Genomic DNA, 144,179 nt, shown 5'->3' on the forward strand with positions numbered 1-144,179 from the left:
TCTTATCTCGCGAAACGATCGTCATTTTCAAAAAAATTAAAAAAATATATATACTTTTTAACCACAAAAGGAAGGGAAGGGCGAAAAATGTCATCTCATTTTCTCTTCCAACTTCAAAATCGTCCAACATCTTTGTTTTAATTTATTATTATTTTAATTTTTTTCGTGACCTTTCCAACGTGATGACGTAATACGTGGCGCATCTCAGAGATGGTACAAGACGGGCATTTGTGGTTAAAAAATATATATATATATATTTTTTTTGTTGAAAATGACAGATCGTTTCGTGAGATAAGACTCTTATTTCTCGACTGGGATCGTGTCGAGACTTTGAAGCTGCATTGAGACGGACATTTGAACGTTCTTTGAACATTGGAATAGTTGGTTGCCATTGAAGTCCATTCTGTGTAGAAAAATCCTCAAAAACCTTCATTTCTTTTCAACTAAAGAAAGAAAGACGTGGACATCTTGGATGACATCGGGGGGAGTAAATTATCAGCAAATTTTTTTTTTTTTGAAAATGAACTAATCCTTTAAATATGCACTACTTTTCAAAAGTTTGGGATTTTTCAACAAGGACGCATTGAATTGATCAAAAGTTACAGTTAACACATTTATATTGTTACATAAACATAAAATATGCATCAGCACAACTGTTTTCAACACTGATAATCATAAATGTTTCTTGAGCATCAAATCATCATATTATAATGATTTGTGAAGGATCATGTGACACTGAAGACTGGAGTAATGATGCTGAAAATTCAGCTTTGACCACAGGAATAAATGAACACTTTAATATACATTCAAATGCAATATTTCACTATTTTTACTGTATTTTTGATCAGATAAATGCAGCCTTGGTGAGCAGAAGAGACTTCTTTAAGACATCTTGCCAACCCTTTTGAAAGATAGTGCAAGTAAACGAGATTCTTGTGATGTTTTCATCAAATCATATCATGTGTTTTTCAGTACAGCCGTCATTAATGCAAAAACAACAAAGACGCACCAAATACTGAGACATTCTCAAAGTCATGTCATTTTTTCTGCTGACAATATCTTATAATGAATAAAATAAAACCCAGCAAAACAGAAGCACGTTCACCAGTGATCTCAGAGCTCAGACAAAAGCTCGTCTCTTTCATCAGAAAAAGCCTCATCAGAGGTTTTGTCGTCGTGCCAAAGCATATAATATCCACTCAGAATAATCTGGCATATTCTCGACGTGTTTGCAATGCATATAATGCCTCAGATGAAAAGCGCAGCTCTTTGTAAAAATGTCCCTTTGGCATCGAGTGAAATCTATTCAAAGGGATCGTTCTAAAACGCTAAACTGAAACGTATGAATTTGTTTGTTGCATTAAACAACCAGCTTCGCTTTGTGCACCAGATCAGACTCGACAAAACCAAGCAAATTTGCATTTCAAAGACTGGTTTGTTACATATCTAATTACACACAGGTAGAAACAGGGTCAAGGAACCATGGCAACACCTGCTGGAGGAAGAACACACTGTCACGAGTCCAACCGGGACTCAGCATCAGGAGAGAGAGAGAGAGAGAAAACACACCTTTTATTCAGAAGCGGAACATATGAGGGAAAACAAGAGAGACACATCGGGAAACTGTGGGCATCCCTAGTCAAAAAAGTCAGGATTCAATCAATCAATGCAATTTCAATCAATCTGCAGTTTGGATTCTTTATGCTTTTGGATTTTATTGGATTTCTTGCTACTAGACAGCAGCATTATTATAACCAACTAGAACCATTGAAAAGCCTGGTGACACTTTACCTAAAGTTATTGTAATGCATTAGTAGTGATGCATTGCACCTTGTAATGCGTTGCATAATAACTGCAACCACAGTTACAACAGATTATACAACTTATCCATTCATTTTTACGCACTGGAACAAGGAATCTATTTTTAATGCATTTTAACTTTGGTTACAATTATTTATGAAAATATATAATGCATTATAATGGCCCTAATAATACAATCAACTTTAACCGAAATAAAATATATAAAACCTTAAACTCAATTAACTTCATCTAGTTGCCAGTGCAACATTTCTCTCATTTTCATCTAACTTTTCATAACTAAAACTGTTATTATAGAGGTCCTACATGAGCATTTTATTCTGTTGGCATAATAATAATAATAATAATATTAATATTTCTATTGCGTAATGCATCATAATAGTCCTATTGGGGGAAATTCTTTTTGTTTTGTGTTCTATTGGAATACCAGACATTCCAACAGTAAAGGAATAACATTACCAACATTCCAATTGGAATTCTGTACAAAAAGCATTTAAATGATTGTTTCACTGTTTATTGAATCACCAGTTTGTGTTTTTAAGTGTTGTCGGAAACCTCTAATGAAGACGCTAGACTCGAGGATAACCGTACAACTCCAGCAACTGACATGCTAGACATAAAATGTGTTTCAGCTGAACATGTTCTCCGATTACTCCGGAACAACACGATTCGGAAACACTAATCGTATCCCACGATGTTCAGTCTGATGGGTAACGCCTGTCATTTCAGTGTCGCCAACAGCAGATGCTCTCTGTCTGAACATCAGGGATGAAGACATTACAGACAAATCATGAGACGGCTCATTTTAGACCTTTCAGAATCAAACTCCTGCAGGGACATTTTATCCAGTTGGGAATCTTTATAGTCCTATACCTGTTAGAATACTAGTACAAAATTATGATTGGTTCTAAATCATAACACACACTCACACACTCACACACACACACTTCTCATATGTTATTTTTGCTCAGTTCATCACTTCTTTTCTTTAAAACAGATCCTTTAGGGTCATTCGCTTCCCAATTGCAACAAAAATTCCAGCAGAATCCTGAACACAAACCTTTTTGACTAGAGATGATGAACTGGGAATACAATCAATCAGGAAGGTCAAAAACAAAAACAAAAAAACTTACATGATGCATACTTCTATCACGTTTACCTTCTCATATGTTCTTTTTGCTCAGTTGGAAACTTCTTTTTGTTTTTGTGCCCTGCTGGAATACTGTAAGAAAATCAGGATCCTTTAGGACAGATTCCAAACTATGACAAAAAATTCCAATGGGAATCCTGTACACACAAACCTTTGGGATTTTGACATGGGATGAACCGAGAATACAATCAGTCAGTCAAGTAAGGTCAAAAACAAATGTTGCACATAATCCTTTCAGCACGTTTACCTTCTCACAGGTTTGTCCTGTAGTTTATGCACAACTGAGAGTCGGCTCAGAGATGAATAGAAAGTACATTAGGCAACTATAAATAAACGTGCCAATTGCAAGTTCAGCGTGATTGTCAGTGCAAAACGGTTCCTCGTGTATAGCTCTCCTCTGCTATTTGCTGCTCTCTTCTCCAGGGAATATGTCATCGTATGCAGGAGGCATCTCGCTGTGAAGCGGGTAAGAGAACGGGTACGAGTGATTAAGCTCCGGATTGGTGGGCGAAAAGCCCGGTAACTCCATGCACGGGTGACCCCTGCTCTGCACCTCTCCGTCCGCCTCGTCCAACGCGTGAAACACCCCCAGGTTGATGTAGGACACCGGCTGAAACTCCGTTACCGTGAAGTCTCGCTCCTCGTTGAGGATAATGCGCGCGCTCCGACGCTGCGTCCTGCGTCTCCGGCGAAACCGCGCCGCGTGGTAACGCTTAATAATAATCAGGTTCATCAGCCCTAGTAGGCACTCCAGAGTGTTAAGTACAGTGGAGACCACCAGACCCCGCTGATACACCTTGAGCCCATCGCACGCCGGGTTTACATCCACAGAGTCCGCGCAATAGTGCGCGTATTTCCTCTCCACCAGGGACACCGTATCGCCATCCACCACCGCGCCCGAAAACGCAGTGAGAACCCCTAGAAGAAACACTAAAATCCCAAAGAGGAAGAAATTCGCACATCTGGGCTTCCCCCTGCAAAAGACCAGCGCAACTCCCATCAGAACCTGCCCGACAGCCACTAAAATGCCCGAGTAAAACGCGCCGGCCGCGGTGCCCAGGTGGAAGTGCGCTCGCACCCTGGAGCCCAACGCGATGCATTTGAATCCCACGATCACCGCGCTCACGGCACACACGAAAAGCACACAGCTGGAGACGATAGTGCACAGTCCTTTGCCACTCAGCTTCATTATAATCCTCCTCTGCCTCCTTCATCCTCCTTTGTCCTCCTCGTCAGCTCCTCTGGAAGCGCTGTCGGTTGGTGACATGACTCGCCGGTGTTTGCGCTTCGCTTCTAGGATCTCCGACTCGCGCTTATTAATTATGGATATGCTCCTTCTGCGGTAACGGCCCCCTAAATCCAACCCAGAGGTGGTGGTCACCTTCATGACCCTGTCGCTCCATCCATCGAGACCCCGAAGGAGATGAAGCGCATCCCTCGCGTCTGATGCTGGAGAGAGAAGAGTCTCTCAGTCTCTCTCTCTCTCTCGCTCTCTCTCTCTCTCTCTCTCTCTCTCTCTCTCTCTCATGCAGCACTGAGACTGAACATATGCTGGAGGCTGGAGATCAGGGGAAAGCGCTCCGACCCCTACTGGTCTCACTTACCAACTACTGAATGTGTCACACAGTGTTGTTCGTGTTGTCACGCTTATAAAACTGTCTCAGTTTAAAAATAACAACAATAACAGCGTGTCATCATCAGGCGCTCTAAATATATACAGTCAAACCAACAATTATTCAGACACTATAGATATAATTTGTGGTTTGCTTTTAGTAGTGTGTGCAGGACACTATATAGAGTATAGCAAAATAAAGTAAACTGTGACATATTATATTATATTATACTTCCATATACCATATTATACTTCCAGTAAAATGTATACAAATTTGGGACCAAATATTATTCCGACACGTTGAGCTGATCAGGTTTTTCTGAAGTGTTTTTTTTTTATTGCTAATGCGCTTTTTACACAAAGACTGAACAAAATGAAGCATTGCTTGGTGATTGGTCGAGCTAAACTGGTATTATCTAATTGTGTAGTTAAATTTAACAGCTGACAGATATTCAACATAATTCATGTGTGAGACAGTCTAACAGAAGGATGGACAAAACCAGTCAAATATCAACTGAGTTCTGCTCATATTTCATTACCATTTTCTAATATAATAAACTGCGATAATGTGAGAAATGTTGAAGATGTCTGAATAAATGTTGGTTTGACTGTATACTCATTGAAAATCTAGGATTTCTTTTTCTTTTCCATTTCAATTTGAATGTATTTACCTTAAGTTGCTTTGGATAAAAGCGTCTGCCAAATGCATAAATACAAAAAGTAAATCTAAATTTTGAAATAAAGAAAAGTTATGAGCATTCTCAAATCAAACACGTACATTTTTCAATTTAACATTTCACTCAAATTTGGACCAAAAATGGTAGTTAATTCACAAATCAGAATTTTTTTTTTTTTATGCATAAAAGAAAAGTATTCTACAAGTGTATATTTTAATTACTTTAGATATCAGGACTTGTTTTCTGAAAATGTGTCGAAATGAAGTGAGTTTATGCTTGAAACAAGAGAAAAATATCTGCCAATTGGGTCAGAAAAAAAACTTGAATTAAGATTATTTTCCTGACCCCATTGGCAGATGTTTTTCTCTTGTTAAGCATAAACTCACTTAATTTCGACACATTTTCAGAAAACAAGTCCTGATAACTAAAGTTATTTTGCTTCTCCAGTAAATGTATCTTGATTTAAAAACGTTTATATTTGTACTGTAAAACAAAAATACTGAGGAAGAAACACCTCCGCATCATAAGTTTTTCTCATTTTTAATCACTAGCTCACTAGACCTGCAGTGTGATGGGGAATTTCACAACAGAATAGGCCTTTATCTCATTTCCTGGTTTCGGAACGGTCGAAATCGCCCAGCAGTGTACTCGCACTTCCGGTGGTTACCTTTAGAGGAAAAGTAGCTCAGTAAACTTAAATAAAATCGCGATATAGACCAGTGTCTGTCAATATTAAACCGCATAAAGACTATTTAAATAGGAATCATGCATGTTCTGCGAATGAATGGCACAGACGCGCTGTTTCATTTACCACACACACACACACACACACACACACACACACACTGAGGCACGCACGACGCTCGCGATGTTTTCAGCCTATATGAGGACATTAATGCACTTCATCAACACAGCCGCTCTGAGAGTCCCTTCAGCAGCATTTTAACTTAATTTGAGAAAAACTATCGTCATATCATAAAGCACACAGCGACTCAAATGTCTACACGGCAACCCGTCAAAATAAAAGTTTGGTTTAACCTTTGAAGAAAGTTTTGCTTAAATCATTACATTTTAAATAATTGGTTATACATTTTTTTAATTAAACCATTAAAATGGAATCAAGAAAAAGAAGAAACTTTTGGGAGATGCGAGAGCGAAGTAGTCCAGTGATGATTAACAGGCAGCCATGGTGAACGCAATAACCGGAAGACGCAGTACACTTTTTTCGCGGCTACTTCCGGCGTTCTATTGTGATGCGATGAAGGCCTATTAGAACAATATCAATCTAGTCTCTCAAATAATGTAATCTCATTAGAGCTGTATACAAAATGCTGATTAAACAATCAGCAAAATGCTGTTTAAAACAGTTTGAGAAGTTTGAGCACAGTACATGTGTAATCGCTAAACGTTTGCCAAACTGTGCACTTGATATGAAATGTCAAAATAATCGTACAAGTCCTAAAATCTTTTTCAGAATTCATTTTCAGAATTCAGACAGTCTAGAGTGTTTTCATGCGTTTCAACTACGTCTCTAATGCACCTATTGGCCAAATGTGAAGCAGTCGCCACAGATGCTGTGTTTCTCCGAGCAGGACCTGTTCTTCAGGCTGTGTAGATCTCCAGCGAGTCTCTGCGTCAGTCACCTCTAAAACACAGTCTGATGTGCAGATGATTCATCTTTTACGGGCTCTTTAGAGCAGACGTGTCCCGCATGCGCAACCACACACATCCTATTTTAGGGAGAGCCTTGTGTGTCGCAGCAAGTGATGTTGAAAGGTGTTTGATGGCAGTGGATTTTCATCTGCACACACACACACACACACACACACACACACACACACACACACACACACACACACACACACACACACACACACACACACACACACACCCCAGAGACGGAGGTGCAGATGGAAAATTGACTCTTTGTCTCACAAATGAGCATGTTGCACCAAATCTGCATGAACACATTGAGCTCTGCTGCTTCTAGAGTCATGCTTTTATATCATACGGAGCGTGAATGAAAACTCCTACATATGCCGTGTCTCCACAAAGCCAAGAGTGAGATAAACATGTACAGTGCAGGAAAGTTTGGATTTTACAGCGGTTCGTGCACTTTGCAACTTGTTAAATCGTAATGATGCTTTTGGTAAATGAATGCAACCAGACAGTGCTGTAGCAAAATATAGTTATTCTTGGTTGCAGAAATCCTTTTAAATGGATCCTTTTTTTAAAGTCTTGATGTTGTTTTCATGCTTGAATGTTCAAAAAACACCCTATTCTTTCACATATTTGACACTGTTGCAGCTCCTGTCTTCCCAGTCTGTCAGTAACGCCATCATAACTCACTGGAAAACTACCATAGTGCGATACATCGTTGATTAACTCAAACTGCTAGTTTCCCAAACCGCATTGTCGCAAATCTGTTGTTCAACCATCAATGACGTCACGCAGGTGGAGGAGTAATAACTACTTTTAATGAATCCATTTGAGATTGAATTAATGCTAGATGTTTTGATATAAATTATGGCCATTGCATCTGAAGACTATTTCTCATTTTTCTCAGTTATTTTGCTTTATTTCCAGATTCAATCATAGACTCGTTCGCACTAGAGCACTAAATCTCTTGACAAGCTAAAAGACGTGAATGAAAATTGCATATATTTGAAATAAAAGATATAGATTGTACTGAATTGCTAGGATTTATCTTGAGCACTGCACTCTGATTGGTCGGCTGGAGCAGTGTGTTGTGATTGGTCGGGCGCTTCGAGTGTGTTTGGGAAATGTCCCGCCCCTTCCCATTACCACCAGTTTAACACACTGTGCTCTGATTGGTCGGCTGGATCAGTGTGTTGTGATTGGTCGAGCGCTTCGAGTGTGTTTGGGAAATGTCCCGCCCCTTCCCATTACCACCAGTTTAACACACTGTGCTCTGATTGGTCGGCTGGATCAGTGTGTTGTGATTGGTCGAGCGCTTCGAGTGTGTTTGGGAAATGTCCCACCCCTTCCCATAACCGCCAGTTTAACACACTACTAACTAACTCAACCAAGCCCCGCCCCTTTATTCTGCGCATTAATTATTATAATGAGGAATATTGTGACGGGTTCGTTCCCGGAAGAAACTCAAGACTACAATGGAGGCGTTTCAGGAGTTCAGAAACACTGACACTGATATAGAGAAGAACTCCCGCTGGAAGGATGAACATGGGAAAAAAGCACAATATCTCCTCTTTAAAGAAAAATATGGAGCTAAAAGTTCACTCGAAATGACGTGAAGTTGAGAAGTGAAATTAACTCTGGTAATTTCAGGACTGGCTGATTCCCTCAAGCCCCCTGCCGAGAGGAGGGCTGTTTCTCCGTTCCCTGGAGAAACCAGTTTATCAAGCCAATACATACACAGTAAAACAGTGCAAATTATCCCCAAAAGCTCCAATCTGAACCATAGAACCGAACAATTATCTCTGCAATGCTGGTAATCACCGCAATTAAATGCTGTTCATGGGTGAGAGGCGTTCTCATGATTTCTGCACCTCATGCCGAGACAAAACACCACATCCAAGACTATGACGGATCATGAAAACGCTCCCGGTGCAAAATTCCCAAGACTCTGCATGTTGATGTTCTTTTAAACTAAAAAAGAAAACAGACTGTTTTTATAGCAACTGCTCCTTTTTGCGCATGTTTCGTACACTTATACCGTAACGTTAAGTTTTTCTGACTAGAGCAGAATATTAAACAGAAATTGATTGGATTTTGAAAAGACTTCAAAAGGATTTTTTTTTTCAGATGTTTTTCAAAATATCTTTCTTCAGTGTTTCACTGGTTGAGTTAGTTAGTAGTGTGTTAAACTTGCGGTTATGGTAAGGGGCGGGACATTTCCCAAACACACTCGAAGCGCTCGACCAATCACAACACACTGCTCCAGCTGACCAATCAGAGCACAGTGTGCTTTTCAGAAGGAGGGGCTTCATAGAGACAGGAACTAAACAGAGCGTTACTGACAGACTGGGAAGAGAGGAGCCGCAACAATGGAGAATATGAGGAAAATAATCTACATTCAAGCAGGAAAACCTGTTCTAGTAGAGCCTGAAACAACATCAAGACTTTATAAAAGGGCATAATTTGCCTCTTTACAACTTTCCTCCAGCGTTTCTCAACGTTAGTATTAAATTTACACAGAATATGAGGTGAATATTTGCTTTTTCATCAGTACTTTATTTCATTAAAAAAGAGAGTGAGATGCACATTTTCACAGAGATGCAAATATATATGCAAAAGAGGGAGAAGAGACATGAAAAGTGTCCAAACACTGAAAATATTTCCCCTATTTTTCATTTAATTTGAAATAAAAAACTCCCTGGTGGCATTTATATTAACTCCAATATTTAGCCGGTATTTAATATTGAACATAATGAAACATGAGGGTAATTAGCAGTCGCCTTTTCATAATGCAATATCTGAACAATTTGTGGGAAATTTTAATAGCTATTTTTGGGGAGCGCTTAACATCTGTGTAACACACACACACATTAGAAAATGATCAATATTCAAGCATGAAAACCTGTAGACATCGAGACTTTGTAAAAGTCTTTCAGAGAGTTATTTTGTTGAAAGATTATGAATAAACTTACTGACTTCTTATTATCATTTTGCACTTTGAAATGATGGACATGGCTCGCTTCTTACCACTATCTAGTTTTATCAGTTCTAACTTTTGTTTTCAAACCTCATCAAACTCTTGTCAATCTGACAAATACGGTGGTATGGCCAAACAAAACAGAAAGAGACATTTAAATATAATACATCTTCAAAACACTTAAAAATAAATAAAATAATTAATGAAATGCAATTGGCTACATTACCTGACAACTGCAGGCAGATGAATTACACTTGGTATAAGAATTGGTTATTCATATTAATATTAATATTAGTAATGAAAGTAGTTGTTTATTCTCAGCATCACTCAGATTTTATTAATTGGATTAAACCCAGATTAGGATTTATAGTTCAATTTGGACATTTAAGTAGCTTTTATAAACGTGCTTTAGACGTACATTACTAAACGTACATTACTGGTGTGTATCTTGAGACAAAACAACTGATATATTTTAACATTTATCAGTGCTTAAAGTGGGGTTTTCACCCAAAAATGAATATTCCCCCAGTTTCACAGATGAGGCTTAAGATAGTCCCGGACTAAAATGTGTGTTTGAGCTGTTTTAACTGAGAGCAACTTGCACTTGCACATTGTTTTGTCACAAGATACACACCAGTAATGTACGTTTAAGTAATGTACGTCAAAGCACGTTTATAAAAGCTACTTAAATGTCCAAATTGAACTATAAATCCTAATCTTGGTGTTATCCAAGCCCTGTCTGTGAAACTAGGCCATTGCTTACTAACCCTCATGTCATTCCAAACTATGCATTTCTATATTTTGTGCAAAATAAAAGGACTAATTTTGAAGAATTGCATTGTGACTGAGCTCTTCCCCATGCAATTACAATGAAAGTGCACTGAGGCTTTCAGGCTTCAAAACAACTGCAAAAACACCACAAACGCACCATAAAATCCATATGACTAAGTCATCTGAAGTCACTCAAAAAAATAAGCTGTTGAACGAACTTGATTAAATTAAGGAAAACTTTTCCACGAAAATGAATTACATTTTTCCAACAAAATCTAATTTGTTTGAAATGATTTATTGTAATCTTATTGTGTGAACTTAAATTAATTTAGTCATTCCTGCTAGATAAAGTTTTGTCGGGTCAACTACATTTAATTTTTGCCCTGCCTAAAATCGCCAACATTATAATTTTAGCTAATTTGACTCTACAGTTATTTCCAATTATAGAAGCTACTAGTGTTCAATTAAATTAAAACCACTTTTTATCGAATAATATTGAATATTACTTATACAGGTCTGCGAATGAGGTTTAATGCATGTGTAGTGAGTGCCCACAGCCCTAAACTAAACACAGTCACCACTCTTCTGCATAATGGTAACCACAAAATTCAAAAACATTACAGAAAGTCCTCTAAGTTTCTTACATAACTGAATATTAAACACTAACATTAACTAACAACATCTTTCCATTTACAGAAAAAACACATAAAATAACACTTTAATCCCTAAATTTACCCTCCTAATGCAGTCCCTTGCAAAGCATGCTGGGAACTACAGATCCACTGCCCAGTTAGTTGTCAACAAAAATGATTCATGTAGTTTTCACACAAATTAATTAAGTAAACTTAAGTTTTAAATATATTAGGTTGATTGAACACAATTAAATTAAGTTGTGACAAAATATTAAACAATCGTGTTACTTTAGCTTATTTTAAAGGGCACCTATTATGCAAAATTCACTTTTACATTTAGGTGTTTGAACATAAATGTGTGTTGGCAGTGTGTGTACACAACCACCCTAAAATGATAAAAATCCACCCAGTGCTTTTTTTTATAATCCCCATAAATCATAAGCACTGTCTCAGAACAAGCTGTTCTCAGATTCGGGGCAATGTGACGTCACTTTGCACAGGCCCCTCCCACGACTGTTGATTGACACTTCAGTTTGAGCATAGGGGGAGGGGGGATACAAAATCATAAATCAGATGCATTTACAATAACATTACGATGTCCAGCAATCGATTTAAATTGTACATTGGGTTTAATTTGTCATGTAATGAGGTTTGATATATGGTGTTGGTGGTGAGAATTTTCACGTGAATAAATACATAGATCCGTTACGTAAAGAGTACATTTGAATGGTCCAGTGGCAGAACTTTTGCCAAGCGTGTCAGAGGTTCTGGGTTCTAATCCGCACTCATATAGTTTTTTTTTTATCAAAACCGATTATGTTTATCAGTGGTTGTATATCAGGCAACTGATACGTTTTATGCATTTTGTTTTGTAATTTCACCGGAACGAATAGAGAGTCTCCACAACGGATTGAAGCGCGTGTCCGAGTGAAGACAGTGCGCAAGCCACAAGAGAACACAGTATCCGCGCCACTGATCGCAGCGGCAGAGCACTTTGATCACTAAAAACAACACATTTCAGCGCTAGATCGCCTTATATTTAACAAACGAACTAAATGAATGCTCTGCTAGTTAACTGGAGATGTTTCATTTATTTGTATCGTACATTCGTGCCGCGAGATGTTTCAAAAGTGATGGGGACAAGATCGACCTTAGTAAAAAGTGGTGGGGACATGTCCCACCCTTCCCACCCGTCCCACCCGCAAATTACGCCTATAACCATAATTAAACTAAACTATACCTGTTCTATCTCCATACAGCATATATTCTCTGGCTCTGTGGGCATTATTGTCCGACTCCGAGTCGAAATGAACACCGCTACTGAGAGTTTCTGTTCTGATATTATCAGATGAGATTGCCCTGGCTCTGAGCGCGAGCTCGTGAGGCTCCGCCCCCTGGGCCGGCAGCAGCAGTTAATTTGCATTTAAAGGGATACACACTAAAACAGCACGTTTTTCTGAGCTCCAAAAAATGACAATTTAAACATGCTGTAAAAAAATATCTGTTGGGTATTTTGAGCTAAAACTTAACATACATACTTTGGGGACATCAGAGACTTATTTTACATCTTTTGAAAAGAGTCATAATAGGTGCCCTTTAATTCATTAAATTTAACAAGAGGCAAAAATAAAAATTGAGTGAGTGTTGCGTAATATATATACTTTAATGTAATAGTTATCGGGCCAATAAGAAAATTTGGCCGATATCGTAAAGCCGATAATTAATGTGTTATTTCCTTCAGCTGAGACTCTTCAGACGCGCACTGTTCAACATAATGGATTTAAATTGCTTAAAATATCATTTAAATCCCTTAAAAAGGAAAAAATACAGTTAAGCGCAACATGTGCAGTGCAAGTCTATCATATCGGCTATGTAAAAGTATAATGAGAACATTAGAATTGTGTGTTTGGGACATAATTATGCTCTCAAAAATTATATTAAAATTTGGATTTAGATTTATCGGCCAATATATCGGTTATCGGCTTTCAAATATAAAGAGTTATCGGTATCGGCCAAAATTTTCACATCGATGCATCCCTATGAAATGTAACTATATAATCATGACTTCCACCCTTCCTCTCCTTGGCATGTTCATGAGAGATGCAGCGTTGTGGAATTTTATGAATTAAAATGTTCTGCCCTGAATGATTTATTCACAAATCTTATGCGGTTCTGAAGTTCAACCCACTGATACAGTGATCCGGTCATGGCAGACAATGCCTTTACATTTCGGTCTGTTTCTCACACAAAGCTGTCATACAACTTGATAAGATTTGGAATATAACAGATGAGACATTTGCAAACTATTTTTATCACATCTGAATGGTGCTTTTTGCGTCAATTTTAAGCTGGAACAAGTCAGTACCCATTTATTATAATTGCATGGGAAAGAGTGAAGAGAACAATTCGAGCGTGCTCTTCTCTTCTCCGGCACAGACACTCATTGGCACATGGCAGAACCGGCAGATCTAAGAAATCCCAGGAGAAACAAACAGGAACCCGGAGACACAGACGTGCCAAATAACTAAACAATAACAGCGATCTCACTATTCAAAATCAGGAGGAAGTGGAACAGGACTCAAGCTGGATGCATGCCTTCAAAGCAGAATTAAATGAAGAAGACTACAGTGTCTGTAGGCATGAGCACGTAAGATGTTTTAGACATATTTAGGGTATGAAATACTGCACTAAAATATAAAAAAAAATCAAGTTGATTTGCAAGTGGTGTTTGCGAATACAAATGTTTCCAGAGCACTGCTATGAGGCTGTTAAAATCCTCAGTGGTTTTTACATTATATTTAACGCCTCATCCAAATGAGGATCATCAAAAGCAATTTATCACAAAAAGAGCCCAAAATACTCACAGTACTGTAACTTTCTAGCATGTTTTGATTTTGATTGGTTGCAACCCAGCGAAAATGTTATAAGAATGTTCTAAAAAGTTCTAAAAATTATATTTCTGAATGTTCTCTCAAAACATCCAGTTTTTTAATTGTTTTTTCTTGGTTATGTCTTATGTGAACGTTACATTTCATCATTTTGCAAACATAATGGGATTTTTACAGGGTTCCCACACCTTGGTTAACTTCAAATTCAAGGACCTTTCAAGAACTTTCCAGGTCCAATATCCTCAAATTCAAGGACTTAATGTGGGGACACATTTCAAGTGAGAGCAAGGTTACATCGTGTTACCTTGTAAGATACATTGTTACAGTTTTTTATGTGTCAAACACAACTATGCAACTTTTTTTTTGCATTGATTTTTGGCCATAGGCTATGACAGAGATCAGATATTCTATTTGTCGTATTTCTGATTTGCATAAAACGCAAGAATATTCGGTACATCCTATACTGTATTCTAAGATGATCTGATATTAACTTTTGCATGAAACATTGAGGTACCATTGTTGTAGTTTGGTGCGAAAGCACTTAACGGGAAACACTTAACGGAACGCGAAAATGCGCGTAACTAACGTAAATCAAGCAAGCTATAGTATGCATAGGCCACGAAGTGTTGGCGAAATAACACATTAGCGAACTTGAGGGAATAATATGGAATTCTTTCCAGAAAACATCTCGCACAAAATAAATTCAAGCCTTTCAAGGACCTGTAGGCTATCTGTGCATGTTTATTTTCAAAAACTTTCCAGGGCCTTGAATTTGTATTTTTTTTGATTCACAAACTTTCAAGGATTTCAAGGACCAGTGGGAACCCTGTTTTTACTTTTTAATATTCTTAAATATTCTTTATCACAAATTTTTTTTTAAACGTTTAGGCAAAGATTTTTTTTGTGCTAACTTTTTTGAAAACATTATTAACGACCAAAGATAACAACAAACGTTACTGGAAGAATGTTTGTTCATAACTTTGAGAGAACCTTTCCACGTTAGCTAAAGTTCGAAGAACATTCGCTGGTCGATTTTGATTGTAAAGTAACAAAAACTCCAAATAATTTGGAGATTCTCTCATGTCTGGATGAATCACAAACATGCCATAAAGTTTAATAGTGTATGTTAGGGGTTTGTTTGAATCACGTACCCGAAGTATGATCAATAATAACTTAGCAAACACTCCTAATAATAGACGTAATCCTGTCTTCCTTGTTTCCTACCATGTCTCATCCAAAGCAATTATGTGCAGTTTATTAATAACAAATTCACTCTCTCAAAAGGAGCAGCAAAGACTCGTTCCCTCCTTGACACGCACTCATTGGATCTGACAGTCAACCAGAAGGTCAAGCCACAATGAAGGCAGAATGTATTTTATATTGATTAACTGTTTGGACTAATTATATTACAGTGAATCGTGACAGAACCACACAGGAGGAGGAGGAGGAGGAGGAGAAGAGACAACTCGACGTCCATATTAAACACGAATCAGAGATATTATATTCTGAATGCAAGACTTCTACTCTCCTCCAGGGGGCGTGTTATGGCCCACTATAGCTGTAACAAAAATAATGACCGTTTTCAAACACTCAAGACCCAGACAAACCCTCCCACCCAAACTCAGGCCATAGTTTGAGCCGATGTTGGGCCACTTAGACAAGGACAGTTCTACTCCATTTGAGGCAACAGTACAGATGTTTTGATGAAAATACAAACATATAGTTAAGTTTGGCTTCTCAATATGGTCTATAATCTTAAATGACAGTGTGAAGGAAGGAGAAAACCACAGTCTTCAAAATATAGGCCCAACAAGTATTATATAATCTGATGTCAAACAAAACTTTTTTAAGTATTTCTTCAGACGATCATGGACCGGTGCAGAGATTTAAAAACCAAGACACTGATCGGAAGAAGTAACGCAACATCAAGAACTTTTTTAATAACACAAAACCAACGCAAGAACCATTTTTACACCCAAAGTAGTGATCTGAAAACTACTCACCCTCATGTTGACTTTCTTTCTTCTGCGGAGCACAGAAGACGCCATCTTGAAGAGTGTTGGGAATCAAACATTTGCGCCCGTTGACTTCCATTATAATATCTTCTTTAACACACCGTAATAGACATTTTATTTTCTATATCTTCAGAAAAGCATCATGCACTGGTTGCACATGCCCATTGTGATTCTTTAAAATACCATCATAAGAAGAGACATTTTAAGCAAGTTATTTTTTATTTCTTCAGAAAAGTGGTTGCGCATGCACATTGGTGTCCATTAACTTCCGATTTATGGAAGTGGAAAACCATCTTGCGCTGGAGCATTACATATTTTTTTTAAACCAAAACACTGATCTAAAGAACATATCCTACGATGCAACATCAAGAACTTATTAATGTCCAAACACATAAAACCAACCCAAGGATCCTGTGTATAGACCTTATATAGCCCCGCCCCTTTTCAGCGCTGCGCTCGTTGTCTTTTGACTTCCGGTCTGTATTTTCACAGCGATCTTGCGTATAAATTTATGAATGAACGGCTCGTTTTAAAATCTTCCCGGTCGACTGACGTTTGTTAAGACATCTGCTTTAAACATTCCTCATGATAACTTTCGTTAACTTTACATTAAGTCAATCCACTTACTCCTGGACAGCAGCTTCATAGAAATATACAGAGCGACCACAAAAACGGAAGTTAAAAGACAATTCTAAAGATGGCGGCGCCCTCGTTTCTCTGGCGCATTAGGTCTATACACTCAAAGTAGCAATCTTAAAGGGACGGTCCATCCAAAACTTGTGTTTGTTCCAAATCTGTATGACTTTCTTTTTGTTCTTTGCAACACAGATGACATTTTGAAGAAGGTCAACAGTGGAACATTGACTTCCATCGCATGGACAAAAACATTTCTCAAAATATCTTCTTTACCATTCCACAACAGACTTACAGTTCTGAAGAAACAACAGGGTGAGTAAAAGACAGAATATTCATTTTAAGGTGCAAGTATAGCCCTCACAAACACGTTTTACATGAGTTTACATCTGTTTCACATGGGAATATTACACATGGTCAACATACATTTTTACATGTGCTTCACATATGATCTCATGGGTTTCACATGTGAGTTTACATGCGTTTCACATGGGAATTTAACATATGTTTTTCAGATGTGAGTTTACATGTGTTTCACATGTGATCTCATGAGTTATAACATGGGAATTTTACATGTTTCACATGGGAATTTAACATATGTTTTTCAGATGTGAGTTTACATGTGTTTCACACAAACATGTTCCAGAAGCACACATTTCCCACGTGCAAAACACGTTTCACATGGGATCTACCCATTTCACATGTGCTTTTAGCATGTTTTCACATGTACATGTGGTCTCAGTTGTTTTAGCACATGTGAAATTCGTGTGGTTTGTCTGTAAGGGCTTCACAGCATCCATCCTTAAACACATATTCATGTCACACACACAACAATGTGGCCTCCCGTCCTCCCATTTCAAACTAACTTTCATCTCCATCAGCAGGGCTTTATATTCTATTAGTATTCTTTCCCTGAGCTGAACAACAGATAAAGGTTTACCTGCCCACCAACAGCTGCATTTGATGCTCGAGATCTCATTCATGCACACACAGACACGGCTTTATGATGAAGCAACTTTTACCCCAGTGTCGCTTAGCAACCATAATCTCCATTAAGTATCAAAGTTTAGCGTGAGGAGGACAAAGAAAAAACTGTATAGTTGCTTGGTTTGCTTAGCACAAACATTTCATGGGGAGAAAAAGCAGATTTATGAAGCCTCGGAGTGTGTGTGTGAGGCATCAGGGCAGGTGTGTGACCTCTGGCGTCGATGTGTGTGTGTGTGTGTCGGAATTCAGGTCTCTGGCACAGGCTGCGATTAATAATGGATGGATGTTATTTACACACGGAAACGCACAAGGCATTTCCCCCAGACCTCCTCTGATGAGTTTCTGCCTCATTTAGGATCATGTTCCTGGCGTTCCTCGCGGGAACTCTTTAAAGCTGGCTGAGATGTCTCGCTTTCTCTCCTTCTCCATTCAGATGAACTCTGTTCTGCTGCAGACTATTGCTGGATGGAAAGGTTATGGGTTTCACTTTATTTTGATGGCCCCTTTAACTCATTCTGTTGACTATAAGTAGCCTAACGCTGCACCTACATGTGAACTAACTCTCATTAGAGTGTTAGTAGAGTATTAGTAGACTGGTAGGGTTAGAATAAGTTGACATGCAAAGTTACTTATAGTAAGTTTTGTCTATTGGAGGACCATCACAATAAAGAATTAGCAGATATTAATCAGACAGTCTACTAATACTCCAATGAGAGTTAAAGCCCTATTCGGACGGGACTAGTGTAACATGGGTAAATAAAGTAATAATTACCAGAGCTTCTCAGTGATTTTAGTCCCGTCCGAATGAGCATCTCAGTGATCATGTCGGACAAAGTCAGTAAAGATTACGATGACTTTTACCTTCAGTAAAAAGGTCCGGAAAAATGACCTCAGGTGATACTAATCCCATGCGAATAGACCCGCTGTAAATATTCCGTAATTTCCTGTTTAAAAGTTGTTTTCCACGTTTTTCCAAGTATGGAGTCGCTTGAAAAAGCATCAGTTGCGTTCTAGTCTGTGGTAAAACTCAAGTGTTTCACACACACCATTCAGATCAGAGAGAAGATCGACAGCACTTGTTAGAGGCACGAAACATCTTTTAGTGTTAGGTAAGTGTCTATTACCAACACAATCCGATCTGAAGTTAATTAATACGGGTGGTTGACATGACATGGCCTTTTTTTGGCCCAATGTGTCAAAGTTAAGTAAATTATAGAAAAATATGTCAAAAACTGTGGTGATATTGTTCAGAAAGTGCTGTTTTATATGAACATACAGAGCCTTCATGGGTTTAATCTTCCATTTTTTTCACAATTTTCAGCCAAACCAGAATAAGCTCATATGGCGTGACTGTCCCAAGCACACTTCACAAATTTTGATTTTGAATAAAAGCAAGAAAAAAAATCTATTCATTTTCTGTTTATTCAATATTGATATCCCAGATGTCTACTTGTGAGTCTGCTTGACTAAAAGTTCAGGCATAATATTTTGAAGCCACCCTTAAAGGTATAGTTCACTTTGAAATTAATTTTTGGTATGTTTTAGCTTACCTCAAGGGCATCCAAGATGTAGGTGTCTTTTTTTCTGCAGTAGTTTCAATTTTTATATTTTTAGGTCAAACCGTTCTTGTCTGTCAGTCATATAATGCAGGTCTATGGTCACCACCTCAAAGAGCATGCACAGAGTCCAAATTAAAACAATTCCACATCGCAAGTACACATTGATGGCCCAAGACACGAAACGAGCGGTTTGTGTGAGAAAACGAACAGTATTTATATCGTTTTTACCTCTTATACACAGCCATGTCGAAGTGATCTGATCTGACGTGTACGCAGACTGGTGCATAGATATATACACACTAGATGTTGCCTTGTCTACAGCAGTTCATTGCAACGAATGTCTTTAAGGCGACATCTAGTGTATATATCTATGCACCAGTCTGCGTACACGTCAGATCAGATCACTTTCGACATGGCTGTGTATAAGACCTAAAAACGATATAAATACTGTTCGTTTTCTCACACAAACCGCTCGTTTCGTGTCTTAGGCCATCAATGTGTACTTACGACGGGGAATTGTTTTAATTTGGACTCTGTGCTTGCTCTTTGAGGTGGTGACCATAGACCTGCATTATATGACTGACAGACAAGAACGGTTTGACCTAAAAATATCAAAATTGAAACTACTGCGGAAAAAAAGACACCTACATCTTGGATGCCCTTGAGGTAAGCTAAAACATACCAAAAATTAATTTCAAAGTGAACTATCCCTTTAACTAAAACATTTTGTCAAAAAAAATGGATATCATAAGGTGTGACGCCATATTCCTTTATTTAAATGGACAATTGTTTGGAGACCTTTGGGGAGAGGGGGTCCTCCTTCTTTCAGGAGGAAGAACAACACCTCAGAAGGACACTGAAAGTTACAATGTGAGTTTTCTCTCTTCATGTTTTCCAAAAAATTAAGTATATTCGGCACTTTTGGTGTGACGCATTTTACACAAAAATGCCCAAATGAAATTATTTTTCTGTCAATATTACCTTTAAAACTGTATTGTCATATTGTAGTTAGCATGTTAGCATAAAAGCACATAAATATAGGTTATGTGTGTTTGTGCACGTGATATCAGGAAGCAGCGTAACACACACATGATGATACGGCGGAGCGCAAATCGAGTTACTCTCCCACTTCTGCTAGTTTACTGAGATCTCTTATCCCGTGGGAATTGGCCATTAATATTACAGACGTCCTGTGGTAAAATTACATTACTCCATCTACCCTAGTAAAGTTAACCCCGTCCGAATAGGGCTTGACATGTAGTTGCAAAGTTACGTATAGTCAACAGAATGTTCAAAAGGAACCATCAAAATAAAGGTTATGAAACAGACCATGAAATCCAGCTGAACATGTTGTCACCTCACACAAACGACTGCAAAATCCTGTCATTGCGTACTTGCAAATTGAGGATTTACAGTTTGGGATTGGTATTAGAACCACTGGGGTCTGAAGAGACACGATTAATGTGGATTTGTTCTTATTTAAAGTTCTGTGTCCCTGCGGTCCCGTGTCAAGGTTCTCATAAAGGCTGTGTGGGAATTATAGGGTGATATATTTGATCTCATTGCATCCAGCTTTGTTTAAACAAGGCTTTCGTCTGCTGTAATGGATGCTTGTTGATCAGAAACTGACAAATGAGTAGTTGAGAAGAAGATTCATTTCTGTGATCACTCAAAAATAAAAAATCTGTCATTAAATATTCATTCTCATGTTGTTCCAAACCCCGTAAGACTTTCGTTCATCTTCAGAACACAAATTAAGATATTTATGATGAAATCTGAGAGCCATCAAAAAGATCTGAGCGATTTCTGTCCCTCCATTGACAGTCAACGCAACTACCACTTTACCACTTCAAAAAGTTCAAAAAGAGATCGTAAAACTAATCGATATGAATTGAGTGGTTTAGTCCAACATTTTCTGACTTGATCGCTTTATATGATGAACAGATTTAATTTAGGCTTTTATTCACATATAAACATTGATCAGTGAACATAAATAGAAATTCAACTGAAAATGCTTGACTCACGAGTGAACAAACTTCTTGCTGAAGCTCAATCTGCCGGCCCAGAAAAGTTTGTAAAGACATCGTTAAAATAGTCCAAGTGACTCCAGTGGCTCAACCTTATGTTTATCAAGCGACGAGAATACTTTTTGTGCACAAAAATAAGGACTTTATTCAACTCTTCATTTTCTTCTGTTTCTCTGAGTGAGTTCACGTAGTGTAACAGCGCAGTACTTCTGGGTTGTACGTCAGAACGGAGGCTCACTATTGGCCAGCATCACACACATGACCAGCGTCGGCCAATAGTGAGCCTCCGTTCTGACGCCGTTACACTATGTGAACTCACTTATTTTTGTTTTTTTTGCGCACAAAAAGTATTCTCGTCGCTTGATAAACTTCAGGTTGAGCCACTGTAGTCACTTGGACTATTTTAACAATGTCTTTACTAACTTTTCTGGGCCGGCAGATCTCGATTACAGAGAAGCCTATGGAGGAGTGAGACAGCTCTCAGATTTCATCATAAATATCTTAATTTGTGTTTTGAAGATGAACGAAAGTCTGACGGGGTTGAGCAACATGAGGGAGAGTGATTACTGACAGAATCTTCATTTTTGGGTGAACTAACCCTTTAATAGCCACTGCCGTCACTTCCCTCTGACATCTTATCAAACACCAAAAATCATCCAGCCGCGTCTAAACTTCATTTCGTCCAAGTTTGCCTGAGTGAGTTTGCAGCAAAGTTCACATGAGAGTTCCCTTTCCACAAGCTCCCGTCGTGGGCTCGTCCTGCTCTGTATTCTGCAGATCTCTCCGCATGATTCGGGAGGCATTGTTTTCTTCTTGCACACAGTCGATGTCTGCATCTGGAAATGAGATACAATCCTCTTTTCTCACACTATAGTGCATCTAAATTACACACTCACTTGGCAAAGAAGAGCTAACTTGACTGCTCTTTTCCTTTCATAAAGAGTTGCAATGAGTCTGTTTTTGTGACCTTGATTCAATGCAGCATTAAATGAAACCAACACAAAACTAATGTGTGCTTGATTAAACGCTCTCCAACAGTTCTGAAATAGTAATGCACAAACACATCAAACCAAAGACTAAACTGAACTTAACACAAATATAAAGGAAATTGATTGAAGAGTTTATTAAAGGTAGGTAAATAGGCAATTTGTTTTATAAACACTTTTTGTTATACTGGTTGAAACGTCTTCACATCCTGATAGCAATCAATAAAAGAAGTGGTCTAAAGTGGGATTTCAAAGCTAGCTTGCTATTGCTAGTCGCTCTGAAATCGCCTACCTTACCTTTAAAAGCTTTAAAGTTCAACTTTAAGCTGCAACATAGAGATTTGCACTTAAAAGTAGTCCAACCCCAAATTTAAACACTAACTAGATTAAAGCGTAACTCTCGCCAAAATGCATTTTGACAGTCAAAAATAGTCGATCTCCGAATGTGAATGAAATGACTCTGAATTTTAGTATTGCTTCGTATATGAGGATCCTTTTTCAAATACAAGGTCAATATTGATTTTCACTAACGACAAAACAACTAATTATCCGTGAATTTATATGGAACTAAGCTTTAGGAGCTTTCCATCTTTACTCTCCTCCCTGTTACGTTGCATTCGGAGATCGACTATTTTTGACTGACAAAATGCCGGCGGACGAAAACACAGTGAGTTGTTCAAAATCTTTCTTTTTAGTAAACTCTGTGTACACAAACAATGTTCTCAATACTGGAGTTCATGTGTAGAGCCCCTGGTGATACTTCCAGCACAGTTTCATGTTGTGTCGAGCCTTCTTAGTGTTTTAAAAATAGCGATTTTGATGCTATCATAGTCGTGCCCCAAGCTCTCCCATTCACAAGGCAATTTGACCGAAAACGAAAATACAGTCAAACTTAAAAGTGGCGTTTCCATCCTAATTATGCTTTTAAACTAAAGTTTGCCTCGGGTAGATTAACAAATAGACCCTAGGTTTGTGCATTTTGGCGAGAGTTACCCTTTCAATTTAGGAGAACATATTCAACTTCAATCAAACTTTCAATTAATTAGCATAAAAGCCTTCATAAATGGCTAAGCAAACCATGGTGGTATTTTATGGTTTGGTTAAGGACATGAAACATGTTAATACCATATTTTTCTTTCAAGTACCTTGCAGTGGTACCGCTAAAACTTTTTTATAAGGTGCTATTGACACATACCTGAAAAAAGGACAATGACATAAAATTTTAACTGTTCACTAAAAATGCTTTTTTAAAGATGCAATTCCCATTAGATAATATCCTGGGAAAACCCAGACAAACTACCGGCAAATTTAGATTTGCTCTGCAAGTAGTCTGGCAAAGAGCCCATTCAAGCCGATTTCTAATCCGTCGAAATCGCGGCACCAATCAGAAACGTTTAGTTGGGCTTTACACGATGACGATCGCTCTGATTGGTTTTTAGGTCTATCCAATTGCGCCCAGAGGCATTTGAGCGACGTCCGTTGGTGACGCCCCTTTGGAAATGAGTTAGTAATGAAGCTTTGCCAGACCATAACTCAGTTACTACTGAGAATGTTCTGGTTTTAACCAAGCTAATTAGATAATAGAATTCTGCAGGAATTCTGTATAAAAAAAAAATACACATCACTTTCACAGCATTGTTGTGCTTATAAACTCTTCTTCACATTCAAACTCTAAAGGAAAATGTTTTGAAATAAACACAGAGTTGTTGAAGCTTAATGGTGGTGGTGTTGAAGTCATGTGACCGTGGTGTAGTTCATTTCTAGCCTAGCTTTTAGCTTTCATCTTGTGCCGATTGTATTTAGGCTTCAAAAATTCATACGTTTTGTTCATTTGTGAAGATTATCATGATGAACAAAATGTGTAGGAATCATAAACTTATGTTGATCTCAGGAATTTTCTGCAATAATTCAAAAGCCAATGGAAAAAATCCTATGGGGATTTTGTCGAGGGAACCAGGGAGATTGGCTTTTGGCTTTTGAATTAATGCAGAAAATTTCTTATAGCGCCGCTGCGCTTCAGGTGACCTGAGTTCGAATCCCGGCTCGTGGACCTTTCCCGATCCCGTCGCCCCGTCTCTCTCCCACCTCGCTTCCTGTCCACTCTATACTATCATAATAAAGGCAAAAATCACTTTAAAAAGTATTGAGTTGTGCTGATTCAATACTGTAATGTTTTAAAGCTACAGCGAGGTTGGGTCTCATTGCCATAAACACTCCAGATCCCACAACAGGGCTCTTCATCAGACGAGTGCCCTTGAACGAGGATCATTACACTGTTGTACTTCAGGGAAAGCTGTCCTGATCTGACCCGGTCTCTGATGAAGTCAGGGTTGGGAAGAGTAAATACAGCATGTGCTTAGTAACAAAAAAGAGACTCATTATAGCAAATTATAGTGAATGAAGTAGAAATACCCTTCACTGGAGACCATAAAGGAAAGGCTTTCTTATACCTGTAGTGTCCTAACTTGACCACAATGAGTGTTAAACCTTTTTAAAAAATTATGTTTTAGAATTATTAGGATTTTCTGTGATCTCGATAAACGTATATTGTACAGAATGTAAAAGTGTGCCTTGAAATGCAATGTAAGTCACTTTGGATAAAAAGCGTCTGCCAAATACATAAATGTAAATATTGTACATGCACTAAAAGGAGGCTTTACAATCAGTCACGTAAATGCCGTAAGGAACGATGTTTCGGCCGCCGTCGCTGGAAATGAATGATTCTTGGTCAAAATAAAATTACTTTAGGTCTGTGCAAAGTGCTGTCAGGATGAACACCTTCACGAATCGTTCATTTATTGGACAATGGTAATGATTTTTGCCCAGTACGCCTGGTTTCTCTCTGCATGTACACTTGCTTAATCCTGTGAGAACTTTTCAGTCTTTCCTTGATAAAATCACAGGGTTTAAGGCTAAGGTTAAAGTTGTAGTCGGCTTATTAAACATAACCAGCGTTAGACACTCAAGAGCACCGTTAAAAAGTTTGCGGTCAGTAATTTTTATTTTTACAAATATTTTTGAATGACGTTTCTTTTGATAATAATAATATTTTTTTTATATTTTTTATATATATATATTTTTTTTTTCCAGGATTTTTTGTATCCTGTATCCTTTTAACATTAAACAATCTTACTGACCCCAAACTTTTGCACGGTAGCGTACATTCTATTCTAAAGTAAAAAAAAAAAAAGTGTAGGGTTAAGAGATGTATACAATTAATTTTTACAAAAGCTTAGGCGTTATGTAATGTTAGTTGTCTATCTGCTAAAAATATTGAAATCCATCCATAAATCAAACACTACAGGCACACAAGTGTTGTTACAAGACACTTTCAGATCCTCATTTCAACCAAGAAATGCAAAAATGCAAGACAAAAAGTCATTCAGCTTTAGCATTAATCATTATTATTTCTGAACATAAAAAATGCGTGTACAGTCAGTCTGAGCAGAGTTTGGTAACACAGACCAGAAGATGCTTTGGCAAGAGAAGCTTCTGAATACACCTGAAGCATGTCAGTTAGGTATTTGCTTTGATAAATGACACTTTTGACCTCTGAAAAGATAAATGCTAGTTTAAAACATGAGTATGAATACCTGCCAAACTCCCGGTGTTCACTTCATTCACTGCAAGGTGAGTGTACAGCTCACTCAGAGCGTTTAAGCTTATGGCTACTTGGAGTTTAACGCCGTTCTGACTTGCAAGCACTGCTGTCGAAGCCTGGTTGTGCACACGCACACACACACACACACACTCATACACAGATAAAGAGTCTCATGTCTCAGTGTTTCTTCTTCCTCCTCTCAGCATGTGTCCAGGTGTGTGTTTCTCCTCAGGGGTCGATGGGCTCATCGTCGAGATGCTGGGATGAGGGAGGAGGCGGAGCTAAAGTAGAGGGGGCGGAGTCACCCGAGCCATACGCGTTCTGGAGAGATCGGGACACGTAACCCCAGTATTCCCTTCGAATGGTGTCCTTTTCCTCGGCCAGGAACTTACAAAGCTAAAACACACAAACAAAATCAAGGCTCTTTATCATCGACGGAGATGCATCAGGATACAAGAGCTGTCAAATAAAAATACAACGACATACTTGACCAAACCTCAAGTTAAACGTCTGGTGTTTTTGACGAACAATATGTACATGTAGTGAGGGAGTAGAAGTGGAGTGTTTCTGAATGGCAGTTCGCTGTTTTGTGTTCATGTAGTTCATTACGTTGTCGAATCGTGTTTTCTCAGGTTACTGATGCCCTTAGTTTTATGCACTATGGTAACGTAACTTTCCTTGCATGCACATTAAGGAAATACTATTTTATTTAAGAACAATTGTTTCAAAAGTTAATGCTCTTTAAAAAGTGAATGTCATTTAATTTCAATAAAACATGCGATGCTTGATTTGGTTTAAATTTGCTTATTGCGCTCGCTTGCGCCCTCTTGTGGGCACAGGAGACAATACAGGTCTTTTTTTAAAGTATTGCCTTTAGAATTCAAATAGAATTAAAGCTGCAAGCAGCATTTATCGGGGTTCAAGCATTTAATGCCTTTAAGCACATAAGCATTTAAAGACATTAAGTTTTATTAAGCAAGCTTTTAACCACAGAAATAATAGATGGAAAAGTCCATTTACAGCCAATACAGGCAATTTACCATAGGAAATGTGGTTTTCAAAGCTTTTTGACAGTTATAGCGCCACCTATGGTCCGATCTCCATAAAATGTTGCTTGCTTGTTTAGAATGTTATTACACATATGCTCATCAATTTTTGTGAAGTTCTGAGTTTTCCTTTAGAATTTATAGGCTTTTGAGTTTATTTTGGTTCCGATCGGGCGAAAAACCAGGGACTAGTTCGACATAGCAGAACATTTTCCCTGCCTAAATCGAAATTGGAGATACACATTTGTCCGACTTGAGCCAGGGATCACAGTGGTGTAAGACACTTGAGTCTACGACAAACAGTCTAAGAGTTGTGAGCGATTTTGTACTTTTGGTTGCTGTAGCGCCACCTATGGGCCAATCGGGGTCATACTCTGATAGGTTCTCCCCAAATTGAGGCCTACCATCTGGCCAGGTTTCAAGTCTCTAGGCCTCACGGTTTGGCTTGCACGGTCAGTTTTACAAATCCTTACAATTACAATAGGGTTTCAGCATTTCATGCTTGAACCCCTAATTAGAATTTGGCTAATATTTAAGTCAAGTCACCTTTATTTATATAGCACTTTTTACAATACAGATTGTTTCAAAGCAGCCTAACAGAGATAACAGGAAAATAATGCAACAGCATTTGTTGAAAATAGCATCACAGTCCAGCTTAAGCAAGCTCAGTGATGTTCAGGAAGATGTCTGATGAGATTTTAAACTCCGAGACATTGCGTGAACACTGTACATATTTCAAACGGTGTAAAACAACAGGGGAGTAAAGTCTAAATGCAGCTCTGACATTTCCCCATGTAACGAGCGTCTGTGCGAGAACCGACGGCTCCCTCTGAGTGACAGTAAAAGCCCGTTCAGACTTTATGAAAGGAAATCTGCTGGTTATGCTCATCAATATTCAGCACTTCACAGTCTCACGGAAAAGGTCAGCGGTCTGAGTTCTCAAGCTCGACCTGATGAGGAATTCTCTACAAACATGAGCAGAATCCTTCCTAGAACCTTTCAAGAATTGTGAAGCTTCCACTATAGAAACCCTCAGAACCATTTTAGAACTATTCTGAGGGTTCCACTGTAGACAGCATCACACATATTCTATAACTATGTGATGGTTCCATAGAAGAACCCCTTATAACCATTCTAGAAATGTTGTGAGGGTTCTACAGTAGAAACCATCACAAATATTCTAGAACCATGTGAGGGTTCAACTATAGAACCCCTCAGAACCATTTTAGAACTATTCTGAGGGTTCCACTGTAGAAATCATCACAAATATTCTAGAACCATTCAAGGTCTCACTATAGAACCCCTCAGAACCATTTTAGAACTATTCTGAGGGTTCCACTGTAGAAACCATCACAAATATTCCACTATAGAAACCCTCAGAACCATTTTAGAACTATTCTGAGGGTTCCACTGTAGACAGCATCACACATATTCTATAACTATGTGATGGTTCCATAGAAGAACCCCTTATAACCATTCTAGAAATGTTGTGAGGGTTCTACTGTAGAAACCATCACAAATATTCTAGAACCATGTGAGGGTTCAACTATAGAACCCCTCAGAACCATTTTAGAACTATTCTGAGGGTTCCACTGTAGAAATCATCACAAATATTCTAGAACCATTCAAGGTCTCACTATAGAACCCCTCAGAACCATTTTAGAACTATTCTGAGGGTTCCACTGTAGAAACCATCACAAATATTCCACTATAGAAACCCTCAGAACCATTTTAGAACTACTCTGAGGGTTCCACTGTAGACAGCATCACACATATTCTATAACTATGTGATGGTTCCATAGAAGAACCCCTTATAACCATTCTAGAAATGTTGTGAGGGTTCTACTGTAGAAACCATCACAAATATTCTAGAACCATGTGAGGGTTCAACTATAGAACCCCTCAGAACCATTTTAGAACTATTCTGAGGGTTCCACTGTAGAAATCATCACAAATATTCTAGAACCATTCAAGGTCTCACTATAGAACCCCTCAGAACCATTTTAGAACTATTCTGAGGGTTCCACTGTAGAAATCATCACAAATATTCTAGAACCATTCAAGGTCTCACTATAGAACCCCTCAGAACCATTTTAGAACTATTCTGAGGGTTCCACTGTAGAAACCATCACAAATATTCTAGAACCATGTGAGGGTTCAACTATAGAACCCCTCAGAACCATTTTAGAACTATTCTGAGGGTTCCACTGTAGAAATCATCACAAATATTCTAGAACCATTCAAGGTCTCACTATAGAACCCCTCAGAACCATTTTAGAACTATTCTGAGGGTTCCACTGTAGAAACCATCACAAATATTCTAGAACCATGTGAGGGTTCAACTATAGAACCCCTCAGAACCATTTTAGAACTATTCTGAGGGTTCCACTGTAGAAATCATCACAAATATTCTAGAACCATTCAAGGTCTCACTATAGACCTCAGAACCATTTTAGAACTATTCTGAGGGTTCCACTGTAGAAACCATCACAAATATTCTAGAACCATTCAAGGTCTCACTATAGAACCCCTCAGAACCATTTTAGAACTATTCTGAGGGTTCCACTGTAGAAACCATCACAAATATTCTAGAACCATTCAAGGTCTCACTATAGAACCCCTCAGAACCATTTTAGAACTATTCTGAGGGTTCCACTGTAGAAACCATCACAAATATTCTAGAACCATTCAAGGTCTCACTATAGAACCCCTCAGAACCATTTTAGAACTATTCTGAGGGTTCCACTGTAGAAACCATCACAAATATTCTAGAACCATTCAAGGTCTCACTATAGAACCCCTCAGAACCATTTTAGAACTATTCTGAGGGTTCCACTGTAGAAACCATCACAAATATTCTAGAACCATTCAAGGTCTCACTATAGAACCCCTCAGAACCATTTTAGAACTATTCTGAGGGTTCCACTGTAGAAACCATCACAAATATTCTAGAACCATTCAAGGTCTCACTATAGAACCCCTCAGAACCATTTTAGAACTATTCTGAGGGTTCCACTGTAGAAACCATCACAAATATTCTAGAACCATTCAAGGTCTCACTATAGAACCCCTCAGAACCATTTTAGAACTATTCTGAGGGTTCCACTATAGAAAGTATCACACATATTCTATAACTGTGTGATGGTTCAACAGTAGAACCCCTCAGAACCATTTAAGACCTGTTGTGAGGGTTCCACTGTAGAAAGCATCACAAATATTTTATAAAAATGTGAGGGTTCCACTATCGTACACCTCAGAACCATTTTAGAACTATTCTGAGGGTTCCATTATAGAAACCATTCACAAATATTCTATAATACGATGAGGGTTTCACAGAGGAACCGCTCATAACCAATCTAGAAATGTTGTGAGGGTTCTGATGCCATCACAAATATTCTAGAACCGTGTGAGGTTTCCAGAGCAGAACCGTAAAAATGTCACTATAAAAACAAAACTATTTTATAACTATGTGTGAGGGTTCCACTATTGAACCCCTCAGAACCATTCTAGAACAGTTCTGAGAGTTCCACTGTAGAAACCATCACAAATATTCTAGAACCATTCAAGGTCTCTCTATAGAACCCCTCAGGACCATTTTAGAACTATTCTGAGGGTTCCACTATAGAAAGCATCACAAATATTCAAGAACCATTTAAGGTCTCACTATAGAACCCCTCAGAACCGTTTTAGAATTATTCTGAGGGTTCCACTGTAGAAACCATCACAATCATTCTAGAACAGTGTGACATTTCCACATTAGAACCCCTGAGAACTATTTTGGAACTATTTTAAAAGTTCCACTGTAGAAACCATCAAAAATATTCTATAACAATGTGAGGGTTCAACTATAGAACCCCTCAGAACCATTCTAAAACTGTTCTGAGAGTTCCACTGTAGAAACCAACTGAAATTTTCTAGAACAGTGCAAGGTTTCATTAGAAACCATCAGAAACATTCTATAACCGTGTGAGGTTTCCACAGTAGAACCCCTCAGAACCAATTGTAGAACTATTCTAAGGGTTCCACCATAGAAACATCACAAACATTCCAGAACTATGTGAGGGTTCCACAAAAGAACCATTCTAGAACGATTTAAGGGTTACATCAAATAATCGTTTAGAACAGTTCTAGAACTATGTGAGACAGTGTTCAATACCACAAGCTCTCAGAAACATTCTAGAACCGCTTGCGGGGTTACAACAAAAAATCTTTTAGAACCATTCTAAAACCACGTGAGAGTTCAAATGACCAATTCTTTAGAATCATGAAAAATCCTTTCTACATCCACTACAACTGAGAACTTTAAGATAGATTCTGTTCTGATCAAATCTAGAACTGAGTGTTCCAAAATAAAATTGGGTTACACTTTATTTTAAGGTGTCTTTGGTCACACTGTAATTATACATTGAAGTACTGAGTAAAATTAAGCAACTACATGTAAGTACTAAAGGGTTAAGAATAGGGTTAGTTGGGTTAAGGGGTTAGTTGCATGTAATTATGTAATGCATGTAATAATGAATAGTTATTACTATAGTAACTACATGTAACACATGTAACAATGACACTGTAAAATAAAGTGTTACCTAACATTGGTTCTAGAATCACGTGAGAACTATGCAAATCACTGAATACAATTTTTTTTTTTTTTTTGTCTCGCCACAGAAGAACTTCACATTTCATATCTGTGGACATTTTTCCTCTGAGCGCTCCTCATATTCCTCATCTCATATGCGTGTGAGGGCGACGGAAGCTGAAAGGTTGAACCAGCTTTTAAACACATACACATGGCCTCAATTTCAAAACAGAAAATCATTTTCAACTCCATCATGATCATCATTGTGGCTCCGGATGAGAAACGCACAGAAAAGAAATCTCATTAACCTCAACACACACACACACACACACACACACACACACACACACACACACACACACACACACAACATCCGCACGTTTGCAGAGGAAAACACGAGGCCTGTCACGGAGAAATACTCAAGAGACGAATAATACTTTCTCCGTTTTGATTTTCCCTCCTTCACGGTGCAGACACGCTCTTTGTTGTACGGAGGCAGCCATGTAATGTTTTATATGCATTTAGTTTGATATGAAACCATAGATCAATAATTAACTAACATCTATTAAAGTTGTGTTGAGTTAATATTTAAAGACAAGTGCTTTCAGCTGAAAACAGAATTTCAAAAGTCTCTAATTACCCAAATCACTGGACGTGGATGATGTCTATGTTTTTTCTTTTTTTGTACGAACCGCCAAACTGTGAAATATTCAACAGACTCTATAAAATATAGATATCCGTGAGTGAACCTGAACGCTACACGAGATGAAATATTATTACTACACCAACGGATGAAACCACGTATTCTTTATGAGAACGCTTTACATGTAATATGAGGTAATGAAATATTTATGATGAAAAACTCGCTTCTAACTGAGTTCATCAGTTCTTTAAGTACAGTAATGTTGCACAAGGGCACGTTTTGCAAAGTTCTACAACAGCAGTTTTGCATCAATTACACGCTTTGATGATTATTCAACGATTTAAAACTATAAATATGGTGTTATTTACTGTAAGGCAGCCATTTACTCACAAAATGGAAACTTCACAGCAAGCACGTAATATCAGCATTTGGTTATATTATGAATATGCATGCGTGATGTAAATGCATTTAATAACACAGATGGCATATGACTGTATACAAGAGAGTAGCAGGGAGAAAGAAAATAGCATATTTGATTACTTGTCTACTGGTATATTCAAACCTATGAAGACTATATTTAATTTAAATAAAGGCTTAATAACAGGGTTTGTACAGATACTGAAAGAAATTCCAGGACTTTAAGCACTACTTTTTGGGTTTTCAAGGACTACAATCAGAGATCGCACTTATCAAACAACGTCTTTAGTATTTTTTTTTTAAACTCAAATTACAGATATAAGGTATCCAAAATAAAACGTTTTTAATACTATATATTAACCCTTTAGAACCGGCTGTGTCGTCGCCAACACATAACCTGTATTCATTTGACCGTAACTCTTCAACCGTTTGCACTATCAAAACCATTCAAATTGCCCCTGACAGTAGACAACATGCGCTTTTCGGCAATATACGGCTTATTACGGTAATGCTTTCCGTCTGCAAATGACAGCAGCGCGGGAAGGAAGGATTTGAACAGAGCGTTACGACGCGCGGAAGGTTAGAGTGTTTTGGATTGCATAAAATAATAAAAAAAAACGAACAAATACATGGCGAAAGAAGTGTTAGACAGCAGAAGAGGGGATTGGGATGATTTTTAATGAAACGTGGGAGGCGGATGGCCATTACTCTTTCATGTATCTAAGCATGTAGTGTGTGTGCATGTGTATGTGTGCGTGCCTATGAATGCATGCATTTGTATGTGTGCGTGTATGAAAAAAAAAAAAAAAATCCTAAATGAAAACTGTGCAACCCAATGTCACAAAAAAGACTTGTATATATGTATTACAGTTCATTTTTCAACTTTAAAGTGTTAGTTTCTTTCGTTCATGATTTTTTTCAGTTTTTTCTAAATAAAAATCAGTAAATTTATTATAGTAAAAAAAAAAAAAAACTCACCACAAAAACTTTTTATAAACTCACCACACACAATAATGTTCAATAACTGTAATTTGTTGAAAGCCAATCTTTTTCTGAAAAAGATGACACCTTGCATATTAAGATGGCACATTGTTTTAGAATTGTACAGTCAAAAAATCTAAATAGGTGAAAAACACCTATTTTAGCTTCAGGTTCTAAAGGGTTAAATACAACATTTATAATGGCTATTTTTGTTCAGTAAATAATATTTGTATTTTGTATCGTCAAAAGGTCTGATGGGGGTTTATCAGACGAGCTGCTGTGTTCATTTAGCATGAGAAGATTGTATTTGTGCTTTTTCCGAAAAAATGAAATTTCATATATTGTATTTAAATAAGTCAAGCACTTTTCATGTACCCTCTTCGTAAATATGGCTTTAAATTGTTAAATTTCAAAAAGTCAAACTTTAAGCACTTTTGTACGAACCTTGTAATAAGGATCTGAATCATAAAATGATGTTCATGTGAACATGGCCCTTGTTTGTTTGTGTGTGTGTGTGTGTGTGTGTGTGTGTGTGTGTGTGTGTGTGTGTGTGTGTGTGTGTGTGAGTCCCAGCTCACCTCCAAGGCCTTGTTGAGTGTGTCTCGCTCGTCATGGCTGGAGTTGTTGGTCTCCAGAGCGTCTTCGTAGAGGTCGACCAGGAAGGCGGTGAGATATGGAGAACTGCACGAGTCCTGAAGCTCGGTCACTTGCTCCAGAAGTCCAGGATACGAGGACAAACCACCATCCTGTAGGATCCTGAGTCACAGAACACACACATGCATCATCTATACATATCACATGACATATGTGACCCTGGACCACAGAACCAGTCACATGGGTCAACTTTTTGAAATTGAGATTGACACATCATCTGAAAGCTGAATAAATAAGCTTTTCCATTGTTATGATAGGACAATATTTGGTTGAGATACAACTATTGAAAATCTGGAATCTGAGGCGCAAAAAAAATCATAACATTGAGAAAATCTCCTTTAAAGTTGTTCATTTATGTTGGCGATTGTGCAGCATTCACTCACAAAAATACATGTTTTATATATTTACGGTAGGAAATTTACAAAATATCTTCATGGAACATGATCTTTACTTAATATCCTAATGATTTTTGGCATAAAAGAAAAATCCATAATTTTGACCCATACAATGTATTGTTGGATATTGCCACAGATATACCCGTGCGACTCGAGACTGGTGACGTGATCCAGGGTCACATATGTCATGATCTACACATTTATGTTTTGTCTGTTTGTTTTATTATTTATATACAATATGTTAATGCTTTGGCAACATTGTGATACACAGTCATGCTAATAAAGCTCATTTGAAATTGAAATTCATCATGATGTTCTGAGATAAACACTGTAACACATCTAAATAAATATGCAATGTTTAAAACTGGTATTTATTTATTTCAAAGTATGAGCAACAGCAATAGTGATGCTTGGATCTATTAATGATCCATGTTATGTTTTTGTCCATATATTCTTATAAACATTAATTCAGTCTCTTCAGTGCAAACTGTGTTTATCATCTTCTGTTACTGGTGAGCATCTGCCATCTGCTGGTGTATGCTGGAAATGTACTGTGTGTTTGAACAAAATCAGATCTTAATCAGATGTTTATTACTCTCACCCTTTTAAATAGTTCCAAGCGCTCTCGTTGTGAGGAGCTTTCTTTATTTGTTTCAATGTGTACCTAGAGAGAGAGGGAGAGAGAGAGAGAGGGGGGGGGGAGAGAGAGAGAGAGAGAGAGAGAGAGAGAGAGGGAAGAGAGAGAGAGAGAGAGAGAGAGAGAGAGGGAGAGAGAGAGAGGGGGGGGGGGGAGAGAGAGAGAGAGAGAGGGGAAGAGAGAGAGAGAGAGGGGAAGAGAGAGAGAGAGAGGGGAAGAGAGAGAGAGAGAGAGGGGAAGAGAGAGAGAGAGAGAGAGAGGAGAGAGAGGAAGAGAGAGAGAGAGGGAGAGAGAGAGAGGGGGGGAGAGAGAGAGAGAGAAGGGGAAGAGAGAGAGAGAGAGAGAGAGAGAGAGAGGGGAAGAGAGAGAGAGAGGAGAGAGAGAGAGAGGGGAAGAGAGAGAGAGAGAGAGAGAGAGGGGAAGAGAGAGAGAGAGAGAGAGAGAGAGAGGGGGGGGGAGAGAGAGAGAGAGAGAGAGGGGAAGAGAGAGAGAGAGAGAGAGAGAGAGAGAGAGAGAGAGAGAGAGAGAGAGAGAGAGAGAGAAGAGAGAGATGGAGAGAGAGAGAGAGAGAGAGAGAGAGAGAGAGATTTAAAACCAATTAATAAACATACACTTTAATCAAGACATTTAGCAAAAATTCATTCATTATCCTCAAAGCACAACGTTTCTTTATAATTCCATACATTTTCAACTGTATGGAACAGAGAGAGGAGCACTGCATGGGTAATTGGTCATTTTTACTTGCCAGTGACAAATAATAGTCTTTAAAAGTGAATTAAAAAATAATAATGATTGTTTTAAAAGCAGGCAGAATCAAATAAACATTCACATGTTTCAGTATTTGCTTGGAGAGTAATAACTCTCGTGTGTTCTTCAGACAAGCAGCTTTAAGTTATTCATATGAGCAGCGACACTAATGATCCGTTTTAGATGATATAAATCTTTGTTAACGTTCATGAAAGGCATTATAATGCGTTAACGACGGCATAATTAGAAACAAGGACAAAATAAGTTTGAACTTTTCATTATTGTATTTTTTTAGATGCATCAAGTTTTTGAATAATCACTCTTCAATCTGCTTAAAGCAAAACTCCGAAAGTCTAAGATTACAGACTCAGATTATTTTATTTAGTGCCACTGTCAACATAAGCTATTTTCATGGCACAAATAAAAATTACAAAAATACAAATATCATATAAATACAATAAAAACCAAACAAACAAAAACAGCAAGTCATATTATACAAGATTTTTTCAATTAACATGCTAAAAAAAATTTTTAAATCCAAAACCTTTTCAGTCATTGGGCCCTATTTTAACGATCTGAAACGCAAGTATCAAACACGAAACGCAAGTAACTTTGTGGGCGGGTCTCGGGCGCTGTTGCTATTATACCGGCGGGATAAATTACTCTTGCGCCCGACGCAAATCTAAAATGGGTTGGTCTGAAGTAGCTTCATTACTCATAGGTGTGGTTTGGGCGTAACGTGAAATAAACCAATCAGAGCGACATCTCACATTCCCTTTAAGAGCAGACGCGCTTGTTCCATGGCGGCTTGCTATTATAACGGCGGATTTGCCAGGAGCGGATCACAGCCGAGGAGACCGACGTTCCCGTCAGGGCCGTAAAACAGAGAAGTGACATTGGGAATGGAGAAACACACCCAAATTAGCTTCGGTTAAACAGGCGTATGATAATTTGGGTAAATGTGTAAGCTAGATTTATGCTTTTATAATAAACTATCTATCTATTGTAATAATGTATGATTTGCAAAAATGAAAACTGCTGCTTCTGTGTAGATTAGTGAATCAAAGTGTATGTGTGTTGTGCTCACGCTACATTGATTATGGCCAAGCATGCGCCCTTAAAGTAGCATATGAATAACATGCGCAACGCGCCACTGACTTTAGATGAGGTTTTTCCTGGTCAGTGGTGGAATTGTTTTCTGAAACTGCAAAATAGCACCAGGGAACGTTTGCGCCGGAACACGCCTCCTCTTTGTGCTGAACCGCCCCCGGGAGCGCAAGTTCATTCCCTAGTTTACCGACGTGCGTCTGTGGAGGGAACAGTCCGCTGTGCGTCGGGTGCAAAATAGGAATCATACATGCGTCGCTGTACAAAGTCAATTGCGCTGGGTGCAAGATAGGGCCCAATATCTTACTAAATAAGTCCTTAAGTGAGTTCATAAAAGAGCGCTCTACTTGTATTTAGTCCAGGACAATTTAATAAAATATGTTTAACCGATAGGGGAATCTTACAAAAAATGCATAAAGTTGGGTCTTCACCTTTATCAAAAGTCTAAGAAAAACGTGAATTAAAACAAAAAATAGTTGTGACCATTGGTGGTTTTACACAATCATTTTAAGTTATCAGACAAGCAGCTTTAAGGCGAGCGGCGCATAAACCGTATTATGATATACATTTTTGCATTGCTGCAAACATGACATCCAATCAAAACACCTAATCTTTTACGGTCAACACTGACTGCATCCACACAAGCGTATGATAGGTTGTGTTGCTGCCTTAGCCAATCACGCTACATTACTGCCGTTCTCGACATGTACCTTTGTAAAAGCTGGGTTTTAGCACTTATAGCATGAAGAACAAATATAGGCACAGGCTGTGCATAGAGATCGATTCAAGACTCAAACTCACATCGATACAAAAACATACCCAGTGTGAGTTCTTGTTTTTAATGTCGATAATACGAGCAAGAACGACCGATTATCCACACGATTCCAAATGTGACATTGATTTTACACAACAGTTCAACAAACAAAAAAGGTAACGTACATTTTAAACAGTATTGTTCGCTCTATTTCGCAACCAAATAATAGTTTCAATGAAAGCAACACATTTAGTGAAAGAATCTGCGGCTTTGAACGAATCAGGAGAGTCAGTGGCTACGTTTACATGCAAGCAAATAATCCGTTAGTAATTGGATTGACGGCTCAGTCGGACTGAAAAGCCTTCATGTAAACACCTTAATCGATCCGAATGAGATTTCGATCGGATTGAAAGGGGTGGTTTATTCCTTTTCTAATCCGATCGGGAGAACATGTAAGCACTTGATCGGATTGAAAACCGAAACTGAAAGGACTGCGCATGCAGAGTGACATAGAAATAGCGTAATGACGTGTGAGGCGCGGAACGACCCGTTCTTCTGTTGAATAAAGTGTGTATAAAAGAGTTTCCCGTCATTATATAATCCTCATTTCCCTGTGAAGTGGAGCAGGACAAAGTCCCACCAGTCGCAGGACAAAGTCCCACCAGTCCTGGTTTCAGATTCTCATCCACACACGACTGGTTTTGGCCATTTTTACTGCGTGATCAATATAAGCGCACTTTGAAGCTTGTGACGTATAAACGTGCACATCAACCCGATCACGTGTTTAATGTTCATGTAAACACTACATTCAGATTCTTCAATCGGAGTGAATTCAGTCCGATTGAAACAAAAGTTGTGCACGTAAATGTAGCCAATGATTCAATGACTCATTCATAAATACAGTCAGCCACCTGATTCGTTAATGAATGAATGACTCAATGACTGATTCATAAATACAGTCAGCCACTTGATTCGTTACTGAATGAATGACTCAATGACTGATTCATAAATACAGTCAGCCACTTGATTCGTTACTGAATGAATGACTCAATGACTGATTCATAAATACAGTCAGCCACCTGATTCGTTACTGAATGAATGACTCAATGACTGATTCATAAATACAGTCAGCCACCTGATTCGTTACTGAATGAATGACTCAATGACTGATTCATAAATACAGTCAGCCACTTGATTCGTTACTGAATGAATGACTCAATGACTGATTCATAAATACAGTCAGCCACTTGATTCGTTACTGAATGAATGACTCAATGACTGATTCATAAATACAGTCAGCCACCTGATTCGTTACTGAATGAATGACTCAATGACTGATTCATAAATACAGTCAGCCACCTGATTCGTTACTGAATGAATGACTCAATGACTGATTCATAAATACAGTCAGCCACCTGATTCGTTACTGAATGAATGACTCAATGACTGATTCATAAATACAATCAGCCACCTGATTCGTTACTGAATGAATGACTCAATGACTCATACATAAATACAGTCAGCCACTTGATTCGTTACTGAATGAATGTATGAATGACTCATTCATAAATACAGTCAGCCACCTGATTCGTTACTGAATGAATGACTCAATGACTCATTCATAAATACAGTCAGCCACTTGATTCGTTACTGAATGAATGACTCAATGACTGATTCATAAATACAGTCAGCCACTTGATTCGTTACTGAATGAATGACTCAATGACTGATTCATAAATACAATCAGCCACTTGATTCGTTACTGAATGAATGACTCAATGACTGATTCATAAATACAGTCAGCCACTTGATTCGTTACTGAATGAATGACTCAATGACTCACTCATTAAGACGGTGACTCGCCACCACCTACAGTTGGCTTTAGTTTAATATTCAAAAGTATCACATCATCATTTAATGTTTCTCTATTGAATATTTTTATTTAAAACATTATTTATGCCATTGTAATTGCATTCATGCCACATGTGAACAGCATTAAACTGTGTGTAAATACATTTAAATGCAGCTTATGTTGATACTGATTTCATTTGATTGAAATTATTGATTTAATTTAATCTATTGCTTTATCTATTGTATTAATAATTAAATGAATGGAATTTTGACCCAAAACATGACACATACATTTAATAGGGTTAGAAAAACTCAATAATAACGTTATAATACATATTTAATGACAATGTTTCTACTTGTTTGTTTGATGGTTGTCATAAAAAAACGATGGATTTATTCAAACATACATTAAATATCTTCCAACATACCTTCTGATGTTCACTCATGTTTATTTTGTGCTGTAACTAGTAGTAAAGCGGAAGAGATGATGGGTTCACGTGCCGCTTTGCTTGATCTGAGGCACATTAAAGAGCCACAAAACGCTATTTATTGTTTGAATTTCGTGAAAACAACTGAACTAAGAAGTAAAAAAGCACATTTTAAAGCTTTAAACATTTAAAACTGTGATTTATTGGATGGAAGCGCTATAAAATTGTTCATTATCAACTGAAAACAGCTCAGACTGAAAGATGGATTCTTAGGGATTTAAGAATCGATATCGGTTGTTAAAAAAAACGAGAATCGATTAAAATAGAGAAATCAATATTTTTAACCTAGTGTGTATTGAAGAAATACACAGATTTCAGGACAAAATCAGATTAAACATTTCATTATTGAATTTTTTTTTAGATGTATCACAAGTTGGTGAATAATCACTCAAAACTTTGAAAGCCTGAGAACCAAAACAAAAATTAATTGTGATCATTGGTATTTTTGCGCAAGAATTGTATCTTCTGGTTTGGTTTTGTCAATGATTAAGACTCACTGCACTTCTCTGTCGAGGACGGCAGGGTCGGAGTATCCGCTGGTGTGACTGATGACGAAGTGTCTCTGATTCCAGGCCGAGTTATTCCTCACGTCCTCCTCTAGCAGTTCCTCCACATACTCCAGCTCTCCATCCCACAGCTTATACTCCTGTGACACACACACTCAGACCATGAACATGTGCATAGTGTTGACAAAAGCACCGAGACCAAGGGCCGGTTTCACAAAGCTATTTTAGACCGGTCTATAGTGTTAGACTAGTCTAACATGTGCTCATAGACTAGTCTAATGCATGGTAGACTGTTTCACAAAAATAAAGACTGACTTAATTTAGATCAAAGACCCCTTCCCCCCAGGCTAACTTACCCCCAGACACCTTCCCCCCAGGCTAACTTACCCCCAGACACCTTCCCCCCAGGCTAACTTACCCCCAGACACCTTCCCCCCAGGCTAACTTAGGTCTAAGACTCTGTTACCTTGGCAACCAGCAGTAACAATCAGTTACATTACAAACAGCCAAAAGAAAAGGGAAAATGGCTCATAATTTAAACATTTCTTCTTGTTACTTCATTCTCCGCTAAATTTCCCAAGTAAAATGTCCTTGTAACTGTTATACTCCTCCAACAAACACATATGTTCCGCTGGGGTAAACTGCACTGAGCGGTTGAATGCGCTTACTCGATCCGCCATGTTTTTTTGTTTAGAAAAGTGTCTTATTTTATCCAGAATGCATTGCAGTGTAGTCCTACTTAAGATAGTCAGAGTCTTAAGTGCTTTGTGCAACGGTCTGATTTAGATGTCTATCTGAAGTCTGACTATCTACTATATCTAAATTTGATGCTTTGAGTGGTTGAGCGGAATCATAAACACCTCTGATTGGCCATTGTGTTCAAGAGCTCATCGGATATGTCTGTGATTGGCTAAAATGATCAGCACACGGAAGTGTTTGAAAGTGTTTTGAAAGCAGGAGCGTTTGAAAGCACAAGCAGGAGCGATCCGCTGATAGACGGCTGCTTTCAAACGCTCCCGTGTGTATCCGTGTGTAAGCGCTCGCTGAAGAGCGTCATTGATGTATTTTCACAATACGTTTTTGAAGCACTGATCATTGTAGCCAATCACAGACATACTTGATGAGCTTGTGAACACAATGGCCAATTAGAGGCGTTTATGATTCCGCTCAACAGCGCTCAAAGCGTCACATTTTTCAAATTTCAGTATTGACTTGGTACCGAAGTCGGTGCTTTTGACAACACTACATGCATGCAGATCAGCGAACCGTTTGTACTGTGAGTCTGTACCTGGATGACCCACTGTCTGTGCTGCCACGCGTGGTAGTTCTTCGCATCTTGACTGAGAATTTCTGCTACAAACTGCAGCTCATCCGACGTGTCGTTCAGCCACTCCACCACCATCCGCCTGTGATGCCTGCACAAATCGTTTAATAAATAATAACAATTTCACTCTGTTGCAGCTCCTCTTTTCCCAGTCTGTCAGTAACGCTCTGTGTAGTTCCTGTCTCTATGAAGCCCCTCCTTCTGAAAAGCACACTGTGCTCTGATTGGTCAGCTGGAGCAGTGTGTTGTGATTGGTCGAGCGAGTGTGTTTGGGAAATGTCCCGCCCCTTCCCATAACCGCCAGTTTAACACACTACTAACTAACTCAACCAGGCCCCGCCCCTTTATTCTGCGCATGAATTATTTAAATGAGGAATATTGTGACGTGTTCGTTCCCGGAAGAAACTCAAGACTACAATGGAGGCGTTTCAGGAGTTCAGAAACACTGACACTGATATAGAGAAGAACCCAGAGCTTTTTCATGCTCAAACAGCAACATTACACACTGAAGAAAACAAAAACTACTGGCTGAGTTGGACTTACCAAACCTGGTAGTTCTTGGGCTGATCTTCTATGATGGCCGTGATATACCTCATCTCCTCTCTCAGGTCTTTATCTAGAGCCTGCAGTAAAACTCTTCTGTAGTGCCTACACACACATCAACACACACATCAACACACACATCAACACACACATCAACACACACATCAACACACTACATGAACACACTACATGAACACACTACATGAACACACACAGTTTAACGCACGACTCGAGCGTCTTGAACTTGCTTTGTAGCTTTTTGCAGTTTTGATGTTTTAAATCTGCAACACAGTGCACACTGGGAAATGTGTTCTAGGAAATAGTGTGTGTGTTATATACAGAAATAAACACTTTTATTGAGCAAGGAATAAACTGATTAAAAGACATTTACATCGTTGCAAAAGATTCAATTCCAAATAAATGCTGTTTTTTGAACTTTCTATTCATCAAAGAATCCTGAAAAATTAAATGTATGACGGTTTCCACAATTTTCTTCAACATTGATAATAATGAATGTTTCTTGAGCATCAAATCATCATATTATAATGATTTGTGAAGGATCATGTGACACTGAAGACCGGAGTAATGATGCTGAAAATTCAGCTTTGATCACAGGAATAAATTACACTTTACTAGATATTCACATATTTCACATTTATATGGCATTAAATTTAAATATCAGTGGTCTCACCAGACGGTGTAGTTGGCGGCGTTGAGCTCGATGGCTTCAGCGGTCAGTGCAAACGCTCGCTCACTCTTCTCGTCGTTCTTCAGGAGCGCTCTGAACATGTCAAACACGTCTGTGACTGCAGATGACAAGACAAACCGTTAACATTTCATGTGCCTTAAAGTCCTCCTGTGGTGAAAATCAAGCTTTTAATGTTGTTTATGTGTCTATGTGGTGTTTCTAATATGCAAATCAAGTGTAAGTTCATAAGTCGACAGCATTGCTGAGTATTTCCTCCTTAAAACTGCAGTGAACCAAAGACAGTCTCAAACACACGCTTTGAAATCGCTGATGTTTCTGACGTCACAAACTACCTTGTAACCAATCAGATCAACGTGTGATCGTCAACCAGTGGATCTCTGAGCTGAGTGAGTGAGTGAGTGGAGGCGGGGCTCATTTGCATATTCATAGAACCGCGCATACTAAATGAGGCAAGGGTGTCGAGTTACATTCAAGATATTTTAAGGCATAAAGAATTTTATTTTTTCCAAGGAAAAAACTTTCAAATATGTAATTTTGATGATCAAAGATGAGTTTTAAAGGGGTGGTAAAACACGATTTCACTTTTCTAACTTTAGTTAGTGTGTAATGTTGCTGTTTGAACATAAACAACATCTGCAAAGTTACAACTTTCAAAGTTTAAAGCAAAGGGAGATATTTGCTTTTAAAGAAATCAATTTCTAAGAACTACAAAAAACGGCCAGTAGGGACTACACGACATTCCTGCGGGCTTGCTGACATCACTAAGCCCAATATTTACATAAACCCCTCCTCCAATGAAGGATTCGCACAACGGCTAGTCCTGAGAGATGGAGCAGTTCCAACTTTAAAAACAGAAACTGTTTACGGGCCACAACATGTAAGTATGATTTATTTTTCGTCGTTGTGTTTTCCTGTGATAGTTCGTATTGTTAATTGTACGTTGTAGCAAGGAAGTAAACGAAGGACAACGCTGTTTGGCTCCACAAACCAGTTTGTTAAATGCTAACGTTAATTCATACTTATCCGACAAACACATACAAACTTCTGTTTAACCCTCTGAGGTCGAGAAACGTGCTGACGCGTTTTGCTGGATTTTTTTCACATAGCAGCAACATAAACTTAAATTACTCCGTCATTTATGGTTATACAGAAAAGAGAAATATAAAAAAATAATCTGTGATATTTCTACTTTTGTATGTGTCCACTTACAATCAAATCAAAACATTGTGCTTTTGTAAAATAAAGAAAATAAACAGGGTGTGCGTTCTGCCTCTCCGTCGCGGTGAACTTTTTTTTCTTGAGCACGTCTATAAACTGAAACAAAACTCAGCGAATCCTTCTCACACATTTATGAGCCATACACCTTTATACACATTTAAGTGTGTACTTTTAAATGATCGGATTCAAACTGAAAACAAATATTCTCTGTTTAAGTAATTTGTATAAAACCAACAGGATGTCCAGTATCTCAAACGCTTGCTAATTATTTTTTAATTCGACCACGCCCACTCGCGCAAAAGAGATTCACATGCAAATCTCCACATGGGACGCGAACGCCCTCGTTACCTCAAACACAAAACACCAAAACACTTCACAAGTCTCTGCTTTTCGTCGAGTTTGGAAGACACGTCTGAGCTTACATTGGATTTACCTCAGAAGAAGAAGAACGCGATTTGAAGACAAGAAAGATGTAAGGTAAGAAATTCGTACTTATTAGTTTATGGTATTGTTGCATAAACTTCACATTGCAGTTGAACTGTTGCTAGATATATGGTGAATATTATACTATTTAGACCCGTGTTTCCCGTTAAATACTGTTTGTGGATATCTGCTCAAACATAGATATGTATAACCATAATGTTTAATATTTTGGAGCGCGATGGCGTTTGAATGTATCATATTTTGGAGCGCGCTGTGGGTTTGAATGTATCATATTTTGGAGCGCGATTGCGTTTGAAAGGAAAAATGCACCAAACATTAGGCTTTATGTTTTTACTATTATCTCATTTCATATCATCATAACGAATGGAAAAATTTGAAGTAACATATGATAATCAATATATTTTTCTCTAGCGTAGTTGTTCTTGAAATCTTTTGGAAGATTTATTGTTATTATTATTTTATGCAGCACTGCGTAGCCTATGCCTACAAGGCACAACAAACCTGGTGTTCATTATATATTGTTGGAAACGTGTGTGTGTGTGTGTATTCTGTGAATTTTAAAAAGAAATTAACCAGAAAAATCTAAAATCTATTCCCAAAATCGTGCAGCCCTATAGTTTCTCTTGATATCAGTATGTTCACAGTTTTTTCTTTTTTTTTTTTCTTTCAGGGACCAGATGCAACTGAGTCCTGCTGACTTCAACATTCACATGAGTCTCTGTACATGAACATGGTAAAGTGAAAATCAAACACCTTGGAAATGAAAGGTATGTACAATGTTTTTAGGAATGGCACAAAGGTCTCTGTCTTTGGATCATTGTTTTCAATGTGCTCTTTTGTCATTTGTATTTTTGGATTGTGTTGTGTTGTAAATAAATCCAAACAATCTAAAAGCCATTCTTTTTTAAATCTCCTCATTCTTTGTGCAAGGTTGCTCTGAATGACAGGGCCTGATCGCTCCTAATAGGGCCGTTAGGGGCGTGTCTTTGTCTTTCTCAGGTGTTAAAGCCTTACATATTCATGAGATGATCACGCCTATTTGCATATGGCTTTGTCACACAAAACACGTCTTAGAAATTTTAAATCAATATATTGTCTTATCTGAATGAGCAGTCAGGGTGATTTTCACATAGTTTTGGAGCAAATATTCTAGGCTATGTCATACAATTTTCAAAAGTCTTGTGAAGAAATAATCAGTATGGGTTTCATGGCCTTATTTCAGTGAGAATTATTTTTATTTTTTTTCACAAACCACGCATAAATGTCATTATCTCAAAACTACAAACTTTTACATACATGCTGCTGATATATTATTGTAGCAGAGTTTGTGCTGAATACAGTGTAATTAGACTTTAGCCATGAAAATGTCACTAGTAACAGAAAAAAAACACAAATGTCAGAGCATGTCAGACCACCTCCAGGGCCAGAAAACAGCTCAGACCTCAGAGGGTTAATATCACCAGCGCAGCGAACTTGGAATGTTCGTGGTTGTTGTCGTTTATGTGATCAGTGTAAATTATTCTTTGATTATAGCTTTTATGTATTGTTTATCTACACGCTTGTTTATCTACAGGCATGCTAAACATGGTTTTGTGTTTGATTTGGCTACTGTTGTAAAGACAATGTTTAGTGTTCGTATTGGATTAATAGTTCAGGCGACAGATATTTAGCTACAATCGTTCTAAATATACAAAAGTAACAGTGTCATATAGCGATCTGCAGTCTTAAAAAACATACCTTTCTGAAACGTCCTTTAACAGCCGTTCTTGAACAGTTTCTGCTCGATCCTCTCCACTAACATTCTCTGGGTCTGATTCGGGCTCAAACTGGTATGGCAATATTGACGCCGTTGTTTACTGAAGCACAAACTACCGGTAAAGATAAGGGGGCGTGACGTTTCCGAACAACGTGCACTTGGCGGTTAGCGAATCACAACACACTGGGCCAGCTAACCAATCTGAGCCCATTGCGTACTTTGAAGGGGGGGGCTTCATAGAACGCGGAAATCATCCGACCGTTTTTACAAGGAGGGACAGAGCAGTGTAGAATAATGGTTAAATATGTGAAAAATAATGCGAATTTTTAAAAATGAAGCATGAACACATGTTACAGTGCACCCCACAAACACAATCAAGCCTTCGAAAAAAGGCGTTTTACCACCCCTTTAATGGATACAATGATTGACTACAAGGCGACTTTAACTAAACCAACAACTAACAGTTTACAGTCAGCTAGTAAACTAGTAATAAACCCGGGACTTGAATTGGACTGAAATAATTTATTTTGTGATAATTACTGCTCACATTACCACATTAATTGCATGGCTACTTAAATAAATAAATGCAAATGAAAAAGAAAAAGAAAAAGAACAATGGACATAAGTTGGGATTATTCAATAATGTGAAGAAAACGAGTGCGGAGTGATACAGAGATATGAAAGAAATGGGACAATGATAGTGTGTGATGCAAAAAAAAAAAAAAAGAGCAAATGTCATTGAATGAAAGGCACTTACATTTCTCTGAATAAGCAATCTTCACCACAGGGTTAGGTCCATCATCTTGAGGAACCGGTTCTAGATCAGCCCACTCTTTTCTGTCCCTAAAACAACAAAACAAGCACATTAAATGATACAAAACAAGCACATTAAATGACTTCATACACTTGCTAGTTAAAGAGCCCAGTCATTTCACTTTATCAAGACTTTATCAAACGGACTTGATTTTAAATTAATAAAGCCAAAGAAGTGATTCTTTGTTAATAATATGACATTTTGAATCAGCAGCCATCAATAATAATATCAATGAAATAAAAATATCATTGTTCTTCTCATCTAGATTAAAGTCGCCATATAATCAAAATGTACAAATCTTTGTTTTTAAGGAATATTGCAGTGTTTATTATAAATGATTTATTGGTAAACATTATTATTATTCTTTTAATAATCTTGAATCAGAATAAGTTCCTCTCGCAGCATCTCTTCTCTGATGATGTGGGCGGGGCTATAACCTGTCACTCACATGAGATCAGCCAATAGCAAACCACAACCATCCAATCAATTCCACACTGACACAATCAAGCCCCGCCCACATTTGTTCTTGTTCCAGAAGCGTTTCGCTCGGATATACGACACAATAGGAGAAGAAAAGATGAGCACAACTTGTTTCATGTCACTACAGGCTCTTTTAGGCCTACCTATTTATTATGATTAAGTTCATATAAAATATCATAATTCTCTTCAGCAAGTTTTATTCAGAATCAGGCAGAAAAAATGGCAGCTATGGTGGTCAGAGCGTCAATAGAATGAATCAATCAATCAATAAAGAAAACGGTTCATTTGAATCACTTCATTCTCACAAACTTGTATTCGGTTCATTTGAGTCCCTCAGGAAATGGGTAAAGTGACAGAGCACATCGAACTTCTTTAGGCTCAATTTTAAGGGAAATCTTGTGTGACTCACTCAGAATCAATTAAACTAACCTCAGAAAACACCTGCTGTAAATCCGGATTAAACCCAGTCCTGATCTGGATTAAACAGACTCATCCAGCCAAGAATTACAACTACAGGGACTCTTCTCAGATCATGTGAATCTCTCAGAAAATGAGAAATGAATGAGATTATATCTCTCATAATTAGTTATTTCAGTGGCTGCAAACTTCTAACTTAGGATATATAACACTTGCTCACGAGATTTGATGAAACTTTAACTGAGATCTTTTTAAAGCACTCCTGATTCAGTTCATGTGAAAAACTAATCTAACTAATACAGCTCTCTGTACACTAACGTGCATTGATTGTAGTAACGAACCGTGTCATCTCAAAGCTGACGTCCAACACAATACAGAGGAGAATGAGTGAATTAAACATCTGTAAATGAAGTGATTAGCCGCACACTCTCATGCTAAGCTAGCTGCTAAACTCACCTGTAGAAGATATAACCTCCTTTAACAGGCTCCTCGTACTCCATCTCTGCCTCGTCCACAGTGTTCTCCTCTTCCACTCCGTCCTCCTCCAAACTCTCCGCCACGGAGTTGGACATTTCTTCAACAGAAGACATTGCAGAAAACTGCACCTTGCTAATGCTAACTGTGCAGACTGAGGGCTATGGGAGATGACAGACGCGTGAAGGCAAAGACACGCAAGATCGAGACGCTTTCAAAATAAAAGCCTGAATGAGAGCGGTTTCAAAATAAAAGCCTGAATGAGAACGCTTTCAAAATAAAAGACTGATACTTTCATAATAAAAGCCTCATGAAGACGCTATCAAAATAAAAGTCTGATCTAGACAAAATCTGGTACAACATCTCAGTAGCACCTCAATGCAGTACACGAGATCCGAGGGGCGGAGTTGGATCCAGATACATGAGAAACCAAAAACATGCTTTTGTAAATCAAAGACACTCAAAAGGCATCATTATGACACATTAAGCCACATAAGATGAAGTCAAAGTTTTACCTTTTTATCTAATAATTGTAGAATGTCATAAATTCACCTTTTTATGTCATAAGTTTGACTTTTCAATGTCATGTTTCTGTCTTAGCATGACAAAATTCCTACTTTTATCTAACAACTTCGACTTTTTATCTTATAGTTATGACTTAGTGCGTCATAATTTAACTTTTAAGTGCAATATTATAAAAAAAACCATTATATATTTATAATATTGTATATAACAGAAAACATTTTAAATTCATATAAATATTTTTATATCACAAATGCTTATCACTTGTCCATTTAATCTGCATCATTTCTATTTATAAACAAACATGCATATTCATATTCATAGGGCTCATGAGAGTGCTTCAAAATAATTCTAATAAAGTGGTTATATTTTAATGCAATTTAATTTCATATATGGGTGCAGGGTTGTTCAACAACAAAGTATATAAAAAAAAAAAAACAGCAATTAAACCATTCTGGATGTTTAATTATTATTTTTTTATTCATAATAATTGACACACTAGTTTCTGTTAGTAAACACCATCAAAAACAGTTAAACATACAAAATACAAATTCATACAAAGACGTGAGATATTTCTCTAAATCACAGAGCACCAGTTAAGGCCTTTTAACAGAAAGTGCCATGGTTTGAGAAGGTTGTCTAGAGCTGAAGAATTACTGTTTGCCATTGCCATTGATGGGCATCTTCTTGAAGTCGTCGCACTCGAGCAGGGCTTTGATTTTGGGCCGGGCCGCGGTCTTATCCACGAAGCTCTTGAGCGCCGGGAAGGAGTCCAGACAGGTGGCGCTAAGGACTTTAAGATTCAGCAGAAGGTCGAACAGGTTGTAGTCCGCAAATGAGATCTGTGAGGAAGAGACATGAAACATAGGTCAGAATTTAACAAGTACTAAAATGAGTTCGTATTTCTACTGGAAGCCTCACCTGATCACCGACTAGGAAGCCAGATTTGTTTTTGGCCAGAATGGTTTCAAATGGTTTGAGCTGGTTGGCCAGATCTTTGATGAACGCTTCTTTACCAGTCTCCTACACAAAATAACACACATGTCTAGGGTCATATCGCGGACAAAACACTGATATTTATCATGCATTTACTCTAAAAATGGCTCAAAGGGTGATTATTTGTATTTATTTCCAGTGTCTGCACATCTGTGAGGTTTATAGTACTCACATATTCCTGGTAGATCATCTTAATGTATTTTAGGCGCAGATCCTCAATGCTGTCGTTCATCATGTCGATAAGAGAAGCCTCGCAGTCGTTCTTTCCATACGCACCTGAATGTGTGAGAGGATCAATTATGACAGTTCTGTACATACAGTAGTATGCATTATGCAGTAAAGATCTCATACAGTAGTATGCATGTTTAAACCAGCGAGAAGCGTCCAGTTATCATCTCAGGAATGAATGCATAAAGTGTAAATATCAAGTACATTAAAATAAATCATGGCTGATTATACTTTTGGTTCATTGCATTGCATTTTGGGATAGAGTAGGATGCTCGGTTTTTATATTTCACAAATGGTTTTCCAAATTTCTCATTCTAACATTTTAAAAGTAATCTTAAGTAAGCCTGATTTGATTCTGATGCATTAAAGTGGTGACATTTCTGTAATTTACTCGCTCTCATGTTGTTCTAAACCTGAATGAAGTTATTTTTTCTGTTGAATATAAAGGAAGATAGTTTGTAGGTAATCAAGCGGTTGCTGGTCCCCATTGACTTCCATAGTATATAAGTTAATACTGAAGTCAATGGGGACCATTAACGGTTTCATTCTTCTAAATATCTTCTTTTGTGTTCAACAGAAGAAAGAAATGAATACAGGATTAGAGAGAGAAAATAATGACAGAATTTACATTTCTGGGCAAACTTCTAAACTTTTGTTTCTTTTTACCATGTTTGCGACCCAAATGCCTTAACATAGCATTGGACTGATACAGGACCAGGTCCCCATCCTCGAATTTAGGCAACTGTCCAAACACCTAAAACAAATCAAGCAACACATTATCAATCGATACAGACTTTTAACATAAAAACATGCATGGATTATTTACATTCAAATTGCAATCCTATATAAAAACAACACTCACACAGCTGGCTTTTATATCCCCCTTCCCCCACTGCTCAAAGGTCACCAGGTTCTCCTTCAGTTGCTGCCCATAGTCAGCCAGCATCATCTTCAAGGCTCCACATCTGCCTGGAAACGGCACATGACACGGGGTGTTACTATAGTACAATCCTCTTAGTGTGCAATCATGCATCAAAGCACATAGGCATATTAGATTAAATGATAATACAACTACTTTAGACTGTGGTTACCGATAACTTCACATTTTATCATGAGGAGCTGTTTGTTATTTGCCAGTTTATGAGCGGAGCATGTAGGCTGAAGTTCACTGCCATTCATTCCTCATTCCCAATCTAGGGCAAACGCCTTCAGACACAGAGTCTGAGAGCTGGCCGGATGCCAAAGATTATGAATGGAGCAAAGAGTGCATTTATGCATCGTCTAGTAATAAAATAGCAAGCTATATTATAATGTGCATTTTAAAGTTGCATGCAGATTCAATCATCTACTAAAATATGAGTTATTTAAGAGTTGCACTTTTGCTCGCAGCTTCATTGCTCATGAAAACTTTTCCAGACTTTTCTGAAGGGTTAGACACGCATCATGTGACAAGAACAAGATTACGAAACAGCTTTCATACAAACCTTTGACCGCGAAGTATGTGAGTGTGTAGGGAGCCACTGTAAAAACACAGAGTAAAAGAGTTTCAGAGAGGAAATTGCATAACATGAAAGCAGCAGAAGAGAAGGAATCAGATTGAATGTGTAGCAGCGGTTGTAAACATAGACTTGCACACTGTTGGGTTACTACTATTGTTTACTGAATTGCATACTAGTAATTCCCCTCCCACACCGCCATTGGTTTTTAGTTCCAATGCATTAGCATTTGAGCGTTACGTAACATTTGCCTCCATTCATTGTGGACACACTTGCGCACATATCTTGTACATACGATGAAAAAGTTCCTATTCAAATAAGATTAGCATAAGCCCATTGCTGCACTAAAAACCTATGGAGCTCAGTCTGGATATGCGTGCATTGATTGACTCGAGTAGATCTATTTAAATATCTGCTCTATGAATATATCATCAGACACACTTGACAGTGACGACGCCGTCAATCATTTGTTTTAGCAGCGCAATGCAATGCAATGATTAGCAAGGAAAGTAATGCATCCGACACTAATGCATGGTCTCACAGTGCGCACTTAAAGCTGAAGGCAAAAGTGCATGTGACAGTCATGAAGTACTTACTCGTGTAGTAGATCTTGAGCGGGTTGAAGACTGTGAGCGCGCGCTGTTGCTGAAGTGAAGTGAAGTGAAGTGCGCGCGCGAGGCTCCTTTATAAACCCTCAGTTTTTGATGAGTCACGCTCGCGCCCTGTTAGCACGCAAAGTGTGTTTTATATGCATTCAAATGACAACACTCTGATAAAAGCTTATGATTGATTGATTTCCAGTGGGTCAGCCAAGTTGTAGTACCGCTAATTAAAAAAAAATGAATGCTTATGTTTGATGTTTAAAGAAGTATTACAGCAGGCGTTCTCGCTATAAGCTCGAGCACATTAAATATAACTTTTTAGAAGGATAATGCTTGAAGAAAAGGGTAGTAATAAAGTGAGGGATTAACAGTTAGCTTGCATGTCAACTCAAAATATTTTTGTATCATATTTTAATTGTTTATATCTTGTAATATCATAATGTCTGTGATTCTATCACACCGCATATCTGAGTCAGGCAAATCAATTAATACCTCCAAACATTACATGAATTCAGCAAGAAACCACCTGTAGCACTGTAGCATTTACTTGCATTTGTTTGGGATTGAATCTGGATTAATATGGTTTGGTTTGCATGTATTTTTCATATGCCAAAACAAAGAAAGAAAATGAGAAACGGAAAGCCAACACAGTTCAGGTCAGATAAGGTCATTTTCCACAGTTTGCATGCCAAGCATTTTTCATTGCATTGGTCTGGTCTCCATCATCCATCTTAGACAGTCGGCCAAACAGCTGCAGGAAAAGAGAGGGAGGAAATGAGAGAGAGACAGAGAGAAATAGCAAGTTTTATTGCTTGCATTGAGAAGAGACTATCAGTGCTTCTGTTCATGATCATGTATCTCAGAGGAGCTTGTTATACTCGACACACCTGGGATTACTAACCTGATGAAAACAAACCAGGGTTTGGCATTACAGAGTCTGAAGCAGTTTAGTCTGATGGGTCAAAATATATTTTGCAAGCAGGAAATGTCAAATGCAATGTCCTATATGTTTAAAGTAGTCATGAACTATTAAAAATGAAATATTGGAATGGAGTATATCAATGATTAATTCGTGCACATCATTATTGTTGTAATAATCGTGAATCAGGATAACTTCCTCTTCAGCATTTTTCTCTTCTCTGATGATGTGGGAGGGGCAACCTGTCACTCACATGAGATCAGCCAATAGCAAACCACAACCATCCAATCAATTCCACACAGACAAAATCAAGCCCCGCCCACATTTGTTCTTGTTCCAGAAGCGTTTCACTCAGATATACGTCATAGGGAAGAAAAGATGATCGCAACTTATTTTTCATGCTGACTTTAAGAATTAAGAATCCATTAAAAAATGCATATGCAAGAGACTTTCATGCAACCCAAACTTAATGTAGGCCTACATGTCTCAGTTAAACGACAGAAAGGGGCTTGTCTGGCCTCATCTGCACTCCTCCTGTCATCAGTCAGTCGTTGGGATTGTATTTGCTGTTGTATTATAAGAACTGGTTCTTCCTGTTCAGTCCTCATTGTGGAGGTGAATACAGTCACGCAAAAGTGCAGAATCACCGTTATACACCAAGTTTAAAGGCTACAGTATAAATGCATAAAGCACACAATCTAAATGTGTTCACATTGCTGTATTCAAACTCTGTCACATGTCAGTGTAACATTAACCGGATGTAGGCCTTTACATTGATCATGTACATCTTCAGAGAAAGAGTTCAGAGATGATTATATAGCAGCTGAGAGCGTGCAGATGAAATATAGAGCATTAAATGTCACATTATCTGAACAAAATGCATTAGGGAAAGGGTGTGCATAAGTGTGAGTTGTGAGTTGCACGCACTTTAAAGCTTAATCGTAAACCTTTTAAATTCACCTGATCATAACTGTGTGTTTTAATAGGGGGCAATGTCTTCATGTTTGATATTTTGCTTTTAATGACAAGGTAAGTAGTATAATGTCATTATTTCCCCTGGCAATGAAAGCAGAGGTTACAACATTTATTGTGGAGAATTAACTTGCATGTTATTTTAGTATTTGGTCTATGAGGGATGTATCAGCTGTAAACCCATACAGAGGAGATGAAATCAAAACTTGCAATTCTTATTTTTTATGGAATTGTGCGGTATTCATTATAAATGATTTTTCGGTGCACAACATTATTGTTTTAATAATCTTGAATCAGAATAGCTTCCTCTTGCAGCTTCTCTGATGATGTGGGCGGAGCAACCTGTCACTCACATGAGATCAGCCAATAGCAAACCACAACCAGCCAATCAATTCCACACAGACAAAATTAAGCCCCGCCCACATTTGTTCTTGTTCCAGAAGCGTTTCACTCGGATATACGTCACAATAGAGGAGAAAATATGAGCACAACTTCAGTTTCATGCCAACTTTGAAAATTAAGGATCCATTTAAAAATGCATACCAATAATGATAATAATAGTGGACTCATCCTCATATGTGTGCATGAGAAAAATTGACTTTTCCAAATTAAATTCTAAACAATCCTAAGGCTTTCAAGCACAATTTGCACCATTTCCTGAAAATTGAAAATGTTTTCTCGTGTCTTGCATTGTATTTAGATCAATATGATCCGTAGCATATGCATTTAAGCTAAGGTTTTCCCATAATGTCTTCCGTCTCCTGTGGATCCTCTCACCCGGGTAACGGCTCTAAACACAAGACATTACTATTATTAGATAAACCAGCATAAACAAACTAGAAGTATGGTCTAACGTTTAGGAGCCAAATACGTTTTAGGGATGATATTGTGCATGTCAAACATGTGCAATGCCTGTTTATGTTTGCATCTATGGTCTTTAAATGAATTATTAGCTAATAATTCATTTAAAGACCACAAATACAAACATACACAGGCATTTCAAGCAATTATAATTTCTGCTGTGATTTCTGATTCTCATTTGGCCTCAGCTTGAACGATCGAGAACATGGAAAAACTCCCAAAACATGTTTCATGCATCTCAGAAAGGAAAGACAAATGTTCATATTTCACTTTACTATATTCATTTGCGAAATAATCGGACAAATCAATAACATTTAGATGTAAATACAGATGCATCACGTATTGCATTAAATATGATCCAAAGAAAAGAAGGACTTTTTTGGCAATTTTATAGCTATTATGATTATGAACAGTTTTAATTTTAATGTGCTCTGAGCTCTTGGCATTGTTCCCAAACTCTTATGGTCGCAAAGTCACTCATTTTATTGCAACATCCCAAAGCGTTGCAAAGATACAGTCTCACTTCCTGTTTGGTGTCTCGAATGCTTTGGAGCACGGACTTCAGTTTGGTCTCTTTTTAGAGACTGGTCAGATTATTGCTGGAGTGAATTTTTTAATTTTTTATTATAAACTTGAAAAAAGTTATAAAATTGTACATTTATTGTAATGAAAAAAGCACAATAATTAAAAAAAAAAAATTTTTTTACATGAAATATATTATTTTCAAAAACACGCTTTACTCTAAAACTGTGAGAAAATCAAAGTCATAAATCTAAACAAGTTGTGCTTCAAATTTGAGGTTGATTGATATCTCAAAAAATGAGCTTTCAGTGAGATTTTGTGTGGCTGCAGTACCAAACGCTTCCACTAGAGTTCAAATTCTGTGAAAAAATGAAATGAAAAAATGAAAAATTAACATTAACAATACAAGTGAGACTTTGTTTTTCAGGAGCATTTAATCTTTTCAAATCATGTCCATTTTTTTTTGTGTGTTCGCACAGCAAGTGCCCAAGCCTTTACTAAGTTTCATACCATTCCGATGAAGTAAAAATTAAAAATAAAATAAAATAAATTACGAACAGCACCAGAGGAATAAAAATAAGGTGGATAAAATAAATGTTTAATTTAGGTGGTTAAATATATATATATATATATATATATATATATATATATATATATATATATATATATATATATATATTCCTGGGCCTAAGTTATGGAGAACTAGCACGTCAGCCATGTAAACGCTGCCCCATATGTCTTTAATCATCTTCAACCGTTTCCTTTGTTCACTGTGACTTGCATGTTTCAACAGCGAAAGGAAGGACCGATGCAAACAATTATATCTGAATGTAAATCGTCTCCGTGTTTGCGGCTGCGTTTGCAGTGATTATTCAAGAACTGGTTCTTCCAGTCTCTAGAAGTGCAGAATCACCCTAACACACCATATAAACGCCATAGCAAACATACAACTGTATATACCGTAACTGTGTTTGCACTCGCCAGCTGACTTATCCTCAAATTACTGGATCAACATTGAAGTTATTCCTGTACATACAAGTTAGCATGAAATCTACAGTAGTTCTCCATGTCCAGCTTCTGATTTAAGGCATTGATATTCTCAAGTTCAACAACATGACAAGTCATGACATGACAACACTGACAAAAAAAACATTTTTTTAGCCATGCATAGAAGTTTTCTCTTTTTTAGGGCACACTAGACCATCCTTGCTGGCAAATAATTATATTAAAATAGTTCACCCAAAATGTTTTATTCTGTCATCATTTACTCACTCTGTTGTTCCAAACCTGTATTAATTTATTTGAAGAATGTCAGTAACCAAACAGTTTCTGTTCTCCATTGACTTCAGTATAAATATGGAAGATAACGGGGACCAGAAACGGTTTGGTTTCTGAAAAACAATCCAGAATAGAATTAGCATGAAACCCATCGTGATTATAGTCTTCTGATTGACCTATAGCCTACAAACTGAACATATGTTCATGCATTAAAGGGTTAATAGAGGTTGTCACAAACATTTATTTTATCAATGCCGGGAAATTAATATCCTATTTGAAAAAATTGCATCGAGGGTGCAATGAACATTTCAACATCTCTAATTTTACTCATGCTCTCGTCTTGTTGAGTAAAGACTGTCTTGTCATGTAGAGAGAAGTTGATTTCGGCTCACACCCATGCATTCAGGCCACGACAAATAGATGTTAATCCATGCAAGGTTTCTTTCTTTCTTTCTTTCTTTCTTGTCCCTGTAGTCACAGCATGCATGCTTCAAACACTGAGGTCAGGTGACCAAACACCACTCAACACCCGCACTATCATGTGTCGTGTTACTTATTAAGTGCTTAATGTGATATTTACGTGAATGAAAGTGGAGGAATACTTTTTTTAACCATTGAATTGCAAATTCATATTGATATCAGAAGACGCATTTAATGTAAACTGTGCTGAACTAACCCACGCAAGTGACGCAAATCAAACAAACCTTTTCCCATGGCTGGGCGGCTCAAAGTTCACTGGTCACAATAAAAACGACAACGAAAAGCTTCCTGAGCAAGCATGAATAATACAGTAAATAAACACACAAAAGTACAGAAAACACTGAATTTGAAGACAATGCTGCACTGTTTATAATGGAGGCTGGGGCTAGTTGTCACAGTGTTACTCCAGTCACATTTCTCCTTCCAGCTGAGGTGAGTTAACTTAAAAATGTGCAACCATTTGTTCCTAAATATTTCATGAGCATCACGAGAAGGAACCAATGTTAAACAAGCGGCTGTAACATCAGTCTGGGTTTTGAATGGTGTTTTGTAATCTGAACTCAGTGCTTTATGCTGCTACGTCTTTGTGATCCCACAAAAGAAAAAAAAATGAAGGGGGAACTTGTATATTTGAACGGTTGGGTGTGTCCTGAAGTATAATGGAGACAAAACACAACATAAACAACAGAACTTATCAAATAAATGACCTGATGTCCTGTATGATGGGTAACACTTTCACCAGCCTTTCATCATCTTTCGGACTTGCTGGTGTCGTGTGGTATAGTAGCATTATGTTACAGGACTTATTTCGATTAAAAAAAATAAAAAATAAAAAATGTATCTTGTCAGAAGTGGGATTCGAACCCACGCCTCCAGGGGAGACTACGACCTGAACGTAGCGCCTTAGACCGCTCGGCCATCCTGACACACAAGCCTCGATGACGCAGATTCACAACACAACAGCTCCATTCATAATAAAAGTCCCTGGGTTTATTTGAACATGCTATAAAAGCATGGTATACAGTTGCGCTAAAAAGTAATTCAATTTATAATATGAATCGTCCTGAATTAAATAAAAATAGCTTGAATTTTACATTGCTATGAAGCTTATGGGTTGCAAAAACATCTTTGATTTCCGAAATGAAAACAGGGGACATTTTCTAGTTCAGCCGTAAAAATATAATTGAAGTCTTATTTAAATGTACTATCTATTATTAAAAAAAAATAAAAAAACGGGAAGAATACATGTTTTGGTTTCACGTCTTTGTTTTTTAATTGTTGTGGGTTCTGTGATATTGTAATAATTTTATTATGATGTTTTAATGCAATTCACCAAATATCACACTATAAAAATAGTAAATAGTAAACACTGCAAATAGCAAAAAATAAATAAAAATAAAATTATAACAAAATTGTGACTTTAAAAAACACATTTAAAAAAAATACATTTGAAAACATATAGCCAAAGTAAAACGGTATTTAACTAATATTTTGAATTTATTTTTGTAATGGTTTCATTTTCACAAACTGTAATATATATTAATGACACATTAATTACAGCTTTAATTTTTTTTCAGCTATGTTTCTGATTGTGATTAAAGCTCATTCTGCGTTATGCTACGTTGGTCAGTTTTGAACATGCTGTAAAACAAGGACATTTCCAGGGACAGATCCAGTCAGGGAGTCAGGGACACGACACCAAATCCCAGGACTGTCGAGGGAAAATGGAGGCGTCTGATCACCCTATTGTTTGGTCTTAGCTATAGCCTATGGTTTTGCTAGTCTCTCACTCTGCAGTTGAGAAGTCATGTTGGAATGGAGACATAATGGAAACCAGCTTGGTGGCCAGTTAAAGGCAGGGTAGGCAATTTCAGACAGGCTAGTAATAGCAAGCTAGCTTTGAAAGCATTAAATCCCAGTGTCTCCTTCGAAACACATAGGCTGAATCCGAAATCGCCCCCTATACCCTCAAATAGCGCGTTATTTGAGAGGACAGACATTCGTAGTGGTGTCTGAAACCATAGTGGACGTTATTGAGTGCACTCATTCAATCCCACATTGCACTGCAAAAGCAAGTGTACAACCGATGCACACTCAACGGCTGTCCGAATTCGCTCACTCCTTTTCATTCACTCCTTCAAGTGAACAGTATTAGTGGACTAACGTAGGGAATGAGGGTTTAGGGGGCGATTTCATATTCAGCCATAGAGTTTGCAAAGCGTCACGAGAGACAGCGTTAAATTACCGGGAGCATGTCTATGTTCCCACAGCCCTATGTTCCCACAGCCTTATGTTCCCACAGCCCTAACCCTAACCCTAGCATACCTAAACCTACCCCTCACAGGAGGGAGACTTGTCTGGGATGTAATTGGGCTATCCCTGTACCAGCACAAGCACTAAAACCTACCCTTCATAGGGGACATAGTTAAATGAGAGATAGGACTGTGGGAACATAGGGCTGTGGGAACATATGGTTGTGGGAACATAGGGCTGTGGGAACATAGGGCCTAATTTTCAGTAAAAAAAAAAATTCTTAGAAATGTGGGAACATAGGGCTGACCCCAAATTGGGATCACACCTAATATGTAAATCACTTCTATTATTGATTGCTATCACTTCTATTATTGATTGCTATCAGGACGTGAAGAGAGTTTCAACCAGAATAACAAAAGGTATTTATGAAAAAAATAGCCTACCCTACCTATAAGACCAGCAACCCAAACGTCTGATCTATGGAGCTTTTCAGATTTGTTGTTTCAAATCTCTCTTTATTCATGACAACCCACCACATGCTCTTCTTCTGCGGTCCTGGTCCTCCAGCATCATCCTAAAGACGCCACATCTGCACGCGAAATGCAATGTGACCCTGTCAGGAGGGGGTTATTTATAGCAACAGACTTCTAAAACCATCTGGATGTGTGTTTATCACATAAATGAAGCTATAAACACTAGTGTAGACACAATTTAAGTGTCTTGAAAGTGTGCAAACAGAGCACAGATGTAATTACTGGAGTAAATGAGCTACTTTATTACACTCATTGTTTGTGTGCCGAGGTTCATGGTCAGCCCTCCTCTATTACCTGACAAATGCCTTTCGATAAATGTGATTTATCACCCATGACAATGGTGACACCGGAAGATGCTAAATATTACTCATTGAACTTACTGTTTTCCGGACAGAAAGGGAATTGTTTGGTCCAGTTGCATGTTAGTCTGTTATTAATATAAAATAAAATGTTTTTAAATAATAGTATCATGCATGCTTCATTTCAGGATCTAATTATGCAAAATGATACTTCAAAGATTGAGAATGTTGTGTTGAACATTGATAGCACGGCTCTTTAGTCATCGCATATGGCAACTTAGACTTGTATTGTCCGCAGCCACATTGCATAATATTTCATGTCACAACTGAACCATGGGACATCATGAATAACTTCTCCAGAATGATCTGCTGTAACTCCTGAGGGTCAGAACATGATCATGTGACGCGTTCAAAGAAACACACTTTATACAAACGTCACAGAGGAAGACTTTATGGAGTAAAAAAAATGGAAAAAACATTTGATATCAAAAGAAAGAAAGGTCAGAACATGATCATGTGTTTGGAAGCATATGGGTAGCAATACTCAATTTGAAATGTAATATGTAAAATGGCAATGCATTTCTGCAAATTACATTTTCCATTACGTTTGATGCTAAATGAAAATGATAATTCAATTATATAATTTGGATTTGCCATTTCATGCACTAGTTTTATTATGTAGGCTATTGCATACATTATTTGCAAAATGAAAATGTATTACAGAAATGATAAGATATGTTTAATGTTCAAGCAAAAACTGTTAGCAAAATGATCATTTAAATGTTATTTTTCTTAATTGCATTTACAATCACAGTTAAGACACTTGCGATTGCATTTTCGTAGCAAAATTCAATGTGCAAATTGAAAACGCATTCCGAGCCGATCATGTCCCCACCCCCACCCCCACCCACCCTGTCAATCACTGCGTGAAGTTAGCCCCGCCCCCACCCAATGCAAAACGTAGGCAAAATAGGCTCAGTCGTTTTTACTTTGTTTGTGATGGTTTGTGCTATACATTCTTTCTTTTTTTTGTGCTGCTTCGGTTTTTTTTAAATGTATAGGTCATTCTGAGATCACCCAGCCCCCCACATGCTCCAAATAAACTTTTTAAATTATTATAATAATTTTTTTTGCTGCTTCGGTTTTTTAAGATATTAGTTTGTTTGTGCTTCGTTTGTGCCGGTAAAAGTTTAGTTTGTTCTGCTTCGGTTTTTAAAACAGCCTATTAGACCGAATTATATACGATGAGGTAACAGTTTTTGCTTGAACATGTTAGACATATCTAATCATTTCTGTAATTCATTTTCATTTTGCAACTTATAAAACGTTAAAATATGTATTCAATTGACATATTAAAACTAGTGTATGAAATGGCAAATGTCAATTATATAGGCCTAGTGGATTTTTCATTTTGCACCAACGTTGCACAAATGTAATGGAAAATGTACATTTAAATACAGAAATGCATTGCTATTTTACATATTACATTTCAAATTGAATATTGCTACCCATATGCTTCCATACAATGTGACGCGTTTAAAAGAAACAAAGAAACAAAGAAACGTCTCAGAGGAAGACTCTATGGAGCCAAAAAAATGGGAAAACATTTGATATCAAAAGAGAGAAATATCAGAAAAGGAGGTCATCTTCCACCTCCAGGTTCGTTTTATGATAAATATCCCAAGTTACTGTATAAAGTTTTATAATAAAGCAGTCATAAGAACACACATTAATCTGAATTTCAGTTATTTGAAGGATTATGCAAAGCTTTAATAAATGCACACACTGACTCTTTCCACTGGTCATGTCTAGTGTGTCTCAGAACTGGAACTGGTCCAGGACTGGTGTGGGACAGTTTTCCAGATCCGACTCCATTCTGGCATAAAACGCCTCAGAGATACACAGAATGGGATGTGAATGGTGAAACACTGACTCTGAGTCTCACCTGTAGACCTGTGTGTGATGTGCTCAGGATAAATGAAATACAACACGTTTGTTTTCTGCAATAGATTTTATATAAAACATTAAAAATGTCAAATGTAGAGTCTCAGTGCTAGTGTATTACAGCAATACTTATCATATATATGTCATAGTTACATTTCTTAGGTTTCGCTCTAAAATCATTGAATTGATAAGTATATGAAAATGCATAGCTTAAATCTCTAAATATACATAAACAAGCAAAAAACATCTGAATTGCACATTTTCACACACATGATATTTTGTTTGATAAGATCTCTGATCCTACATATAAACTGCTGCAGATATTCTGTGTCTATCTTGAAATATACCATCTACTGGTTTCATATGGCTATACTACATACATAATTCATCAGGAGAGCCTTGAATAATAAAATAAAATGCAGACTTGCACTTTGTGAAATGAACTGGCGCCATCTACGGACCAAAATGAGCTTTACTACAGCTGAACTGCAGCGATTCTCAACATTCATGATTATGCAGACAGTTTGGGTCTTTACATTATACAAATAAGTGAGATATCATGATCTTCACAAGCTCATTTCTGCTCAGACATCACAAAACAAACAAAACAACATCTTAAAGGAATAATGCACACACCGTCCAAGAGTCATATGGACTATTTTAATGCTTCTATGTTCAGATTATTCCCTTTGAGCTGCACACAAGGATATAAACCTTATGGGTTTGATAAATCATGATTTTTGGAGCAAACAACTTAAGTTACTGTAAAAAGAAATAATATTAATAATAATTTGTCAGATCATGACAACATACAGACATTTACCCTGCATAGATTTGTGCTAGAAGTCTCTCCATCTTAAAGTGCCCCATTACGCTATTTTAAAGGCTCCTAATGTTATTTTAAAGTCTCCGACAACAGGTTTACACGCATCTAAGGTCAAAAACACTTTAATGTCCTCATAATCTCCAGTGCAGCATCAGCTCTTTCCTCTCAGTGTCTGAAACGCTTCAGTCTCTCTAAGCCCCGCCTCTCTGAGAGCTGCTCTGCTCTGATTGGTCAGAAAGCAAACGCTCATTATCATATCTGAATCTCAGCTCTTGATCTCAGTGATACGAACAGTAACGATGGCGTGGGTTTTACCGTATCAATCTCAGAAAACAGCGTCGAACAACATGAACAACACCAACCAAACTCTTCCAGTCTCAGATACACTACAGTGTTTGAGGGCGGAGCTAAGAGACGCTGCTCAGCCAATCAAGACAACAGGCTGGCAATATGCAAATAAGTTACAAACCTACATAGGAAGTGAGACTCGAATTACTGACGACTCGTTTCAGTTCAGAATCGATTCTTTCTTTTAGGAGACAAAAACTTCCATTAAAGGTAGTTTCTGAAAAAGCATAATAGGTTTTAGGGACACCGGACCACTAATATTAAATCTACTTTGTAGCTTCACAGTAACACTAAAGGCCAATTTATACTTCTGCGTCGGGTGCGCGTAGAAGGTACGGCGTAGCATACGCATTGCCGTGTACCATACGTCGTACCCTTCGCCGTACCCTGACGCGCACCTCCTCAAAAATGTAACTACGCGTCGCGGCGACGCGGACCGCAAGATCTGTGATTGGTCGGCTGGATAGCATCGCGTTTCCTCCTACACATTTCCGGAATGATCTTCTGCACTCTGCACCGCCCGCCCGCCATTTTTAAATTCCGAAGATCAGTGAAGAGCCATGGAAAAAGACCAAGTGACTGAGAGATTGCTTGAAGAAGTGCGGAAATACAGCCATCTGTATGACTCCTTCAGTCGCCATTGCTCGTAGAAACCTAAACTCAAAACAGCCGTGAGGAATGTAAACACAGTGGAACTGGAACATTAAAACCCACCCGCGCCAACTAGCGTTTCGGCGGTGTAACTGCAGAGCAACACAAACATTCGCAGAAGTATAAATGCTCACGACGGCGTCGCCTACGTGCGTACCCTACGACGTACACTACGGCGTACCCTCGACGCAGAAGTATAAATTGGCCTTAACACAGGTTCCCAGGTAATTCATGGATAAAGACAGTATATGCAACAAATATCCCTGCCTAAACTTGCTTGAGAAATACTGTACATTACACTTAATGAAATATTCACAATGACTTATGTTGTATATAAAACGCATGGTTTCCGACACACACTGCCATGTGCAATAAACACCTGAACATGAAGAAACAATGTATTTAAATAAGACAGATTCACAAATATCATTCAGAATCTGTGATTATACAGTCACTCTAAATGTACAAGCATAATTTAAGTCCTCTGACATGTAATATAAACAGAAACAGACAGTGAGTGTCACTCACACTCGTTCTCTGAGTATTGCACTTCCAGTTATTGTTAAAATAGGTGGAGCCTATGGAGCTGTCAATCAAAACATACTAGACCAATCACCATCAAAGGGTGGAGCTAATGTGACACTCACAGGATACGAACTACAGTAACTTAAAGGAGAAGTGTAGCATTTATGCCTTCATCTGCCACTGTTCAGCAAAATTGACATGTTACAGTGTAAAAATGGCTTACTTATGATCTCTGCATAATATATTAAATATTAAAACTGAGTTCACCGTTGGTCAGCAGGGGTCAGTGCGGATGGACTGGACGTGGGTTGAGTTTGTCACTGAGTTTCTGAATGAGGATTGAAAGCTCTTCCGTGGCCTGAGACTTCTCCTCCAGCAGTTCATATCTCAGGCTGGAAATATCCTGCTTTATCTCCTTCAGCTCACCTACAGATTACACGTACATATGAAGATACAAACACTGAGTTCACACCAAACCGCTCAGGAAACATTTGGAGGGTAAAATGTGCTTATCTCTGGTGTTGTTCGTTTGGGAGTCACACTCGTGTTGTTGGTGGTCAGAACAGACTGGAGACCTTAATCATATAATAATGTCATTTTTATGAAATGAATGCACTATATTTAATTTCAATAATGTTTTTCTGTGTTATTAAACAATCTCTGTGCCGGGAGCAGCAGCTCATTTGCATTTAAAGGGACAGACACAAAACGGTGCGTTTATATACACAAATATCTGTGGGGTATTTTGGGCTAAAACTTCACACACACACTCTGGGGACATCAGAGACTTACTTTACATCTTGTGAAAAGGTCATTACACCACCCCTTTAAAATCTAAATTATAGACCATTTATGTCTATATAAAATGTATTTAAAAAAAACCAAATTTTATATTTTAATGCAGTATTTAAGTTAAAAATGCAGCGAAAGTACTTCAGATCCATTGAATGGAGGCAGATTAGTGCCAACTGGTGGAAACAAATACAGAAAATCATCTGTAATACCCTGGTGTTGCCACTAGATGTCTGTATAGTCCTATATATGAATATATCCAGGGATATGTATTCCCTCGTTACTGAGAACAGTGTTTTCAGACATAATTACTTTTCACTACTACTTGCTAACATACTGTATTTTTCATATTTCCCATTCACTTTCTATGGTGGTCCTTTTTGACCGCTTACAACACAAGTGTGATTATTCTTTTTTTACGACTATTTAGCCTTTTCGAATCATTTTTTGTGATCACATAGCATTTTTTGTGATTTTCGTATCATTCCGATGAAAAATTCTAAATATTTTTTTTTTTTTTTTCGTCTAAAATGACTGAACAACACCAGAGGGTAAATGTCATGAAAATATTGTCACAATAATAATAATAAAAAATAAAAAATAGGCTTCCTTTTCAAAATAATTAATTCAAAATAGAATTAATAGAATTTATTTTTCTTTTAATTATGAGGTAAAATATGACCTGGACATGTTTTTGTGAGACTCAACTTTACATAAACGTCAACTTTGAGTATTATTATTATTATTATTATTATTACTACTACTACTACATCATAATCGTACCATCATCATCATAACTTTTTTTTTTTTTTTCCAGTTGGTTGGTTTTAGAGGCAAAATTTCCCGTTTATTCTGTTTTTAGCACTTCCAGAAACCCCAGAATCTCATTGTAAAATCACACGTCACCTTCATTCACTTCATCGTTCTCTTTGTCCACTTGTGCTTTCAGTACGTAGCGTTTGATGAGGCGCTTCATAATTTGCTGTGCGCAGGGAATCAGACGAAAGAGAGATCAGAGAAACTGATGAAATCTGCAGTGATGATTCATCATATGAGCGAGAGACAGAGGGAGGGAGAGAGAGAGAGAGAGAGAGAGGGGGGGGGGAGAGAGAGGGGTAGAGAGAGAGATAGATAGAGAGAGAGAGAGAGAGAGAGAGAGAGATCAGTGTTCTTACATGATAGCGCGTGGGTTGGTTTAAGATGCTGTTGAAGCTGTGTGAGTCGGGCATCCTCATGCTGGACTGGGTGAAGAGGTTCAACTGCAAGCATTGAGAAATATTGATTATTAATAAATAGTATTTACATCATATAGGGGTTTCTAGAGCTGACTAGGAACATTTCAGCAGCTGATATCACAACCAGCAAAAGTTCACAATACCACAACACATCCTAATATGCTCTTAATTCATTTATTCATTGATCTCATACATTTAACAGTTATATAATTAATATAATATTAATATGAAATATCCATTCCTTCTCCAAACCGCTTGTCCTGAGCATCGCGGTGATGCTGGAGCCTTAAAATTAAATAATGAAAAATACATTTAAATACTAACAAATGAGAGCAAGGCAAGTAAACAGTTAATAATAAAATAGTGAACAAATAAATCAAAAGAAATAACACAAAAATAGTAGAATAAAGACATAAGTGATGTTCTTGGGTATCTAGCCGCAGTTTTAAGTGTTCAAGTGAACATTCAGCAATTGATAACATTTCAGAAGAAATCAAATGTAAAATAAAAATTATTATATAAAACTTTTGGCCACCAGGGGGCGACACACACCGCAGAAATCACAAGACTTCTTAAAACTAAAACTAAAACTAGCAAAAATTATTTTTGGTAATAGGAATAAAGCTTAACAAAAATAAAACATAAATATATCATGAAAAAAATTTAACTTAAAAACAGAAATGTTGCCTTGGCAAGAACTAAAATTATTAAAACTGAAATAAAACAATAAAGAAAGCAATATATACAATATTATATTATTCCAGTGTTATTTTAGTAAATTTTTGTTTATATATTTTTTATTTTTCATGTAATATGAAATTTCATTATGGGCTTTTGTCATTTTATTAGTAATTATTTTAATATCGCTATTTAGGTTGAATTTATTTGCTCTTTCAGTTTCAGTTTTTATTTACTTCCAGTGCTTCAACTTCAACTTATTTCAGTTTATTTCTAAAAATTTGTTTAGTTTAAGTTGTTCAATTAATATTAATATTTTATTTCAGCTTTATTTCAATTAACAGAAATAATTTTCGATAGTTAAGTTTCGATAGTTTCAAAAGTTTGGGAACTTTTGGGATATTGTGAGTACACCACTGCAGGAAATATATCCCACTACACAAGTGATTTTGGGATATTTTATTACAAAAATCGTACATATTGTAGCTTTATAGCATAATTCAGGCTTGACCTGCAAACTTAAGGGTCATTGTTACAAGTATTGCATGCTATCCGCTCGCTAGGAACGGGTTTTTCTTCGTGGAAGTTTTGCGTTTGGTGAGCGAATAAAATATTACAACTCAGTCGAATCAATATTTTGTGTAGTTATTTAATTATGCCATCCAGTATCGTGGACTCGCTCTCTCTCGTTTCACACAAACACTGCTGCCATTTTGCGACGATTGTTTTGTACACTTTTGGATTATGAGATACTAACAGGTATGATATTTTCGAGGGTTATTTTGAGAGAACCACCGGCTGGATGTACATTATCCCTTATTACACAAGTCTCAGAGTGATTTTTCCTAAGCATTATTTCATGATTGTTGTAGTGAAATATGGATTTTGGCAAATGCCCAGTGCAACTGAATCCAGGGTTGAGGACCTGAATCGACATCTAGCATCTTTAATCTACAGGTAAGGGCAATATGTGACCCTGGACCACAAAACCAGTCACAAGGGTCATTTTTTGGAAATTGAGATTTATACATAATCTGAAAGCTGGATAAATAAGCTTTCAATTGCTGTATGGTTTTATATGATAGGACAATATTTGGTCGAGATACGACTATTGTAAATCTGGAATCTGAGGGGGCAAAAAAATCAAAACATTGACAAAATCTCCTTTAAAGTTGTTCATTTATGTTCACGATTGTGCAGCATTCACTCACACAAATACATGTTTTATATATTTACGGTAAGAAATTTACAAAATATCTTCATGGAACATGATCTTTACTTAGTATCCTAATGATTTTTGGCATAAAAGAAAAATCTATAATTTTGACCCTTACAATGTATTGTTGGCTATTGCCACAGATATACCCGTGCGACTCGAGACTGGTCACGTGATCCAGGGTCACATGTGTGATTTGCATCAGATTATGTGGATGTTTTAGAGGTTACAGTGGTATAGAAGTACAACATAATTGAGCTCTTTATAACAGCTTGAACCGGAGAGCCCAATGTTCCCTGACGCTCACGCAACCGATTCAACATCTGAGATCTGAGACCCTTTCCTCCTCTCGTCAGTTTGTCAATCCCCACATCCCACGGGAGACGCTGTCCTGACCGCAGGGAATGAGACGAAGCCTCGGCCACAGATGAATCACATTAATGTTCTCGCTCTCACAGATCATCATCTCCCAGCTCTTCATCCGTCTCTCTTCCTCGCGCATCGATTCCCTCCGCAGGACAAGCTCAGAACTATCCGTCTTTCTCACGGAAACACTAAACAAACGGGTTTGCTCGGGAAATGTCAATTAGTTCATTAATGACACTGGGAGGCATTATGCGCTCTTTATTGGACAGATAGATCACTGACTTATTCTCACTGGACGAAAAGAACAGTCTTATTGAGAATGGAGGAAGATTGATGGAGAATTAATCGTCTCGAGTGTATTATCACACACACACAGAGAGAGAGAGAGGAGGACAGAGAGAGAGTTTATCCTTTAAACTCTGAACGAAAGCGAAGAACTGAGACAGAGCGAATAGAGGAGAAGTCATGCATCATTCAAAAGTTCACACACACACACACACACCCTGGACTTGGAGTTGTCCATGCCCAGCTCCACATCTTTCTTCATGCGTCTGCGGCAGCGGAGCAGGTTCATGAGTCTCTTCTCACACACACACACACACACACACACACACACACACACACACACACACACACACACACACACACACACACACACACACACACACACACACACACACACACACACACACACACACACACACACACACACACACACACTCACCCTGGATTTGGAGTTGTCCATGCCCAGCTCCACATCTTTCTTCATGCGTCTGCGGCAGCGGAGCAGGTTCATGAGTCTCTTCACACACACACACACACACACACACACTCACCCTGGATTTGGAGTTGTCCATGCCCAGCTCCACATCTTTCTTCATGCGTCTGCGGCAGCGGAGCAGGTTCATGAGTCTCTTCACACACAGATAGAAGGACTTCGGGCTCGGGACGATGCTGAACGGAGGAGGGAGAGTCTTGCCATTATCAAAATACGAGAGCCAGAGTTTAGAGCGGGCGAACTTCCACTCCACATCTGCATCGTCCTGCGAGAAACACACAGTATTAAACGATCAGAAACCCTCACAGCATCAGACCGAGAGCAGAGACTCTCAGAACACGAGGAAGCTCTCGGCCCGTGGGTTTGTCCCCACTGCTTCAGTGCTCAAATCTGCATTTGGCATTTATGACCATTTTCCACACACATTTAGTCACATTTACTGTGGTAAGATGAATAACATAAAAAAAAAAAAAAAAAAAAAAGCAAATTCACTGTAAAAAAAGGGATTTTACTTGAATTAACATGTCTATAATCTTTAAAAAAAAACATTTAAAAATGACACTTTAAAAAAATAAATACTTTTTTTTTATTCAACTTAAAAAAAGAAAATAAAATCAGTAAAAAATAATTTTGAAAATAAATTGAAAAATAATTAAATTATATTTCAAAATTCTAATTCAATACAAAAATAATTAATTATAATTAAAAATGTAACATTCTCATTTACAGTTCCATGCTGGTGGAACGCTCTCCCCACCCTCATCCGGAATGCAGAATCCCTGACAACATTCAAAAAACAGCTGAAAACCAATCTCTTCCGTGAGCACTTAACCTTATAAAAAAAATAAAAAAATAAAAAAATAAAAAAATAATAATAAAAAAAAAAATCCTTTCCCTTTGAAACATCACTTATCAGGCTTATGCTACTCTGAATAATACCAGAACTTCGTATTTTGAGCACTTCCTGCGTTGTTGTTGCTTTTGCCTCTTTATGATGACTCGCTGAACTTAGTCCTAATTTGTAAGTCGCTTTGGATAAGGGCGTCTGCTAAATGACTAAATGTAAATGTAAATGTAAATGTAAGTAAAAAAAAAAATTTGATTAAAATTATTTTTATGTAAAACTTTGACGTCCTGAGAAATCTGAGTTAGGTGAGTGAGGATGGGAGATCAGGATAACTGCAGCATCTGAGGAGTGATGTTGTGCGGTCGACTAGATGTTTGATCTGCAGTGTTTTGTTGTTTCGGCTGTAATGGGTTTGTGCCATTTCTGTCTCCACGCCTCTCCTCTGGAGATCTGAAGTACGGGCACACGTGTGATCGCTCAGCGAGAGATGAAACCAGTCTCGTATCCTTCTGAAAGATTACAGCAGCTCTGGGGCTTTCTCCCGGAGGATTAGAGGAACACAGAGGACAAGCCGGATCTGACTCCAGACGTGCTTTTGGGCAAAGAAGCCTAGAACGATCTATAACTCAAATACACTCTTAAAAATAAGGGTTCTTTACTGGCATCTGTGGTTCCATGAAGAAACATGAAATGAAAGGTTCTTCATAGTGGGAAAAGGTTCTTCCCACTAAGAATGATGGTTATTTTAAGAACTGATCACTGAAGGGTTCTTTAGGGAACCAAAACTGGTTCTTTATGTCATTCCCAGATAACGGGGAACATTATAAGAATATTCTGGAAAGGTTCTCTCAAAGTTATGAACAAACTTTCTTCCAGTGATGTTAACAAAACATTCGTTCAAAGTTATCTGGTATTTTAATAATTTTCTGAAACATTAGCACAAACACTTTATTCAGGGACGGACTTTGTAATTTGGGGACCCAAAACCAATTCACTCACTCACTCACTCACTCACTCACTCACTCACTCACTCACTCACTCACTCACTCACTATCACTCACTCACTCACTCACTCACTCACTCACTCACTCACTCACTCACTCACTCACTCACTCACTCACTCACTCACTCACTCACTCACTCACTCACTCACTCACTCACTCACTCACTCACTCACTCACTCACTCACTCACTCACTCACTCTCTCTCTCTCTCTCACTCTCTCTCACACTCTCACTCTCTCTCTCTCTCACTCTGCACTGAACTTGTTACCTTTTTTGGAACCTTTATTTTTAAGAACGTGTCATATGATAGACTTTTATTCTTTAGTATTGACCTCATTAAAGTCCCCCTGTACTCAATAATTGTATCTCTTAAAACTATTATTTCCTTGAAAAAAATGTCTTCATGCCTTAAAATATCTTGAATGTAACTCGACACCCTTGCCTCATTTAGTATGCGTGGTTCTATGAATATGCAAATGAGCCCCGCCTCCACTCACTCACTCAGAGATCCACTGGTTGACGATCACACGTTGATCTGATTGGTTACAAGGTAGTTTGTGACGTCAGAAACACCAGCGATTTCAAAGCGTGTTTTTGAGACTGTCTTTGGTTCACTGCAGTTTTAAGGAGGAAATACTCAGCAATGCTGTCGACTTATGAACTTACACATGGTTTAAGCAGATTAAAAACACCACATAGACATATAAACAACATTAAAAGCTGGATTTACACCACAGGGGGACTTTAAATCTTGATTATGATGAACTTGTTCTTAAGTTTCGGTGTTGGTGATTTTAATCTGAACTCTTACTTCAAGTGAAAATAGTGTGTGGGAAAGTAACTCGCCTCGATCTCCTGGTACGAGCTGTTTATCATGGCAATAAGCATGTTGAGCAGAACCACCACCATGGTCACGTTGTAGATCCCATAAAGCACGTAGCCGATGTTCTCGATAAATTTATGATCATATTTCAGAACCACAGAGGACACTTCAGACAGCCCGAATATGGACCAAAAGAGCGTTTTAAAACTCTCCTCGACCCTGTGAACACAGACGAGAGGGAAGAGAGTGTTTACAGTCAACATGAGGCTTCACTAACACGTTGTACATCAGTCATGTGATGCCAAACTGATATTTAACAAGAAAAAGATGCAAACACAAAAATACAAAAGTGCCAGAAAAGCGAAACCATTTTTGGTTCACCAGTTAATAATCTGAGATCCACAAAAAATTACATTTTGTGCATTATAAGTTAAAGATTCTTCATGGAATCACACATAGCAAATAAATAAGCTTTATTTTTAAGAGTGTATTTTATCTTCAGGAATTGTGTGAAACATTAAAGCACATTGTAATGTCAGTAGAAAAGTAAAATCATTTCAGAGGCAGAGCAATATATTAAATATTTATAAAACAAGCTTTTTTTGTGTGTTTGGAATAATGTGCACAGATTTAGATTTAATGCCAGTGTTATTTATATACTATTATAGTATTTATTAATATTTTGAATTAGCTTTTATTTTTATATTTTCAAGTTTAAGTCATTTTTGTATGTTTTGGTCAATTTTATATTATTTTTTCTTTACAGCTTTAATTAATTTTATTTCAGTTTTAGTAACTTTAGTACTTGAACTTAAAAAAAAGAAAGAGAAATGTTGCCTTGGCAAATAACAAAGAAAATTTGTATATAAAAAAAACTTGAAATTTGTAATTGAAATTGAAATGACTGAACATATTAAAAAAATATATTTTTAGTTTTAGCTAACCATTACAACACTGTTTCATGTTGACTTTAAATATGAACTGGCTTAGTGGCTGGTGTGAGTAAAAAAATGTTTGGTTCACTAATTTTGCCTTGAAAAAAAACAAAACAATTACCGTAAGTAAGTACTAGAGAGTAAAATCCTCTGGGATAGTACATGTCTGGAGGACAATGACAGCAATGTAAAGGTATTTTCCGGTGTAAATGAACATCCTCCACTCAGAATGATGCGCTCTATTGTTTGAGTACATACATTAGCTGACTTGTCAGGCTTGTTTCATCACTTCTCGCTCGCTGCGAAACAAACCTCGTCCTGTCGGAGTCACTCTGCTGTGAAATGAGCTCCAGCACTTTTGATGCGGGAAAACCAAGAGCTCGTTTCACAGGACTGACACTTCCACTGTATCTCCGCCTGAGAGACCACATGTTCAAGCAGACGACCATCCTACACTGATGTACGGTCACATTCACTGTGGGAGGATGAGTAACATACTCTAAGTCAAAAATGGAAAATTCACTGAGAAAAAAAGAAGATTATAAATGGCTTAATTCAAGTAAATTCAAATTTTTTTCAAAATAAAAGTTACAAAAAAAATTATTGTATAATTAATTTTCTTTTATTAAAAAATACAAATTGAAAAGTAAAATGGTTAAAAACCATAACAAAATAAATACAAATAATCTTAATCTAAAAAGATAAAATAAAATATTTTAATTTTATATTTTTAATATTAATTTAAAAAATATGTATATATATATATATATATTAAAAAATTAGAATAGTTTAAAAAAAATCTGTTAAAAAATATTTTTAAAAATCATTACAAAATAAGTACAAAATCTGATTAAAAATAGTTTTTTATTTGCATTCCTCATCAATTCCTTTGATTTTGATTAAAAAAATAATTAGAATAAGTAAAGAAAATTCAACTTAAAAAAAATAAAACATTTTTTTAAATATTATAAAATAATTATAAAATATTATAAAATTATTGCAAGATATTAAAATGATTTTTATTTGGTAGTACTTAGAAATATGTGTTAAGTGTGTCAGGATGGTCGACTAGTACAAGAACATGTGGTTTGGTAGACATGACCTATTAAACTATTTATACCTGGTTATCTCAACTAGTGCGTTTTGAAAATATGTAGTTATGCACCTCCCTAATTGTACATATTTTTGTGAAGTAAAGTTTCCTCAAACAATATATTTTGCAGAACAAAAAAATGGTCTTGGATTCACTGTGAAACAATTTTCAATAAAAAATTGCTAGTAAATTTCACAAATAATTAAAAAGAAACGGTAAATAAACATGAAATAATGAAGTAGAAAGACTGAAATAGTATTCTCTTGTAAATAATCTCATGTCACTCACGTGGTGAAGGCGGGATTGACCTTTGCCCCCAGATAGTATGAGTAGAGGATGAACATGCCGATCATGAATGCGAGGAAGACCATGATGAAGAGCACCATGAACTTGAAGATGTCCTTGACGGTTCGGCCCAGGGAGATCTGGAGCGGGCCGAAGCTCTCGTTGGCCGGGAGAATGTAAGCGATGCGAGAGAAGCTGAGGACCACAGCGATGGCGTACAGACCCTCGGAGATCAGCTGAGGGTCCGACGGGAGCCACTTATCTCTCGCTGAAACAGTCAGAGGAACAGTGCTTCGTTTAAATGTTAGATAATTAATCAGGCTGGTGTATCGGTCTATCAGTGTGCCAAAGGGGTGGTTGAATATGATCTCACTTTTCTAACTTTAGTTAGTGTGTAATGTTGATGTTTGACGCAAAGTTACGACGCTCAAAGTTCAAAGCAAAGGGAGATATTTGCTTTTACATCACTTTTTAAGGACTACAACAAACGGCTGGTAGAGACTACACCACATTCCTCCCGGGTTAGTGACATCACCAACCCTAGAATTTACATAAACCCCGCCCCCTGAACACCATTTATAGATTATCAAGACAGAATATGCTAATCAATGACTAGAAGATAACTACACATCAGCTTCATAAATTCATCAACTAACCATTCAGAAGAATTAGTTTAAGTTTTTTTTTATAAAATATGTTTGTTTTTTTATAAAATAAGTATATAAAGTTTTTTTAATGTTTTTTTTTTAGCATCAGTGTTCTTTTAGTTTCAATGAGACCATACAATTATAGTTTTAATATTTTGTTTCTTATTTTTTAAATTCACTTTAATTTTAGTTACAGTTTTTCCATTTTTATTAGATTTTTATTATTAAAATGTCTATGTAGATTTTATGAATTTTAATTTTTAGATGATTTATTTTTTATTATTTTAGTACCAGTGTTATTCTAGTCTCATTGAGATACTATTACAGATTTTATAAATATTTTGAATAAAATTTTATGTTTTAGTACTTTTGTTGTGTTTTTGTTTTTTAAAATAAATCTATATAGTTATTATAATTTCTTTTTTTTTTTTTTTTAACTAAATTTAAAATGAGAAATGTTGCTCTGGCAACTATAGCTGAAACAAAACAAGTTTTATTTTATTTCAGTTAATATTTATTTTAAGTAACATATTTTTTTTTTTAAAATAAAGTTTTAGTTTCAGTTATAATAACCCTGTTTAGTACTTCAAGTTAAACTAAAGTTAAACTAGAAATGTTCCTCTGTCTACTAGCAGAAATAAATCAATTCAGAAAGTATTTCAGTTAATGTTTCTTCTGTTTCAAGTAAGAAAAAGATTGTTAATGGTTTTAGTTTTAGTTAACGACAGTTGTCTAATTATAGTAGGTTAAATTCCTTAACTTAATTTTCTCTATATACTATGGTGTGCACATCAGCAAATCCGTGCATGTAGAAAACTTCAGTGCATTTAATCATGTTTTAAATCATAATACTACCAAAACTCATGCATATTTCAATGTTTTAAAGGTGCATTGTGTAATATTTAGGAGGATCGGTTAACAGAAATGCAATATCATATACATAACTATGTTTTCAGTGGTGTATAAAGACCTTACATTATGAACCGTTGTGTTTTTATCACCTTAGAATTTGCATTTCTCTCTACACACACACCGCGGGTCCCCTTACATCGACATGTTTCTACAGTGGCCCTGAACGGACAAACGCGTTTCGCCACTATGTTGTTCTTCGTGCAAAGAAGCTAAAGCGAATAAAACACTGACACAATGATGAACAGGTGACAATAATATTCGCAATGCCATTGTTTTACTGAATAATTAAGTAAATCTAATTTCTTAATTCATCTTTGTAAAGAAACCTCATTGATTACGCTCTGCTGTCTCAGACGATGACATCACTTCCTGTCGGCCACCGTAACTTCTGTTGGGTGCAGTTCGCAACCTCACCACTAGATGCCGCTAGAAATGACACACTGCACCTTTAAGACATTCTCTCGGAGTGACAGCAGCGCTCAGACTCTCCTCACCGTATGTGAAGTATCTGATGTCTGGTGGCAGTGTGACCAGCGAGAGGTCTGCGGCGTGGATATTCTCATTCACATACTCCTGGGCTTTCATGGCCTGCATGAAGGCGAAAAACCGTGCGGTGAACGCGGCGATGAAGATGGAGAGCATGCCGAAATCCAGAACGTTCCAGAGCTGCATGATGTATTCCCTCGGCCCCTCCGTCCACAGCTCTTTACACTCCGACCACATCATTCCTGCAGAAACCATCAAAACACCACATTTTTCATTATCAGCTGTTATTGTGTGGTTTAAAATAGAACTTAATCTAAATTGTTTTTTGTGGTGAACGCCATGGGATTGTAACAAGACAATCAAAGTGCAGAAAAAGCAGCACAACTGATTATGAACTGAGCTCATGTGTTTTCATATCGAGATATGAGGACATAAGAGATGAGAGAGAGATAAAGAGACAGAGAGAGAGAGAATTAATCAGACAATCAAAGAGCAGGAGGAGAACACAGTCTGACAGGGAAATCACTGTATGATAATTTTCTGTATGAAACCTCAGCAAATTCTGTTAAAACGATGAACTACATTAGCATTGCACTTTAATTTGAAATCTAAGTTAGAAGAATGCCAAAGGAAATCCAAGTAATACATCGCTCAACTTAATCAGACACGGAAAGCATGCTGGGATAGAACTGTGATTTAATCTCCAAAAGTATAAATCCATTACTTCACCAATCTCCCATGAGAGAAGCCAGAGGAATCAGTGAGAACAGGAGCTGGTGTTGAAGCGAGAAGGTCAGGGGTCAAGCCCTCAACAGTCACCACTATAATCAACCTTCCCACACACACACACACACACACACACACACACACACACACACACACTTTACCAATGTTACACTAGCATGAGCACTAGAATCACATTCTGAACTCGCACTTTAAAGCTGCAGTCCGCAGTTTTTCCTCTTTGTCGCCATCTCTGTTCGAAATCTGCAACTGCAGTTGTTCGCGGGATTATCAGCTTTACGTGGTTGTGCGTCGGCACGGCACAGCGCGGATGAATCCGATGTTTTGAGGAGAATGTGCGGCTGTCAGTCGCCGCCGGTGTGGATCCTGGTATTCGCAATCACAGATTATACTTTTGAGAAGTTTGACCAACATAAGAATTTTCATCGGAAAATTTGTACATCTGAACGAGTAACATCCACTTTTGTTCTGATCAACTCAGGGAAAAAAGCATTGCAGTAAATCGCGCTGATTAAATCTAACGATCGCTTATCATATCACTCAAACCGTGCAAATTATACTTTATTCTCAAATTGTTAATGTTAACAACATCAGCATTGCGTGATTTAAAGCCCTTCCGATATTATCCTTGTTTGCGCATGGGCCGGTCGCAGTCTCTTTTTTTCTCCGAAGTCTGAAGTCTTTCTCGTTTTACAGCGGGTGAATCTCCAGTTGGTGATTGTTGTTTGAACCTTTCTGGATCCGCCATTAAATTTATAAGTTGGAGTTTATGTGGACTTTATGTGTACAGATGTGACTTTATGTGGACAGATGTGACTTTATGTGTACAGATGTGACTTTATGTGGACAGATGTGACTTTATGTGGACAGATGTGACTATGTGTACAGATGTGACTTTATGTGGACAGATGTGACTTTATGTGGACAGATGTGACTGTGTACAGATGTGACTTTATGTGGACAGATGTGACTTTATGTGGACAGATGTGACTTTTTGTGGACAGATGTGACTATGTGTACAGATGTGACTTTATGTGGACAGATGTGACTTTATGTGGACAGATGTGACTTTATGTGGACAGATGTGACTATGTGTACAGATGTGACTTTATGTGGACAGATGTGACTATGTGTACAGATGTGACTTTATGTGGACAGATGTGACTTTATGTGGACAGATGTGACTTAATGTGGACAGATGTGACTTTATATGGACAGATGTGACTTTATGTGGACAGATGTGACTTTATGTGGACAGATGTGACTTTATGTGGACAGATGTGACTGTGTACAGATGTGACTTTATGTACAGATGTGACTTTATGTGGACAGATGTGACTTTATGTGGACAGATGTGACTATGTGTACAGATGTGACTTTATGTGGACAGATGTGACTGTGTACAGATGTGACTATGTACAGATGTGACTTTATGTGGACAGATGTGACTATGTGTACAGATGTGACTATGTGGACAGATGTGACTGTATGTGGACAGATGTGACTATGTGTACAGATGTGACTTTATGTGGACAGATGTGACTTTATGTGGACAGATGTGACTTTATGTGGACAGATGTGACTATGTGTACAGATGTGACTTTATGTGGACAGATGTGACTATGTGTACAGATGTGACTTTATGTGGACAGATGTGACTTAATGTGGACAGATGTGACTTTATGTGGACAGATGTGACTTTATGTGGACAGATGTGACTTTATGTGGACAGATGTGACTATGTGGACAGATGTGACTATGTGGACAGATGTGACTTAATGTGGACAGATGTGACTATGTGGACAGATGTGACTCAATGTGGACAGATGTGACTTAATGTGGACAGATGTGACTTTATGTGGACAGATGTGACTTTATGTGGACAGATGTGACTTTATGTGGACAGATGTGACTTTATGTGGACAGATGTGACTATGTGGACAGATGTGACTTTATGTGGACAGATGTGACTAAGTGGACAGATATGACTTTATGTGGACAGATGTGACTTTATGTGGACAGATGTGACTTAATGTGGACAGATGTGACTTAATGTGGACAGATGTGACTTTATATGGACAGATGTGACTTTATGTGGACAGATGTGACTTTATGTGGACAGATGTGACTTTATGTGGACAGATGTGACTTTATGTGGACAGATGTGACTTTATGTGGACAGATGTGACTATGTGGACAGATGTGACTTTATGTGGACAGATGTGACTAAGTGGACAGATATGACTTTATGTGGACAGATGTGACTTTATGTGGACAGATGTGACTTAATGTGGACAGATGTGACTTAATGTGGACAGATGTGACTTTATATGGACAGATGTGACTTTATATGGACAGATGTGACTTTATGTGGACAGATGTGACTTTATGTGGACAGATGTGACTAAGTGGACAGATGTGACTTTATGTGGACAGATGTGACTTTATGTGGACAGATGTGACTTAATGTGGACAGATGTGACTTTATATGGACAGATGTGACTTTATGTGGACAGATGTGACTTTATGTGGACAGATGTGACTTTATGTGGACAGATGTGACTATGTGGACAGATGTGACTATGTGGACAGATGTGACTTTATGTGGACAGATGTGACTATGTGGACAGATGTGACTATGTGGACAGATGTGACTTTATGTGTACAGATCTGACTTTATGTGGACAGATGTGACGTAATGACGCAAAGACATGCTCGAATTTCCCGCTGAAATCCACCAGTACCACTGGAGTTAAAAACATTATTACAAGCTTACCGTTGTGAGTCGAGCTACGGCAAGCAGAGAGTTCTGAACACTGGCTGGTTATGTACTTGCTCAAAAAATTATTTTGGATAATTTTTAACCCAAAAAAGCTACGGACTGCAGCTTTAAATGAACAGTCTAAACACACAATTTAAATGAACATCCTAAACTCATAATGTACAAACAGGGCCTAAAATTAACACTTGCCAAACGAGCATCCGAGTAAAAATCGGTGTTGGCGAGTGTATGAAACGGTGTCAATCGCCAGTTGGCCAGTAACATTTTTATGAATTCTAACAATGCAGAATTGTGAGAACATGAACAAACGCGAACGATGCTTGGGACGGTGGACGGGCTAGTGCCGCATCATCACGAAAGCAGTACCAATTTAAATATTCAAGCACAAGAAGACACAAAAGGGAACTCAATTCGTTACTTGTGTGCGTCCAGACATCCGCGTCTCAGACAGTGCGCGAATACTGAATTGAACTCTTTTACGTCTTCTTGAGCTTGAATAGACATATTCAAACAAGACTGTCAAAATGTCTGTCTTGGCAAGTATCCTTGTAAACATAGTCTTAAGTGAATGTAAACAGTTTAGGAATAAAACGTGTGTACAGTATCAGTAAATTGGATCAGTGCATTCGCTCTTAAAGTGACGGCAGCCTAAACAGGCTGTCTGTGTTTTTAATGTTAATCAAACAACAAAAGACAAAGAACAATCACTCATTGCTCTTGACTGAGGAACATAAATAAGGATTAATCTATGTTTCATGGATGGTATAAATATTTATGGCCGGTACATTTTCTTATGTCACCGGCCATTGGCAGGTGTGGCAAAAAGTCAGTTTTATGCCCTGTGGACAAACATTCTCACCATCCATCTCCATACAGTACCAACACAGATATGCAGGAATTAACTAATCTCACTTTTGTGTGCGCACAAATACAGAAAGCTTTAAATGTAATCAAAATGGACAATTCTTATTTTTTATGGAATATTGCAGTATTTATTCTAAACGATTTATCCGTGCACATTATTATTGTTTTAATAATCTTGAATCAGAATAACTTCCTCTCGCAGCATGTCTTCTCTTCTCTGATGATGTGGGCGGAGCGACCTGTCACTCACATGAGATCAGCCAATAGCAAACCACAACCATCCAATCAATTCCCCACAGACAACATTAAGCCCCGCCCACATTTGTTCTTGTTCCAGAAGCGTTTCACTCGGATATACGTCACTTCCACTTCATGCACTTTAAGTGTTCACAGGGCGACAGTCTTCTGGTTTGTAGAGTGAAAAATAACACCACTAATGGACTCCACGCATGGTCACTTTCACAATCCAAGCAGGTTCGATAGCTTCACACACTCACAGTGAGGATGGCTTTTTCACTCTAACATTTCAAATGTGTCGTCATTTACTGAAAGCCTGTCACAATCAAGGTGGAAACCAAACAACACTTTTTGGGATTTTTGCACCATGCAAGAGAACAAGTCACATAGTATCATGAATAATTAAGAGGCACTGCAGCAATAGTGCAGGAATGAATCACATCCTCACGTTGATTTCAAACCTGGAAGATGAAAATAGTCCCCAAAAAATCCTCTTTCCTCTTAAAATGACAAAGAACAGTTGCACATATCTGTTTCAGCTAAGGACTTGCTCATATTGTCCTGCATTGAAACAGCGAAACATTTTCTTACACCAAATGTAATGAGGTGCACTCATTGTGGGAGAATTCTCTGATCCACAAACCAAATGGGAACTAAACTCAATCCAATCTGAGCTCTCTCAATGATGCATTGCCTCGCATTACTAAATCTATTTCACAATACGACAGTGATGAATGAACATGACTCGTTGCAAACGGCTAGAAAATATTATGCTGAACAGTGCCTTTTTTGCTTGCTTTTTTGTTTCTTGACGTGAGTGTGGAACTGTGCCTTCCTAAACGATAAGACACTAACTAGATTAACTACAGTCAAGAAGCCCTTTAAAAAAATAAAAGTAGTAAGTCACAGTACGTGTTACTTAAAAATACCTAAACTCATAAAGGCTGTTTAAGGAGGCAATACATTGTATTATATAACTGATGAAAAATATATAACTAATGGTATAGATTTACACTATTGTTAAAAAGCTTGAGCTAAGTAATACTTTTAATACTATTAATACTTTTATTCAGCAAGGACACATGATTAAATTGATCAAAAGTGACACAGTAAGGGCCCTATTTGAACGATCTGAAATGCAAGTATCAAACGCGAAATGCAAGTAACTTTGTGGGCGGGTCTCGGGCGCTGTTGCTATTATACCGGCGGGATAAATGACTCTTGCGCCCGACGCAAATCTAAAATGTGTTGGTCTGAAGTAGCTTCATTACTCATAGGTGTGGTTTGGGCGTAACGTGAAATAAACCAATCAGAGCGACATCTCACATTCCCTTTAAGAGCAGGCGCGCTTGTTCCATGGCGGATTGCTATTATAACGGCGGATTTGCCAGACACACGCCAGGAGCGGTTCACAGCCGAGGAGACCGACGTTCTCGTCAGGGCCATAAAACACAGAGAAGTGACATTGGGAATGGGAGACACCCACACAAATTAGCTTCGGTTAAACAGGCGTATGATAATTTGGGTAAATGTGCAAGCTAGATTTATGCCTATTTTTTCACATCTTCATGGACACCACAATGATTTCCCTCGTGTGGTAATATTTTTCCTTGTAATTATGTAGCCTATGATTTGCAAAAAGGAAAACTGCTGCTTCTGTGTAGATGAGAGAAGCAAAGTGTATGCGCGTTGTGCACACGCTACATTGATTATGGCCAAGCATGCGCCCTTAAAATAGCATATGAATAACATACGCAACGCGCCACTGACTTTAGACTAGGTTTTTCCTTGTCAGTGGCGGAATTGTTTTCTAAACCTGCAAAATAGCACCAGGGAACGTTTGCGCCGGAACACGCCTCCTCTTTTCACTGAACCGCCCCCCGGGAGCGCAAGTTCATTCCCTAATTTACCGACGTGCGTCTGTGAAGGGAAAAATCCGCTGTGCGTCGGGTGCAAAATAGGAATGATACATGCGTCGCTGTACAAAGTCAATTGCGCTGGGTGCAAGATAGGGCCCCAAGAGTATTACACAAAGTTCCATTTCAAATAAACATTGTTTTAAACATTCTATTCATCAAAGACTGGAGTATTGATGCTGAAATCACAGGAATTTTTTCTATATATGTTTTACTATATATACTATATATACACTATATAGACACTTTACTATATATTCACATAGAAAATATACAATTATTTTGAATTGTAATAACATTTCATTGTTTTTACTGTATTTTTGATCAAATAAATGCAGCCTTGAGCAGAAGAGACTTCAGACCAACCCCAAATATATTCTGCGATCAGAGCAATATTTATCAGGTACAAAAATAACAGAATTAATCTTGAACAGATCATTTACATTAAATACTCAAACTGAAAAACCCCAATTCATAACCTAGTATAACATTTTGTGATTAAACGAAATATGTTAAAACTAAAGAACTGAAAATGTGTAACTTTTTATTCAAATGGTTATTTGAAATTAACTTTCCTAATGAATTGATTCACTAATCAATAGCAATGTTAGAAGCGTCACTATTTTTTGTAAGTTATTGCCCAGCACTAGTCTGGGAGGAAATTTTCTGAATTTCATTCACTTCAGAGATTCACTTCACTTCACTGACTCTAATCCACTCAAACTCTCACTCTCTGTCAGTCTCATGAGGACAAAACGATTGAGAGGTTCATTGATCGTCCTGCTTTGGTCCTGGAGTGAGGAACTCTATTTCTGAAAGTGATAGATTAGTCTCTTAATTAAATGTCCTATATAACTAAAACTGACCATTTTATAAAAGAACAGTCACAAATTAGATCTCTTCAATATCTCAATTGCTTCTCCTAATCAGTAATGAGATAAAATCCTCATCAAATGTCTAAATCTTCAAGGATACATACTAGTTGTACAAAGGGATATCATGTAGTGTTGAAATCATATAAATAAAAGCTACAATATGTAATTTTTATCGCCACTAGGGGTCGCTAACCTCTCACAATAACAAAGGCGTCAGTTGATGACGCATAAGCGGAATTATGGAACTTGTCGTCATGCCGATGGATCTAATAATGTTTATTGATGAGTGAATACACTGATGTGTTTAGCATGACTGTGGAATGAAGCGGCGCGAGTGCTAATGAGAGACAGATCTCAGCGTCACACGCGAGTCCCGCGGATATAAAGGAATGAGGACATTTAATCCTACCGAACTAACTTACCCGCTAGTGCTGAATAACACTCACACAGGGCAGTTTATTAGACCAATGACACTTGTGAGGGAACGCAGCGCTGTTTCACTCGCTCTACACTATCACACTAAACTGCATTTGAGTGTGTTAAAGTTATAATGTTATTCTGTGTGTTAGTTTGTCTGTATGAGACTAGCAGTGAGCTAGATCAACATTAGAGTAACATACTGATCATATTCTAACATTTCATCATGTTGAGCTGTATAACATTGATTAGTTTTATGTACATTTGCTCACCTCTACATTTGCGCGTCTCTGTCAAGTGGAAGTTAGCCGCGGACGCTAGCTCTCGGCATCTCGAAAACGCCACGCTGATATTGATCCTCGTTTTAGTTCTCCTTTTGTCCCAAAGTCTGCTTGCCATGATCCATAAAGTTTGAGCGAAACAACAACAGCGTGAGCGCGCCGCTAGACGTAACGCAGTTGTCCACGTCTGTCGCCATGGTTACTATGGCAGAACGAGCGGAAACCAGGGATAACACGGTATTACGTCATTGACAGGCGACAAGTGAACAGGGACGAGCCATTATTTAAAACTGGAATATCTCTGAAATTAAAAATCCAAGTAATTTTTGGATATTTTATTACAAAAATCTTACATATTGTAGCTTTAAATATTGATTACAAGCATTGCCGATGTCGTGCATTACCTGCAACCCAGACCATGATCAGTATTTCTGTCCAGGAGAATTGTGTGGTCTTGACTCTGAAGATCTGGAGCGGGTAGTCAGTGACGGTGACGTTGGGAAGGGTCGTGATTCCTTCAAACCGATCGGACGCATTGAACACCAGCAGACACAGGAAGATGATGAAGGAGGCCGCATGAGCAACAAACTTCATAAAAGGACTGCGTAGTATTTTACCAAGCTGAGAAAACATGGAAAAGATCATGCGGCAGATTAACAAAATATGTTTAATAACAATCACAGACTCATTACACTGAAAAAAGGGAAGGATTTACTTCTTGAAACTCAGAAATTGCTAGTGAATTTCACAAAAATGTATAAGAAAACAGCAAGTAACAATGAAATAAACGTGAAATTTTGAAGTAGAATGACTAAAACGTACTCCAATAAACTTTTTTTTTTTTACACTGTAGCTTTGCATGCATCTTAAACATGAAAATTTTAAACATGGCATATATAGCAACAAAAGTAACTTCAGAGTTGACTACTGCAGAGAAAAAACGACTAAAATAAACTGAAAAAATAGAGTGGATGGTATTGTAGGACTAGAAATATGATTTCCTCCCCACTGAACCTGATTTCACCAAGAGCAACATGTTCCTGGATCAACATCTTCATTGATCCTAGAACAACATTCCAATCAACCAATCAGATTTGAGGAACAGGTTTACAGTTCATGTCAAGTTTAGGCTCACAACCAGGACCTTCTATATCAGTGTTGTTCACTTATCATTTCCAACTGATTTTAGGGATAACTTATTAGGTTTAGGGGTAAGGATATTGTTAGCATAACATTTTTGGGCAGGAATATTGTCAACAAAACATGTCGACCCAGGAACGTGTCTAACTTGGCTCTTCAGGATGAGATCAGGACGCTTCCCACTGTTGGCTGTAAATTTGTCAATGCTCAACACCATTGGATCAAAGCTCTGTCAATGCTTTGGCAATGCAAAGCCTTTTTACCAGGCTAATAAAGCTATGAATTAGCCTTTAATAATGTCTAAATAAATATATATTCAAATGCAAAACCTAATACAAGTACAAGTAACAAACATACATGTAGCCTAACGTTAGCCAGTTCAACGGATTTTATTATTATTATTATTATTATTTAATGTTAGCCAGTTGGCGAAGAGTTCTTTGAAACATTGCTCTTCAGTAAAGTTACTTAACATCAAAAAAAGGTAGACTGTAAATCTTTATTTACTTATTTGCTGCTGGATCACATAGCTTGGCTATATAATATTCTCTACTGCATTTTCTCTTCTCTAAGCTTATGCTTCTCTGTAATGGACAGTCTGTAGTAATATTTGAGGGCATGATTGTCGGTGGTGGTAGTTATGTTTGAGGCCTATAATAAAAGTTTACCTCTTAGTAGCATGTGTGTGTGTGTAGCAGAGACAGCGGGTATCAGAGAGCGTTCGTCAGAGAGAGCTTAAAGTGATATTGATGATGGTCTCAGGTCGGGTTCGGGCAGAAAAATTGCAGACGTTGTCAGGCCAGGGCCGGATTAGGGCTGGATTTCTTGGCCCGTGCAGGGCTCAAATACACAGCCCTGTTTATATAAAGGGCTAAATAGCCATGGTATTACAGATGATATATATATATATATATATATATATATATATATATATATGTGTGTGTGTGTGTGTGTGTGTGTGTGTGTGTGTGTGTGTGTGTGTGTGTAAAAGCGTCTTACCCTACTGCACGGGGCAAACCAATACCCCACAGCTAGCAGGGGGAGTCCCAGTGCCACGACCAAAACCACCAGAAACTTCACGGGAATGGTTTGCTCCCGGAGACCAGACAGATTCTCATACCAGATCGTCAACAACTGCTGCTGACAGTTCGGATGAGCCACAAACTGAAGAAAGAGAGGCAGATTTATGGCATAATTAAAATTTACACTACTGTTCAAAAGTATGTCAGAATTTTTTTATTGATGTTTTTATTCAGCAAAAATGCATTACATTAATCCAACGTGACAGTAAAGACATTTATGATGTTACAAAAGATTTCTATTTCAAATAAAAGTTGTTCTTTTAAGCTTTCTATTCATCAAAGAATCCTGAAAAAAAGCATCACGGTTTCCACAAAAAATATGAAGCAGCACAACTGTTTTCAACATGATCAGAAATGTTTCTTGAGCAGCAAATCATCATATTAGAATGATTTCAGAAGGATCATGTGACACTGAAGACTGGAGGTTTTTTTTAACGTTGGATTATGCAAACTGATTAAAATTTGCAGTTTAACACTGCAAAAAAATGTCTGTCTCGGCTATAAACACTGAAATATGTCCTTTAAAATGATGGCTTTGCGTGCGATGATGGCATCTTGCGAAGTTTGCTCAAGACGTCACCATAGCAACAAACCATCGAGACATCCCAGCAGACACATAACTCATCTGGAGCGGATGGCGCAGAAAAGGGTTCCGGCCATTATTATGTTATGTGGAATCACTGAAAAATTAACTTAGAGAGCATGCATTATTCCTGTCAGCAGGAAGAACAGAAGGACAGTAAAGAGAGACAGTGGTCCAGTCCTGTTCTCAGTTATTCAGAGAGAGATATAACCGGCATCATAGGATCATATTCTCCTTGATAGTGGCTCATTTTGAGACGGAGCGACTGTCAGGCACGTCTAAAAGTGAGTTTTGAGTTGAGTAACTTGTAAACCCGTGCTGACTCGAGTTCTGAACTGTTTCAGATGGTTCAGTCCGATTTGGTAAACTGGTTCACTAAAAAGAACCGGTTCAAAAGAACGATTCATTCGCGAACTGGACATCACTAACGCTATCAGAGTTCCTCTGAACCCCTCCACCTCCCCAGCTCCACCTGCCCAGATCTGCTATGTGATTTATGCATGTCTATTTATGCAGCTCAAGCATATCTTACATGTTCACAGCAGTTTGTCTGTGTATCTATTAACAATAGCAAGTACTTGCTCTGCAGCAGCAGCAATAAGCAGATCTAGTCCACCATGACCAAATCCATTAACATAGCCATAGTCGATAACATGCTAAAACTATTCAGAGGTGTCATGATTGAAATATTATTAATAGATACAAAAATAAAACTGTTTATTACAGTAGATGTTTTAGAGGCTCTTAAAAGCATGACATTGACTGTTTTTGACATAACAGCTCAGGATAGTCATATAATGGGCCCTATTTTAATGATCTGAAACGCAAGTATCAAAAGCGAAACGCAAGTAACTTTGTGGGCGGATCTCGGAAATCTAAAATGGGTTGGTCTGAAGTAGCTTCATTACTCATAGGTGTGGTTTGGGAGTAACGTGAAATAAACCAAATCAGAGCGTCATCTCACATTCCCTTTAAGAGCAGGCGCGCTTGTTCCATGGCGGATTGCTATTATAACGGCGGATTTGCCAGGCGCACACCAGGAGCGGTTCACAGCCGAGGAGACCGACGTTCTCGTCAGGGCCGTAAAACACAGAGAAGTGACATTGGGGATGGAGAAACACACCCAAATTTGCTTCGGTTAAACAGGCGTATAATAATTTGGGTAAATGTGTAAGCTATATTTATGCCTATTTTTTCACATCTTCATGGACACCACAATGATTTCCCTCGTGTGTTAATATTTTTCCTTGTAATTATGTATTACATTATTAGTATAAGTATTATGCAACTGCTGCGTCTGTATAGATGAGAGAAGCAAAGTGTATGTGTGTTGTGCACACGCTACATTGATTATGGCCAAGCATGCGCCCTTAAAATAGCCTCTGAATAACATGCGCAACGCGCCACTGACTTTAGACTAGGTTTTTCCTGATCAGTGACGGAATTGTTTTCTGAAACTGCAAAATAGCACCAGGGAACGTTTGCGCCGAAACACACCTCCTCTTTGCGCTGAACCGCCCCCGGGAGCGCAAGTTTATTCGCTAATTTACCGACGTGCGTCTGTGGAGGGAAAAGTCTGCTGTGCGCGGGTGCAAAATAGGAATGATACATGCGTCGGTATACAAAGTCAATTGCGCTGGGTGCAAGATAGGGCCCAATATCAGCAAATGACATCTTGCCGATTACATCAGTTTAAAGAGCGTTTTGAAGCAGAGTGTGTGGTTGAAGTTAGTAAAATGGCTGAAATCATTCACAGATTTTTTAAAGATGCCTGTTATGAGAAGTTTATTTTAGTTATTTCATACAAAGTTCAATAAAACTATCTCCATTCCTCCCCAGGTGTGCAATCCAACATGTGTTTTCTGGGCCACGTACACACACACCGCCACTTCCCGTGTGCCGGACGGTCTGTATTAAGGTAGTAGGTTAATTAACTTCAATCCCCAGAGAAAAACAGGTGTTAATTTCACGGCTGTCCTATAAACCCCTTCCTGCCATAAATTATGAGGCTCAGAATAAATGACTTGAAAATACATCCACATAATTAAATGAAAGAATGAACTCAGGACGAAAGAACGGCTATGAATAACAGGCCACAATTATATTACTGAGAAGAGGACAGAAAACTGAAAGACTGAAAACGGGGACAATCAGTTTTTAATGCATTCGGTTTCATTTAAACAGTATTTAGCATATTCATAACTATTCATGCTGTAAAAACAACAATATTACAATAATATTACCATGGAAGTACCATGTAGCATCTAAATTGCCTATATAATGTAAATTATATTTCACATTATTAATCCTTTTGCTATACTTTTGATAAAATAAATGAATTGGTGAGCAGAAGATACTTCTTTCAAAAAACATTAATTTTTTTTTTTTACAATGTTTAGCTGTCCTGTATATACTAGAGCTGTCAAATTATAAAAAGAAAAGAAAACGTAAAATTTTAAAGCTATTTAATTACTAAATGTGGCGATGAATCACACATTAAATTTGGCAGAGAAATTACCCTCAAATGATCGTTTAAAGTCATTATTGTGATAAATGAGAAAAGCATCAAATAGACATTACAAAAAGTAGCTTTAAAAAGTACTTTAAAAGTAGCTAAAATATTTTATTTGATTCAACATAGAATTTATTACACAAACTCTTATGTAGTAAATTATGACAAACTCTTATGTACTAAATTATAACAGTTTTTGGGTGAACTATACCCGTAATAGGTTTTTTATTAATATGGATTTTATTTATTTTATTTAATGATAGGCCTACTCTAAATAAGAAACTACAATTGCCAGTAGGTGGTGGTAAATGTCTAAACGAGTAAGTCATTGAATCATTCATTCATTCAAATCATTCAAATGGGTGATTCATTCAGGAATTAAGTAAATGGCTCTCTTAATGAATGAATCATTGAATCATTGATTCACCCGATTGATTCACTCGAACCGCAGATTTATTCAGGAATTAAGTAAATGGCTCTCTTAATGAATGAATCATTGAATCATTGATTCACCCAATTGATTCACTCGAACAGCAGATTCATTCAAGAATTAAGTAAATGCTTCTCTTTATGAATGGATCTTTGAATCATTGCTTCACCCAATTCGTTCAAAACGCGAAATCATTCAGAAACTCCAATGTGCGTTGCTCGGAGAAGCACAGTCACTCTGCTATGGCTTTTTAGGTAACAAAAACAGACTCTAAAATATAACACAATATTAACTTATTTATTGAACTGATGTATAAAATCAGTGTCACATTTGCACTCGTGTGTGATATTGTGCTCGTTACTCGTGTGATATTGCTTAACTATATCATATGATATAAATATGAGACAAAAACTCATTCAGGGACATTTTAACACAATAATTTGTTCTAGTATATTGTTGTACCATTCAATCAAACAGCACCACACTAAACACTGGCACTCGGCCTAAATAACAGAGACAAAACAGTTTAAATCCCATGAGAAGAATCACCAGACATTAGTGTAATTCACTAAACGATAAGATCATCAGCGTAGAGTCTGCGGCCTGTGGCGCTGCTTTCACTCCAGTCATTTGTAAAAAAGACGCCCTAAAGCTACAGCGAGAACCAGACTTTCCCATCTGATTCTCTGGAGTGAGTGAGTGAGTGAGTGAGGCCTGAAGGGACAAACCGGCTCATTACAACACAACTATCACTGTCAAAACATCTCTTTCCACTCGCAACCATCTTTCAACACCTTTAGAGATGGCTGATGGTTGTTAAAGTCTATGGGCCCTATCTTACACATGGTGCAATGCAGCGCCAGGCGCAACGCAAGTGTGTTTTGCTGGTTCCAGCCCGACGCCGTTATCATTTTCACGTCCTGCGCCACGTTGTTTAAATAGCAAATGCATCTGTGCGCCCATGAGCTGCTGGTCTGAGAACGAGTGTGTGTTCTGGCGCATTGTTGGACCGTTGCTATTTTGAGGAACAGAAATAGTCTGAGACATTGACCGACTGAAATCTGCTCTAAAGTCAATGGCGCAATATTTTTTTGTTATTTAAAAAGCGTGTTAGTAATGTGCGCCTATAGGCGGGTCCACAGCGCACGTACACTTTTAAAATATTATTATTGTGAACATAGATATGATGGAATCCGGCTTGACCCGTAGATGGTCTGCTTACGCTTTAACTACACACACACACACACACACACACACACACACACACACACACACACACACACACACAGAGCGAGCTTTAACCTCGCCCACGATCAGATCCGTTTGCGCTCTGGAGAAACGTTCAGTCTTTCCGCATGCAAATTCCTCCATGTAAATAGCAAATCAACCATGGCACAAGCGCAATTGGCTTTTAAAGGGAATGGGAGAAGAGACTCTGATTGGTTTATTGCACATTACGCCCAAAACACACCCATTACTCATTAAGAGAATAGGGACGACCCTTTTAGACCATTTTTCCTGTCGTTAAACTAGCAAAAGTGTATTCGGACGCACACTCCCTAAGTGCACTTGCACCGTGTGCTTTAGACCATGCGCTTAAATCGTTAAAATAGGGCCCTGTGTGTCTGAGACAGCGCTGGTGTAAGTACTAAAGTTTCGTGCTAAGACGACAGATTCCCCCACCCAGCGAGAGAGATTAATGCTTTACCTCAAACATTAAACTGCTACTGCTGTTTCATGAATAATATCACAGCAAAGTCATGAAGCACGTGTTTAATTTCAGTACATGATTCACTGTCTCTCCTGGGATGTGTGCATGAGGAAATAAGATGCGTTGGTCTTGTCAAAAGCAGCCGTTGAGGTTTGATGTTTCTCCTGATGAGTAAACGCTACTTGGAGCGAATCCAAACAACCTTGAAGAGGTTCCTGAGGTTTTGCCTTCCTCTCGGGTTACAATCACATAAAAATGGATTTCTCAACAGCCTGGCAATGGTCCAATCTGATTGGCTGTGAATCAAGACAGACGGGTTTCTATTTGTCTGCTGGGTAACGGCGAATCCCTCACCATGCAATCGCTGAAACTGCACCAGAGAGGCACATTACATCTGCAAGACGAACTGAAGCTGTAGGAACAGTTTCTGGCTCTCATGCGGTGCACGTCACTATTGTACCTCGTACTAAAATAAAGTACCTTGCTTTATTTTTCCACTTATTTGCTTTTTAGCTGCACAACCACTGAAACCTATTAATGTTTAAAATAAGATAAAAATCAATATAATAACTGAGTATCAAATCATCATATTAGAATGATTTCTGGAGGATCATGTGATTGAAGACTGGAGTAATGATGCTGAAATTTCAGCTTTGCATCACAGTAATACATTATATTTTAAAGGTCCCATTGCATGGATTATTTTATTATTTTAGAATGTTTCCTGGGGTGCCCTTATAATGTTAGTATGTTTTTTAGATCAAAAGTTATTATAATTTAGAAATAAAAGGCATATTTCCTAGCCTGATTTTAGCCTCTGATTTGAACGCTCTGTTTGAAGGGGCGTGTCTGCTGTGAGACTTCAGTGTAAACGCCCTCTGCTGTGATTGGCTGCTGTGAGACTTCAGTGTAAACGCCCACTGCTGTGATTGGCTGCTGTGAGACTTCAGTGTAAACGCTCACTGCTGTGATTGGCTGACATGCTTGCATATGAAATAGCTAGCATTACATGTGGAACTCTCTCGAATACTTTTACTATTACAGCTATTATATGTTTTTACTATTACAGCTATCGAGATTAACGAATGGTGAGAAGTTTTTTAAGTATTTAGATCTATTACCATCACATAAAAGGTTGCAGTGATGAGCATTGAGCAGATGACAGCCTGTTGATCGCGTGAATGAAGATCTTATCATTGCCACGCAGTTTCTGCACTCTCACTAATGATTTCACCAATCCAAACATGAGGTAAGTACAGCAAGAGCTTTGTTGTGCGTCATTGATTTCATAACAAGTTTTGACAAGTGTCCAGATAAACTCGCGCTGTGTGATTGACAGCTTGGGCGATTGGAAAGGGATTGTTCTTTGATTGCTTTCTGTATATATATTAATCACAGTTTAAGTAAGTTTAAGTAACTATAAATCCCCTATTTTAAATTCAATTTTATTCTTATTTGTTATTGCGACATTCAATCATGCCAATAAAACAGCACTTTAAATAGAACTGATTTTAACTAAAAAAATTGCATGACTTCCTTTTAGAGCTTTGTAAACTATACAATAATTATTAAAATATTTCTCTTTTTTTGATTCACACCGTTCTTTTTATACCCCAGCACACCAGAAAGAAGTAAAATAAGAATAAAATCAGTAAAAAGTGCAAAAAGGTCGTAGTTATTGCAAATAATCACATTCAGAATAACTGTAACTGTGCATTGAGCTTTGCTCTCTGTGTTAAAATCGATTGCAGATTTAATTAGTAACTTTACACGTCCCTTCAGTGGGCGAAATACTATAAAATACCATTTCTATTATTTAAAGACATGTCAGAAATATTAAGAGTAAGTTAGTAGCATGCTTTTTAAAATTGAAGAAATTTGAAGAACTTAATGATTGCCAGATATGATTCACCCAATCGAATATTTATTTTTTAAAGTGACAATACAAGCCGCCAGCAGAGTCTCATTGAAAGTAAGCAATCGCTTCATGACTTTTAATTTAACACTTCTCAGGCATGAAGCGACCGCTGAAGTAATCATCGTAATGCGGACGGCTGACTCTGAACTCATTTCCTAACGCGAGCCGGAGCCTCACACACTCCTCGTCCTCCTGGGAGCATTTAGGGCTCTTGAAATCTCATCTTTAAATGACACTTTATGTCAGGGTGGCTGGGCGCTGACGCGTGCTGCTGTTAGCCTGATTAACACTTCATCCGATCACGTCCCGGAGAGTGTGTGTTGGCCTGTTTGGAGGAGTGGACGACGTGTGTGTCCGGTGATTAAACAAAACTAAGTCGGCACAGAGGATTAGTCACACTTCACAATAAAACACATGTGATTAATTGTGTCCCTCTTTATCTACTTTTCGTCATTATATTCTCAGTGAATTTCAGACATCCTTCACCCAGGATTCCAGGGAAGGTTAATTGTGTCCTCGGAAGAAACTAGAGACTGATAAATCAAAGCAGCTTTGATGAACGCCAATCCTCATCCTTCCCAAATAATGTTTCAGCAGATTTTCATTAACACTTAGGCTTATTACAAGGTTATTTTATAAATGCATATTGAGGTTAACAATCTGCAGCGATGCATACTGTGGTTATATGATGAAATATGATGTGTTATTATGAAAGCATGAGATTTACCCAATTATGCAACATTTTATTTGCTTTGAAGGTTGTTTTTTTTTGTGCATTGATGAACTTTGAATAAATAAATAAATAAATAAATACATACATACATACATACAAATAAATTTGGATGTTTTTAAAAGAAGTCTCTTCTGCTCACCAAGACTGCATTTATTTGATTAAAAATACAGTAAAAATATAGTGAAATATTATTTTATAATATAAAAAAAAGATTAAAAAAAAGTTTTCTTCTATGTAAATATATAGTATAGTATAAATATAGTATTCCTGTGATCAAAGCTGAATTTTCAGCATCATTACTCCAGTCTTCAGTGTCACATGATCCTTCACAAATCATTCTAATATGATGATTTAATGCTCAATTATTATCAGTTATTATTAGTACTTAATCATTAATAATGGTTCTTATTACTACCAATGTTAGAAACAGTTTTGCCGCTTTATATTTTTGTGGAAACCATGATACCTTTTTTTCAGAATTCTTTAATGAATGGAAAATGAAAAAAGAATAGCATCTTTATAAACATATTTAATGTCACTTTTGATCAATTTAATGTGTTCACATTTTTATATTGCCCCCAAACTTTCATTTTCAGCATTGATAATAATCATAAATGTTTCTTGATCATCAAATCATCATATTAGAATGATTTCTGAAGGATCATGTGACATTTGAAAGGTAAACTGTTTTTTTTTTTTGAGAATATTTGGAAACCTTTTATATCCTTTATTTCAAACTCTGATATTAGTAATATAATAAATGAGGTAGAAGGAGATAAAATAGCTTGATTCCCAACATTTTCTTCCCAATAAACCATTCATTATTTATTAATTTACTGGTTTTCCTAAATTACCCCTTTTTATTTCATAATTTGCTTCTCTTGTATACATGACTATTTCCAACTCTTGTTAATGTATAGATAACTGAATTGACCTGTGCCTGTGTTTTTTAATTTATTATTATTGTTAATTTGTTATAATTTTGTATTAATATTATGTAAAAGAGATATTTTACTTAATAATATTGTTGTAATACGCTGCCATAATTTTGTTACATCTAAAAAAAAAAAAGTGTAAAAAAGAAAAGAAAAGGTGTAGTGTTCCCTATGAATAGGCATGATTATACGGACACTTGCCTTCTTAACCTCGTATTTAATGGCCAGTTTGACTCGACTGAGCAGTGAGCGATGATGCTGGCCTTCCTCGAGCTCGGCCGATATATCTCCGTTCAGGATGGCCTCGACCTCCTCGGTGTCTCGGCACAGATCCAGAACGCCAACCACAAAGTCTTTACACTGCATGGACAGCTTTCTGTAGTCGTTCTGTGGAGAAGCAGAGAAAGAGCAGATCAGCTGTTTAGAAGAGGCCTATCATAACCTTTTACAAAGTCTATTGTTTTTGGGCTCTGAACAGGTTTTCCTGCTTGAATGCTGATTATTTTCCTCATATCCTCCATTGTTGCAGCTCCTCTTTTCCCAGTCTGTCAGAGTGTGTTTCCCGTACAGCGTTGTAACTCACTGATTAACTACTATAGTACAATGCATCGTTGAAAAAATCAACTAGCGAGTCACGACTGTTTCCCAAAACCATATTGTCGCAAATTGGCCGTTGAACCACGTTGGTTAATGACGTCACGCACGTGGTGAAGTAATAACTTTTTTGATGAATCTGTTTAAGATCGAATTAACGCTAGATGTTTTGCTATAAATTACAGGCATTGCATCTGAGGAATATTCCTCATTTTTCTCAGTTATTTTGCTTTATTTAAAGATTCAATCATAGGCTCGTTCTTACGCACTAGAGCTCGTACACACATGCACACTCTTCAAAAATGGTGCTTTAAATCTCTTGACAAACTAAAAGACGTAAATGACATTTGTATGTATTCTAAATAAAAGATACAGATTGCACTGAATGCTTATTTTTCTCCAGATCAGCATTTATTGAGTCCACATGTCATGCAAACAAGAAACTCTTCTAACCGCAGGAGATCTGTCGCTCCTAACACACAACTTTCACAACTTCGTTGGAACGATGGTTTCGGGAAACACGGTCTCGTTTAACTGCTGATAACGACGTAACTTGCGAACATAGTTGGCTAACGATGCTTTCGGGAAACACACCCCAGTTTAGTTCCTGTCTCTATGAAGCTCCTCCTTCTGAAAAGCACACTGTGCTCTGATTGGTCGGCTGGAGCAGTGTGTTGTGATTGGTCGAGCGCTTCGAGTGTGTTTGGGAAATGTCCCGCCCCTTACCATAACCACCAGTTTAACACACTACTAACTAACTCAACCAGGTCCCGCCCCTTTATTCTGCGCTTTAATTATTTAAATGAGGAATATTGTGACGTGTTCGTTCCCGGAAGAAACTCAAGACTACAATGGAGGCGTTTCAGGAGTTCAGAAACACTGACACTGATATAGAGAAGAACTGTGTGACTGCAGAGGTTTTTCATGATCAAACAGCAACATTACACACTGAAGAAAGATGAACATGAGAAGAAAGCAGAATAGCTCCTCTTTAAATGAATTCACCGTCCACAGGGGCCTTTCGGTTGAAAAGGCTGTCAGACTCAAACAACCACTGCAACATCCGACTCAAGGGCTTCAACAGGAGATACATGTCAGAATCAATCAAACAAAGTTCAAACAGCTGTTATAGTTCTCTTGGAAAAAGAAAGAAAGAAATGCTCTGATCAACAATTTTTTTTTTTAAGGAACATGGTTTAGTTTGTGATTGTGATCAAACTACAATTATCGTTGGTTGTGGCTAAATTAAAGTTTTGTTGTTCTCATACGGTCCGTTGTTTCCGGAAGAAAGCACCGCATTCGTGGTTCGACTGGTCGAGACTGTTTTCCAAAGATGGCTCCTGTCTGTATACGCGAAGTGTACTGTCTTTATAAAGTATCTTCTTATTAAACTGTCAGTACACTTACAAAGTTCTCAATGCTTTGGTTTGCATGTAGGGACCCTCAGTATGCTACTGTGTTAGTGTGAGGCCTTATATCTGTGGCAATAGCCAACAATACATTGTACGGGTCAAAATTATAGATTTTTCTTTTATGCCAAAAATCATTAGGATATTAAGTAAAGATCATGTTCCATGAAGATATTTTGTAAATTTCCTACCGTAAATATATAAAACATGTATTTGTGTGAGTGAATGCTGCACAATCGTGAACATAAATGAACAACTTTAAAGGAGATTTTCTCAATGTTTTGATTTTTTTGCACCCTCAGATTCCAGATTTTCAATAGTCGTATCTCGGCCAAATATTGTCCTATCATAACAAACCATACATCAATGGAAAGCTTATTTATTCAGCTTCCAGATGATCTATAAATCTCAATAAAAAAACACGACCCTTGTGACTGGTTTTGTGGTCCAGGGTCACATATGAGTGTGATCTCCCAGCATGCACTGCTGCTGAGGTTCTGTTTAAAACATGACATGCTGTGTGTTTTATTGTTCTCTGTGGGATTCATTTGACCTTCTCAGACCACCAGGACGACAACAAACCTCTTATCAGCATGAGGAAAGCAATATAACTGACCATATGTTGAACCCAGACATCATGACGTTATCAAAGTGGGTATGATGTGTACAACAGCTTCGAAAATGTGACGTTTATTTGCTGATTATCACCAAATCAAAAGAAATAAACATTTAAAATATACAGAAATCTTATAATTAAATAAATAATCATAAATTAATTCTAAATTCTCATTACTGTAATGCATTCAGATGTTTTACTTTTCATTTGATTCTCATACATTAAAATCTGCATAATGTTGTACCACCTTTAAATATACTAACATCACGAATTAATACTTGAAAAGTCACAAAAGATCTTTTTCAAACATTTGTACTGTATTACGGTAATGAGATGTGCTTACAAATAGAATCAATTTTCTTCATGCAAAATATATTATTTTTCATTTCTTTTGAAATATGACCTGTTCTAGACAGGCTTTGTGAGATTCACACATGAATGCATTATTATTTATCTATCTATAAGTGTTTTTTGTGAATCAGTGAACATTGAATACACACATGAGATCTGCAGCAGAATAACATACGGCATAATTCATAATTCTGTCTGAAATAGAAGCTGATACAGAGCTGAAGAGAGAGCTCGAAGTGAATCTCTGGCTCAGCACTGATCGAAATCTACAGCGATTCAATTGTCCAGACTGACAGACAGACAAGCAGATACGCTGACAGACAGTCTAACCTTGACATAAAAGCTGAATCAGCAAGCATGACATTTACTGTTAGTCTGAGTTAGTAAATGTAGTCAAACATATTTACCAGAGTGAAGCCATTGTGCTGCGATGTCTCTTTATTACGGTTCTTTTTATCCTGTCGACGGCGGCAGCACACACACAAACATACACACACACGCAACAGAAGTTAAAATGCTGTTAAAATGGAGAGAGAGTTTGGGATGGAGAAGGAAATTCATGTTTAACACAACAAAATGCAGTTGGAGAAAGAGTGGCCACGTTCACACAGGTTCATTATGACTCAGTTCAGTGAGGGAGTCATTTGTCATCTCTGAACGATTCACTGAATCTGATTCAATTTGAGATCTGTTTGACTGATTCATCAAAGATTACGAATCAGACCTATCACAGTAAAACATTAATATCTAAAAATAAAATAAGAGTTACTCGAATGTATTTAGTGTTTTAAGGTACAGAATGTCATTTGTCTGTTGCGCAACTAAATTAAACAGTTTACAGGTGCAAGGTTAGAATTTCGTATTTTATGCGTATTTTATGCGACAGCAAAGGAAAAAATACTTCGCCTGCAGCGATAAACGCGATAAAAGTCAGAAGTGTAATTTATTTGTGGGAATTGGAAAAAATAGGCAACACAATCTCATGGCAATGACACGTAACTATTTTATGTTCTGGTGAATTTGTGGCCGATTCAAATGAAACCGTAAGTTTTCATATGAACTGCTGAAGCCCCGCCCCTCCTTCAAGCGTATTTTTCCTAAAAATCACACATTTTCACACAATGCACATCGTACGAATACATAGAGCTTGTTTCAGCCACGGAATAAAACTATTTAAATGATAATTGTGACTTTTAATCTCATAATTCTGACTGCAAAATGCAATTTATAAAGTCAGAATTGTGTGGTATAAACTCGCTATTCAGACTTTTTCTCTCATATAAACAAACTCGAGTTATAAAAGTCAGAATTGTGAGATATAAAGTTTACCTCACAATTTTGACTATAACTTGCAGTTCTCACTTTTTTCTCGCAATTTATATCTCCAAATTCTCACTTTCTATTATAGTTCAATTAGTTTATTAGTTCAAAGACTTACACTTTTTCTCAGAATTGCGAGTTTATTTCTCACATTTCTGACATAACACGCAATTCGGATTTTATAACATGCAAATGCGACTTTATATCATGCAATTCTGACTATCTTGCAATTGCAAGTTTAGATCATGCAATTCAGAGAAAAAAAAAGTCAAAACTGCGAGATAAAAAGTTGCAATTAGCTTTTTTATTTTTTATTCAGTGGTGGAAACAAAGCTTCATGAAATCGCCACCTTGTAAAATAATTGTTTTTCCCGTGAGATTGAGTTGAAATGACTGGAGCAAGAAAGAATACGTGTAGACCGTAAATACTGCGGGATCTTGCTGGCGGGAACTGGACAAAACATTAGAAGGCGCAGGCGGGATCAGCAAAGAAATTAGCTTATTTTAAATTTTTAAGATTTTTTTTTAAAAAGTACAAAAATAACTTATATTAACTAAATAAACTAAAAACTATAAAGACAAAAAAAACTAATAAAAATGACAAACACAATTTTATTTTAAAATAAAATATTTAAAAAAAACTATTATAGTATATCTTGCTATAACACTTGCGAACGCGTTTTCACGACTGTCATTAGCTATGTTTCCATCAACCTATTTTTATGTGCATTTTGGGATATCGCATAATAAAAAAAAATAAAAAAACATGGATGGAAACAGATGCGCATAAATTCTAAAAAAGCACATAAAAAACGAATTGAGTGGCATAAACTTTTTATCCAATAAGAAAACATGTGCATAAACTACGATGGAAACACATTTACCGAATCAATTCCCCGGTGCGCATCAAAAAAGACATGAATTTTTCTTAGTGATATTTAGCTTCAGTTTATCAGGAAGTGACGATTTTTAAATTATGGAATGAAAACTTTGCTTTATTCTTTTTATTTTTAATGCGATAATCCAAAGTTGCGCGTAAGTTAAATGCGCAACTTTGGATGGAAACATAAGAGTGACTCCTGTATAATTTTCATGCAACGCAATCATTTAAAAGATTCGCTCTTTTAATTAAAAAGTGTCAGTGACTCCCCAAAACGTTGCTGTGTGTACGTGGCCAATAAAACTATTATGCAAAATATCTAAGGAAAAATAAATATAAAAAACATGATATTAAAATAAAAAAATATGGTGCACATAAAAAAAATCAATAAAAAAATAATCACCATGTTGGTCCAGTCTTCCTACCTTAAACTCCTTTTCGATGTTGGCGAGCTTGGCGAGCTCATTGCTCAGCTCCAGCGCGGTCAGTACGGGATCCTCGCTGGATAAAGAGAGATACGCCGGGCTAGCGAGTCCACGATACGCGTTTATCCTAGACCGTGAGTGGCTGAACGCATCTTTTCTCTGCTTCTCCGTGCACTCGGCACACTTGCAGAAGTAGTCGTGTGGCCGCTCGATCCTGGCGCCTTTCATTAGTAGCATGTGCACCACTTCGTATTTCTGGCAGTGCGCGGCTAAGATGATCGGAGTGATATCGGGCGAGAACCGCGTGCCGTCCTCGTCGTACGAGTAGAAGTCGTCGTCTTGCAGCTCGCAGGGGCTTCGGGTCAATCGTTCGCTGCTCGCGAAGGACGGATGTCCCAGAATGGCCTCCACGATTCGTATGTAACCTTTGGAAATGGCTAACAGGAGGGCGTCCCCGACACGGGCCAGGTTGTCTCGTCGCAGGAGAAGCTCGGTGACCTCTAGGTGTTCGTTACCCACGGCTAATTGCAGTCCGTTCTGTCCCATGTAGTCCACGCAGTTCACGTTGAGCGTGGATGATTCTTCTAGCATCTTTCGGACCACTGGGATGTTCCCGTACTCCGCTGCGTCTAGAAAGCGTTCCTCTTCTGCTGTGAGACTGCTTCCCCGAGCGTTGAACATGAACGCTGGTCCGCGAATCGCTTGGCGTCGACCCTTCTCTCGCGTTAGGGTCATCCTGCGATGGGGGAAAGCATCCGAGGATTTCCTGCAGAGTGAAAAACAAGTATTTATACCTTGTTGTGTGCATTACAATCAAGACAAGTCAGCTTTGTTTATATAGCACTTTTTACAATACAGATAGTTTCAAAGCAGAGTTAAATAATGCAACAAAGTTTGTTTCTAGAAGAAAACAAGATTAAAGACGCATCTAGCCTAGCATTCATATAATGCATCTCCTCACCTTATAGAGTTATATCAGATCAAATGCACATGATTATTCTTGCTTAATGCTAATTATTTTCTATTTGCTTCTCGGTTTTATCTTGGGATGCTCATCCTGAGGTAACGAGAGAGTATGTCAGCTCCAGTTTGGATCCAGCCTCTTATGAAGACTTCAGGTGACCAACACCTGTGACGAGATGACGCCGACCCCCACGAAGACTTCAGATGACGCCAACTCTCAATGTGCACCAATGCTACTTTTTTCTAAATGTCATAATCATTTGTTAACAAACAAGTATTCATGACTTCAATTAGCTCATTGCTTCTGCATTTAATTATTACATTGTTTAAATTAATACCTTTTTCGTTAACTGTGATTCTGAATATGTACATTTCTGAAATGCATAACTTAGACAGTGACCTCTGATAACAGATCACTCTAGTGGACTCTGTGAAGCTGCTTTGAAATTATGTGTATTGTGAAAAGCGCTATACAAATAAATGCGAATTTAATTTAATTGAAAATTAGTGTCACAGTCCAGCATAAGTTCAGCTCAGTTCAGTTCTCGTATAATGGTGTTAACGCAGGCAGATCAATAATATTGTTGAATATTAAATTAAATGTTGCCAACTAAGCAAGCCAAAGGCGACAGTGGCGAAGAACCAAAACTTCATCAGTGACAGAATGGAGAAGAAAAACCTTGGGAGAAACCAGTCGCTCAGTTCTCCTCGGGCCAACGAATGAACGAACCGTGTGTGATTATGATTCAGGCAGCATTACAGGTCAGAAGTCAGATTGGATCAGAACATTCAGAATATTATCCAGTTCCATACGGTTGACAATCAGACCCTATACGTCAAGCTCATCCAAATGGAAGTGCACCTATAGTCGCATGGCTAAACCTCACGTCACTCTTCATCCAACATGTTGAGTGTCTCTCAGAGTGAGAGAGATGAGAAGTGGCGTGTCGTCAGAGACGTGATCCCACTGGGATGCAAAGCTGAGGTGATTCGGGTCGGACGGTCCTGCTGAAGGCGAGATCGCCCTCTGGCTTTTAATAGCTTTTTAATGAAACGCAACAGATGCCACGTTCAGACAACAGGTGGAGTGACGTCTGTGCTGAAATACAGCTGACTCACATTTAGTAAGGACTCGAGGGGAACAGAACAGGCAACAGTGAATACTTATTACAGTATTAAAGTCGCCCTGTGGTGAAAATCAAGCGTTTAATGTTGTTTATGTGTCAATGTGGTGTTTTTAATATGCTTTAAGACAAACCATGTGTAAATTCATAAGTCGACACCATTACTGAGTATTTTTAAGACAGTCTCAAAAACACGCTTTGAAATCGCTGGTGTTTCTGACGTCACAAACTACCTTGTAACCAATCAGATCAACGTGTGATCGTCAACCAGTGGATCTCTGAGCTGAGTGAGTGAGTGGAGGTGGGGCTCATTTGCATATTCATAGAACTGCGCATACTAAATTAGGCAAGGGTGTCAAGTTACATTCAAGCTATTTTAAGACATTAAGTCTAAAAAACATCCTTACAATTTTGGGAATTGGTTGGGAGTTGGGAATTTGGTAATAGAAAAATTACAAATGTTTATTCTGAAGGGGTTTCCACACCTTTTGACTAATTAATTTCCATGACTTTTGCCAGTAATTCTGTGCTTTTAAACTCCCTAGTATGAAAATCTCAGAGAATCCACCGACACTGTTTACTGAGCCACAGTCATGCTGTATTAAACTAATAAAACACATTACGCCACAAACAAACAACTTCAACACAGTATAATCCTTCAAAACAAAGCACACAGTGCCAGCAAATCTCATGAACACATTAAAAAAGAATCAGAAATAAAAAGCCGAAAGAAACCTTATTGATTCTGTTATTGTTCTTTTATAAATAAATAAAAAATAACATTCAAGACATCAAATAAAAGTTTATCTACTGCATGCTTTTCCTGGAGATTCAAATATGGCATTTTTTTGTTTCTGCTCTCTCACTAATGATTTCACCAATGCAAACATGAGGTAAGTACAGTAAGAGCTTCGCTGTGCAGCGTAACAGCGTCATTGATTTCATAACGAGTTTTGGCAAGTGTCCAGATAAACTCAGGCTGTGTGATTGACAGCTTGGGCGATTGAAAAGGGATTGTTCTTTGATCACTTTCTGTAAATAAATAAGATTATTTTCATCCTACCAAGAGAAACGTTGTGAAGTTGATATTTTAGTCACTGGCTTGATTTACTGATGCACAAACAGTATTGAACGATTTTGAGGGAAAGATTATCTGTCTAAACTTGAACAATTACACATCAGTAATTCACGTAACCCACTGGTTCTTCAGAAGCTCGGATGAAGGAACTAAAAAAATACTTTTGTGTTAATTTGTACATCCAAACACTGAGCAACTGCCATGCTTCGCTCGTTTGCAAGCCATGATGTGTCTCGAGGAAAAACCAATATCGCGCTTGCGCAGCGCATTTTCTCATTGGCGGCCAAATTCTCTTTGCAGGCAAAGAAGAGAAAGGGGAGGTGACCTTTCCCCTTATGACGACATAAGGGGAAGATTCTAGATTTGGCCGTCTGAGCTTTCATTTTCTCAAAAATACCCAGGGATTGGTTTACACCTATCAAAACGTCTAGCCACTGGGGTACCATAGGCAGGCTAGGGGAACTCATATTAGTGTTAAAAAACCTCATAAAGTGACATTTTCATGTCATGGGACCTTTAACAAAAAAATCTTTCAAAATTATATGTGCTCATTCATGTGTAATTACTTCCACCAACTAATCAAGTATTCTCGTAAGCGTAGAATCTGCCATTCAGAATACATACGAGTGAGTCGCTCGAAAGGCGGCAGCCACGTTGCCCCTCCATCTTGAAAATACATTAGTCAAAGAGGGACATACCTGGAAATTCAAGTTTCGCCTTTCGTGCTTTTACACTCAGTGGCACCGTGACGAACATGAGGGGGAGATTACTCGCGACTGCCGGCAGATTTGAAAGCCTGTTTAAGATGGAGGATCACACCTATTCTCGAGGACATGTAACATAGAGAATTAAAACGATAACGCGACAGGAAAATCAATAAGACCAAAGTCAATACTGGAGTGGCTCATTAAGAGCAAGGATTTTAAAAGGAAGTTTAAACACTTTCTTCTCGACAAATCTTCGAAGTTTTATAGTTGCTTGGCTAACTATAGCATCTATAGCTCTATAATCTTGGAATAATACGGCCATCGTAGGAGTTAAAACGCCCTCGGAATGGGAGGGGCTAGAAAGTAATATTCAGTTGGTAGTCAAATACAATTTCACCGCTAGATGGGAGAAAATCTTACACAGTGTAGCTTTAAGCTGACCGGACCTAAAACATGCGCAAATGATAAACAGGTTCAACTTAGCAATTAATCCGTACGGATCAACTACGATCCCTATACTTGACATACGATGTGACTTATGCTACAACGATATATCGTACAGCCCTAATAGAATGAGTTTGCTTAATTTAAAGGCTGAATTTGAACCCGGCCTTCAGGATCCCGGCCTTACTTGAGCAGGGTAATTGATTTCCCACAGCTCAGCTCAGGTCACGAGAGGCGGAGAGGAGGAGAAGCGTTCAGCTGGAAATCTGCGGCTCAAACTCTACCATGATTCAATAAACGCAGAGCCCTAAAACCCCTGGACTCTAGCAGACAACCCGAAAACTGCTTTATCTGCTCTGGAGAGAAGTTTGAGTGAACTTCCTTCTGCGTGCAACCTCATCAAAACTATTAAATAACAAGTATGGGAATTATGTAATGACCAAATGTAGTGAGAAACAAAGAAAAACTTTTACATTTGAGCTTACATTAAAAAATATATATTTACATTACATGCATTCGACGTATATATCAATTCATGAATCAAACCCATGACCTTGCCGTTTTCATGAGCTATACACTTTACTTTATTGACCGCCTTTTTAAATGAATTAGATTTGTGCATATGGCTCAATTTATACTTGTCTACAACATGATGAATATGAAGCATTTAAACATAAGCATTCATATTTAAGATCATAACCCACCTAACATGCATTTTTAAGGTGTGCCAGGACAGTTTTCTTCATGAAGACAAAATGTTGTTTTTAGGTTTGCAGAATGTTGTGAGAAAATTCAGTGTTTGTTTAATGAACATACATTCTCAAAAAGGTGCGATAATAATTGAAATGGTCAAATATTGGCTAATTAATGGTCTTGTTTGACAGGCTACAGTATATTGTTTACTGAATATTAATATCAGACATAGATGATCTGTTTTGAGGAATTTTTGTTGCAATCTCATATCAATACGAATGCTTTGCTAATATTAAGGATGATGATGATGATGTTGCTGTAAAAGGTGACACATGGTAAAAGCAAATTGGAGCAAAGAAATCAGAAATTCTGAGTTGAATCACATTTATGGAGAAAGAGAGAAAAAGTGAGCTGAAGCTATTTCTATTCCTTTCATTAAAACACCCTCTCTGTTATCGTGAAAAATGGATCGATTGATGTAAATTATGCAGCTCGTTGTTAATCATGTGCAGAAGTGAGAGTTAAACGTGCCTGCTATGTATATATGTTCACACACAGCAATGCTTCAAGGCCTATATCTGTCATTCTGCAGCTCTGTTTTACTCAGAAACAACACGCAGATCAACATCTGTGGGCATTTCAGAGTCTGGACAGCGTGTGCACAGAAGCACATCCACCGTTAATGAAAGCATCACTCACACAAATGCTCATTCTGACTCGCTGATGTATTGAAAGACCAGTTCCAGATCTGAATTCATTCATTATCATGTCTATCCTGAAAAGCAAATGTCAACACAGAGGTCATAAATCAAGACAGCCGTCGTACTTCTTTAGTGGCCAAATCTATCACTATATCATTGCCCATCACGAGTACTTGAACTTTGCAACTATGTGTCACAGACATAAGCAGGATCTCAAATATTGTGCTATATTTTCTAATTGATCAAGAAGACTTGAACTGTACCTTAAGGCAATAGTAAGTTGTTTTGATAAAATCAGTATTTGTGCATATATCTATGTCATGCATAGGATCAGCATGCTTTTACACAACTAAAGTTTGACTCATACTAAAACCACATGTTTTGAAAGAGTCAAATAAAGCACTTGAAGGAAGCCATGCATGACCTGGAGCTGTCAATCAAGATCTTACTCGATAATCACGTACATTTAAATGTAAATGCAATCATGCATGACGTTTAATAGAATTGTCTGGTGGTGGAAATGAGATTCAAAACATTGTAGGTGTAAAATGGCTTTTTTGTCGTTTTTGCATAATTTGACAAAATTGCATCTTGATTGGAAAAGATGCACAATGAAAATATTGTTCAGAGATATTTTCCCTCACACATCACACTTTTGATTATCTTTTGAAAAGACTATTATTTTCATTGTGATGGAAATTATTCAGGCTAGTATTTAAGAAACTGCAATAAATAATTTGTACAAAATAAATACTGACATGGTTGATGTTTATTTCACTTTTTGTTAACATTATGATAGTCCGCTAGGTGGCGCTTTAAGGTTTATGCCACAGCTTAAATTAGAAAATAAAAATAAAATATATGTTAAGACGTCGTTTAACCTTTTTACGTAATTTCTACATTTGTTAATGTATCATGTTATTAATGAAAAACTACTTACAGAGGGAAATAAACAACATATGAAAAGTATTTAATGTATTTTAATTAAAAATCACCTCAGGTTTTATGTTAATAAAACGTAATATTTTACGTTAATATTTTACTCATAGAAACACAGCCTATTTAATCTCATTCCTTTGACTTTTCATATTATTAAAATGACTTATTGTGCCTTTTTCACGCGTTGTGCGTCATTCCAGTCAGCTCAGAGAGATTCGCGCGAGTTTGTGGAGTTGTGTGAACACACTCACATGTTGTGTCGGTAATATCCCGCTGAAGAGTCTCTGGATGTCAGGTGATGTGCGTCCACTCCGCCGTTCTCCTCTTTCCAGCACTGCTCATCTTCATCCTCAGAAAACGACACTCTTTTCTGGTATTTGGATCCTCTGGCTTTCATGGACATGCAGAGAGTGAGTCTACTCTGCGGGACTCCAGTGTTAAACACTGACTGCAGGAGATGCTCTTTCTCTGAGTGAGCGAATCCAGCATCAGCATCCAGCGTGCGCGCGAGTGAGTGCGTGCGTGTGCGCGTGTGAGTGACAGGAGAACAGCACCAGCCACGCCCACATCATTCAATCAACAGCCCTCGTTATTATTAACAAGTTGAGGTCAAAGGGTAATCAAGGCACTGTCAAATCAATTATCAATTAGGCTTTTGTGTGAGTGCTTAGTATGATGGCAAAGCATACTAATGATGAGAGTGCTTTTCATTACGCCCAACAGTGTGTAGTTGGTTAGACAAAAATCTAGTAATATGAAGTGTGCGCCATTTCGTGCAAAAGTTTGATTTTGATAATGCTATATGTAGCTTTGGTTGCAGTGCAATATAATTAGCACAATTGTGTGTTAACAATTGGAGAAAACTGTAAGTTCACCATTTGAATAAAACATTTCCAAGAATTTGACTAAATAAAATGTTTATAAAATAAACACTATTATTTAAAATATTAGAGTTTATTACATAGGCTATGTCACTATAAAATATAAATCTTGAAATTCTAATACATCATCCAACATATGTATATATGTGTGTGTGTGTGTGTGTGTGTCAGTGTGTGTGTGCTTGTGTGTGTCTATTGTTTTATTGCAAATGCATTAGTAAAAAAAAAATTATAATAATTACTGTACTGTCTGATTGTGTTTGACCCAATGGTTGTTCATGATTATCAGTTATCAAGACTTTGATTCTTCGAGAGAGTGGAATGAGACAGAGATTGATTCCTCAAGAGAAAGCCTGAGGACATCTTGATCAATAACAGCGCTGACAGACTTTATTAGCGGTGAAATGTTTGGTTGTCTGTGTGGTCGGACACACCTCTTCATATGCATTTGATTAACAAAAGAAAACAAAGGACAATCTAATCGATAACTGTTTTAATGACGCTGCAGTTAAAGGAGGAGCTGTGCTCTCTGTCTTTGAAGAGAATACGTCATGAGAAAACCATTTGAGATTTCTCTCTCGGTGTGAGCCATCTAGCTGAACTAAATTAGGTTTGGGAATCATAGATAATCATAATTATGGTGAACAGTTGTTGAAAATTGGATAAAGCTTATCAATAGAGCAAACTCAGCATCTGTCACTGCCGTATGAAATCATTTGGGAACAGATCGACCTAATTTAGTCACAATACAAAATTATACTCAAAATAAAACTATTGAGAGAGAGTGTGTGTGTGTGCATGTGTGTGTGTGTCTTTGAGTGTCTGTGTCTGTCTATGCGTATGTGTGTGTGTGTGTGTGAGGGAGAGAATGTGTATGAATGTGAGTGTGTGTGTGTGTGTGTGTGTGTGTGTGTGTGTGTGTGTGTGTGTGTGTGTGTGTGTGTGTGTGTGTGTGTGTGTGTGTGTGTGTGTGTGTGTGTGTGTGTGTGTGTGTGTGTGTGTGAATGTGAGTGTGTGTCTGTGTGTGTGAGATTTTCTGTGTGTGTGAAAGAAAGTGTGCATGTGAGTGTGTAAATGAGTGAGTGACTGTGTCTGCAAGTGTTTGTGTGTGTCTTTGAGTGTCTGTGTCTGTCTATGTGTGTGTGTGAGAGAGAATGTGTGTGAATGTGAGTGTGTGTGTGTGTGTGTGTGTGTGTGTGTGTGAGAGAGAGAATGTGTGTGAATGTGAGTGTGTGTGTGTGTGTGTGTGTGTGTGTGTGTGTGTGTGTGTGTGTGTGTGTGTGAGAGAGAGAATGTGTGTGAATGTGAGTGTGTGTGTGTGTGTGTGTGTGTGTGTGTGTGTGTGTGTGTGTGTGTGTGTGTGTGTGTGTGTGTGTGTGTGTGTGTGTGTGAGAGAGAATGTGTGTGAATGTGAGTGTGTGTGTGTGTGTGTGTGTGTGTGTGTGTGTGTGTGTGTGTGTGTGTGTGTGTGTGTGTGTGTGTGTGTGTGTGTGTGAGAGAGAATGTGTGTGAATGTGAGTGTGTGTGTGATTGTCTGTGTGTAAAAGAGAGAAAGTGTGCATGTGAGTGTGTAAATGCGTGTGTGTGTGCGTGTGACTGAATGTGTGTGAATGTTTGAGTGTGAGTGATTGTCTGCGTGTCTGTGTGTGTGTGAGAGAGTGTGTGCATGCATGCATGTGTGTGTGTGGGTCTGTTAGTGTGTGTCATACTCAAATTTAAACTCAAAATAAAACTATCAAGACTTTAGAGGATGAAAATGTAACTAGTAATCATCTCTGCACACACACACACACACACACACACACACACACACACACACACACACACACACACACACACACACACAAGAGTAAAATGTTTTTCACAGATGACCTTTTCACATTTATCTCAGTGAAATCAGAGCAGAAATGAAGAGCTCTTCTCTAAAGCTTCTCTCCATCATGAGGACGGCGTTTGATTCTCATGATCAAAGTCTCCTGCATATGTTTTCCTCTGAGAGCAGAAGAACATTTAATGTCCCGCTGTATTATCGGCCTCTCGTATTGAGCAGGAGACACCGAGAAGCCAGATGCACTTAAGCACAATTGAATAGACAGTCAGTCAATATGAAGCGCTGTGTGTGTCCGCGTCGAGTCTCAGTGTCCAGTGGAAATCAAAAGACCCTCACCAAGACCAGAACAGCACGATACTGAGAGAGATTAACCTTTTCATGTTCAAAAGAGCCGAGGAGAAGACAGAAACCAAAGTCATACTGCTTTTTTCTTCCTTTCTTGGTCATATGAGATTTCTCATCCCAAAAATTTACATCATTTTGCTTAGAGGTCGTTTATATCCGAGTGAATGAACGCTTCTGGGACAAGAACAAATGTGGGCGGGGCTTGATTTTGTTCGTGGGGAATTGATTGGATGGTTGGGTGGTTGTGGTTTGCTATTGGTGGATCTCATATGAGTGAAATTTCCGAAAACAAAACAAATAAATAATGATGTGCAAGGATAAATCATTTATAATAAATACTGCAATATTCCATAAAAAAAAAACAATAATGGTCAATTTTGATTTCTTAGTGATTTTAATCAATTTATTCAATTACTTCCCAAACATTTATAATGACAAACCAAATGCAAATGTTTTCTCGAAAGTGTAATCTATCTACAAATTAAACATTAAATATGAAGGTTCTGTGTAGTTTTTGTGTGGTATTAGAACTAGCCATTTAAAGCAATTAAGTATCATTACCCTTTTTGTATTATACATTTATAAGCCTATTAGTTTTCATTAAAAACGAACTTTACTTACATTACAAACTGACCTGAGATAAATTAAGACAATCACTACAATAGGTCATGGGTTCACTAAATAATGTCGAAACCAATATTTAAAACAGGAAATGACGTAACCAGAGTTGGGAGTTATAAGTTACGCAAGTTACGTAATCAGATTACTTATCTATCAGAAATCTTTTATCAGAAATGCATTACTTTTAAATTTAAAACAAAATATTTGAGTAACTTTTTCCAATACGTTTACACGTCAATGATGTGCTAAAAACAGACACGTTTTTCCATTGCATTTTGCTTGTACAGAAGACAATCCTCATTCACACGATCCATGAAAACGATTAAAAACGCTGTATTATTCATGTCAGGCCAGTAGATGGCGATGTCACTTTGTAAAGAAACACTAGGCACCAATAGATTTAACATGTAACACTCATGTGCATGACGACACTGTTTTCACAAATTCGCGGCTTTAGGCCCTGTCCCAAATAGCACACTTCATGTGCACTTTCGGTCTTGTGGACTTACAATGGCTGCCGCGTGCGCGTGTCCGTTAAGTCCGTGAGACTGCAGTGTGTCCCATTTGTCATTTTTAGATCTCAGAAGGGTGCTCGCGAGCGCCCCCATGTGGTCGATTTGCGCCCTTGATGCGCACTTTTGCCGAACCCGCACTGATGCGAGCTCCGCTGCAGACTTCTTCCCGACAGTCAAAGCGGCATTACGTTACGAAAGTGCGGACTCAGAGGAAAACCGCGAGTGCTTAGGGTTCCATTTGGGACAGGGCCTTAGTAAACTATTACAGTATCGTTTTCAAAAAATGTGCACTTTGAAACCCATTTTCAAAAGTTTGCGTTTTCAGGCCCTTAAACTGACGTTTGTCATGCAAATGAACGGTTTTACGTTTTTAGTCGAAAACAATATTGTGTAAACGGCCCTTAAATATGAGCATGCATTTATTCATCTCACTTGCACAAAAACAGATTCAGTATTCCACAAAATAAATAATAATATGATGCAAAACTGCAATTATTCAAATAATACAAATATACACTAAAAAATGCTGGGTTGTTTTAAGCCCAAATTTGGGTCAAATATGGACAAACCTAGACGTTGGGTTACATTTTTAAATTATTTTAAAATTATTTAAAATTTTAAATTATTTTAAATGTTAACCCAAAGGTTGGGTTCGTCCAAATTTGACCCAAATTTGGGGTTAAAACAATCCTGCATTTGTTAGAGTGTACTTTATGCATTTAATCTCATTTTATGTCTTTGCTGCTGACCTTTGATGATCCAATTCAACCATAATTTTACGTCAAAATTACTTTAGATGAACATCATATTTGTGTTTCATGCATGTTGTTTTAGTTTTTATTGCTGAAGTAAGAGTGTTGAACTTTCTTCCCCAACGTCCGAACAAACAAAAAAACAAGCAAGCCCAGGTGAGAAAAAGTAACACAAAAGCACCATTACTTTCCATTAAAAGTAACTAAGTAATGCAATTAGTTAGGCTATACTTTTTTAGGGATGAATGCAATAACATTATTTTTAATAGTAACTTTCCCCAACAGTGGCCGTCAGAGTCTTGTCCAGATCACAGTCTCCTGGGACGGACAGAACGGGTGATTGAGAGGCAGATCTGTCAAGGAAAAAGAAAGATGGACTAACCTGTCTCTAGTTAAGTGATTCTGGGATATAATCAATGTGCTAAATTCATGGGTGAACTGAGATCTCAGCTTCCCTGGAAGTTATGTAGTCCTGAATGTTGTATGAAAAATTAATGACAGCTCTCACTTTTATTGTCTGTCTCTCATCAATATTTCATGCTGTCACCCAGATCTAATCTCCTTTATAGATCATGTTCTGTGGTACAGACAGGCATTACCGTGTCTCTTCAAACATTCGCTAATCAGGTTTATCATATGTTATGTGGTAACTTTTTATTATTATTGAGTACATCTCCATTTATGCCACCATTTTTCACAGGACATTGTGCACTCGCATCTCAAGGAAATACAATTTTCAAATTTGGAAGTCAGACTTTATTATGAATATACTTCACTTACAAAGATTGTGTAAGAGTTATATACAGTGTGTGTGTATATATATATGCACATATATAGACCACTGTTCAAAAGTCGTCGTCAAAATTGACAGTATGGTTATAATGCTGTTATAACATAATGAAGCTGAAAATTAAACTTTGATCGCATGAATAAATGACATTTTATTATATATTCACATATAAAATGACTATTTTAAATTGTAATAATATTTTGCAATTTTTACTGTATTTTTGATCAAATAAATGATGAATAGAAGAGACTTCTTTTTTTTTTTTATCTCACTGACCCCAAATTTCTGAACGGTAGAGTCCATTCTCATTTCATTTAACTGTCCATAGTAAAGGACACTGGCCAATATCTTGGAAGAATGCTTGTTTAATCCCACAAATATGAATCTCACTCCACAAATATGGTTTTATGTATCACACCATCTCACTTGAATCTATAATCACATCATACAAAACATTTGTATTGAACTTTCCAATTGTGAATCATTAACATTCAGGAACGAACTGTGATAATAATCTCTCTTTCTCATGCCACTTAATTCACGTCTAATTATTGTTCGGTTCCACTTAAAGACCTTGACAAATCTGGTCTGCAATCATTAATTCAGCTTATCATTTGACATCTAACAAACATGGATTGCTTTCATACAAATTTTTATGCTCATATTCCCTCATTTTTATGCTGTTCCAAATCTGGAGAATCTATGAATATCATGGCCACTTTTTCCTATATAATGGAAAATGTTCCTATATATTTATACCTATATACAGTAAATACCTATATATTTTCCTATATATATTTTCCTTTATATTTTCCTATATATATATTACTGTATTTTTGATCAAATAAATGATGAACAGAAGAGACTTTTTACAAAAACTTTTTTTTTCTCACTGACCCCAAATTTCTGAACGGTAGAGTCCATTATCATTTCATTTAACTCTCCATATATACAGTAAATACAAAAATACACTTATGCTGTCCCAAATCTGTAGAATCCCAAAGTGCCACATGACTTTTATTAAGTCTTCTGAAACCATACGTTAACTTTAACGACCATTGATTCATTCCGGACACACTGAAAATCTTCATGGCAAAACAATAAGAGCAGATCTAATCTTCAGCGAGGCCAGTGCAAGACAAATGGTATAATATCCAGCAGGACTTATTATCATAAGTCTTACACTGGCGTTGAGTTGCAGTTGGAAGATTTTCAGTGTGTGAGGAAGGAATCAATAGTTATTATTCAGTTAACTATAGTCTCCCTGCCAGTGCCAGGGTCAGATGTGTGGGACTCTTGCCCTGTGGCGTCAGTCCAGCGAAATGAGGATCACACATGGATTTCACAGATATGGGTGATCTATGTCACTGTCCAGGCGTTCTCTGCTTCAGAGTTAGATTTTGGTCGCTTTAGGGAATAAATGACATATAGTCTGGGAGAATAAATGTAATCATTCTCTGCAAATGTGTCTAATGTCTGCCTTTAGTCAACAACAAACTTTCTTTGTGTTCGTTTTCATTCAGAATATGGAGACTTGTGGCTGGCTGAGGAAGGAAGGAAGGAAGGAAACAAAAGACATGTTTCACCCTGTCAAGCCTGACATATGAAATAAAAAATTTTTTTTTTAAAGAACAGTTTATTAAACCTTTAGACAAATATATATATATAAAAAAGTTTGCATGTATTTTTAGTTGAGTCTCATGTTTGACACGTCAGGCTTTTATGGCTCATGATGTAGTGAAAATATGAAGCTCGAACTCGAGGATTTCATTCAGTGGCTCAAACTGAGCAAAAATATGCAAATTTTGATGCAGATGTTATTTATATAAACAAAATGTAAGATTACATTCTGATGCTTGTATAATGTAAATCAATGAGATCTTTATAACAGCGATAGCAGATACTTACATAAACTGCATATAAATATCAACATCTGCCAATCATAGAGTAAGATGATATTTTAAATGTTTAGTTTTATGATCAAACCTCTGTGGTTTTAAAACATATAATGCAATGCAATACAAATGATGACTGAGAAATGAACAAATAAACCTTCTGTAAAAGCCTGATGATCATATTTGAGACTCACGATCAAGTAAAGCGAAGTTGCTTCAGTCCAGTAAGTGTTCATCTTGAAATATTACTAACAATATAAAGTTATTCTTATGTTAGCTTCATAAAAATTAGTAAAGATCACAGAAAAAAGGCATGTGAAGCACTAGGAGGACGTTTATACAATTATACTAAAACTATTAATCAGACGATAGAAGGACTGGAGGAGACTGAGAGCGACAGGTTTATCAGCAGATGTTGATCATGTAGAGGCCTTAGAAATGTGCGTATCAAATATGATACGGGCTTCATCGCCCACCTACTTTGAAGGAGGTTGTTTGCAGTCTGACACTTGTTCTTGCACTCCTGTCAGTTCAACAGCTTCTTCAGACGAAGAGCTTCAACTCCAGAGAGGAGAAATGACCTGCTATTAATACAACACTGCAAAGTTTGACAAAGCAAGTCTTCAGAGAGTCTAGCGAGCAGCAGAAACAGCCATTACGCATCACTGTTTACACAAAACTACATCAAATAAACATGCCTTCATCATGTAAAGCTGTAAAAGTAATCACATGCATTGATTCCTGACCTAGAATGGAGACAGAGCTCATTAAACGGTATTGAATAATGATTCTAACATTGATTCAGAGTTCATTATTGACATGCATCTGCAGTAAATGCTTATTGTTTTATATCTGCCATCTTCTGCTATAACTAGGCCTATATGTACAGTAGTTATGTATTTAATGCATTTAGCGCCTCTACACACAACTGTAATGCAAGTGTGAATGTAATTTTAGTGTTGCGGCAGTAACTGTGAGACGAGAGCAGTGCGTCATCACTTTCTGCAGAGATGAATATTAGATCGTATCTGCCCGAGGAAACACAGAATATGAATCACTTTCATTTTGCACGTCACATTAAATGAGATGAAATGTAAAAATAAATAGGTAAACTGAAACACTTGTTTTTGCTGGTTGGCAGAAGGATGTGTCTATATTAGGTCACAATGAAGCACTGGAACGAAACCATTGTTACATTGTCACATTCATTTCAATGCAATTGATTGATTTATGAATGCAAAAGAATGGGTCTTTCATGTTTCAGAACGAGGCTCAGTTTCATCAGCATTTTTCCCAAACACCACCTGAATAATGGAAAACAAATATAAATAAATACAGCAACAATCTACGCTAGAATTACTCCACAGATTTCATATCGCAAACCAATCCCTGCTAATTCACAAATAACTGTGACTTCATACGACCTCGTGAGTCTTTTTGAACCATTCATTAAAGGGACAGTTCACCCAAAAATGTAAATTCTGTCATCATTTACTCATTCTTATGTTGTTCCAAACCTGTATGAGTTTCTTTTTTCGATTGAACACAAATGAAGATATTCTGTAAAATGTTGGTAACCAGACAGTTGATGTTAGCCATTAGTCACGTTTCCATTACCCTTCAAATTGCGTAAATTGAAATTGCGAATTGAAAATACGCCCAATGGAAATGCGTCGATTTCGCAAAAACTCCCATTTATCGAAAAAAAAAAAAAAAGTTTTTACGCTCGCATGAGGTGGTTTTTCAGGCAGTTCGAAAAAGGAACATTTCACAAAACTGAAAGTTTTCGCACATTTACAGGTCACCTGATTTGCATAAAAGTCACATGATCATTCTTTAAAGATGACACAGTATGTTTGGACAGAAATGAGACAGAGTTTTTTAATAAACTCATAAAAGACAAAAGAATTACAGGAATACTGGATTCTAAACCACAAAGAAATGCCATAATCACGAGCTTGAAGCAGATATGAGTGAGAAACACCCAGAAACACCTCATATGTGCCGCTCGTAGGTATAATGCTCTTTCCTTGCCATTAATGCTTGGAAAACACACCTACGTCTCCTTCCATTAAAAATAATGACTAGTGCGTTGGCTGGGATATAAATAAACCCTTTGGAATGACTTATCACAAGAGGAAAAAATTATGTGTCAGTCACAATGGAAACGCCGTAATTTTGCAATTGTTTTTTTTACTGACATATTTAGAAAATATCGCAAAAGTTTTGTACAAATCTGTAATGGAAACGTGGCTATTGACTACCATAGTAGGAAAAAACATCACTGTGGAAGTTTTGGGTGAACTGTCCCTTTAAATCTGATTACACACTGATTGTGCTGGTATGTTGATATCTCACGGTTGCAACACCTCACAGAATACATCAGCGAGTCTTTTATCACTTTTAACAAGTTGCTCTGAAAAAGCTTTTAACAGGTTGATCAGACACAGCAAGCTTTATTTCCTCTGTCCTTGAGAGCAGGTTAATGACATGATGACATGGATCACCATCACCTGTTACTGCCGACTATTTCTATTATATTGTCTTATACACATTCTTATACCCCCTGTACTCAATAATTGTGTCCTTTAAAACTCATGTTTGATCACCAAAATTACATATTTAAATGTTTTTTTCTTCATGCCATAAAATATCTTATGTGTAACTCGACACCCTTGCCTCATTTAGTATGCGCGGTTTTATGAATATGCAAATGAGCCCCGCCTCCACTCACTCACTCAGCTCAGAGATCCACTGGTTGACGATCACACGTTGATCTGATTGGTTACAAGGTAGTTTGTGACGTCAGAAACACCAGCGATTTCAAAGCGTGTGTTTGAGACTGTCTTTGGTTCACTGCAGTTTTAAGGAGGAAATACTCAGCAATGCTGTCGACTTATGAACTTACACATGGTTTGTCTTAAAGCATATTAAAAACACCACATAGACACATAAACAACATTAAAAGCTGGATTTTCACCACAGTAACTACTTTTCAGCAGCTTAGGAACAGCTTAATTGTAGTTGAATGCGAAGTTAAATTATGTGTATCTTATAGCTTTAGTAAGCTACATTTCAAGTAGTTTCCCCAACACTAATTCATTCAGCAGGATAAATCAATGTTTTGATCTAAAGAAAGACTGATAACATAATTATCTGCTTGACATTATAGCCTGCTGTGTCTATTTAATTTAACACTTGCTCAGTAAATACTGTTGTCAGCATATGAGCCTCTTGCATGAATGTGACATTTTTCTTGACGGCAATAACACAATCTTTCATCCAGAATAGGTTTTCTAACAGCTGACAGTGAGTAAAAGCCTCATACTCTGCTATGTGAATCACTTTTTTCTATATCAGGACAGAAACTTTTATGAGATCTTATTATATGCATTGATGTCTGTAAACAGCGTTAAACTCTCAGGCCACAGATGTCAATTTACAAAAGTTGTGAGTATGCATTAAAATAAGTATTTACAGTATAGGTCTAAATTTAAGATTTATGTGGCCTATTTGAATTGCATATTACATTTCAATCAATTTGAATTTACACAGGATTACATAGTTTTTGCATATGCATGTAATGAAGATATTTTCTTTTAAAGAAATCGATTTTTAAGGACTACAACAAACGGCTGGTAGAGACTACACAACATTCCTCCCGGGTTAGTGACATCACTAACCTTAAAATTTACATAAACCCCGCCCCCGGAACAAGATTTATAGATTATCAATACATATTACATTATAATATGTTAATCAACGACTAGAAGATAACTACACATCAGCTTCATAAATTCAACAACTAACCATTCAGAAATGTTGTCTTCTTGAGTCTCTCCATCTTTCTGAATCCGGTTTGAACATAAAAGGCTAAAAGGTTTTGAACAGTGCATGTGTGTGTGAGGTAAAAGAACACAAGCTCTTGAAGCTCCGCCCCCTGTGCCGGGAGCAGCAGCTCATTTGCATTTAAAGGAACAGACACAAAACAGTGCGTTTTTGCTCACCCTCAAAAAACTTTAACATGCTATATAAAAATATCTGTGGGGTATTTTGAGCTAAAACTTCACACACACTCTGGGGACATCAGAGACTTATATTACATCTTGGGAAAAGGGCATTATACCACCCCTTTAATTGTGAAAACAACTACATTTACTGTTAAAATGTATGTGTAATCATGTGCACTGAAGGCAAGTAGTGCGAACCCATGTGCAGGTTATTCATGAAACAAACAAAATAAACAAAAGACTTAGCAAAAGCTTGACTTGGAACATCAACTAAACTTGAACAAACGTAAACTCACCAACAGCGGATACCAGGCGGGTAATATATCGACCGGAAGTTGAAGCCGGCCGCGTGCCGCCATCTTGTAGCAGAACTTCACTTGCGTAAGCATTTCCACTGACTCCCATTCATTTTGGCGTCACTTTGACAGCGAATAACTTTACATCTGAGGCGTTTAAAGACTCCATTTGTCCATTATTTATTTCTAAAGAAACACGACAATGTATAAAGGGCTCTATTACCTTCTATGTTACATTATGGCCCCGTAGAAGCAGTTTTTGTAAAAACAGGCTAACGATTGCGTCATAACCACTCGACTCTCTGTCGCACAGTAGAGAGATTACCGTACAGACAGGAGGAGAAGCTCGCAGGCAATCGGGGGGACGTCAAGGGAATAACATTTTAAAATAAATACTATACAAAATAATTAATCAGAATACTTACTCCTGCTCACTCACGCCAAAGAACTCTTTGCTCAAGCTCGCCGTCTCTGCAAGATTAACGCTGGCAGTTTACAGGCACAGCTACTAGAATATTTACATCTGTCAGACAGGTTGCTCACGTCATCAAGCTTAGTTTGAGTCGGTTTGAGTCTGCGTGTCAGGAACGGAAGTGTTAAAAAATCGCTAAAAATGGGCTTCACTTGTCTCAATTGAGTTCCAATGAGATGGCTCTGTCCACTTCTTATACTGTCTATGGCGGATACAGGGAACAAAGAAACACCTGAGAACAATCAGACAATGAACCAATGAGAAAACAGAGCTGATGAAACAAGAGCCAATCAGAACATTACACATAAGACTATAGGGAAGCACATGACATGATCACATGACGGACATGACAAACAGGAACTATGAAAACTACAAAATAAAAGACATGTGAACCAAAATCCCAAACCAAATGTGGTTCAAATATGTCTGTGGAACAAGCAAATAAAATGAATGACATTGAAACAAATTATTCAAATCATTGACGATAATAGACCTGGTTATTGTGCATTTAAAACACATTCAGTTTATCAGCAAAAATCATACATGCTTCATTTCATTTACAGTGGGTCTATGTATGACTAACAAATATGCATTACATTAAGTTTAAACAACGTAATTCAACAGGATGGATATTGTATGTGCAGTTCAAATAAATACATTTTACATCTAAATGTTTTTTTGTGTGAATTCAAATGGATGAACATTTGCGTTCAGGCGTTCACATGGTTTATTGATTGTCTCAATGAGGTGATAAACTTGATCCTCTGGCAAGAATTCATTTTTAATATGCTCAGGTGGTATGACGCAGGAAAGCAATGAAATAAAAGTGACACTGAGTGAGGGAGAGAGAGAGAGAGAGAGAGAGAGAGAGAGAGAGAGAGAGAGAGAGAGAGAGTGAGAGAGAGAGAGAGAGAGAGAGAGAGAGAGAGAGAGAGAGAGAATAAATATATCCTCACACAGATTTGCTCATTAAGGACACGTCCCTGAGGCAGACAGTCATTAAGAGACAGATAACTCATCATTAATCCGCTGAATCGCCTGTGATGAATGAACATACACAGATGAATTGGACATGATGTTCAACAGAGTCGTGAATGTGAAGGTGTGTATTGCACATTATGTGAATAAACTTTCTGAGAGGGAGAAAATATGATTCCCTCATATGTGCTTTTGTACTTTATGATGGTTTGGTTCTCAAATGGGCTTTAAACCTGCAACCCGTCGCAGATTAATCAAACACTCAAGCAATTACAATAAAAGCGACACATTTACCAGAAGAGTTGCATCATCTCATTTAGGTAAAAGGTCAATTCATCTAAAATATTAACATTCTGTCACCATTGTCTCACCCTCATGTCAAACCTGTGTGATATTGTATAAAATAAAGTGATATTTTCCAGGATGCAGAATCATGCAAAAGTTTTCTACCATTAGAAAAACGCCCTATATGATTAAATTATTTTGAACGTGTCTGATAATAAGGAGGGTTAACGAGAGAAAGCATGTGATCTCCTGAACATGAAATAATACTTTTATTACTGTTTTCGTCACATGTGCACATTATTTTAAAGTCTCTATTTTATTAGTGTTAAACTTTTTTTAGTGTTAAACTAAATCTGATCGGATATGCACAAAAATTGGATTTGGACCGAAGAGTCTGAATGTATAGCCTTAAAGACAGACAAGCGCACGCTTAGAATAAACATCTGTGGATGCTAATCTTTATCTTTATAGTTATCATTCCTGGTGTAAATGGGCCTTAAAAGTGATTCCAATGATATCGTTCCTTCGTGTCGTTATAGAACAATTAGTAAAACTTCAGTTATAGTTATAGTGTGAACTTGCCTTAATGATTAACGCATGATAAAGTCCTGCATTGCTCGCGTGCTTCAAAGTCGGGTGGATTCTGATTGGCTGTCGATGCTTTCATCATATTCATCAGGTTGGGGAAAAAAAAATCGTTCTAAAAGTGATTCAAATGATATCTTTCCTCTGTGTGTTAACATATTAGTTGTGGTGTGTACTTACTTTTCTCAAATAATTTGAATGTTTATTAAAACTTTATAGTTTTAAGTCATTGTCCTTAGTTTGAACTTGGCCTTTAGTGTAAAACAAAAGATGTTTTATCATAATCAATCTATAAATTCTCTATTAAATTTGCTAATTGATTTCTCAGCACAGAAAAAAAGGATATCAGGTCAAGGACAATCGCCCTTTAAATAGATGATGCATGTTCTTCTCACTCATTCTTTCCCTCCCTTGCTTCCACTCTAAAAGAAAGAAAAGCCCTCACTTGCTCTTGTAAACCCTCGAAATAAATCTCATCAATAGGCAAAGGACTCTTACAATCTCTCTCTCGCATGCTGAAATACGACACACGACACACATCAATGTTCAAATATATTCAGCAATATTCCCACTATATTCTGGTTGTGTCCTCTGATACCCATCAATCAGCATTTTTGTAATCACCTAATTAAGATTTCTTTCGGTAGGTCAGACTCCTAACAATATGAGTTGATGTATGATATGTAAAAGCAGTGTTTGGAATATGCAAAGCAGTTCATTAATATTCATGCATGACAATTATAGTGCAGTCGATTAGTTGATTTTATGTCACAATATTGATATTGTCATGAATACTTGCAGCATGCAGCGTTACATGAATAGGCTTGCATTCATTACGATCTTCTCTTTGCGATGCTAATGCATGTGCTCTTTCTCTCGCCGTCAGCTTTAAAGTGGACATGCACGTGTGTGTGAAGATCAGACAGTGAAGTGGACATGCACGTGTGTGTGAAGATCAGACAGTGAAGTGGACATGCACGTGTGTGTGAAGATCAGACAGTGAAGTGGACATGCACGTGTGTGTGTGAAGATCAGACAGTGAAGTGGACGTGCACGTGTGTGTGTGTGAAGATCAGACAGTGAAGTGGACATGCACGTGTGTGTGAAGATCAGACAGTGAAGTGGACATGCACATGTGTGTGTGAAGATCAGACAGTGAAGTAGACATGCACGTGTGTGTGAAGATCAGACAGTGAAGTGGACATGCACATGTGTGTGTGAAGATCAGACAGTGAAGTAGACATGCACGTGTGTGTGAAGATCAGACAGTGAAGTGGACATGCACGTGTGTGTGAAGATCAGACAGTGAAGTGGACATGCACATGTGTGTGTGAAGATCAGACAGTGAAGTAGACATGCACGTGTGTGTGAAGATCAGACAGTGAAGTGGACATGCACATGTGTGTGTGAAGATCAGACAGTGAAGTGGACATGCACATGTGTGTGAAGATCAGACAGTGAAGTGGACATGCACATGTGTGTGTGAAGATCAGACAGTGAAGTGGACATGCACGTGTGTGTGTGTGAAGATCAGACAGTGAAGTGGACATGCACGTGTGTGTGTGAAGATCAGACAGTGAAGTGGACATGCACATGTGTGTGTGAAGATCAGACAGTGAAGTGGACATGCACATGTGTGTGAAGATCAGACAGTGAAGTGGACATGCACATGTGTGTGTGAAGATCAGACAGTGAAGTGGACATGCACATGTGTGTGAAGATCAGACAGTGAAGTGGACATGCACATGTGTGTGTGAAGATCAGACAGTGAAGTGGACATGCACATGTGTGTGAAGATCAGACAGTGAAGTGGACATGCACGTGTGTGTGTGAAGATCAGACAGTGAAGTGGACATGCACGTGTGTGTGAAGATCAGACAGTGAAGTGGACATGCACATGTGTGTGTGAAGATCAGACAGTGAAGTGGACGTGCACGTGTGTGTGTGAAGATCAGACAGTGAAGTGGACATGCACATGTGTGTGAAGATCAGACAGTGAAGTGGACATGCACATGTGTGTGTGAAGATCAGACAGTGAAGTGGACATGCACATGTGTGTGAAGATCAGACAGTGAAGTGGACATGCACATGTGTGTGTGAAGATCAGACAGTGAAGTGGACATGCACATGTTGATCAGACAGTGAAGTGGACATGCACGTGTGTGTGTGAAGATCAGACAGTGAAGTGGACATGCACGTGTGTGTGTGAAGATCAGACAGTGAAGTGGACATGCACGTGTGTGTGTGAAGATCAGACAGTGAAGTGGACATGCACGTGTGTGTGTGAAGATCAGACAGTGAAGTGGACATGCACATGTGTGTGAAGATCAGACAGTGAAGTGGACATGCACATGTGTGTGAAGATCAGACAGTGAAGTGGACATGCACGTGTGTGTGTGAAGATCAGACAGTGAAGTGGACATGCACGTGTGTGTGTGAAGATCAGACAGTGAAGTGGACATGCACATGTGTGTGTGAAGATCAGACAGTGAAGTGGACATGCACGTGTGTGTGTGAAGATCAGACAGTGAGGTGGACATGCACATGTGTGTGAAGATCAGACAGTGAAGTGGACATGCACATGTGTGTGTGAAGATCAGACAGTGAAGTGGACGTGCACGTGTGTGTGTGAAGATCAGACAGTGAGGTGGACATGCACATGTGTGTGAAGATCAGACAGTGAAGTGGACATGCACATGTGTGTGTGAAGATCAGACAGTGAAGTGGACGTGCACGTGTGTGTGTGAAGATCAGACAGTGAAGTGGACATGCACATGTGTGTGAAGATCAGACAGTGAAGTGGACATGCACATGTGTGTGAAGATCAGACAGTGAAGTGGACATGCACATGTGTGTGAAGATCAGACGGGTCTCAACGTGCTCCTCTTCTACACAGACAGCTTTGATTTTCAGACTGAACAACAGGCAGATTTAAAACCAGCCCGGGTTGAAACTCTCTGAGCGAGTCGGACCGCGAAGCTAGCGTTTGTTTGAGGGGAACAAATGAGTCCCAGAAGGCACTTACAGATGGCCAGGAGCTGTTATATAAAACATACCAAGTCTTGACAGATTCCGAAAGTGCAGAAGCGATAGTTGACAACAGTAATGAGAGAAGAAAAGTGCTAGTGTAATCTAGAAAGCTGGTTGAGTGTCATCACGACTGACACCTTATTTTGCAATGCGCACACACAGACTCAAACACACACACACACACACAGACTCAAACACGCACGCATGTGCACGCACGCACACACACACACACACACACACACACACACACACACACACACACACACACACACACACACACACACACACACACACACACACACACACACATACTAACTCACAATTCATTCAAATAATTGCTATAATTCATTAATTCAATAATCTTGTCTGATTTAAAGCGGAATGGTTCGGGTGTTTAATTTATTTATTAATCGCTAGCTGGATTATCCCTTACGATTACAGCTGAAATATTAACACACATACAAACACATAAAGGAGATTCATTGACATCGATGGTCTTATGGAATGTTCAATGCTAACGTTTTCATACAAAGAAACAAGATGCATTTCTAGTTTAAACATTATTTGTTCTTCAGACATTTCTCTTTAAAAGAAAAAAATATCTGTTGTGCAAAGTGAACCGTATAGTTTTTTGACCAAACAATTTACTCTTTGAGCCATATTGAGATCCCAATATCTCTGGGATTAAACCACATTGGGCCTTCAAAATAACGACAACAATAGAAAGGTTTGTGAAGAACCAAAATCTAAAAGAATATTAAGATATCTTTAATACTTCATGAGTTACAGGGATGCAAACTTTGGGGTAAAACACTTAAAAACTGCTTTTTCCTCACTTTTGAACTGTCGCCATTGGAATATAATGCAGGAAATATTTCTAAAGTCAGCAGATTTTTCTAACAGACCTAATAATCTCTGTGTAAAAAGAAAATAATGATGCTGCCATCTTTCTAAAGTCATTTTTACCCCCCAAATCTCTGCTGAAAATTGTCATTTTGGGACAAATTCTGGATTACTAAATAAAAATTCATCCATGAGATGTAATATTTTGGCTTTCTTCTTCAATTATGTATGTCTTTCACCAGAAAAAATATTTGCACAATTTAAAAATTGAACCGGGTTGAGTTGAAACGTAATGATCCAATAGTGGAAATTAAAAATATTCTTTAAGCTAGATTATTAAAATGTTCTTCATAAAGTTTGCATTGCTTTCTTCAGCCCACTGTCAATCCCACAATTCACAGCGTCTGATAAAGGAATGAACTGAAAATTCCTGCCCTGCTCGACTCAATCTGCTAAACGGCTGGTCTTACGTGACAGATATTGTGTGGTTGGCCTTTCTTAACCCATAATATCAACACAAAATATCAATCACATATACACTCTTTTATTTATGAGGCACTTTGGTGTTGATATACACAGCAAAACAACAAGGCTGAGATATATCGAGAGAAGAGGGATTGTTCTGGCCACATATACTGTTTTTCTCGCAGGAGACAAGTGTTGACAAAGCACTGTCAACATAGATATCCTATTTGGAAAACTAAATTAGAGAAGAAAAGAATGAATGGCTGGAGATCATGCTTGTCTTCCTACTCACAAGATATTGTCTCATGTCAAGTGCAGACAGGTGCCCAATGAAAATTAATGCTTATTAAGTTATACAAATATAGGAGAGAGGGAAATGAAAGTTGGCACTGCAGACAAGTGGGAATCAAATCAAGATTCAGAGATGATGTTGTGTATAGGATGGGAGATGTTAGACAGCATGAGGCCTGAGACTGCATGTGTTTTACATATTTTTGCAACAACAATTGAGTTTTTGCTCAGTTTGAAATATATTTAACGCAGTATGGGATCCGACTTATCCAACAACTAAAGACACTCCACTACAATGGACTATATTGACTCAATGGATGAATGAATTTGATGACCAATTATCAATTCCATGGGAGGACTTTGGAAAAACTTTTAAATAATGAAATGATGAATGAACGTTCTCAAGCAATCTGATGCGAATCACTGGATGATTACACTCACAACTCAATTCTATTCAATACAAACCTGTCATAAAATAATGTTGATTTGGAATATTTCCCCATTAATCACTGATAAAAGGAACAGAAATGAGGTGAACTCTCAGTCAGTGTTAGACATGCTAACAGTAGAGAGGTATATTACATCTGAGAGACCTCAGAGTCATCCGTCCAGCAAGAAAGCGGGACATCTAAGCCCCACTGCGTTTGTTTTCAAGGAATAAGACAGAAAAAAGAGGTGTCATCTCTTCACCTCATCGTCTGAACCAGCGCTGACACTGTCTTTGTGAACGAGAACAAAAGTAGAACCTAAAAGAAAGCCTCTCTCTCTCTCTCTCTCTCTCTCTCTCTCTCTCTCTCTCTCTCTGTTTATCTCAGTGATAGCCTCATGTCTTCCTCTCTGTTTGCTCACTGTCATTCTCTGTGGCTTAAAAAGGAAGCTCAGATAAACAGATGTCAATCATATTGTCATAGCAATTACTGCATGTGTTATGGCAATATGACAACATCCAATCCACTCACTGTATACAGTATTCAAGTGAAAACTATAGTAGTAAAAGCAAATCAAATCAATATTGCTTCACTAAATGAGCAATGATATATGGTCATTTTTCTTACTTTATTCTTCCTTACATCACATTTAGTAAAATAATAATAATAATAATTTAAATAAAAGTAAATTATAAAAAAAAAAAATTAAATAAAAGCTATGCTTTTTTCCTTTTTACATCATATTTGAAATTAAATAATGTTTTTTTATTTTTTTATTTTTTTATTAAATAATGCCAGAGTACATCATAAAACCATCTTCCAAACCTTCCTAACCCAAAACGACTATGGTAAGAAATAATTATTTATATTTTAGAGTTGTCGGGACAGATTATCATGGAAATTACTTTTTACTCCCATTATAAAGCTTGGAAGAGCCAGGACATTTATTTTTTATTTTTTTATATAGGCTAACTCTGATTGTGTTTGGCTGAAAGAAGAAAGTCATATACACTTAACTTGAGTAAATTATGGGATAATTTTCATTTTTGGCTGAACCAACCCTTTAAATCATCTGTGGGTGTCATATCCGTAAATCAAGGAAAGAAGAGAAAGCTGCCGCTCCTGTATAGCCTTTGCACTACAGCTTGAAGCCACAACAATCGAACCGAAAATAGTTTTTGCATGCAAAAAAAAAGCACATTAGGAGAGCGCGGGGCACAACCTAACGCGGGGCTAGTTGTAACACGCTTGTTTTAAATACTTCTGCACATGCATGGATGACGAAACTTTGTGTATTTACTAGTTGCCATATCAACACTATATAGAAAAAAAAATTCCAATTTCAAATTTTTTGGAAGATATCCATAGACATTTATTAAACCATAGCAAAAGTAAATTTCTTACTTAAGTTAATTTTTCATCTGTATTTTTTGTGTTTATTTAAAATAAGACAAATCTGATATTATTTTAATCTCCAAGATGTTATTTAACAGTTGAGATAGTTCTTTAATGCTTCGCTAACCAGCAGAAGACACTAGCAGGGTTTAAATCCCAGTTGTGCAGGCGGGGGCATGTTGTAACACTGCGTTACAATGAGCCCCTATTAGAAATATGCTATTATATTCTATACTTTTATTAATTTTATTGGGAAAATGTGAGAAAAAGGTGAATAAAGACTGAGAGTCAATGTTCAGAAATGACTAATTATTTATTTGTTTTGAACTATGTTGTATAGCTGTGTTTTCATGTGTTCGTAGTCAAAACTCAAAAAAAAATTATATTTAATTATTAAAAATTGCCATTATTTTATATGAAAACGTTTTTTAATTGTATTTTATTTAGAAAATATTTTAGATTGTTTTGTATATATTTTTTATTAGATCAGATAACATTTTAAGCTGTCATATGTTATGTTACAATGTGCCCCACACATGTTACAATGTACCCCGCCTATGGGGCATGTTGTCACATTTCACTTCCAGTCTTTCGGGGTATGTCAAGAAAAAAGTATATACTGTATTAATAAAACAAAACCACATAATTGTACTAGACATGTGGGAAATTAATGTAGGAAAAAATAAATACTCTGAACCATAAGTACATTTACACAAACTGAGAAAGTCAAAAAGCGTTAGGTTGTGCCCCGCTCTCCCCTATATATATATAAAAAAAGTAAACAGTATCCGGAATAAAAAACGAATCAGCATAGTTTGTATAGCATTAGCATCACACCACTAGGTTGGTAATTGTTGGTAAACATTGATAAGCGATCATCTGTAACCATGAGCACATCAGTGCGCCTCAAACACATCAGATTCATCCGCGCAGAACAGCGGAGCCGAAGCACAGCTCACGAAACGATCAAAACAATGTGCCTCCGCAAATCACGTGTAGTTTTATTCAAACGGCCAAAACTGTAGCCTTAAACAAAGCTTAATAAATAAAACATTTGTTTGGCTAACAGAATGAATTAACGTGAAGCAAAGGTGAGGTAAAATCTGTGGTTCAGTTGAATTTCATAATTAAAATGCGGCTCTTCATCTGAAAAACCCACTGAATTGCTCTTAGTAAAGCAGATGCACAGCATTGTCCAGAAGCTGCCTTCTGTCTTGCAATGTTGATTCTGAATTGAATCAACATTGAACTGATTCGAGCTGAATAAAGACACTATTGTCGTCCGTAGAGCTGCTTAAAGCTGAATTAAACTCATTTCATAATACAGTTATTAAACCGAACTGAATCAGCACTGAACTGATTCGAGCTGAATTACAACATATTGTCTCTTTAGAGCTGCTTTACTGCAGAATTTGTCTCATATTTGATGATATTTGCATCACTGATTGTTTATTACTTTGAAGCTGCTCTGAAACAATCTGTAGGCCTATGAAGTGCTATAGAAATAAAGATGACTTGAATTGTCTACCGATAAAATTGGGAAAAAGCTAAATAAATGCACTTTTAAAGGCTGTGTGTAATTGCAAATTTAACGATTTATCAAAAAACAAGTCAATGTCCAGATGCAATGGCCTGTTTAAATTCGCCTCGACTGGCAACTTTATTGAAGGGCTAAAGTCAAGGGACTGTACAAGAGGAAAGGAGCAAATAAGACAAATACACAGTGCTTCTCCTCCAAAAAAACAAAAAAAAACAAGTGTTTATGTAGCCTAAGTTCATATAATTTTGTATTATCACTCAGTGGCCTTAGGATCACGGTTAGTTGGTTTCATATCTTTGCACCACAGCAGGAATATTTATACAACACAGAAAGCCCACATGTTTAATCAGCTCAAGCCAGAGAGAATGTTTAAGGAAATGATAAACGCTCTGCTCATCCACACATGACCTGAGAACAACATACAAGGTTGAATTTATAGGCAGACATGAAAGAACAGTGAGTTAAATAGCGTGTTGTCTATATTTGCTGAGGTAAGCTGTATTGTAATGGCTGTGCACAGCGAGGATTAGTATTGAATTGCTTTTCTGATTATTTCTGCTCTGGTTTTCTGGTTTTCCTTGAGCTGGTGTAAATGTACGGCTCCTCCTTCAGGCGACAGCGAGCATTACACATTATTCTTCACATTGTACTCACGCTTATTAGCTCAGATTCAACCCGCACCTGAATTCATTTCCTTTAACATTATCAGCTAATTTTCTTGTTTATCACTCTTACCTGCTCTCATATTGAGAGAAATAATTAGCAAAGCAACATATTTAGAATTGTAGTCTTTAACAGACTGAAGCATTAAAACGTTTCACTTTAGAACTTCATGCCCAATTTAGAACATGAGAGAAACTTCAAACTAACTTCTAACAATCTGTATATAATAAAGTGAGAGATTTCTATGTGAATATATAGTAAAGTGTAATTTATTCCTGTGATCAAAGTTGAATTTTCAGCATCATTACTCCAGTCTTCAGTGTCACATGATCCTTCACAAATCATTCTAAGAAACATTTCCGATTATTATCAATGTTGAAAACAGTTGTGCTGATTCATATTTTGTGGATAAGTTTCGACTAAGATAAAAATTTTAAAAAAATTAAGAAATTAATACTTATATTCATCAAGTCAAGGATGCACTAAATTGTTCAAAAGTGACAGTAAAGACATTTATAATGTTACAAAAAATTCTATATTAAATAAATAGTTGAACTTTATATTCCTTAAAGAAACCTGGAAAAAATTAAACGCATCGCTTTTTCCAAAATAATAAGCAGCACAACTCTTTTCAACATTGATAATAATGACCATTATTAATTGATCACCAATAATAATTGATCATCATATTAGAATGATTTGTGAAGGATCATGTGACACTGAAGACTGGAGTAATGATGCTGAAAATTCAGCTTTGATCACAGGAATAAATTACACTTTACTATATATTCACATAGAAAACAGCGGTTTTACACTATAATGATATTTCACTGTTTTTACTGTATTTCTAATCAAATAAACGCAGCCTTGGTGAGCAGAAGAGACTCTTTCCGAGACATTTAAAATTCATCACATCATAAAGGGCTGTGGTGTCAATTCTCAAATAATTCTAGCTACACACAAAAAAATAACTATGAACTTGTTTCACTAACGCTCAACAAACACATCACAATCATATAACAAGTTAAATCCATAAATATGAAAGAGTTAAGAATGCAGTTGTTCCTCCAGCAGGATTTCAACAGTGTGAAATGGGATTGTGTGATAGGAGGACTGATGCTGATGCTGACACACAGTGGTCACTCTCGGTACCATCATTCAAAGGGTTAGTTCACCCAAACATGAAGATTCTGTCAGTAATTACTCTCCCTCATGTTGTTCAACCCCGTAAGACTTTTGTTCATCTTCAGAACACAAATTAAGATATTTCTGATGAAATCTGAGAGCTGTCTCACTCCTCCATAGGCTTCTCTGTAATCGAGATCTGCCATACCAGAAAAGTTAGTAAAGACATCGTTAAAATAGACCAAGTGACTACAGTGGCTCAACCTTAAGTTTATCAAGCGACGAGGATACTTTTTGTGCTCTTCATTTTCTTCTGTGTGTCTCTGAGTGAGTTCACGTAGTGCAACAGCGCAGCGCTTCTGGGTTGTACGTCAGAACGGAGGCTCACTATTGGCCGACGCTGGTCATGTGATGCGTGTGATGCTGGCCACTAGTGAGAATAAAGTCATTATTTTTTGTTTTGTTTTGTGCTCGTCGCTTGATAAACTTAAGGTTGAGCCACTGTAGTCACTTGGACTATTTTAACGATGTCTTTACTAACTTTCTGGGCCGGCAAGTTTCAATAACAGAGAAGCCTATGAAGGAGTGAGACAGCTCTCAGATTTCATCAAAAATATCTTAATTTGTGTTCTGAAGATGAACGAAAGTCTTACGGGGTTGGAACAACATGAGGGAGAGTAATTACTGGAACAACATGAGGGAGAGTAATTTATTTTTGGGTGAAATGTAAGCTTAGCGTTAAGTTCTGCCAGGAAGACTCAATCAGCGCGTCATGAATTAACTCACTTCTAACCAATCATGTGTTTACACTCTCAGTATAAAAGAATGGTACTTACATCCGTCTGAGTTCGCAGATACTGACGGCGCCAATTACCTCCATCCTCCCCAACCACCTCCAAGATGGTCCTTTCCCTCCATCCTCCCCACCACCACCAGGATGGTCCCTTCCTTTGCCTCCAGGGGGTCGGCTGCGCCCCTGCCTTCATCTTCAGGCGGGATTTGCAGATTCCGTTACCCTCGCATTGCTTGCTAAGGACAGGGCCTACGCCAAAGACTATGCTTGCTGAGCTATTAATAAATGTACTCGTTATATCATTTTATCTCCCGAGTCTTTCTGGTAGAACGTACTCGGTTACTAACGTAACCTCGGTTCTCTCTAGAAGAGGGAACGAGTACTGCGTAAGATATCTTACGCTAGGGGAAAATCCTTTTTCCGCGAGATATTGAAGCCAAAAATTATCCTTAATTTTGTAATAATGCAAAACGCGTTGCAGCAGCAATGCAGACATAGGCGAGACAGCTCGCGCGCCTATTGGCTGCTCTGCGGCAACTGCAGCAGCCTATCGAGCGAGGCCTGGCGTGACGTCAGACCCAATCAGGGCACTTCGCGCCCGCTGCGTCACGTCCCGCCGAAATGGGCGTGGTCTAGGCCTATAAATATCGCTCGCAGGCAGCTATTATCTGGTTTTTCATCATCGAAGCAACCAGAGCGTGTGCATGCACGGCAAGATACGCAGTACTCGTTCCCTCTTCTAGAGAGAACCGAGGTTACGTTAGTAACCGAGTACGTTCTCTTACGAGAGGTCTCTCGTACTGCGTAAGATATCTTACGCTAGGGGACCCAGTGTAAAACGCCGTGCATGCTGAGATCTGACACCAAAGACCCAAGGGCGAAAGCCCGGGGTACATATAGTGCACAATCACTCAGTGAACTCACAGAGAGTCCGGGAAGAAGGAGGGGTGCAGCCTCACTTTTCCACATAAAGTAGCGTCGAAGGGACGCAAATTTCATCATACAGACAGGGCGGGGTACGGCCTGAACTGATGGAAAAAAATGTGGGTCTTACACAGTTTGCCCAGCTTTAAACTGTCGAAAATTGAGCTGTGCTCAGTAAACGCAGCATTCTGAGCTGAACGCATCAGGTCAGATAATACTGGTAGTTTAGACCGACAGCAGCCTGGCCTGCAGGGCGGGAACCTCTAGGTTATAAAACCTTATAAATGTAGACGGGGAGGCCCAGCCTGCCGCCATACAAATATCTTGCAAGGCAATCCCACTCGACCAAGCCCACGAAGAGGCCATGCCTCTTGTGGAATGCGCTCTGACACCCAGAGGGCACTGCATGCCCTTGGAGGCGTATGCCAGCGCTATAGCATCAACTATCCATCTGGATAGGCTCTGTTTCGACGCGGCTAGTCCCTTAGAACGTCCGCTAAACGAAACAAAGAGCTGTTCCGTCTGTCTGAAAACAGACGAGCGAGACACATAAGCTCGTAATGCCCTGACTGGGCAAAGGAGGCTCGCGTCTCTTTCCTCATCAGGGACCGGTAGGGCTGACAGAGAGATAATCTGCGCCCTAAATGGTGTGTTGAGGGATTTTGGAACATAACCGTGCTTAGGTTTGAGTATAACTTTTGAGTCATTGGGCCCAAACTCCATGCACGCCGCGCTCACAGAGAGCGCGTGCAGATCCCCTATGCGCTTCACTGAAGCGAGAGCCAGCAAAAACACTGTTTTGAAAGACAGGTGTTTCAAATCGATTGACTGCAAAGGCTCAAATGGCGCACCTTTCATGGCTTCCAGAACCGTAGAAAGGTCCCATACGGGGACTGAGGGAGGTCTGGGAGGATTCAGTCTCTTAGCTCCTCTAAGGAAGCGGATGACTAAATCGTTCCTTCCTATTGACTGACCAAGCGTTGTTTCTGAGAACGCTGCTATAGCCGCCACATAAACTTTGAGCGTGGAGGGGGCCCTGCCCCCATCCAACAGCTCTTGTAGGAAGGAAAGCACCTCCGTCACATCACAGTTTGTGGGTGACACACCACGGGCTGTGCACCAGCCCGAAAACACTGACCATTTCGAAGAATAGAGTCGTCTTGTAGACGGAGCTCTAGCCTGCGTGATCGTGTTTAAAACTCCTTTAGGGAGTCCAACATGTACCCGTTGATGGCCCAGACATGAAGGGACCATAGTTCCGGGTGAGGATGCCAGATCGAGCCGCGGGCCTGTGAGAGGAGATCTCTCCTCACTGGTACTGGCCACGGGGCAGTACTTGCTAACTGCATCACGGCTGGGAACCAAGGTTGGTTTTTCCAGAACGGTGCTACCAGCAGTACTGAGCATCCTTCTTCCCTGATCCGTTCTATCACTTGAGGCAGGAGAGAGACGGGGGGAAAAGCATAGAGCGGGCGGCGGGGCCACACATGGGCCAGCGCGCTCCTGCTCTTGGAGAAAAATTCTTGACAGTGAGCGTTTTCTTGAGACGCAAACAGGTCCACTTCCGCTCTGCCGAATTTCTTCCACAGCAGTTGGACTGTCTGTGGGTGTAGGGACCATTCGCCTGCCGGAACATTGTTCCTGGACAGTCTGTCTGGTCCTATATTCATGATCCCTGGCACGTGCGCTGCTCTGAGCGAGCGCAGGTTGCACTGAGCCCATACCAGGAGGCGTTCTGCCAGCCTGTACAGTTTCTCGGATCTGATGCCGCCCTGGCGATTTATGTAGGATACCACAGACATGTTGTCCGAGCGGACCAAGACGTGGTGACCTTTTATTTGGGGACAAAAACGCGTCAGTGCGTTGTCTACTGCCAGCATTTCGAGGCAGTTTATGTGCAGGAGCTTCTCCCGTTCTGACCACTGGCCGAAGAACGGTCTGCCCTCGAGCAGCGCTCCCCATCCCGAGGTGGACGCGTCCGTGGACACCACTTTCACCCTCGAGGAAGTCCCCAGGCTTACACCTGATTGGTACCAGTCGTTCGCTTTCCAGGGTTTCAGAGCTGTAACGCATTTCTGATTGACCCTGAGGCGAAGCAAACCGGGTGCCCACGCTTTGCGTGGGACTCGCGCTTTCAGCCAAAACTGCAGCGGGCGCATGCGGAGCAGACCCAGCTGGAGTACTGACGATGCTGAGGCCATGAGACCTAGCATCCTCTGAAATCTTTTGAGCGGGACAGACGCGCCGCAGCGAAAAGAGTTCGCTGTGCGTCGAATGTCTACCGCGCGCTGTTGTGATAGTCGCGCTATCATGGATAGTGAGTCCAGTTCTGTGCCCAGGAAAGTTATTTTCTGACTGGGTGACAGGGAGCTCTTCGCCCAATTGACACTCAGACCCAAATCCTCGAGGTGATCGAGTAAAATGGTCGTGTGTTCTATGAGCACTGCGCGAGATTGCGCTAGAATCAGCCAATCGTCCAAATAATTCAGCACTCGCATGCCTCTCATTCTGAGGGGTGCGAGCGCCGCGTCCATGCACTTCGTAAATGTACGGGGTGCTAGGGACAAACCGAATGGTAGGACTGTGTACTGATATGCCTGGCCCTCGAAGGCGAATCTCAAAAATCGCCTGTGACGTGACGCTATCTGTATTTGAAAATACGCGTCTTTCAGATCTATTGACACAAACCAATCTCCTTGGCGAATCTGCACAAGGATTTGCCTGGTCGTGAGCATCCTGAACTGTCGCTTCACAAGCACTTTGTTCAGTTGCCTTAGATCTAGTATGGGTCGGAGACCCCCGTCTTTTTTCGGTACCAGGAAGTATCTGCTGTATAACCCTCCTTCGCTCTGATCTTGAGAGAGGGGTTCTATGGCCCCTTTTCTCAATAGTTTCGTCACTTCGGCTCGAAGTAGATGTGCTACTTCTGTTTTTACCGTGGTCTCGACGCGCGCCACATAGCGGCGAGGGCGTCGGCGAAACTGCAGCGAATAGCCTCTTTTTATAATGTTCAGCACCCACTTCGAAACCCCGGGCAGCTTTGCCCATGCGTCTGCATGGATAGCTAGGGGTCGAATACGAAGCGCGCTCCGCTCGCTCAGCGATGGAGAAGCTTCTGTGTGCTGTAACACAAGCGTGTCGCTCGTGACATTTGAGGCATGGGGCGCGCTGGTGACAGCGGGCAGATTGCCCGCGCTCGACTCCTCTATGGTGGTTAACCGCGAGGGGGAGGGCTGGGCGGTTCCCGTGGGAACTGTCATGTCTATGTGTGGATGTGGGCGCGGGACAGCGGGCACATTTGTCACACCGAAAACATCGTTCGCTTGCGTGAAGCGAGTGCACGTTGGTTTCGTTTTTACAGAAACCGTGAGACATGCATAACGTGGTGTTAGTGGGCACTGGGTAGTGGGCACATTCACCATGTTTGAAGCGCAACCGACCTGAGTCGGTTTTATGTGCGCGAGCCCTGTGTGACAGGCTGTGCTTATGTGTAGGGATGGGCACTGGGCAGTGGGCATTCTTACTACACACGAAACACCATCGGCCGTGGCCGGGACACCAGAAAATACGCTCTTTTGGGGATTTATCTGGGTAGCCGTGAAAACGGCATTTGTGTGCAGGCAAGCGGGTGACAGAACCGACTTGTTGGCTGCAGAAAACACTGGAACAGTCACATTTTCTGGAACTGGACGAGCGAATAGCTTTGGTGTGAGTCCGGCCGCAGCGGGACTGGAACACCGTCGTTTTCCTAGCTGTGCTAGGACGACTTCGGGGCCTCGGGCTTCACCGTAACCTTAGGTCGCGGGCCGCGTCCTGCGGGGCGGCGACCGGATGAGCGGGAGTGCGGTCTCGCGCTTCTGGCCTGGCGGCGCTGTGAAGTGGAGGCAGTGGACGGTGGCTGTGGCTGTGAGCTCTGAGCAGACGGTTTCGCACGGCCTGCTGCAGAGCTGGAGCGCTTCGGGAGGAAGTGCTTCATAGCCTGAGACGCTTTCTGTACCTCTGCGAATCTCTCCGCGAAATCTTTGACGGAGGATCCGAAGAGGCCTGCGGCGGAAAGCGGGGCGTCGAGGAACGCGGTGCGCTCAGACTCGGCCATTTCCGAGAGCGTCAGCCATAGATGTCTCTCAGACACGGTGAGAGAAGCCATAGTCCGTCCAATGGCTTGCGCTGCGGACTTAGTAGCACGAAGGGCGAGGTCCGTGGCACTCCTTAAGTCCGGCACGCAGATCGCGTCAGGTCCTTCCTCATCCAGCTTACGGAGGAGATCGGCCTGGAAGATCTGGAGCGTTGCCATGGTATGCAACGCTGACGCAGCTTGCCCGGCGGCGGAGAAAGCGCGGTGGAGCAAGCTCGACGTCGTGCGGCAAGCTTTAGAGGGTAGGGCCGGCTTAGCGCGCCGTCCAGCGGAGGGCGGGCATAAGTGGGCCGCTATCGCCTCTTCAACCGGCGGCAGCGAGAGGTATCCTTTGTTCTTGGCATCGTCAACGGCGGAGAATGCCAAAGAAACAGCAGGACGCACTCTAGCAGAATAGGGGGCGCTCCAGGACTTGGCGACTTCTTCGTGTAACTCAGGAAGAAAAGGCGCCGGTCTGGACACAGGTGAAGCGCGCTCCCCAGGCAGGAAAAATCCATCCAGCCGGTTGTGAGCGGGCTGCTCAGGCGAAGACCACTCGAGGCCGAGGCTCGCCGCGGCCTGTGCGAGTACTCGCATGAGTTCCGTCTCGATGGAAGCTCTCTTGCCTGACGAAGTGCGGGCAGGGGGCGCGGGGTCCTCAGAGCCCGCCCAATCCTCACTGCCTGACGCCAGGATAGAGCAGGAATCATCCTCTCCCAGCAGGGCTTCCTCATCCGCGATATCAACGGAAGCGGCGGCAGACGGCGGCCGCTGTCCGTCAGGAAGCGAAACAGAAGAAGCCGGGGAAGCAAGCGGGCGAACCGGCGAGCTTTGGCGGCTGAGGGAGGGTTCCGGGGCCCGCTGGGCACGGCGCTTTTTACGGCGCGCCGCCGCGGCGGGCGGGGGAGCAGTCTCGGTGAAGACGGCTAGGCGAGTCCTCAGAGTCGCCATTGCCATCAGCTCGCAGTGAGGGCATCCGCCGTCAGCGAGCGCGAGAGCTGCATGTTCCTCACCCAGGCAGGAAACGCAGATCATGTGGCGGTCCCCGTCGCTGAGTGTGGCTCTGCATGAGCCGCAGGAAGGCATCTTTAAAAAGACGCTAGCTCTTTTAGAAATGTGTGTCGCGGCGGCGACACACACACACAGAAATACAGTGTAATAAAGAGAAGGATATAAGCGCCGGAAAGCGCAGCAGGAAGGCAGGAAGGAGGCGCGGCCAGCGACTTCAGTGACTCGTCCCGCTGAAGGTGCTCTCTCTCGACGGCGCGGCTTCTAATCCAGCTCCAGCGATGCGTGTGCTTCGCTTGAAGGATGAAAAATAAGATAATAGCTGCCTCCGAGCGATATTTATAGGCCTAGACCACGCCCATTTCGGCGGGACGTGACGCAGCGGGCGCGAAGTGCCCTGATTGGGTCTGACGTCACGCCAGGCCTCGCTCGATAGGCTGCTGCAGTTGCCGCAGAGCAGCCAATAGGCGCGCGAGCTGTCTCGCCTATGTCTGCATTGCTGCTGCAACGCGTTTTGCATTATTACAAAATTAAGGATAATTTTTGGCTTCAATATCTCGCGGAAAAAGGATTTTCCCCTAGCGTAAGATATCTTACGCAGTACGAGAGACCTCTCGTAAGAGAACTAACCCTTTAAGACCTGCTTCGATTTCAAAGAGTTTCCAGATAAATATTTACTCTGGAAATGGTCACGCTGACCTCGAGTGAATGGTGCAGTAAAAACAGTTCCTTGATCACTTCGGTAGAATTTCTCTTTTGTTGAAACTGAGATAAGACATAAAACTATGTGTAGCACACAGATCACACATACCAGACATCTAAAAAATAAATAAACAAGAAAAGAAAGCTGGAAAGAAGAGACATATTTTCCTAGGCACCACATCAACTGTCACTCACATCAGTTCATTGCAGAATACAAAAAAACACAATAAGTAAAATTTACTAAATTTTTCTTTGGCAAGTTTTTGCACGAATATTTTTAAAAGTAAATCTCACATGCATATTTTTAAAGTAAATTTCACATATGAAATTAAGTAAACTCTACTTAACTAAGTTAAGTGAAAGTAACAAAGAAAATAAGTAATTGTAACTTGGCGAGAAAAGGGTTGAGTAATATTTATTTAGTTGAAGTTTCAAGCGATCATATCAAGTGATAAGCATCATGTGAACGCAGAGACCTCAATACTTGGTAGACAATACACAATGACGGGAACATTTGATGGATCGTTTTTGTGTTTGAATGTGTCATTTTGAGTAGAAAATGAATCCAAATGTCACAAAATGGCACGTTACTAATCCTAACAACAAAAGCAATGATAAAACAGTGTAAATACAGTTTGAAAACAGTGAAAAATCAGCCTCATTAATTATTCAAGGCCCAGTGCATGATGGGAACACCAGTATCACAAAAGTTGAGTAATTTTACTTAATTTTATAACGTTGATATTTACGCTTTCACTTCTACACGCTTGAATTGAGTACTAATATAGAATTTACTTAATTTTTTTTAACTCTTGCCTGAACTAACTTTTTCATGTAAATTACATAGTTTTTTTCTGTAGCATTTACTTTACCACAAAATAATTTGTATCAGTGTATAATAACTGATCTAGATTTGCATTCAAGCTGAATTACAGCACAGGTATCGTGCATGTTCACAGGAATGTCTTTGTTTCAGCAGATTTCTGATTTCTGTTTGTCAAAGGGCATGAACTGAAGACTGGCATCTCCGAAAGGACGTGCCACGCAGATCATCAGATATCCAAAAACTAGAAATACTGGGACTTAGATTTACTTTCAGAGTGAGTCCGTGGGAGCATTTCATATCTTACAAAAGCATCCTTAACATGGAAGCATCAGCTTATACTTTATGACTGACTTATTTGAAACAATATTTCAACTTCATAACATGCATCATATTTCTTCTGTGAAAAAAGTGCATTGCATAAAACACGAGTTTTCACATGCAAAGATATACTGCCATAAATGATGCTCTTCCTCTGTACTTTTGTCTTGTTTTCCAGTGCAAATATCTAAAGATTCTTAAATCAAGATAGATCTACTGGAGAACAAAATAACTGAGGATATTAAGTCTTTTTTTTTTTTTTTTATGTATCAAAATGCAGTGAGTTTTTGCTTAAAAAAGAACAAATTATATATATATATATATATATAATGAATTATATACAATTAATTTTAAAATAGGCAACAATTAATATTTTACACTTACATCAATGTAGAAGAGAGTCGAGCTGAGCATGTCTGCGAACTGCGTGTGTAGAAAGAGAGCAAAAGAAGTGAGAGATATTTGCATATAGTGTGTGTAGATAAACATGTGAAAACATGCTATGGCACAGGAAGCAATAAGTGCATTTTAGAATCAGGCCACTTTTAGTCTGAGAATGTGAAACAGTGGATAATGCAAGTCACTGCTTTAAATGGAAACGTTGAAGGAGGTAAATATGATGAAACGTGCAGCTCTTCATCTTCTTAGGAAGTAATGAATGTAATGCCCTCTGGACCAGAAGGAAAGGCACCTTGTCATTAAATCCTCTTAAATGAACGCTATGGTCCTTAAACACAGGATGAGGATTTCCAAGAAAGCGTCACATGGTTTGTTTGTCTTGTTTCTGAATGCTGTGTATGGGGGCTGATAAAAAGGCGCTGTGTTATTTGACCGTGCTCAAACATCAAACATTTCCTTGAACGCATGCACTGTTATCATGGAGCATTCAGCTCGTTGTTTGGGATATACAAACACAGCTACGGGGTTGTGCATCACATATAGCCATCTGTTTGGGCTATTACACACTCAAACATCTGCATTCTCTGGAGTTTCTTTCATTACATGTTAGTGGGAACCTTAGCTGCCAACTTTTGAGTTTAGCTTGGGGGTGTGTGTGTGTGTGTGGGGGGGGGGGGGGTAACTAAACTGAACATAACTAAACTGAATTTTATTAGGTTTAGTGACAACATGTTACAGTGTTTACATGGTACAATTTCTGGCAAGCTACGTTTTTTTTATTATTGCTTGACACAAATTTCACGATTTCAATTCAATTCAAATCTTGTGATTTGATTTAATATTGACTCATTTGGATAAATATTAGGTGCATAAGATAGGCGTTAATTTTTCTCCAAAAAAAAACAAAACAAACAACAAAAAAACTCCCTAATGCTGTAAACATACAGACAGCCCTAGCAGTTGGTAGTATTATTTAAGGTTAAAAATAACTCAAATTTAATATAATGCGTTTTTTATTATAATAACAACTTCATTTAATGATATAAGTTAAAATGTAATAAATATGTAATATAGTACACATATTTAGCAAAATACTCTCTATAGCTCTTTTTTTTTCTAGCCAGCTAACGTGCCATAGCCTATATTATGTTCATTAAATGGCTTTCCTGAGGTAAATGTGACGTAATTGTTCTCCAGCTGTTTCATTGACCCCTTTCTGCGATTGAAAAACACTGATTTATCGATATTATGTATGAGGAATATACATTTCGGTAAGTTGTACTGTATCTTTCAACAGTGTTCATTTCATGTTTATTTACTATTAGCTAGTAGAGATGATCGGTTCACGTGCCGCTAGGGATCTGTCACGTCACATTTACAAGCGCCAAAACAGTATTTATTGTTTGAATTTCGTAATAAAATTTACATAATCTGAGAGCTGAGATTTGTTTTTACATCATAAGTAAGTAACCTGCTCTGTCTTGTCTGTCGGTGTCCGTGTCCTCTTTGCTTCGCGATTTTGCTGTGCTTGAGAAAATGGATGTGTGGCGTGAGAGCGTATGAAAAGCGTATGAAAAGCGTCACACGGTGAATGCGTGAGAGTTGGCAGCTCTGCATAGGCTACTCACACTAAAACATTCATCTCAAAGTGCTTCTATTCTCTATGAACAATCATTACTGTTGTATTTGCAATAACAAGTAGTAAGGCTTATGTCGATACTTCAAATGTCACAAAAACAGTATGGAAGTGCTTTTTGTCGAGAAAAGGGGCTTTTTTTAATGCAAAAAAATTAAGTGTCACATGACAGAATTAGTCTACATACAGCGCCTGCATTCATTCTCTGTAATGTTGAATCTATATTAATATTATTAAATTGTATAAAAACGTATTTTGTAAGAATGAAGTGTTACCTCTCAAACATAATTCATCCTCGTTTTTTTCTTGTTTTCACATCTTAATTTGATGGGGGGGGGGGGGGGGGGGGGGGGGGGTTGCCATTTTATTCATGTTGTTCTACATGTTCTGAAGATTAAAAGGTCAAACTGAATCCTGTACACTGTTGTTTTAAAATTAGAAGAAGGTGTTTGTGTTGCATTCACATTTTAAGTTAACCAAACTTAACATTTTAAGTTGACACCTTGAATATTTGAGTTATCTCAGTTTAAATCTGGGAAAGTTATTCTTTGCGCTAAATTTTAAGTTTTTATAGTGTATTGACCTGAAACCGATCACATGGGAACTCAAGGAACACTCATCTCCTCAACAGTAATGTAAAATATAATTTAACACACTTGACAAACAAACCATAATTGTAACCCAACATGTCAAAAAC

General features: G+C 38.3%; 4 protein-coding genes and 1 long non-coding RNA gene across 6 annotated transcripts in view; 1 reads left to right on the forward strand and 4 right to left on the reverse strand.

The window, feature by feature from the left end:
- tmem271 (transmembrane protein 271) overlaps positions 1-4,800 on the reverse strand; it is a 13,099-nt gene extending 8,299 nt beyond the window's left edge. Inside the window, exon 1 of one of the 2 annotated variants that reach the window (XR_014207964.1) lies at positions 2,978-4,800. Coding sequence is in view for 1 of the 2 variants with exons in the window: in XM_082177151.1 (XP_082033277.1) it covers positions 3,369-4,157 (789 nt within the window). In the remaining variant the exon portion in view is untranslated. Of the gene's footprint in view, positions 1-1,555 lie in introns of those variants that run through there. The other variant, XM_082177151.1, reaches the window with a different exon arrangement.
- A 20,972-nt stretch (positions 4,801-25,772) lies between these two features.
- fnta (farnesyltransferase, CAAX box, subunit alpha) lies at positions 25,773-49,166 on the reverse strand. The gene is made up of 9 exons (XM_082177099.1): positions 48,953-49,166; positions 47,543-47,628; positions 43,350-43,464; positions 42,659-42,763; positions 42,080-42,206; positions 40,783-40,931; positions 35,303-35,365; positions 34,231-34,408; positions 25,773-26,388 (listed from the first exon to the last, which is right to left on the reverse strand). Exons 1-9 carry the CDS (start codon positions 49,084-49,086, stop codon positions 26,221-26,223), a joined length of 1,125 nt encoding a protein of 374 aa, XP_082033225.1. The 5' UTR covers positions 49,087-49,166; the 3' UTR covers positions 25,773-26,220.
- A 770-nt stretch (positions 49,167-49,936) lies between these two features.
- gstp1.2 (glutathione S-transferase pi 1.2) lies at positions 49,937-52,936 on the reverse strand. The gene is made up of 7 exons (XM_082177379.1): positions 52,809-52,936; positions 52,201-52,236; positions 51,579-51,685; positions 51,383-51,470; positions 50,661-50,764; positions 50,414-50,515; positions 49,937-50,334 (listed from the first exon to the last, which is right to left on the reverse strand). Coding segments are annotated over exons 1-7 (627 nt in total). The 5' UTR covers positions 52,810-52,936; the 3' UTR covers positions 49,937-50,145.
- A 3,919-nt stretch (positions 52,937-56,855) lies between these two features.
- On the forward strand, positions 56,856-63,279 carry LOC309504219. The gene is made up of 2 exons (XR_014208028.1): positions 56,856-58,278; positions 62,744-63,279. It is a non-coding gene; the product is annotated as an uncharacterized lncRNA (long non-coding RNA).
- Positions 63,280-64,570: 1,291 nt separating this feature from the next.
- Positions 64,571-109,231, reverse strand: trpc3 (transient receptor potential cation channel, subfamily C, member 3). Its single transcript, XM_082176936.1, has 13 exons — positions 108,978-109,231; positions 102,078-102,843; positions 99,860-99,910; positions 96,684-96,869; positions 87,578-87,742; positions 85,843-86,059; positions 77,331-77,564; positions 75,281-75,545; positions 72,988-73,183; positions 70,349-70,555; positions 67,193-67,276; positions 66,924-66,999; positions 64,571-65,651 (listed from the first exon to the last, which is right to left on the reverse strand). Exons 1-13 carry the CDS (start codon positions 109,127-109,129, stop codon positions 65,509-65,511), a joined length of 2,742 nt encoding a protein of 913 aa, XP_082033062.1. The 5' UTR covers positions 109,130-109,231; the 3' UTR covers positions 64,571-65,508.
- Positions 109,232-144,179: the final 34,948 nt, after the last annotated feature.

Source organism: Leuciscus leuciscus (genome assembly GCF_965113295.1).
Source record: "Leuciscus leuciscus genome assembly, chromosome: 8".
NCBI classification, from domain to species: Eukaryota; Metazoa; Chordata; class Actinopteri; order Cypriniformes; family Leuciscidae; genus Leuciscus; species Leuciscus leuciscus.

Excerpts from the sequence above, each read along its gene's own strand:
- gstp1.2 (XM_082177379.1), bottom strand. Across the intron at positions 50,516-50,660 it reads AGATGATCTACCAGGAATAT|GAGACTGGTAAAGAAGCGTT; the intron begins GTGAGTACTATA and ends TATTTTGTGTAG. Across the intron at positions 50,335-50,413 it reads GCTTCCTAGTCGGTGATCAG|ATCTCATTTGCGGACTACAA; the intron begins GTGAGGCTTCCA and ends TCTTCCTCACAG.
- fnta (XM_082177099.1), bottom strand. The coding sequence starts at position 49,086 with ATGTCTTCTGTTGAAGAAATGTCCAACTCCGTGGCGGAGAGTTTGGAG. Across the intron at positions 47,629-48,952 it reads GGAGGTTATATCTTCTACAG|GGACAGAAAAGAGTGGGCTG; the intron begins GTGAGTTTAGCA and ends TTGTTGTTTTAG. Across the intron at positions 34,409-35,302 it reads GCTTGGAACTATTTAAAAGG|GATCCTACAGGATGGTGGTT; the intron begins GTGAGAGTAATA and ends TCTGTGACTCAG.
- trpc3 (XM_082176936.1), bottom strand. The coding sequence starts at position 109,129 with ATGTCCATGAAAGCCAGAGGATCCAAATACCAGAAAAGAGTGTCGTTT. Across the intron at positions 99,911-102,077 it reads ACATCGAAAAGGAGTTTAAG|GATAAAAAGAACCGTAATAA; the intron begins GTAGGAAGACTG and ends CGCCGTCGACAG. Across the intron at positions 67,277-70,348 it reads TGGACAACTCCAAATCCAGG|TTGAACCTCTTCACCCAGTC; the intron begins GTGAGTGTGTGT and ends CAATGCTTGCAG.